The sequence below is a fragment of the Anolis carolinensis genome, unplaced genomic scaffold (genome assembly GCF_035594765.1).
Source record: "Anolis carolinensis isolate JA03-04 unplaced genomic scaffold, rAnoCar3.1.pri scaffold_7, whole genome shotgun sequence".
Classification (NCBI taxonomy): Eukaryota; Metazoa; Chordata; class Lepidosauria; order Squamata; family Dactyloidae; genus Anolis; species Anolis carolinensis.
The window spans coordinates 27,360,905-27,485,181 of NW_026943818.1; the positions used below are offsets into that span (position 1 = coordinate 27,360,905).

General features: G+C 45.2%; 6 protein-coding genes across 12 annotated transcripts in view; 2 read left to right on the forward strand and 4 right to left on the reverse strand.

Moving 5' to 3' along the window:
* trpv3 (transient receptor potential cation channel subfamily V member 3) overlaps positions 1–26,229 on the reverse strand; it is a 28,268-nt gene extending 2,039 nt beyond the window's left edge. The window contains exons 1-16 of the mRNA XM_062960462.1: positions 25,302–26,229; positions 23,834–23,944; positions 21,541–21,642; positions 21,310–21,396; positions 15,408–15,565; positions 13,852–14,028; positions 13,604–13,744; positions 11,679–11,959; positions 10,287–10,463; positions 9,751–9,909; positions 7,949–8,050; positions 7,778–7,851; positions 7,488–7,653; positions 3,433–3,499; positions 3,052–3,323; positions 636–748 (exon numbers count right to left, since the gene is read on the reverse strand). Coding sequence (XP_062816532.1) covers positions 636–748; positions 3,052–3,323; positions 3,433–3,499; positions 7,488–7,653; positions 7,778–7,851; positions 7,949–8,050; positions 9,751–9,909; positions 10,287–10,463; positions 11,679–11,959; positions 13,604–13,744; positions 13,852–14,028; positions 15,408–15,565; positions 21,310–21,396; positions 21,541–21,642; positions 23,834–23,944; positions 25,302–25,468 — 2,354 coding nt within the window. The 5' untranslated portion in view covers positions 25,469–26,229. The remainder of the gene's footprint in view (positions 1–635; positions 749–3,051; positions 3,324–3,432; positions 3,500–7,487; positions 7,654–7,777; positions 7,852–7,948; positions 8,051–9,750; positions 9,910–10,286; positions 10,464–11,678; positions 11,960–13,603; positions 13,745–13,851; positions 14,029–15,407; positions 15,566–21,309; positions 21,397–21,540; positions 21,643–23,833; positions 23,945–25,301) is intronic.
* Positions 26,230–38,299: 12,070 nt separating this feature from the next.
* On the forward strand, positions 38,300–51,352 carry pimreg (PICALM interacting mitotic regulator). 2 transcript variants are annotated; one of them, XM_062959758.1, is made up of 6 exons: positions 38,300–38,434; positions 41,525–41,777; positions 49,022–49,278; positions 50,504–50,599; positions 50,791–50,841; positions 51,093–51,190. In XM_062959758.1, exons 2-5 carry the CDS (start codon positions 41,538–41,540, stop codon positions 50,819–50,821), a joined length of 624 nt encoding a protein of 207 aa, XP_062815828.1. In that variant the 5' UTR covers positions 38,300–38,434; positions 41,525–41,537; the 3' UTR covers positions 50,822–50,841; positions 51,093–51,190. The 2 variants fall into 2 exon arrangements, with proteins under 2 accessions (XP_062815828.1, XP_062815827.1); XM_062959757.1 differs by lacking the exon at positions 50,791–50,841 and having other exon boundaries at positions 51,093–51,352.
* A 12,026-nt stretch (positions 51,353–63,378) lies between these two features.
* LOC100567371 (myeloperoxidase) lies at positions 63,379–86,271 on the forward strand. Its single transcript, XM_062959575.1, has 12 exons — positions 63,379–66,379; positions 68,406–68,505; positions 76,374–76,549; positions 76,674–76,797; positions 77,062–77,191; positions 78,749–78,952; positions 80,508–80,823; positions 82,149–82,309; positions 82,539–82,791; positions 82,886–83,056; positions 84,384–84,621; positions 86,058–86,271. The coding sequence occupies exons 1-12, from the start codon at positions 66,304–66,306 to the stop codon at positions 86,254–86,256; spliced, it is 2,148 nt and encodes a 715-aa protein (XP_062815645.1). The 5' UTR covers positions 63,379–66,303; the 3' UTR covers positions 86,257–86,271.
* On the reverse strand, positions 73,874–112,949 carry LOC100559569 (eosinophil peroxidase). 2 transcript variants are annotated; one of them, XM_062959573.1, is made up of 12 exons: positions 112,679–112,949; positions 110,735–110,910; positions 108,003–108,129; positions 107,691–107,820; positions 103,682–103,885; positions 101,038–101,356; positions 96,705–96,865; positions 96,334–96,577; positions 94,399–94,569; positions 93,241–93,478; positions 91,451–91,707; positions 73,874–75,772 (listed from the first exon to the last, which is right to left on the reverse strand). In XM_062959573.1, exons 1-11 carry the CDS (start codon positions 112,837–112,839, stop codon positions 91,455–91,457), a joined length of 2,184 nt encoding a protein of 727 aa, XP_062815643.1. In that variant the 5' UTR covers positions 112,840–112,949; the 3' UTR covers positions 73,874–75,772; positions 91,451–91,454. The 2 variants fall into 2 exon arrangements, with proteins under 2 accessions (XP_062815643.1, XP_062815644.1); XM_062959574.1 differs by lacking the exon at positions 73,874–75,772 and adding an exon at positions 89,636–91,299 and having other exon boundaries at positions 112,679–112,948.
* LOC134293083 (uncharacterized) lies at positions 83,049–84,404 on the reverse strand. Its single transcript, XM_062959576.1, has 2 exons — positions 83,913–84,404; positions 83,049–83,816 (listed from the first exon to the last, which is right to left on the reverse strand). The coding sequence occupies exons 1-2, from the start codon at positions 84,258–84,260 to the stop codon at positions 83,238–83,240; spliced, it is 927 nt and encodes a 308-aa protein (XP_062815646.1). The 5' UTR covers positions 84,261–84,404; the 3' UTR covers positions 83,049–83,237.
* Positions 112,950–120,805: 7,856 nt separating the features above from the next.
* The window catches only part of tspoap1 (TSPO associated protein 1), an 82,333-nt gene continuing 78,861 nt past the window's right edge, over positions 120,806–124,277 (reverse strand). For all 5 annotated transcript variants that reach the window (XM_062959332.1, XM_062959330.1, XM_062959331.1 and 2 more), the window contains one exon: positions 120,806–122,113. In XM_062959332.1, coding sequence (XP_062815402.1) covers positions 122,102–122,113 — 12 coding nt within the window. In that variant the 3' untranslated portion in view covers positions 120,806–122,101. The remainder of the gene's footprint in view (positions 122,114–124,277) is intronic.

Genomic DNA, 124,277 nt, shown 5'->3' on the forward strand with positions numbered 1-124,277 from the left:
TCCTAAAATGTCACTTCTCTCTCCACTGCTTTAACCTGCAGTCACCCTGTGAACTTCAATCACAGACTATCTGTTCCTTATCTGGAAACAGACTACCTTAAAATAAGTCACCAAACTTATTTTAAAATTGACTCAAAAATCAAACATATGAGCCACCCTGATTCCTCAACCAGAATCAGACTCCCGGTACCTCATAAGGGCACCGACTCTAAAAACAATATAATAATAATAATAAAACTTTATTTATACCCCGCCACCATCTCCCCAACGGGGACTCGGGGCGGCTTACATGGGGCCATGCCCAAAACCATACAATATGACAAAATATAAAACAACATATCATAACACAATTTAACAATACAATAAATAATAACATGCATTACAATTCAAACCTTCCCTATGGTTCTCTGACCACAGACAGACTGACTGAGTTTCCCTCCAAATTCTGCTCTCTCTTCAGCTAACCCAGTTGGCTCCGCCCCCTTCTCCATGGCAACCAGCCTCTGAGTGCTGAGGTGGTTATTCCCTTCATGCAATAACAATAATACTTACCCTTTTAAAACATAACCACACAATTAAACATGGCATCTGTAAACTAAAATTCATACTTCTTTACACAGATGTTCATTCATTACCGTAAACATAGTCGCGTGTCGTTGTCAGCCACTTTGCACCATTCTCCGAGTTGGAATTTCTTCCTCAAGAATTTGGGTAAAAGCTTTTCCGTTTCCACAATCGTCCTTGCTCTCTAGGGGCGACACAGATTTTAAAAAATAACAATGTACTTTATAATCCGCTCGATAACAATATACTTCGTTTATATTCCGTTCTATCTCCTTGAGGTTAATCGGGGTGGATTACAGAACACACATACGGTGAGCATTCAATGCCATTATACAATGGACAAGGACAGACAATACACGAACAGAGGTAAAGGCTTTTCCCATCTTATTTCCAGCATCTTGGAGGTTTCCATGCATCTCGAAGGCGGCCATCTTCCATGCCGAGGAGATTTGTTGTCCTTAGACATCCTCCCAATCAATGATCTTAAAGGCGCCTGCAAAGAACTAGGAACGACTAAGGTTCCTTCTTCAGGCAGGGGGCAAATCTTTTTATCCCACCGCTGCCACCAATTTGTGAAGGTTTATGAACAACTGAAGTTCTTCTAGGCAGGGGGAATTTTTTTAAATCCCACCTCTGACACCAAATTGCAAAGATGTCAGGAAGGGGGAGAAATCTTTTTAATAAAAATCCCACCTCTGACACCAATTGCGGAGATGTGGAGGAGTTTCTATTAATTAATTATATTTATATTATTATATATTTTATATCCGCTGCCACCAATTATTCAAGCTGTCACCAGAGGTAAAGATGTTTATAAGGCGGCCACCAGATGTTAAGAGGATTATCAACTCTTGCCACCACTACTGGAAGATATAGCCACTGGCTACTTAGAGAGGAGACTTTTAAATCTTTATTTTTCTTCTTTCTTGTTTGCTTTTGATGGTAATATAGATTTCAGAGACTGAGATGTTAAAAAGAACAATAACACAATAATTCAGGCACAAGCTTAATGGTTCCAGTAACTTCTTTTTAGAGGCACTTGGACTAACAGTTGCAAAGCTATATTGAGATGTTTCAAATTCCTTAAAACGTTACTTCTTTCTCTACTGCTTTAAACTGCAGTCACTCTGTGAATTACAATCACAGACTATCTGTTCCTTATCTGGAAACAGACTATCTTAAAATAAGCCACCAAACTTATTTTAAACTGACTCAAATAAGCACCTGAGTCTCCCTGATTCTCCAACTGAGAACCAGTCCCAACTGCACCTCAGCAGGGCACAGACTATCTTAAAATAAGCCACCAAACTTATTTTAAACTGACTCAAATAAGCACCTGAGTCTCCCCAATTCTCCAACTGAGAACCAGTCCCAACTGCACCTTATCTGGAAACAGACTATCATAAAATAAGCCACCAAACTTATCTTAAACTGACTCAAATAAGCATCTGAGTCTCCCCGATTCTCCAACTGAGAACCAGTCCCAACTGCACCTCAGCAGGGCACAGACTATCTTAAAATAAGCCACCAAACTTATTTTAAATTGACTCAAATAAGCACCTGAGTCTCCCCGATTCTCCAACTGAGAACCAGTCCCAACTGCACCTCAGCAGGGCACAGACTATCTTAAAATAAGCCACCAAACTTATTTTGAACTGACTCAAATAAGCACCTGAGTCTCCTCGATTCTCCAACTGAGAACCAGTCCCAACTGCACCTCAGCAGGGCACAGACTATCTTAAAATAAGCCACCAAACTTATTTTAAACTGACTCAAATAAGCACCTGAGTCTCTCTGATTCTCCAACTGAGAACCAGCCCCAACTGCACCTCAGCAGGGCACAGACTATCTTAAAATAAGCCACCAAACTTATTTTAAACTGACTCAAATAAGCACCTGAGTCTCCCCGATTCTCCAACTGAGAACCAGTCCCAATTGCACCTCAGCAGGGCACAAACTATCTTAAAATAAGTCACCAAACTTATTTAAACTGACTCAAATAAGCACCTGAGTCTCCCCGATTCTCCAACTGAGAACCAGTCCCAACTGCACCTCAGCAGGGCACAGACTAACTTAAAATAAGTCACCAAACTTATTTTAAACTGACTCAAATAAGCACCTGAGTCTCCCCGATTCTCCAACTGAGAACCAGTCCCAACTGCACCTCAGCAGGGCACAGACTAACTTAAAATAAGTCACCAAACTTATTTTAAATTGACTCAAAATGACCAATTGAGTCTCCCTGACCCCCTAACTTAGGATCAGTCTTCCCTGAGCTTCAACAGAGCACAGACTAAAACTCTTCAAAGCTTTCAATTGACAAGGACAGACAATACACGAACAGAGGTAAAGGCTTTCCCCATCTTATTTCCAGCATCTTGGAGGCCATCTTCCATGCCGAGGAGCTTTGTCGTCCTTAGACGTCCTCCTTAAACGTCAAGTGACAGCGGGTGCTCACCCCAATCCGGGCTCGAACTGTCAACATACCTGTAGCCTCCAGATGTGCTCACTCTCCTTGGAGATGTCCTCCACCGTCTCCCCCATCAAGGCGATGAGCATGTTCAGGAGCAGCACAAAGGTTAAGACGACGTAAGAGATGAGCAGCAGCAGGAAGAGGATGGGATACTTGGCGTTTTCGTTGATGTCCAGGTCGCCCAGGCCGAGGGTCAGCCGGAAGAGCTCCACCTCCACGCTGCCCAGGGTGCTGTAGTTGCTGCACTTGCTGTCTTCCGGACACGTCTCGATCAGCGCGGCCAGGGCTGAGGGTTCAAAGGCAGGCAGAGCCAAAAGTCAGAGGGGTCGACAGTTAATATAGCTGCGTCCTTCCCATTGCACGCTTCTCCAGGAAATGCCAGAAAGTGTGTTTACCTACGCCGAATCCAAGCAGGAAGACGATATACACTGCCATGAACTTGATCACATCATTCAAAATGACCTTTAAAAGGAGGGGGAGAATGGGAAATCGGTTAAGGTTAGATAGAAACGGCAATGTTAGATAGAACCTACTGATCAGTAGGTGGTAGACATGTCCAAAAAAACGTTTTGAATCGTATATCGGAATTATTTCGGATTGTTCTCGCTTTTTGATACACATTCCGAGACATTGTCTCACAGCGCAACCAGCAATGTAATTCGAACCATTGTTGGCCCATTCTCTAATTGTCTCTTGATGTTTCGTTAATTTCCCCCCCCCAAAAAAATTTTTTAAAATATATTTTTAAAAATATTTTTTAAAATTTTTTGTTTCTGAAACCTACCTTGAATGGGAGCTTAGCGCAGCCTAACATGGCTGCCGCTCCCCAGCCAATCAGAAGCTTCCACGATGGACGCAAAGGTGGGGGCTAGTGTTGATGAGGATAGTTCAAGAAATGAGGGCGGGAGAGCCCGGAAAAGTCCCCCCCCTCGGTTCCCTTTTTTTTTTTTTTGGCGGTTGCGCATGCGTGTCCGCCAATTTAGAAACATTTAGAATCATTACAAATTTTCGAAAATATCCGAAATTTTTGGGTGAAAAAATCGGAAATACTTTCTATATCGAACTGCCAGCGCCCCCTACTTTAGAAACGAGAATTGAAACATTTTTTCATCGATCGGACATGCCTAGTGAGTATCTGTGACTAGGATCTACATATCCTGATTGTATATTTGTATATATTGCAGCGGTGAAGGTGGATAGGTGGATATATAAGGAGGACGAAATAATCCCTCTTTCTCTCTCCTGTGTGACTCAGTGTGAGTATCTGACTAGGATCTACACATCCTGATTGTATATTTGTATATATTGCAGCGGTGAAGGTGGATAGGTGATAAGGAGGACAAAATAATCCCTCTTTCTCTCTCCTGTGTGACTCGGTGTGAGTATCTGTGACTAGGATTTACATATCCTGATTGTATATTTGTATATTTTGCAGCGGTGAAGGTGGATAGGTGGATATATAAGGAGGACGAAATAATCCCTCTTTCTCTCTCCTGTGTTACTCGGTGTGAGTATCTGTGACTAGGATCTACACATCCTGATTTTATATTTGTATATATTGCAGCGGTGAAGGTGGATATATGAGGGTGAAAGAATCCCTCTTTCTTTCTCCTGTGTGACTCGGTGTGAGTATCTGTGACTAGGATCTACATATCCTGATTGTATATTTGTATATATTGCAGCAGTGAATCATAGAATCATAGAATCATAGAATAGTAGAGTTGGAAGAGACCACATGGGCCATCTAGTCCAACCCCCTGCTAAGAAGCAGGAAATCGCATTCAAAGCACCCCCGACAGATGGCCATCCAGCCTCTGCTTAAAAGCCTCCAAGGAAGGAGCCTCCACCACGGCCCCGGGGAGAGAGTTCCACTGTCGAACAGCCCTTCTCACAGTGAGGAAGTTCTTCCTGATGTTCAGGTGGAATCTCCTTTCCTGTAGTTTGAAGCCCTTGTTCCATTGTGTCCTAGTCTGCAGGGCAGCAGAAAACAAGCTCCCTCCCTCCTCCCTATGACTTCCCTTCACGTATTTGTACATGGCTATCATGTCTCCTCTCAGCCTTCTCTTCTGCAGGCTAAACATGAAGGTGGATAGGTGGATATATAAGGAGGGTGAAAGAATCCCTCTTTCTCTCTCCTGTGTGACTCGGTGTGAATATGTGTAACTAGGATCTACATATCCTGATTGTATATTTGTATATATTGCAACCGTGAAGGTGGATAGGTGGATATATAAGGAGGATGAAATAATCCCTCTTTCTCTCTCCTGTGTGACTCGGTGTGAGTATCTGTGACTAGGATCTACACATCCTGATTGTATATTTGTATATATTGCAGCGGTGAAGGTGGATAGGTGGATATATAAGGAGGGTGAAAGAATCCCTCTTTCTCTCTCCTGTGTGACTCGGTGTGAGTATCTGTGACTAGGATCTACATATCCTGATTGTATATTTGTATATATTGCAACCGTGAAGGTGGATAGGTGGATATATAAGGAGGATGAAATAATCCCTCTTTCTCTCTCCTGTGTTACTCGGTGTGAGTATCTGTGACTAGGATCTACATATCCTGATTGTATATTTGTATATATTGCAACCGTGAAGGTGGATAGGTGGATATATAAGGAGGATGAAATAATCCCTCTTTCTCTCTCCTGTGTGACTCGGTGTGAGTATCTGTGACTAGGATCTACACATCCTGATTGTATATTTGTATATATTGCAACCGTGAAGGTGGATAGGTGGATATGTAAGGAGGATGAAATAATCCCTCTTTCTCTCTCCTGTGTGACTCGGTGTGAGTATCTGTGACTAGAATCTACACATCCTGATTGTATATTTGTATATATTGCAGCGGTGAAGGTGGATAGGTGGATATATAAGGAGGACGAAATAATCCCTCTTTCTCTCTCCTGTGTGACTCGGTGTGAGTATCTGTGACTAGGATCTACACATCCTGATTGTATATTTGTATATATTGCAGCGGTGAAGGTGGATATATGAGGGTGAAAGAATCCCTCTTTCTCTCTCCTGTGTGACTCGGTGTGAGTATCTGTGACTAGGATCTACATATCCTGATTGTATATTTGTATATATTGCAGCGGTGAAGGTGGATAGGTGGATATATAAGGAGGACAAAATAATCCCTCTTTCTCTCTCCTGTGTGACTCGGTGTGAGTATCTGTGACTAGGATCTACATATCCTGATTGTATATTTGTATATATTGCAGCGGTGAAGGTGGATAGGTGGATATATAAGGAGGGTGAAAGAATCCCTCTTTCTCTCTCCTGTGTGACTCGGTGTGAGTATCTGTGACTAGGATCTACATATCCTGATTGTATATTTGTATATATTGCAGCGGTGAAGGTGGATAGGTGGATATATAAGGAGGACAAAATAATCCCTCTTTCTCTCTCCTGTGTGACTCGGTGTGAGTATCTGTGACTAGGATCTACATATCCTGATTGTATATTTGTATATATTGCAGCGGTGAAGGTGGATAGGTGGATATATAAGGAGGATGAAATAATCCCTCTTTCTCTCTCCTGTGTGACTCGGTATGAATATGTGTAACTAGGATCTACATATCCTGATTGTATATTTGTATATATTGCAACCGTGAAGGTGGATAGGTGGATATATAAGGAGGACGAAATAATCCCTCTTTCTCTCTCCTGTGTGACTCGGTGTGAGTATCTGTGACTAGGATCTACACATCCTGATTGTATATTTGTATATATTGCAACCGTGAAGGTGGATAGGTGGATATATAAGGAGGATGAAATAATCCCTCTTTCTCTCTCCTGTGTGACTCGGTGTGAGTATCTGTGACTAGGATCTACATATCCTGATTGTATATTTGTATATATTGCAACCGTGAAGGTGGATAGGTGGATATATAAGGAGGATGAAATAATCCCTCTTTCTCTCTCCTGTGTTACTCGGTGTGAGTATCTGTGACTAGGATCTACACATCCTGATTGTATATTTGTATATATTGCAGCGGTGAAGGTGGATAGGTGGATATATAAGGAGGACGAAATAATCCCTCTTTCTCTCTCCTGTGTGACTCGGTGTGAGTATCTGTGACTAGGATCTACACATCCTGATTGTATATTTGTATATATTGCAGCGGTGAAGGTGGATAGGTGGATATATAAGGAGGATGAAAGAATCCCTCTTTCTCTCTCCTGTGTGACTCAGTGTGAGTATTAGAGATGTCCAAAAAATCGTTTTGAATCGTATATCGGAATTATTTCGGATTGTTCTCGCTTTTTGATACGCATTCCGAGACATTGTCTCACAGCGCAACCAGCAATGGAATTCGAACCATTGTTGGCCCGTTCTCTAATTGTCTCTTAATGTTTCATATATTGCAACGGGGAAGATTAAAGCCTCCGAATATTTTGGATTAAACCTGAATCCAAGGAATACCGAGGAAGGATGACTTGCCTGCTGAATCATGACGCTGTAGATCCCCATGGACTGCAGACCCCGGGTGAAATAAAGCATGTTGGCCCATCCTGAGGACATGGCCAGGACCAGGCACACCAGGTGCTCCTTGTAGGAAAGCAGGTACAAGCAGACGGAGAAGATCACCAGCACCGCCTGGATGAAGCTGGCAAGGGCAACAGAATAGGGAAGTCACCATGAATAAATGTCTTGGTTCAATGCTATGGAGTTATGGGGGGTGGAGTGTCCCAAGAGGCTCGATATCTCGAAACTGTGCAAACCCAACTTACAATGCGAAGTGGAACCAGGCGTCCGAGAGAATCGACTGGAGGTCCGAAGGCCTGAGCAAGAAGATGGCGACACTCTGCAGGAGGAAACAGACGGGCACCACATGAAGGCACACATCACAAGTTGCCACAAACTTTGCAACATCGTGGTAATAACGGCAGCCGGTATATCACCTCTTTGATCGCGATAAATATGGCGCCCAGCATCACAACCACTTGGCCTGTCAACTGCAGCCATCCCAGATTGTCGGTCATGGCGAGAGGGTAAGGCGGAGGCTGCGGACGCGAGAAGAAAGTTGGGAAAGTTATTCAAAATTATCTGAAATGAATCTCTCCTCTACACTAGCCAATAGGCCCTGCGAACCATGACATACGCCTGCAAAGTTTCAGAATGTTTCAGTCTGAAGGGACCCTTCCTATTTCGTATTTCAGTGGTCCATATCTCCAAATTGCCAAATTACTGAATTTTTCCGACATCCAGAATTTTGCACATCTCTATAGCGTATATTAGTGATTCCCAAAGTGGGCGCTACCGCCCCCTGGTGGGCGCAGTAGCGATCCAGGGGGGGCGGTGACGGCCACAGGTGCATTTGGGGGCGGGGCCATGGGAGGGGCGGGGCCTCTTCCCAAGAGCTGGAGACAGGGCTGAGCCCCTGAGGCGCCTGTTAGGACACAGGGGGCGGAGCTAGAAGAGTGGGCGTGGCTTCTTCCCAAGAGCCTGAGACAGGGCTGAGAATCTATACTCTCCTGAGGCACCTGTTGGGGCACAGAGGGCGTAGCTAGGGAAGGGGGCGGGGCCTCCTTCCAAGAGCCCGAGACAGGGCTGAGCTTCTATATCTCTCCTGAGAGGCCTTTCAGGACTAAAGGGTGGGGCTAGGGCTGGGGGCGTGGCCTACTTCCAAGAGCCTGAGACAGGCCTGAGCCTCTATACCTTTCCTGAGAGGCCTTTTAGGACTAAAGCGTGGGGCTAGGGCTGGGGGCGTGGCCTACTTCCAAGAGCCTGAGACAGGGCTGAGCTTCTATATCTCTCCTGAGAGGCCTTTTAGGACTAAAGGGTGGGGCTAGGGCTGGGGGCGTGGCCTACTTCCAAGAGCCTGAGACAGGCCTGAGCCTCTATCTCTCTCCTGAGAGTCCTTTTAGAACTAAAGGGCGGGGCTAGGGAAGGGGCGGGGCCTCTTCCCAAGAGCCCGAGACAGGGCTGAGCTTCTATATCTCTCCTGAGAGGCCTTTTAGGACTAAAGGGCGGGGCTAGGGAAGGGGCGGGGCCTCCTTCCAAGAGCCCGAAACAGAGCTGAGCCTCTATACCTCTCCTGAGAGGCCTTTTAGGACTAAAGGGTGGGGCTAGGGGTGGGGGCGTGGCCTACTTCCAAGAGCCTGAGACAGGCCTGAGCCTCTATATCTCTCCTGAGAGGCCTTTTAGAACTAAAGGGCGGGGCTAGGGAAGGGGGCGGGGCCTCTTCCCAAGAGCCCGAGACAGGGCTGAGCCTCTGTATACCTCCCCTGAGGCTCTTGTTAGAACATGGGGGTGGGGTATAGCGGTCCAGCCCCATCAGGCACTTGGGAAGAGACCCCGCCCCCTCCTCTAGCCCCACCCCCTGTGTCCTGGCAGGCGCCGCAAGACAGAGATAGAAGCTCAGCCCTGACTCAGAGCTCATAACTCCGCCCATCCCAGCCCTGGCCACCCATTTGTGGCCCCGCCCACCTCCCCCTCCCAGCTCTGCATCTTGGATTGAGGAGAGGCTCAGGAGCCACGCCCACCCCTCTAAGCCACGCTCCCCTTTCCAGAGGGCGCTGAGTCATATTTTTTCTGGAAAGGGGGCGGCAGGCCAAATAAGTTTGGGAACCACTGGCGTATATCAAGAGAGAGCCTTTTGACACTGTCTTTCCTCCCGGTGCCAGATACCTCTGCTCCAATATTTTTCGAAGACAATAATGCTTAAAAAAACCTGTTAGGGTTTCCAGAGGACACTCCGTACCATATCCGCGTGAGGCCGGTAGTAGGAGATCAACGTCAACAGGACGTTGTAGACGAAGTAGAAGCAGCACGACATGAAGAACATGTGCCTGGCGAACCATTTCCACTTCATCCGCAGCAAAGACTGCAGAGGCTCCAGAGCTAACATTTCGTGGCGATTCTGCAGGAATGAGAAGGAAGGAGTAACAAACACATTAAGAATACTTAGAAATGGAGAATTCAAGCTCAACAGATGCAACTGTTTTTCGAGCTGCTTAGGTGGGCAGCGAGCTAGGGTATTAACGGGCTATTAACTGCCACACACTGCAGGCAGTTTTTATGGTGTCATAAATTAGTGGTACCTAAATTTTCTACTCAACAGATGCAACTGTTTTTCGAGCTGCTTAGGTGGGCAGCGAGCTAGGGTAATAATGGTTGGGAGCTCAATCCGACCTGGGTTTCGATCCCATGACCTCTCAGTCATTAGTGATAGTTACTAACTAGTTGCGCCATAGCCCAGCCCCTTTAAACTACTTATATTGATGTGGCCGCACTTACCCCAATATTTGTATTGTAGACAATGATATCCAGGACTGAATTTTCCGAGGTGGTGTCCAGTTCTGTCAAGTCATAGAGGTTCGACTGCACGGGGCCGTATGCCCAGTCGGTGAACTTCCGGGAAAGACTCCGGATGGGCTTTTCTTTGATTTCTCTGCTGAGAATGTACTTCAGAATCTAAAGAAAGCAGAGAGTCGACTCAAAACCCTGAGCTGCCAGAATCCCAAAGCCATGGGGGAGAAGAGGAGCATCAACATTCGATGTGTGCTACCAAAGCCATGCGGGAGAAGAGGAGTGCAAAGAGCTATGAACGACTGAGGCTCTTTCAGGCAAGGGGGGAATCTTTTAATCCCACCGCTGCCACCAAATTGCAAAGATGTCAGGAAGGGGGAGAAATCTTTTTAAAAATCCCACCACTGACACCAATTGCGGAGATGTGGAGGAGTTTCTATTAATTAATTATATTTGTATTATTGTTATATATTTTATATCCGCTGCCACCAGTTATTAAAGATGTTTTATTTAAAAGCTGCCACCAGAGGTAAAGATGTTTATAAGGCGGCCACCAGATGTTAAGGGGATTATCAACTCTTGCCACCACTATGGGATGATATAGCCACTGGCTACTTAGAGAGGAGACTTTTAAATTTTTATTTTTCTTCTTTCTTGTTTGCTTTTGATGGTAATATAGATTTCAGAGACTGAGATGTTAAAAAGAACAATAACACGTTTATTCAGGCACAAGCTTAATGGTTACAGTAACTTCTTTAGAGGCACTTAGATTAACAGTAGCAAAGCTATATTGAGATGTTTCAAACTTTAAAATACTACTTCCTCCTTTACTGCTTTAACCTGCAGTCACTCTGTGAACTTCAATCACAGACTATCTGTTCCTTATCTGGAAACAGACTACCTTAAAATAAGCCACCAAACTTATTTTAAACTGACTCAAAATCAAACATATGAGCCACCCTGATCCCTTCACTGAGGATCAGTCTTAACTGCACCTCCTTAGGGCACAGACAAACTTAAAATAAGTCACCAAACTTATTTTAAATTGACTCAAAATCAAACATTTGAGTCACCCTGATCCCTTCACTGAAGATCAGTCTTCCCTGTAATTCCTCCGATTACAGACTGACTCTTTTTCCCCTCCTTTTTCTCCAAACGGCGGTTGGCTCCGCCCTCGTTACTATGGCAACCTGCCTCAGAATGCTGAGCTGGCTACCATCCCTCCACGCACTGGTAACTCTAATACTTACTCTTTTAAAACACAGTTAAACATTACTTTTAAAACGCAATTAAACATGACATCTGTAAACTAAAATAAATTCACACTTCATTACAAGGAGCATTAACATTAGATGTGTGCAACAACCTCCGAAGGCCTACCTCGAGCTTCCCTGTTTTGGCGGCCAGCTGGAGCGGCGTCAACCCGTCCTTGTTCTTCATGATCTCCAAGTCCCGGTTCTTGCTTTTCAAGAGGATGTCGTCGTACATCCGCCGCACAAAGTCGTTCTGCGTCTTGAAGTCTTCCGCCACGGTCACCAAGGCGTGCAGGATGTTATTCCCTCTGGAGTCCTGGCACATGAGGTCCGTCTTGCCGTTCTCCATCAGCAGCTGGACGATGTCGGGTTGGTTGGTGCAAGCGGCCAAGGCCAAGGGGGTCTCCCCTGAAGAAGGGGGCAAAGGGGTCTGTCTCAGGAGAGAGAGGACTTCTGGGGAAGCCAAAGTGTGTGCCTCAAAACCAGGACAGGGTTCCCTCACTTATCGCGGGGGTTACGTTACAGGACCCGCAATAAGTGAAAATCCCAGAAGTAGGGACGCTATATAGCAGTGGTTCCCAAACTTATTTGGCCTACCGCCCCCTTTCTAGGAAAAATATTACTCAGTGCCCCCTAGAAAGGGGATGTGGCTTAGCGGGGTGGGCGTGGCTCCTGCTCAAGAGGGCAGGGCTGAGCCTCTCCCCTAGTCCAAGATGCAGGACTGGGAGTGGGAGATGGGCGGTGCCACAAATGGGCAGCCAGGACTAGGATGGGCGGAGTTACGAGCTCTGAGACAGGGCTGAGCTTCTATCCCTGTCCTGGACACAGGGGTGGGGCTAGATGAGGGGGCGAGGCCTCTTCCCAAGTGCCTGACGGGGCTGGACCTCTATACCCCGCCCCTGTGTCCTCAGGGGAGGTGTACAGAGGCTCAGCCCTGTCTCACGCTCTTGGGAAGTGGCCCCACCCCTAGCCACGCCCTTTAGTCCTAAAAGGTCTCTCAGGAAAGTTATAGAGGCTCAGCCCTGTCTCACGCTCTTGGGAAGTGCCCCCCCCCACCCCTAGCCCCACCCTTTAGTCCTAAAAGGCCACTCAGGAGAGTTATAGAGCCTCAGCCCTGTCTCATGCTCTTGGGAAGAGGCCCCGCCCCCACCCCTAGCCCCGCCCTTTAGTCCTAAAAGGCCACTCAGGAGAGTTATAGAGCCTCAGCCCTGTCTCATGCTCTTGGGAAGAGGCCCCGCCCCCACCCCTAGCCCGCCCTTTAGTCCTAAAAGGTCTCTCAGGAGAGTTAAAGAGGCTCAGCCCTGTCTCATGCTCTTGGGAAGAGGCCCCGCCCCCACCCCTAGCCCCGCCCTTTAGTCCTAAAAGGCCACTCAGGAGAGTTATAGAGCCTCAGCCCTGTCTCATGCTCTTGGGAAGAGGCCCCGCCCCCACCCCTAGCCCGCCCTTTAGTCCTAAAAGGTCTCTCAGGAGAGTTAAAGAGGCTCAGCCCTGTCTCATGCTCTTGGGAAGAGGCCCCGCCCCCACCCCTAGCCCCGCCCTTTAGTCCTAAAAGGCCTCTCAGGAGAGATATAGAGCCTCAGCCCTGTCTCATGCTCTTGGGAAGAGGCCCCGCCCCCACCCCTAGCCCCACCCTTTAATCCTAAAAGTCCTCTCAGGAGAGTTAAAGAGGCTCAGCCCTGTCTCATGCTCTTGGGAAGAGGCCCCGCCCCCACCCCTAGCCCCACCCTTTAGTCCTAAAAGTCCTCTCAGGAGAGTTAAAGAGGCTCAGCCCTGTCTCATGCTCTTGGGAAGAGGCCCCGCCCCTCCCCTGGCCCCACCCCGTGTCCTAATACGTGCCATCACCGCCCCCCTGGATCGCTGCAGCACCCACCGGGGGGGGGGGGTAGCGCCCATTTTGGGAATCACAGCTATATAGTGTTCCCTCACGTATCACGGGGGTCACGGTCCAGGACCGCCCGCAATAAGTGAAAATCCACCAAGTAGGGACGCTCTACAGTAATTCCTCTGTGAGCCCATTCTTTTCACACCGCACCGATCTCCATGCCGTCTTACCAAAATAAAAACCTTCGTATTTGTGCTTCGGGTTGAAGAACACGCCTTCCGCGCGGGCATTGACGTCGGCACCTTTCTCGATCAGGGTCTGGGTGATGTCGTACTGCCGCCTCTCGATGGCGATGTTCAGAGCCGTTTGCCCTGCGGGCAAAAAACACAATATCCACCAATAAAAAAATCACAGAAGGAAAAAGTTGCTATCAACTGAGTAACCTTAATGCCAGTGCTCTTGAAGCCTGGACAGATACCTTTGTAGGCCTCCTCGGTGTAGGCTGCGTTAATGAGCCGCTCCAAGATGAAATTTTCTTCTGCAAAGGAGAGGAGCATATTCACAATCCCCTTGGTGTTCTGGTTGATGTTGAGCAAGGCTTTCATCAAGCAGGTCTTGCCCGTGTCTGAAGAAGTCATCTTTTTCATCAGATACTCTGTCAAACAGAAACACAAAAGGTTGGGTGAAGGTCTTCTGCTGTCCTGGCGGGCCCATGGCTTCAAATCCCGGGAAATTCGGGTTGCTTAGGTCAACCAAGAGCTAGGCTATTTAATGGTTGGGCGTTCGAACCAACCCAGGTCAGATTGAGTGCCCAACCATTAAACTCGGCGGGCCCATTACATCAAATCCTGGGAAATTCGGGTTGCTTAGGTCAACCAAGAGGTAGGCTATTTAATGGTTGGGCGTTCGAACCAACCCACGTTGGATTGAGTGCCCAACCATTAAACTCCGCAGGCCCATTACTTCAAATCCCGGGAAATTTGGGTTGCTTAGGTCAACCAAGAGGTAGGCTATTTAATCGTTGGGCGTTCAAACCAACCCAGGTCGGATTGAGTGCCCAACCATTAAACTCCGCAGGCCCATTACTTCAAATCCCGGGAAATTTGGGTTGCTTAGGTCAACCAAGAGGTAGGCTATTTAATGGTTGGGCGTTCGAACCAACCCAGGTCGGATTGAGTGCCCAACCATTAAACTCCGCAGGCCCATTACTTCAAATCCCGGGAAATTCGGATTGCTTAGGTCAACCAAGAGCTAGGCTATTTAATGGTTGGGGGTTTGAACCAACCCAGGTTGGATTGAGTGCCCAACCATTAAACTTGGCGGGCCCATTACTTCAAATCCTGGGAAATTCGGATTGCTTAGGTCAACCAAGAGCTAGGCTATTTAATGGTTGGGGGTTTGAACCAACCCAGGTCGGATTGAGTGCCCAACCATTAAACTCGGCGGGCCCATTACTTCAAATCCTGGGAAATTCGGATTGCTTAGGTCAACCAAGAGCTAGGCTATTTAATGGTTGGGGGTTTGAACCAACCCAGGTCGGATTGAGTGCCCAACCATTAAACTCGGCGGGCCCATTACTTCAAATCCTGGGAAATTCGGGTTGTTTAGGTCAACCAAGAGCTAGGCTATTTAATGGTTGGGGGTTTGAACCAACCCAGTTCGGATTGAGTGCCCAACCATTAAACTCGGCGGGCCCATTACTCCAAATCCCGGGAAATTCGGGTTGCTTAGGTCAACCAAGAGCTAGGCTATGTAATGGTTGGGCACTCAATCCGACCTGGGTTGGTTCGAACTCATGACCTCGTCGCTCAGTAGTGATTTATTGCAGCTGCGCCACAGGATTGTAGAACATCCAAGAGCTGCTCAGCAGTGGAACTCTCTGCCTCAGTATCCAGTGGATTTTCCTCCTTTGGAGGCTTTGAAATGCTTTGATTGTGCTTGTCCTGAATGGACCAGATGGGCCTTGGGGGTCTCTTCCAACTCAAGGATTCTAAGCTCACAGGTTGGGAATGTTAGCTCTGAACTTTGCCCTACCTTGGATGGTCATATTCCTGCACGCATGTGACCGCTCCCTCAGTTCTTCAAGGAGGCCCTGCAGTTCTTCTATGTTGCCTTCTGATACCGCCCTGAACAGATATTTCTTGATTTTTTTCCGTCGGTTGCTTTGCCGCGTACGCTGCGAGGAGTTCGTGCTAGAGACAAGAAACAGCATGGTGGTTGTCAATAAAATCTATTGGTGTCACCTGAAATTGTGCTTGGAGTTGAAAGCTGTGTGTGTAATCTAGAAGCAAAGAGGTTAAATGCATAGAGTGAGAATGAATTGCTGGAGCGTAACTTTCTGTTTTGAGATAAGCACGGAATGTTCACGTCCTGACTCGAAGGCATCAGACGGAGTCCGGTAATTGTCCCGTCTGTCTTGTACATAGTTGTAAATCTATATCTATATCTATATCTATATCTATATCTATATATATAAAAGAGTGATGGCATCACGGCAGCGGACAAAACAACAAAAGTAACTACCCCACAACCTCGAAAATTGACAACACAATCCATCATCCACGCCTCTAGGTTGATACAACAAAAAGAAAGAAAAATGAAGTCCTAATTAGAAGGAGAGGAATAATTGTTTTTATCCAATTGCTGCCAGTTAGAAGGCTAAGCTCCGCTCACTTGGTCTCCTAGCAACCCACTCAGCCCAGGGGACCCTTTACCTTAACTACCACCAATTCCTCAATACCTTACTTCCCATACCACCATACTTCGCCACAGCAACGCGTGGTCGGGCACAGCTAGTATATATATAAAAGAGTGATGGCATCACGGCGACCCACAAAACAACAAAACTACAGGCCCCCCAACCTCGAAATTTGACGACACAACCCATCATCCACGCCTCTAGGTTGATACAACAAAAAGAAAAGAAAAATAAAGTCCTAATTAGAGAGAGAGGAATAATTGCTTTTATCCAATTGCTGCCAGTTAGAAGGCTAAGCTCCTCCAACTTGGTCTCCTAGCAACCCAATAAAAAATAATAAAAAACACTAAAAAATAATTTAAAACACTAAAAAGTTAATACAATAAAATACTATAATAGCATAAAATAACTAAAAATAATACAAGAAAATAATAAAATATAATAAATAAAAAGAGAACTTACAATAAAATTAATTTTAAAAAATACAAATAACGTCAAATAAAAATTACACAACAATTTTTAACCAATACCACCACCACTTTGCCACAGCAACGCGTGGCTGGGCACAGCTAGTATATAATAAAAGTGAATGTTTGTATGTATGTGGGTATGTGGGTATGTATGCGGGTATGTGGCAGCTTTCTGATTGGCTCCCACTTTCACAGACAACTGTGACCGCCAGGAATGATGGACCTGGCCCAAACATGGCACACATAACCCCCATGAGCCATTTTATGTCCTGGTGCCATTTGGGGGATGATGGGCACAGATGATGGGATTTGCAGTACTTTCAATCGCTTTGCCTTCCACAGACCACTACGAAGGCCACCAGTGACAGAACTGGACCAAACTTGGCAGACAGAGCTCCCATGACCCCTTTACATCCTGGTGCAGTTTGGTGAAGGACAAACGATGGATGATGGGACTTGCAATACCTTCACTCACTTACTGAGAGCACTGCGACTCTCACCGAAAACAAATCACTACCAAACTTCGCACATAGAGCCCCTCTCTCCCAAACCCTCTCTCCCAAACCCTCGCTCCCAAACCCTCTCTCCCAAACCCTCTCTCCCAAACCCTCTCTCCCAAACCCTCTCTCCCAAACCCTCTCTCCCAAACCCTCTCTCCCAAACCCTCTCTCCCAAACCCTCTCTCCCAAACCCTCGCTCCCAAAACCTCGTTCCCAAACCCTCTCTCAAACCCTCTCTCCCAAACCCTCGCTCCCAAACCCTCGCTCCCAAACCCTCGCTCCCAAAACCTCGCTCCCAAAACCTCGTTCTCAAACCCTCTCTCAAACCCTCTCTCCCAAACCCTCGCTCCCAAACCCTCTCTCCCAAACCCTCTCTCCAAACCCTCTCTCCCAAACCCTCTCTCCCAAACCCTCTCTCCCAAACCCTCTCTCCCAAACCCTCTCTCCCAAACCCTCGCTCCCAAAACCTCGTTCCCAAACCCTCTCTCAAACCCTCTCTCCCAAACCCTCGCTCCCAAACCCTCGCTCCAAACCCTCGCTCCCAAAACCTCGCTCCCAAAACCTCGTTCTCAAACCCTCTCTCAAACCCTCTCTCCCAAACCCTCGCTCCCAAACCCTCTCTCCCAAACCCTCTCTCAAACCCTCGCTCCCAAAACCCTCGCTCCCAAACCCCTCGTTCCCAAACCCTCGTTCCCAAACCCTCTCTCCCAAACCCTCGCTCCCAAACCCTCTCTCCCAAACCCTCTCTCCCAACCCCTCTCCCAAACCCTCTCTCCCAAACCCTCGCTCCCAAAACCTCGTTCCCAAACCCTCTCTCAAACCCTCTCTCCCAAACCCTCGCTCCCAAACCCTCGCTCCCAAACCCTCGCTCCCAAAACCTCGCTCCCAAAACCTCGTTCTCAAACCCTCTCTCAAACCCTCTCTCCCAAACCCTCTCTCCCAAACCCTCTCTCCCAAACCCTCTCTCCCAAACCCTCTCTCCCAAACCCTCTCTCCCAAACCCTCTCTCCAAACCCTCTCTCCCAAACCCTCGCTCCCAAAACCTCGTTCCCAAACCCTCTCTCAAACCCTCTCTCCCAAACCCTCGCTCCCAAACCCTCGCTCCCAAACCCTCGCTCCCAAAACCTCGCTCCCAAAACCTCGTTCTCAAACCCTCTCTCAAACCCTCTCTCCCAAACCCTCGCTCCCAAACCCTCTCTCCCAAACCCTCTCTCAAACCCTCGCTCCCAAACCCTCGCTCCCAAACCCTCGTTCCCAAACCCTCGTTCCCAAACCCTCTCTCCCAAACCCTCGCTCCCAAACCCTCTCTCCCAAACCCTCGCTCCCAAACCCTCTCTCCCAAACCCTCTCTCAAACCCTCTCTCCCAAACCCTCGCTCCCAAACCCTCGCTCCCAAACCCTCGCTCCCAAAACCTCGTTCCCAAACCCTCTCCCAAACCCTCTCTCCCAAACCCTCGCTCCCAAACCCTCTCTCCCAAACCCTCGCTCCCAAAACCTCGTTCCCAAACCCTCTCTCAAACCCTCTCTCCCAAACCCTCGCTCCCAAACCCTCTCTCCCAAACCCTCGCTCCCAAAACCTCGTTCTCAAACCCTCTCCCAAACCCTCTCTCCCAAACCCTCGCTCCCAAACCCTCGCTCCCAAAACCTCGTTCCCAAACCCTCTCTCAAACCCTCTCTCCCAAACCCTCGCTCCCAAACCCTCGCTCCCAAAACCTCGTTCCCAAACCCTCTCTCAAACCCTCTCTCCCAAACCCTCTCTCCCAAACCCTCTCTCCCAAACCCTCTCTCCCAAACCCTCTCTCCCAAACCCCTCGCTCCCAAACCCTCTCTCCCAAAACCCTCGCTCCCAAAAACCTCGTTCCCAAACCCTCTCTCAAACCCTCTCTCCCAAACCCTCGCTCCCAAACCCTCTCTCCCAAACCCTCGCTCCCAAACCTCGTTCCCAAACCCTCTCTCAAACCCTCTCTCCCAAACCCTCTCTCCCAAACCCTCGCTCCCAAACCTCGTTCTCAAACCCTCTCTCAAACCCTCTCTCCCAAACCCTCGTTCCCAAACCCTCTCTCAAACCCTCTCTCTCAAACCCTCTCTCCAAACCCTTGCTCCCAAACCCTCTCTCCCAAACCCTCGCTCCCAAACCCTCGTTCCCAAACCCTCTCTCAAACCCTCTCTCCCAAACCCTCTCTCCCAAACCCTCTCTCCCAAACCCTCACTCCCAAACCCTCTCTCCCAAACCCTCGCTCCCAAACCCTCTCTCCCAAACCCTCGCTCCCAAAACCTCGTTCCCAAACCCTCTCTCAAACCCTCTCTCCCAAACCCTCTCTCAAACCCTCTCTCAAACCCTCTCTCCCAAACCCTCGCTCCCCAAACCCTTGTTCCCAAACCCTTGTCCCCAAATCCTCTCTCCCAAACCCTCACTCCCAAACCCTCTCTCCCAAACCCTCGTCCCCAAACCCTCTCTCCCAAACCCTCATTCCCAAACCCTCTCTCCCAAACCCTCGCTCCCAAACCCTCTCTCCCAAACCCTCATTTCCAAACCCTCGTTCCCAAAACCCTCTCTCAAACCCTCTCTCCCAAACCCTCGTTCCCAAATCCTCTCTCAAACCCTCTCTCCCAAACCCTTGCTCCCAAACCCTCTCTCAAACCCTCTCTCCCAAACCCTCGCTCCCAAACCCTCTCTCTCAAACCCTCGCTCCCAAACCCTTGCTCCCAAACCCTTGCTCCCAAACCCTCTCTCAAACCCTCTCTCCCAAACCCTCTCTCCCAAACCCTCGTCCCCAAACCCTCACTCCCAAACCCTCTCTCCCAAACCCTCGTCCCCAAACCCTCACTCCCAAACCCTCTCTCCCAAACCCTCGTCCCCAAACCCTCACTCCCAAACCCTCTCTCCCAAACCCTCGCTCCCAAACCCTCGCTCCCAAACCCTTGCTCCCAAACCCTCTCTCAAACCCTCTCTCCAAACCCTCTCTCCCAAACCCTCGTCCCCAAACCCTCACTCCCAAACCCTCTCTCCCAAACCCTCGCTCCCAAACCCTCGCTCCCAAACCCTTGCTCCCAAACCCTCCCTCAAACCCTCTCTCCCAAACCCTTGTTCCCAAATCCTCTCTCCCAAACCCTCTCTCCCAAACCCTCGTCCCCAAACCCCTCGCTCCCAAACCCTCTCTCCCAAACCATCGTCCCCAAACCCTCTCTCCCAAACCCTCGTCCCCAAACCCTTGCTCCCAAACCCTCATCCCCAAACCCTCTCTCCCAAACCCTCGCTCCCAAACCCTCTCTCCCAAACCCTCATTCCCAAACCCTCTCTCCAAACCCTCGCTCCCAAACCCTCATTTCCAAACCCTCGTTCCCAAACCCTCTCTCAAACCCTCTCTCCCAAACCCTCACTCCCAAACCCTCTCTCCCAAACCCTCGCTCCCAAACCCTCGCTCCCAAACCCTTGCTCCCAAACCCTCTCTCAAACCCTCTCTCCCAAACCCTTGTTCCCAAACCCTCGTCCCAAATCCTCTCTCCCAAACCCTCGCTCCCAAACCCTCTCTCCCAAACCCTCGCTCCCAAACCCTCATCCCCAAACCCTCTCTCCCAAACCCTCTCTCCCAAACCCTTTCTCTCAAACCCTCACTCCCAAACCCTCATTCCCAAACCTTCATCCACAAACCCTCTATCCCAAACCCTCGCTCCCAAACCCTCTCTCCCAAACCATCGTCCCCAAACCCCTCTCTCCCAAACCTCGTCCCCAAACCCTTGCTCCCAAACCCTCTCTCCCAAACCCTCTCTCCCAAACCCTCATTCCCAAACCCTCTCTCCCAAACCCTCGCTCCCCAAACCCTCATTTCCAAACCCTCGTTCCCAAACCCTCTCTCAAACCCTCTCTCCCAAACCCTCACTCCCAAACCCTCTCTCCCAAACCCTCGCTCCCAAACCCTCGCTCCCAAAACCCTTGCTCCCAAACCCTCTCTCAAACCCTCTCTCCCAAACCCTTGTTCCCAAACCCTCGTCCCCAAATCCTCTCTCCCAAACCCTCGCTCCCAAACCCTCTCTCCCAAACCCTCGCTCCCAAACCCTCTCTCCCAAACCCTTGTTCCCAAACCCTCATCCCCAAACCCTCTCTCCCAAACCCTCTCTCCCAAACCCTTTCTCTCAAACCCTCACTCCCAAACCCTCATTCCCAAACCTTCATCCACAAACCCTCTATCCCAAACCCTCGCTCCCAAACCCTCTCTCCCAAACTCTTCCTTCTACCTTCCTGAGAAGGATATTTCGCATCTTCTCACCAATAGCTTTCTGCATTTGGGGTGTATTCGGTCATGTCATCCTGGAGAGACTGTGGGGAATCCATATCTTCGCAATTGGCAGAGGCACTGAAGGAAAAATTAAGAATGTCAAAGGCAAGAGAAGCTCAGGCAATGGTACATAATAATCACCAGGTTTTCCAAATGTTCTGGTTTCTCCTTGCACGTTAGCTTTCTTTTTTCACGCTTAGAAGGGCCACGAATTGTACCTACCATTGGCGGATGTTGGAGTCCATGGGCTTGGAGAAAACGGGCGGCGATGTTCGCTCAACACCGCTGTTGTCGAAGGCTTCAATCTCGAGAAAAAAGTGGGAACTGTTGAACACATTGGGTTGAAGCCGTGATTAGTGGGTTCAAAATTACGGAGCAGCCATTGAAGCATGAATTGCCTCCCTGTGCATTTTAATCCTGGATTAAAAGAAAGTGGGAAATGCTCACTTTTGGAACTAAAATTCCAGAAGTTCCCATCCTCTGAGGATGCCTGCCATAGATGTGGGCGAAACATCAGGAAAGAATACTTCTAGAACATGGCCTTACAGCCCGGAAAACAACCCTGTGATCCCGGCCATGAAAGCCTTCGACAACACATTCCCAGAATAGTTAAGTCGGCATGGATTCTGATGGACAGATAGAGGATTCTGGAATACGATATATATATATATATACCATGTTCAAGCTTTGATCTGAACTTGCTTTCAGCATGAAACAGTTCTTGATTTATTGATGTTATCATATAATACTGATAAATTCTTAAATTCCTCAATTTTTTTTTAGCATATCTTTGGTTGACTTGCAATAATAAGTGCATCGTCCACAAAAAGATTCAGTTTTATTTCTTCCTTCTCGATTCCTAAACAGTTTTTGTTTTTGTATCCTTTTCATAGCTAGCTATTATTAGAGCTTCGTATCGTCACCATAACTATAAAATGTCTGGTTGATTAATCATCTGCCATTCAAAACTCACTGGTCAGGTGCACCAAGTTGGTAGGTCACTTTTCTACCCTACAAACCCTTTCAGAGGAGCCTCACAAACTATCTCTGGCAGTCCAAATCTCATTCAGAAATCTCGCAGAGGTTGGAAAGCTTCAAGAGTGGCAGCAGAGGAGTGTAATTAAATTGCAGCTTTGGCAATTAAACTTGCTCTCGGTGTAGTTGACACCTGAGGAATGTTGGGTGCCACACCTTCCTGTTTCCTCAGATGAGGAAGGTTACCTTGGATTACCTAGATACTCATGATACAGATAGAGACTTCGGTCTGACAAAAGAAGAGAACGAAGGAGACGGACAAGAGGACAAAATATGCACGAGAAAAATGATTTAATCCCAGATTTAATGTTGCACCAGCAACCTGGTTAAGTAGGGAAAGATGAGGAGGAGAAACATGGCAGAGAGAGGAGAAGAAGAGAGAAAGAACTCTGCATCTTTACCTCCTAAATTCTTTACGGCCGCATGGCCCTTCATGCTCTGCTTGCTGTGATCTGAATGCTCAACCATCGGTATCTTGTTTTGGCATATTTTGGATAATCTGGATCAGGGGTCCTCAAACTTTTTAAGTGGAGGGCCGGTTCACAGTCCCTCAGACTCCTGGTTGGGCGGACTAGGAAATAGTCCAAAATTAGGATTGTTGTTGTTGTGTGCCTTCAAGCCATTTCAGACTTAGGTCAATCCTAAGTCTAAAGTTTAGGACAGAATCCAGGTCAATGGGCGCATCCAGCCATGGGCCTTAGTTTGGGGACCCCTGATCTAGATGATCTCAAGACTATAGGTAAGCAAAGAGACCTCCAAAGACCATCTAGATGGTCTCATAAGACCATGGGTAAGGAAAGGGACCATCAAAGGCCATCTAGATGATCTCATCAGGCCATCAGAAGACCATAGGTTAGGAAAGGAACCCTCAAAGACCATCTAGATGGTTTCATAAGACCATAGGTAAGGAAAGGGGCCCCCAAAGGCCATCTAGACAATTTCATAAGACCATCAGTAAGGAAAGGGACCATCAAAGGCTATCTAGATGATCTCATAAGGCCATCAGAAGACCATAGATAAGGAAAGGGACCTTCAAAGGCCATCTAGACAGTCTCATAGGGCCATAGGTAAGGTAAGTGACCTCCAAAAGCCATCTAGATGGTCTCATAAGGCCATAGCTAAGCAAAGAGACCTTCAAAGACCATCTAGACGATCTCATAAGACCATAGGTAAGCAAAGAGAACTCCAAAAACCAGCTAGACTTAGGTCAACCCTAAGTCTAAAGTTTAAAACAGGAGCCAGTTAAATGACCTTGGAGGGCTGCATCCGGCCCCCGGGCCTTAGTTTGGGGACCCCTGTCCTAAGCTCTAAATTCTTTACAGTCACATGGCCCTTCACGCTCTGCTTGCTGTGATCTGAATGCTCAACTATTGGTATCTTGTTTTGGCATATTTTGGATAATCTGCTGTTTTGGGGTAAACCCAGAAAACCCTAACAGAAAGTCTAGGATAGTTTGCAAACATGATGGATCAATAGTTACCATGAGACTACTTGATTCGCCAGCTTTCCCTGGTGGGTTTGCCCCTGCGTCGGCGTGGCGGGGTTCCTCGACGTGCCCCGCGTTCCTTCTGAATACGTGGAACCAACTCCGCTGGGGGGGAAAGAACAAATATGTTGCTTTTGGGGGGTCAACGGAAACAGAAAGCTTACACATCCTGATGGATTTACATTGATGCCATGCAGTGAAGTGCAGCATTGTGCGACCAACGCTGAAGGGAAGGATGTGTGATGTGACGTGGAGTCCTTATTGGAGGATCTCATCCCAAGCGGGGGAAAGCCGAGAACATTGACTTATTTCATTACCTACCATCAAGGTCTGTTTTCTGGAATGGCCAACCATTCCATGCCCCTTTCCCCGTCTTTGGAAGCTAAAGAGAGCACAACTATACTCCTGGCATTCCCATATTCTCCACAGCGTCCTACTTGGAGCACATGGGAACAGAGCCAGGACTACGTGGGATGAGGTCTCCTAAGTGAAGCTACACAACACAAAAGCAGGAGATCCAATTCCCTACTTATACCTTGGAGGCTAAAGAGAGCACAACTATACTCCTGGCATCCCCATATTCCCCACAGCGTCCTACTTGGAGCGCATGGGAACGGAGCCAGAACCACGTGGGATGAGGTCTCCTAAGTGAAGCTACACAACACAAAAGCAGGAGATCCAATTCCCTACTTAGATCTTGGAGGCTGAAGAGAGCACAACTATACTCCTGGCATGCCCATATTTCCCACAGCGTCCTACTTGGAGCACATGGGAACGGAGCCAGGACCACGTGGGATGAGGTCTCCTAAGTAAGGAGATTCAATTCCTTACTTAGACCTTGGAGGCTAAAGAGAGCACAGCTATACTCCTGGCATCCCCATATTCCCCATAGCGTCCTACTTGGAACACATGGGAACGGAGCCAGGACCACGTGGGATGAGGTCTCCTAAGTGAAGCTACACAACACAAAAGCAGGAGATCCAATTCCCTACTTAGACCTTGGAGGCTAAAGAGAGCACAACTATACTCCTGGCATCCCCATATTCCCCACATCGTCCTACTTGGAGCACATGGGAACGGAGCCAGGACCACGTGGGATGAGGTCTCCTAAGTAAGGAGATTCAATTCCTTACTTAGACCTTGGAGGCTAAAGAGAGCACAACTATACTCCTGGCATCCCCATATGCCCCACAGCGTCCTACTTGGAGCGCATGGGAACGGAGCCAGGACCACGTGGGATGAGGTCTCCTAAGTAAGGAGATTCAATTCCTTACTTAGACCTTGGAAGCTAAAGAAAACACAACTATACTCCTGGCATGCCTATATTCCCCATCAAATTGCAGAATGGCACCTGCCTGGTCCTCAAGGACCAAGTTGCACACCTACCTACCTCTGTGGGGAGAACACGGAAGCGTCATCTGACCATCAGAAGGGACAATTGAATGAGGAATGTATGGCCTACCTTCTCTTTGTGGATGTGCCTTCGGCCGGTCTTTTGTCGGGCGGAGGGACCGGCGGGTTGGCCTTCTTGCCGCCCATGAGGGGCACCAACTCTCTGATGTCTTTGATCATCGTCCTAAGAGAGAGAATAATGTCCAGTGATTCCAGTGAAAGTCTTCGACAACACATATGTAACTGATCACTTTTCAAAAAGTTCCTTTCCAAGCTTCCCTCGTACTGGTATCCACATCATGCACAAAACCTACCATGGTTGCCTTTTCCCTTGAAGTCTTCTTTGGCTGATTACGATCTCCCCGAATTCAGGAGAGATGGGACGTTGCGCCCAGTTGCAGAAAACTCTTAAGCAAAAGGTAAAGTGCCAGCCCTTTTCCTCCCAAGACGTGGAGCAACAGCATGGGATGTGCAATCTCTTGATCTTGCCTCAAGAGCTTGGCACGGTTTTCTGTTTGCTGAGTTGTGTCAACATATCCTCCTCTGACACCAACACAATCTCGGCTCGTTTTGGGGGGAGGGGAAAAAACAAGAGATTGCATGCTGTCTTATGTAACGCCCTTCCCGATTATTCCAAATGTAAAGCAGGGGACCTCAAAATACAACCTGCAGGCCGGATACGGCCCTCCAAAATCATCTACCCACCTTAAAGTTTAGACTGAAAGTCACAATGAGTCTGAAATGACTTGAAATCGCACAACAACAATCCTAAGAAACTTGACTATCTTATCCGCCCAAAGCAGGCCAAGTGATGGCCCACGGGCCGATTACGGCCCTTTGAGATCATTTACACACCTTCAACTTTAGACTGAGGGTCATGATAAGTCTGAAACGACTTGAAGGCACACAACAACAACCCTAATAAACTTGAGTATCTTCTCCTCCAAAAGCAGGTCCATGCTACCCAAGCGATGGCCCTCCAAGATCATTTACACACCTTAAAGTTTAGACTGAGGATCGTGAAAAGTCTGAAACGACTCGAAGGCACACAACAACAACTTTAATAAACTCAAGTATCTTATCCTTCAAAACAGGCCGATGCTACCCAAGATATGGCCCACGGGCTGGATACGGCCCTCCAAGATAATTTACACACCTTCAACTTTAGACTGAGGGTTGTGAAAAGTCTGAAACGACTTGAAGGCACACAACAACAACCCTAAGAAACTTGAGTATCGTATCCTTCAAAAGCAGGCTGATGCTACCCAAGATATGGCCTACGGGCTGGATACGGCCCTCCAAGATCATTTACACACCTTCAACTTCATGATAAGTCTGAAACGACTTGAAGGCACACAACAACAATCCTAAGAAACTTGACTATCTCATCTGCTAAAATTGCATCATCAGCAAAAAGATTAAGTCTTATTTCTTCCTTCTCTATTCCTAAACAGTTGTTCTTGTATCCTTTTTACAATGGGCCCACATGTCCCATTGAAATAAGTTTTTGTTAACTAAAAGCCTTCTTCATTTGAAATACTGCATTGTTCTTTCATATATATACATACATATATATATATATATATATATATATATATATATATATATATTAAAAGTGAATGTTTGTATCGGAGTATGTATCAGCGTTTTGATTGGCCTGGCGGAATATGTGCTCGCGTTTTGATTGGCCTGGCAGAATATGGATCAGCTTTCTAATTGGCTGGCCGGAATATGGGCCAGCTCTGATTGGCCGCCACTTTCACAGGCCACAGGGATTGCTGAGGGAAAAACTACTACCAACTGGCTTCGTTCGGCCTACTTCTCTCCTCAGAACGAAGCTAGCTTTGGGACAGTTAACAGCCTCGGCCTACACTTTGGTAATCCAAAACACCACTGTCACCACCAGAAAGGCCGGACCTGGACCAAACTTGACACACATAACCCCATGAACCCACTGACAACGGATGGCCCCCTTTGGCCCCTCTGCTGACATGTTTAAGGCCTTCCAGGCTGGCCCCTCGCTGCTAGGCCGAAAAGGAGGACGCCATCTTGCCTCAGCTTTCAACTTCTTTGTAAGGCCCTACTTTCCTCAAAAGGCAGCAGAGAACATGGTTATTATCTTTTTAACGATATGCTTATGAACACTTCTAGCCCCCAAAGCCCCAATCCAAGCCTCCTTTGATCATTTTGCTAACACATTTCAGGCCTTGCAGCCTGGCTCCATTGTGCTAGGCCGCAAAAGAGGCAGCCATCTTCCCTGTTCCACATGTGATCGAGGTGACCACCCTCCCCCCCAGGACTTTGTAAAAGATAGTTCAAAAATCAAGACTTTATGTTCTATATTCCATATATTTATAGTAGAAGGTGATTGAGACTTTTACTGGAGTTTACTGTGGATTATCCCTGCACTCTGAGGCAAGAGATAACAACTTCATGAATTGTAAAATCATGCTGCTAAAACTCCACTTTTATGAATTTCCATGCTGGGTTCTCCAGATGTTATGAACTTCGTTCTTATCAAATATTTTCAATTGTTTATATCATTCATGATTCCCCTTTAGGCAATGCAACTCACTTTTATGGATTCTCCCTTATTTCCATGAAATCTATCTGTCTGCCTATATGTATTTGTACTCTTTGGGATCCCCGGAAAATATGTATTTTTCCCAGCATGGTTTATATTCCAACTTTATTTTATCTTTTTCATTTTATTTCATATAATTGTCAAGTCATGAAATCAAATAGGAAATATTTTGAACTCAACCTGAACCCCAGAACCTATCCCATTTCCTATGACCCAGGCTTCCCTTCCCAAAAACAAAAGGATAATCTGCCACCGCTTAACCCAATCAAATTCAGATTGCATGGACAATATAGGGCTTGAGTCGCCGAATTCGGAGTGTTGACCTAAAGGTGATTCGCCCTCAAGGCAAACATTGTCATATCTCATCCAAAGGAAAAACCAGGACACCTCAGGAAGGCGCCCTGCAGAGCCTGTCAATTATGGCCCATCACCACCCATCTCTACTTCCACCCCTGACACCCCAAGGCATATCTGAAATCTGTATACGTGACAGAAACCCGGACACCCTTGATTGCTGCCATTAATCCCTTTAGAAATCGGTCTAGCAGGTCTTAATCCGACAGTTCCTGCCCTGTCATCCCATTGTTTCAATAACTCCCACCTTCTCTTTCCTGATTGGCCCGAGTAGAGACAAAAGGTAGCTTCCTATTGGGCCAACGGAGCAAGGCGGGAAACGAAAGCCCGCCTCGTTCAACCTTCTAGCCTATCAACGATCAGATGGGCGGGGGAGCGGGGCGGGAAATTCAAAGGGCTGTCAGACTGAAATTTTGTATAAATATGGCTTTATTTTGATTATGTGGTACCCTAGTAGACTGAATGATCGCTACTAGAGTCCTCTTCAGCTGAATTGCTCAATAAAGACTCCTTGGCGGATTTTCCTTCAACTTTGGCGGACCTTCTTCATTTCGGCTTCAGGTTGTATTGCGGCTCATATTTTCCTATTGGCTCCGCCAAGGTCCGTTCTCTCAGGACCGGATCGGGACTCTCCTTAAGGGCCCGATCCCCTAAAACGCGGTCGACAACACACATGGTTCCAAACAGAGCAGCTTTTGCCTGTGTCTTTTGGATACAGCACTCTCCTTCAACAAGGTCAGGCGGCAGTACGTAAATACTATTCACAGCCGACTAAAGAGAAAATAATGACTATCTTTTTATTCTTTCCTTTTAAGGATCGTTTACTCCCCCCCCCCCCCCCCAGTTTTTACTGAGGCAAAAAACTACCACAGAGCAGGCTTTGGCCTACTCACTCTAACAGGCCCGACACATACAGTCCCCATGGCCTACTATACACCCGGGCACTGTTTGGGGTGGGATGGAGCATGGATGATGGACTTGCATATGGTAGTTGTAGTTCACCTGCCCCCACTGAACACAGCTATGTCTTATTTATACTACTATTGCTTGATGTTACTTTTATGTTTTATTTATATGGTGGATGTTAGCACGTGGCTTAATGACCTTGCAAGCCACTTTGGGTCCATTGCAGAAAGGCGGGGGAGAAATATCAGAATTAAATAAATACATAAATAAATGTCTCAATTGTATGTATGGTTGGAATGACCTTCTGTCGGGAGGGCTTGAATGGACTCTTCCTTTGTGGCAGATGGGGCTGGACTGGATGACCTTCAAAGACCCCTTTCAAATCTAGGACTCTATCTATCTCCCAATCGTATTTGTGACTGGATGGCCATCTGTCAGGAGGGCTTGGATGGTGTCTATGGCATAAGGGGGTTCAACTAGATGGCCTTTGGGCACCCCTTCTAACTCTAGGATTGTGTGGAAGCCTTTAAACCAGGCACGGGCCAACTTGGGCCCTCCAGCTGTTTTGGACTCCAACTCCCACAATTCCAGAGTGCCTACCCCATGATGCGCTTTATGTCCTGGTGCCGTTTGCGGGATGATGGACCATGGGAGATGGGATATGTAGTATGTAGATGGGATATTCCCACAGGCCACTGCGATGCCCACCAGTGACGGAACTGGACCAAACTTGGCACACAGATGGGACATGTAGTACCTTCACTCGCTTCTTGAGACCACAGCAACTGCTACAAATGACAGAACTGAACCAAATCTGGTATATATATCCCAAATGACACACTTTATATGTTGCAGCAGTTTGGGGGAGGATGGACCAAGGACGATGGGAGTTGCAGTACCTTCATCCAATTCACCTCCCACAGGCCACTGTGATTCCCATGAATGACGAAACTGTACCAAACTTGATACAAAGGTGCAATGTGGCCCCCTTTACGTCCTGATCTGGTTTGGTGCAGGATGGACCCTGGATGATGGGATTTGCAGTACCCTTATCCGATTCACCTCCCACGGACCACTGTGATACCCACGAAAGACGAAACTGTACCTTACTTGGCAACAGGTGCAATATCACACAATTTATGTCCTGGTGTTGTTTGCAGAAGAATGCACCAAGGATGATGGGATTTCCAGTGCTTTCATCCAATTCACCTCCCACAGACCACTGTGATGCCCATGAATGATGAAACTGTACCAAACTTGACATATAGGTGCAATGTGGCCCACTTTACATCCTCCTATCATTTGAGGGAACAACAGACCATGGATGATGGGATTGACAGTATCTTCACTCACTTCCCCAGACCACTGCAATCCTCACCAATGTCTGATCAAGACCAAACTTGACACATCGAGTCCCCATGACCTGCTTGACATCCTGAAGCTGTTTGGAGGGGGATCGACCATGGACTTGCATATGGGAGTTGTAGTTCACCCACACCAACTAAAGCCAACTGACACTAAATCGAGACTAAACTTGGAACAAAGGCAAAGAATTCCGTTCTCAAATAACCCGGGCACCGCCGGGTCCCCAAGCTAGTCTATATATATAATGAAAGTGAAATCGGAGTATGTATCAGCATTTTGATTGGCCTGGCGGAATATGTGCTCGCGATTTGATTGGCCGCCACTATCCCAGGCCACTGAGACCAACAGGAATGAGGGATCTGCACCAAACTTGGCCCACTTCATCCTCACGATGCACTTTATGACCTGCTGCCATTTGGGGGAGGATGGACCACAGATGATGGGATTTGCAGTACTTTCAAACACTTGAACTCCCACAGACGACTGCAATGCCCACCAATGATAGAAATGGACCAAACTTGGCACACAGAACTCCTGTGGCCCCCTTTACGTCCTGATGTATATTGGGGCAGGATGGACCAAGGATGATGGGATTTGCAGTACCTTCCCTCACTTCTTGAGACCACAGCAACTGCCACAAATCACACAACTGAACCAAACCGGGCACACAGATCCCAAATGACACACTTCACATGCTGCAGCAGTTTGACGGAGGAGGGACCAAGGATGATGGGATTTGCAGTACCTTCATCCAATTCACCTCCCACAAACCACTGTGATGCCCATGAATGACAAAACTGGATCAAACTTGACACGCAGGTGCAGGGTAGCCCACTTTACATCCTGGTGCAGTTTGGGGAGGAGGGACCGTGGATGATGGGACTTGCACTATCTTCACTCACTTCCTGGGACTACTGTGACCCCCACCAATGACTGATCAAGAGCAAACTTGGCACATAGAGCCACCATGGCCCACTCTACATCTTGGTGAGATTTGAAAGAGCTTGGATCTTGGATGATGGGACTTGCAGTATATTCATTCACTTTTGCCAACTGCAAAAGGCCACCCTGCTGGGATCTGCAGCATCATCCGAAAATACATCACACAGTCCTAGACACTTGGGAAGTGTTCGACTTGTGATTTTGTGATACGAAATCCAGCACATCTATCTTGTTTGCTGTGTCATACAACGTCGTTGTGTCAATAATAATAATAATAATAATAATAATAATAATAAAAATCACACAGTCCTAGACACTTGGGAAGTGTTCGACTTGTGATTTTGTGAGACGAAATCCAGCATATCTATCTTGTTTGCTGTGTCATAATAATAATAATAATAATAATAATAATAATAATAATAATAATAATACATCACACAGACCTAGACACTTGGGAAGTGTTCGACTTGTGATTTTGTGATACGAAATCCAGCATATCTATCTTGTTTGCTGTGTCATAATAATAATAATAATAATAATAATAATAATAATAATAATAATAGAAGAAAAAAGAAGAGGAGAGGAAAAGAAGAGGAGAAAAGGGACGAAGAAGAGAGAAAAATCAGCATAAGTACGATATCGACCCCATCAAGGCTCACCTGAGTCAAAGGATCCGTATCGACTGTCAAAACGATCCCCACGTTTTCGCCGCTCCAGAGGCTGTCATCGCATCCCGAAAAGTGCAAAACCACTCAATAAACTCCGTAATAATCTCGAAATAATCCCGGAAAAGCCAGGTGCTGCTGCTGTTGCTTCTCGTCCCGATCTGGGCGCAGCTTCCTCGGCTAAGTATAGCTTTGGAGATGCTTCGGAGAGGGTTGACGCCTGATCCACGGGGAGGCCAAACTGGATCGGCCACAAATTTCGGGACGACTCACAGCCGGGGAAGATGCTGCGGTCGGCAATTACCCATGCAAAGGAGGTTGAGTCACCCCGACGAGGAGCCGAGGAGAGCGTCCCGGTGTCGTCACCCGGCCTTTCCTTCTACGGCGACGGTAGTAAGCACTTGACTCGTTTCCAAACTCTGAGGATGCCTGCCATAGACATGGGCGAAACGTCAGGAGAGAATACTTCTCGGACATGGCCGGACAGCCCAGAAAATTCACAGAAACCCAGTCATTCCAGCCATGAAAGACTCCGACAACACGTCAGGAAAGAATGCTTCTCGAACATGGCCGGACAGCCCGGAAAACTCACAGAAACCCAGTCATTCCGGCCATGAAAGACTCTGACAACACGTCGGGAAAGAATGCTTCTCGAACATGGCCGGACAGCCCGGAAAACTCACAGAAACCCAGTCATTCCGGCCATGAAAAACTCTGACAACACGTCGGGAAAGAATGCTTCTTGAACATGGCCGGACAGCCCGGAAAACTCACATAAACCCTGTCATTCCGGCCATGAAAGACTCCGACAACACGTCGGGAAAGAATGCTTCTCGAACATGGCCGGACAGCCCGGAAAACTCACAGCAACCCAGTCATTCCGGCCATGAAAGACTCCGACAACACGTCAGGAAAGAATGCTTCTCGAACATGGCCGGACAGCCCGGAAAACTCACAGAAACCCAGTCATTCCGGCCATGAAAGACTCCGACAACACGTCGGGAAAGAATGCTTCTCGAACATGGCCGGACAGCCCAGAAAACTCACAGAAACCCAGTCATTCCGGCCATGAAAGACTCCGACAACACGTCGGGAAAGAATGCTTCTCGAACATGGCCGGACAGCCCGGAAAACTCACAGAAACCCAGTCATTCCGGCCATGAAAAACTCTGACAACACGTCGGGAAAGAATGCTTCTCGAACATGGCCGGACAGCCCGGAAAACTCACAGAAACCCAGTCATTCCGGCCATGAAAAACTCTGACAACACGTCGGGAAAGAATGCTTCTTGAACATGGCCGGACAGCCCGGAAAACTCACATAAACCCTGTCATTCCGGCCATGAAAGACTCCGACAACACGTCGGGAAAGAATGCTTCTCGAACATGGCCGGACAGCCCGGAAAACTCACAGCAACCCAGTCATTCCGGCCATGAAAGACTCCGACAACACGTCAGGAAAGAATGCTTCTCGAACATGGCCGGACAGCCCGGAAAACTCACAGAAACCCAGTCATTCCGGCCATGAAAGACTCCGACAACACGTCGGGAAAGAATGCTTCTCGAACATGGCCGGACAGCCCAGAAAACTCACAGAAACCCAGTCATTCCGGCCATGAAAGACTCCGACAACACGTCGGGAAAGAATGCTTCTCGAACATGGCCAGACAGCCCGGAAAACTCACAGAAACCCAGTCATTCCGGCCATGAAAGACTCCGACAACACGTCGGGAAAGAATGCTTCTTGAACATGGCCAGACAGCCCGGAAAACTCACAGAAACCCAGTCATTCCGGCCATGAAAGACTCTGACAACACGTCGGGAAAGAATGCTTCTCGAACATGGCCAGACAGCCCGGAAAACTCACAGAAACCCAGTCATTCCGGCCATGAAAGACTCCGACAACACGTCGGGAAAGAATGCTTCTCGAACATGGCCAGACAGCCCGGAAAACTCACAGAAACCCAGTCATTCCGGCCATGAAAGACTCCGACAACACGTCGGGAAAGAATGCTTCTCGAACATGGCCGGACAGCCCGGAAAACTCACAGAAACCCAGTCATTCCGGCCATGAAAGACTCTGACAACACGTCGGGAAAGAATGCTTCTCGAACATGGCCGGACAGCCCGGAAAACTCACAGAAACCCAGTCATTCCGGCCATGAAAAACTCTGACAACACGTCGGGAAAGAATGCTTCTTGAACATGGCCGGACAGCCCGGAAAACTCACAGCAACCCAGTCATTCCGGCCATGAAAGACTCCGACAACACGTCAGGAAAGAATGCTTCTCGAACATGGCCGGACAGCCCGGAAAACTCACAGCAACCCAGTCATTCCGGCCATGAAAGACTCCGACAACACGTCGGGAAAGAATGCTTCTCGAACATGGCCGGACAGCCCAGAAAACTCACAGAAACCCAGTCATTCCGGCCATGAAAGACTCCGACAACACGTCGGGAAAGAATGCTTCTCGAACATGGCCGGACAGCCCGGAAAACTCACAGAAACCCAGTCATTCCGGCCATGAAAGACTCCGACAACACGTCGGGAAAGAATGCTTCTCGAACATGGCCGGACAGCCCAGAAAACTCACAGAAACCCAGTCATTCCGGCCATGAAAGACTCCGACAACACGTCGGGAAAGAATGCTTCTCGAACATGGCCGGACAGCCCGGAAAACTCACAGAAACCCAGTCATTCCGGCCATGAAAGACTCCGACAACACGTCAGGAAAGAATGCTTCTTGAACATGGCCGGACAGCCCGGAAAACTCACAGCAACCCAGTCATTCCGGCCATGAAAGACTCCGACAACACGTCAGGAAAGAATGCTTCTCGAACATGGCCGGACAGCCCGGAAAACTCACAGCAACCCAGTCATTCCGGCCATGAAAGACTCCGACAACACGTCGGGAAAGAATGCTTCTCGAACATGGCCGGACAGCCCGGAAAACTCACAGAAACCCAGTCATTCCGGCCATGAAAGACTCCGACAACACGTCGGGAAAGAATGCTTCTCGAACATGGCCGGACAGCCCAGAAAACTCACAGAAACCCAGTCATTCCGGCCATGAAAGACTCCGACAACACGTCGGGAAAGAATGCTTCTCGAACATGGCCAGACAGCCCGGAAAACTCACAGAAACCCAGTCATTCCGGCCATGAAAGACTCCGACAACACGTCAGGAAAGAATGCTTCTTGAACATGGCCGGACAGCCCGGAAAACTCACAGCAACCCAGTCATTCCGGCCATGAAAGACTCCGACAACACGTCAGGAAAGAATGCTTCTCGAACATGGCCGGACAGCCCGGAAAACTCACAGCAACCCAGTCATTCCGGCCATGAAAGACTCCGACAACACGTCGGGAAAGAATGCTTCTCGAACATGGCCGGACAGCCCAGAAAACTCACAGAAACCCAGTCATTCCGGCCATGAAAGACTCCGACAACACGTCGGGAAAGAATGCTTCTCGAACATGGCCGGACAGCCCGGAAAACTCACAGAAACCCAGTCATTCCGGCCATGAAAGACTCCGACAACACGTCGGGAAAGAATGCTTCTCGAACATGGCCGGACAGCCCAGAAAACTCACAGAAACCCAGTCATTCCGGCCATGAAAGACTCCGACAACACGTCGGGAAAGAATGCTTCTCGAACATGGCCAGACAGCCCGGAAAACTCACAGAAACCCAGTCATTCCGGCCATGAAAGACTCCGACAACACGTCGGGAAAGAATGCTTCTTGAACATGGCCGGACAGCCCGGAAAACTCACAGAAACCCAGTCATTCCGGCCATGAAAGACTCCGACAACACGTCAGGAAAGAATGCTTCTTGAACATGGCCGGACAGCCCGGAAAACTCACAGAAACCCTGTCATTCCAACCATGAAAGACTCCGACAACACGTCGGGAAAGAATGCTTCTCGAACATGGCCGGACAGCCCGGAAAACTCACAGAAACCCAGTCATTCAGGCCATGAAAGACTCCGACAACACGTCAGGAAAGAATGCTTCTCGAACATGGCCGGACAGCCCAGAAAACTCACAGCAACCCAGTCATTCCGGCCATGAAAGACTCCGACAACACGTCAGGAAAGAATGCTTCTCGAACATGGCCGGACAGCCCGGAAAACTCACAGAAACCCAGTTATTATTATTTTTATCTATTATTGTTGCTACTATTACATTTATTTTACTCTATTTTTATTATTATTATTATTAATACAGTTATTATTTCACTCTGATCTTATTATTATTACATTTACTATTTTACTCTGTTTATTCTTACATGTATTATTTTCCTGTATTAAGGAACTTTCCATGCAATGCTTTGTGGTGCCAGTTGTCAGCTCTAGTTTGTAGTGCGGTTTTCTTGTACTGATTCTGCTCTAGTTTGTAGTGCGGTTTTCTTGTACTGAATCTGCTCTAGTTTGTAGTGCGGTTTTCTTGTACTGATTCTGCTCTAGTTTGTAGTGCGGTTTTCTTGTACTGATTCTGCACTAGTTTGTAGTGCGGTTTTCTTGTACTGGTTTTTTGTCTGCTGTGCTTTGAGGAGTTTCTGATTTTTGACTTCAATCAAAGCAGGTTCTTCACTTTGCTTTACATAATATTATTATTATTATGCCAGAGTTTTGGATTGTATAGGAAAGTGTTCGCATCCCTGTGGTGTCTGTTTTTCCACTCAGGAGATTTCACCGCTCTTTCTGTCCTGGTGAGAATTGGACTTTGAAAAACTCAGTTTGTTGTGGAAACAAGGACTGGAGATAAGGGTAGATTTCTCTCACTTCCTGTTAAGGATCAGGATTTATGCTGCGACCGAGTGGCCGATGAGTCAAAGAGGAAACGTGTGCTCCGGCGGCGTTCTTCTTCGAGCTATTCTTGGCAGCGTCCTTTGTGATGCACGCGAGGACGAGGTGTGGACAGATGGATGGATGATTCGAAATCTGGTCCTTCGGGTCCCAGTTGGGAGGAAAGCTTTGGCGTCCATTCCTTTTGCATTCGTCAAGGGATGGTCGAAGATCTCAGGACTTGTACTGGCTGGATGTCAATTTGGGATGGGATATACCTCTACCACAGACATCCCAGTGTTCCTTATGACATTGCAAGTTATAGTGAGCACCGTGAACATGTCCAAGAGCCCTGCCAATGTCCTCCACAAATACCATCCTGCCCACCACCCACGTGGTGGGACAATTTCATCCTAGATTTTCTGTTTTTCCTCCACCACAGACACCCCAGTGTTCCTTATGATATTGCAAGTTATCGTGAGCACCGTGAACATGTCCAAGAGCTCTGCCAATGTCCTCCACAAATACCATCCTGCCAATGTCCTCCACAAATACCATTATAGAGAGTGTCGTGAACATGTCCAAGAACTCTGCCAATGTCTTCCACAAAGACCATCCTGCCCACCACCCAAGTGGTGGGACAATTTCATCCTAGATTTTCTGTTTTTCCTCCACCACAGACACCTCAGTGTTCCTTATGACATTGCAAGTTGTAGTGAGAGCTGTGAACATGTCCAAGAGCTCTGCCAATGTCCACAAACACCATCCTGCCCACCACACAAGTGGTGGGACAATTTCGTCCTAGATTTTCTGTTTTTCCTCCACCACAGACACCCCAGTTATAGAGAGCGCCGTGAACATGTCCAAGAGCTCTGCCAATGTCCTCCATAAACACCATCCTTCCCACCACCCACGTGGTGGGACAATTTCATCCTAGATTTTCTGCTTTTCCTCCACCACAGACACCCCAGTGTTCCTTATGACATTGCAAGTTATAGTGAGCGCCGTGAACATGTCCAATGTCTTCCACAAACACCATCCTGCTCACCACGCAAGTGAAGGCTTTCATTCGGGGACCATTGCATCCTGTTTCTTCTCCACCACAGACACCTCAGTGTTTCTGACTCTCCACTGCCTCTCCCTTAACCCTTTCCTATTCTTTTCTATGGCACACAACAAGGAATTAATTAGCAACTGAACATACGAGAGAGGTGTGGGGAGAATTCACCAACATCATAAACCTTAAGGACTGATGGAGTTTATCAGGGTTAACCTTGCATCATGGGAGTTGTAGTTCGCCCAAGCTATAAACAGGAAAGGCATTGGAGCGCCTGCAATGCTCAGATGTGGCCACTGGAGGGAGACAGAGCCCATAGGTAAACAAAGCACACAAGAGGACGAGCAGCCTTCTGGCCAATCAGAGCCAGCTCAGAGGGGCGGGGACTCCAAGGAGCAGCCAATCAGAGGAGCGGAAGGGAGGGGGCGGGGCTTGATTTGAACTTCTGCAAAGGAAGAGAGTGGGCGCGCCAGTTTTGCAAGCACTATATATATATCTATCTATCTATATATATATCTCCAAAGTAATCCAAAAGAAAGGTGAGTTTCTTTTGTTTTTCTCCTGATTAGGAAGCCTTCGTTGCATGCAAAATTAGAGTTTGGAAAAGTTCCTTTTTCTTTTGCACTGGGGGATTTTTCCCTGGAAAAAAAAGGGACTCGACATTCCTGATCTTTTGTCTCCATTATGACTGGGTGACTGTGAGTTTTCCGGGTTCCGGAAGCATTCTCTCCTGACGTTTCGCCCACACCTGTGGCAGGCATCCCCAGCGGTGGTGAGGTCTGTGGGAAACTAGGCCAGTGGGGTTTATATGCCTGTGCAATTGGCAACCTTGATTAGCATTGAGTAGAGTCGCAGTCTCAAAGCCTGGGGGGAATCCTTTGCTGGGAAGTGTTAGCTGGCCCCGATTGTTTCCTGTCTGGAATTCCACCGTTGGGGAATGCTCTCCCGGGTGGGAGAAAGAACTCTTGAGACTGCAAGGCTATTCGATGCCAATCAAGGTTGCCAATTGCAACATTCACACTTGCGTCCAACAGGACGCAAGTGTGAATGTTGCAATTGGCAACCTTGATTGGCATCGAATAGCCTTGCAGTCTCAAAGCCTGGCTGCTTTCTGCCTGGGGGAATTATTATTATTATTTACTGCATTTATATAGCGCTTTTCTCACCCCTGGGGGGACTCAAAGCGGTTTACAACATAATGGCAAAATGCCAACCATACATTAGAAAACATTAGAAAATTAGAATCCGTTGTTCTGAAGTGTTAGCTGGCCCTGATTGTTTCCTGCCTGGAATTCCCCTGTTTTCCGAGTGTCGTTGTTTATTTACTGTCCTGGTTTTAGAGTTTGTAACCTTCATTAGCATTGAATAGCCTTGCAGTCTCAAAGCCTGACTACTTCCTGCCTGAGGGAATCCTTTGCTAGGAGGTATTAGCTGGCCCTGATTGTTTCCTGCCTGGAATTCCCCTGTTTTCTGAGTGTCGTTGTTTACTCACTATCCTGATTTTAGAGTTTTTAACCTTCATTAGCATTGAATAGCCTCGCAGTCTCAAAGCCTGGATGCTTTCTGCCTGAGGGAATCCTTTGCTAGGAGGTATTAGCTGGCCTTGATTGTACCCTGCCTGGAATTCCCCTGTTTTCTGAGTGTCGTTGTATATTTACTGTTTTTAACCTTCATTAGCATTGAATAGCCTCGCAGTCTCAAAGCCTGGCTGCTTCCTGCCTGAGGGAATCCTTTGCTAGGAGGTATTAGCTGGCCCTGATTGTTTCCTGCCTGGAATTCCCCTGTTTTCCGAGTGTCGTTCTTTATTTACTGTCCTGATTTTAGAGTTTTTTAAATACTGGTAATGAGATTGTGTTCATGTTCATGGTTTCCTCCATTCTTTTGACATTGTCCACTTGTAGACTTGTCCACACTTGCGTGGTATACGGTAGACTCCTGCAAGGAAAAGGCCTCAGAAATAGCCAGGCCTCTCTGAGTACAGAGCCATCCTTTTTTTCAGCCAATACTCTGAAGACTCGCGCACATAGAGAGAAAATTGTTCAAACCGGTTCTCCAGCAGCAGGATAGCAACAGTTGCAAACCAATTCCCAGATCCTTGCAAACTCAGCCCATCAGCTTTGTGCATTTGATTTTCCAGTTAAGGCACATATAGTATCTTTGGAAACCCTGACTCACACACACACACACACAGAAACCTGTTCAAACCGGTTCTCCAGCAGCAGGATAGCAACAGTTGCAAACCAGTTCCCAGGTCCTTGCAAACTCAGCCAATTGGCTTCATGAATTTGATTTTCCAGTTAACACACATATAGTATCTTTGCAAACCCTGACTTACACACACACACACATAGAAACCTGTTCAAACCGGTTCTCCAGCAGCAGGATAGCAACAGTTGCAAACCAATTCCCAGATCCTTGCAAACCCAGCCCATCAGCTTTGTGCGTTTGATTTTCCAGTTAACGCACATATTGTATCTTTGCAAACCCTGACTCACACACACACACAGAGAAACCTGTTCAAACCGGTTCTCCAGTAGCAGGATAGCAACAGTTGGAAATCAATTCCCAGGTCCTTGCGAACTCAACCCATCAGCTTCGTGCATTTGATTTTCCAGTTAACACACATATAGTATCTTTGCAAACCCTGACTCACATACACACACACACAGAAACCTGTTCAAACCGGTTCTCCAGCAGCAGGATAGCAACAGTTGCAAACCAATTCCCAGATCCTTGCAAACTCAGCCAATTGGCTTCATGAATTTGATTTTCCAGTTAACACACATATAGTATCTTTGCAAACCCTGACTCTCACACACACACACACACACACACACACAGAAACCTGTTCAAACCGGTTCTCCAGCAGCAGGATAGCAACAGTTGCAAACCAATTCCCAGATCCTTGCAAACCCAGCCCATCAGCTTCGTGCATTTGATTTCCCAGTTAACACACATATGGTATCTTTGCAAACCATGACTCACACACACACACAGAGAAACCTGTTCAAACCGGTTCTCCAGCAGCAGGATAGCAACAGTTGCAAACCAATTCCCAGGTCCTTGCAAACTCCTCCCATCAGCTTCATGCATTTGATTTTCCAGTTAACGCACATATAGTATCTTTCAAACCCTGACTCTCTCTCTCTCTCTCTCACACACACACACAGAGAAACATGCTCAAACCGGTTCTCGAGCAGCAGGATAGCAACAGTTGCAAACCAATTCCTAGATCCTTGTAAATTCAGCCCATCAGCTTCATGCATTTGATTTTCCAGTTGACACACATATAGTATCTTTCAAACCCTGACTCTCTATCTCTCTCTCACACACACACACAGAGAAACATGTTCAAACCGGTTCTCCAGCAGCAGGATAGCAACAGTTGCAAACCAATCCCCAGATCCTTGCAAATTCAGCCCATCAGCTTCATGCATTTGATTTTCCATTTGACACACATATAGTATCTTTGCAAACCAGTGACTGCAGAGGGAAGCTGAGGAAGAAACACAACCTACAAACTATCTACTGACCCACCAAGAAAATACCTACCAACGGTATATTACTCATGGTAGATATGGGCTAGTAACTTGACCCAACTTAACTGGATTTCCCGTTTTCCCCTCAAGAAAGGGCAAGAGCATGGCCTCCTTGGCTTGGCGGCAGCACCAGATCCTCCCCGATTTGGAGGAGAGTCCAGAGCCGGACCGGTTCCGGAAGAAGCCCTCCTTGGACCTTCGCCGCTCCCTCCGCAAGAGGATGCCCCTCCGGGAAACCGGGGTCAATTTCGCCGAAAACCCGACCTGGGAAAGCCTGGAGGCCAAGGAGAAGCCGGGCCGCCTCCGGAGCAGCCTCAAGAAAGCCTTCGGGGCCGCCTCACAGGTGTGGAGCCTTTCACACTCGTGTGTTCCTGTTATGTGCCTACCGCCCCCTTTCCGGAAAAAATATTACTCCGCCCCCTGGAAAGGGGGCGTGGCTTAGAGGGGTGGGCGTGGCTCCTGCTCAAGAGGGCGGGGCCACAAATGGGTTGCCAGGACTGGGATGGGCGGATTTACGAGCTCTGAGGCAGGGCTGAGCTTCTATCCCTGTCCTGGACACAGGGGGCGGAGCTAGATAAGGGGGCGGGGCCTCTTCCCAAGTGCCTGACGGGGCTGGATCTCTATACCCCGCCCCTGTGTTCTAACAAGCACCTCAGGAGAGCATGAAAACAAAGCCGTAATGAAGACTCTGAAGATCGGGCTGCAAAGATTTCAGCACAAGCCAGGGAAGGTGGTCACACTAAGACCTGCTCGTACTCACTCCGTGGGGTGGTGCATGGTCCCCTTTGCCGTCCTCCTCCTCCTCCTCCTCTTGGGAAGAGGCCCCGCCCCTAGCCCCGCCCTTTAGTCCCAAAAGGCCTCTCAGGAGAGGTATAGAGGCTCAGCCCTGTCTTGGGCTCTTGGAAGTAGGCCCCGCCCCCTTCCCTAGCTCCGCCCTCTGTGTCCCAACAAGAGCCTCAGGAGAGGTATAGGTGCTCAGCCCTGTCTCAGGCTCTTGGGAAGAGGCCCCGCCCCCACCCCTAGCCCCGCCTTTTAGTCCTAAAAGGCCTCTCAGGAGAAGTATAGAGGCTCAGCCCTGTCTCAGGCTCTTGGAAGTAGGCCCCTCCCCCTTCCCTAGCTCCGCCCTCTGTGTCCCAACAAGCGCCTCAGGAGAGGTATAGATGCTCAGCCCTGTCTCAGGCTCTTGGGAAGAGGCCCCGCCCCCACCCCTAGCCCCACCCTTTAGTCCCAAAAGGCCTCTCAGGAGAAGTATAGAGGCTCAGCCCTGTCTCGGGCTCTTGGAAGTAGGCCCCTCCCCCTTCCCTAGCTCCGCCCTCTGTGTCCCAACAAGCGCCTCAGGAGAGGTATAGATGCTCAGCCCTGTCTCAGGCTCTTGGGAAGAAGCCACACCCTTTCCTCTAGCTCCGCCCCCTGTGTGTCCTAACAGGCGCCTTAGGTGCTCAGCCCTGTCTCTGGCACTTGGGAAGAGGCCCCGCCCCTCCCCTGGCCCCGCCCCCATGTCCTAATGAAATGGCAGACAAAGGTTTGAGGAAATGAGACAAAGAGAGTTCCGGTGGCTGTAGAAAAAATGACGTTTATTCTCAGTGGCCAGTGAGAATATAGCAATAAGAAAAGGAGACCTTCTCCTGCAATCAGGAAAGCGAAGGTACCAGAACAAAGAATCACAGGTTCTTATATACCCTTTTCCCTCCATCTACTACATCATCTAGGCCAGGGGTCCCCAACCTAAGGCCCGGGGGCCGGATGCAGCCCTTCGGGGTCATTTACCTGGCCCCCGCCCTCAGTTTTATAATATAATATATTGTATATACATATAATATTGATAATAATATTATAATGTAATACAATATAACACTAATAATACCATATAATATTATTAATTATAGATTCTGTATTACATATAATATTGCTAATAATATTACAGTATAGTGGTATAGTTCAGTATAGTAATATATAATGCTAATATTGTGCTATGCTAATAATATAATATATTGTATGTACATATAATTTGTAAGCCACTCTGAGTCCCCTGAGAAGGGTGAGAAGGGTGTGATACAAATGTAATAAATAAATGCAGTAAATAAATAAATAATAAATACAGTAGAGTCTCACTTATCCCAGCTAAACGGGCCGGCCGAAGCTTGGATGAGCGAATAACTTGGATAATAAGGAGGGATTAAGGAAAAGCCTATTAAACATCAAATTAGGTTATGATTTTACAAATTAAGCACCAAAACTACATGTTATACAACAAATTTGACAGAAAAAGTAGTTCAATACGCAGTAATGTTATGTTGTAATTACTGTATTTACGAATTTAGCACCAAAATATCATGATGTATTGAAAACATTGACTACAAAAATGGCCTGGATTATCCAGAGGCTTGGATAAGCGAGGCTTGGATTAGTGAGACTCTACTGTAAATACATTTTAGACTTAGGCTGGCCCAAAGTCTGAAATGTCTTGAAGGCACACAACAACAACAACAACAACAACAATCCCAATTAACTTGACTATCTCATTGGCCAGAAGCAGAACCACACTTCCCATTGAAATCCTGATAAATGTATGTTGGTTAAAATTGTTTTCATTTTTAAATATTGTATTTTTCTTTCATTGTTGTTGTTGTTGTTGTTTTTGCACTACAAATAAGACATGTGCAGTCTGCATCGGAATTTGTTCGTATTTTTTTTTCAAATGATAATCCGGCCCCTCAACAGTCTGAAGGATTGTGGACTGGCCCTCGGCTTAAAAAGTTTGAGGACCCCTGATCTAGGCATTATCCATCACCAGTTAGTGTCAAAAAAGTCTTACTTTGCACTTACTAAAAAGCTATTTTTGCATTTTCCTGAAATATAGACTACTTTCAAGACCTCTGACCCTCCATTAGCCTTATCTCTGGAATTCTCATCTCAGCTTTTAGGGCTCCCCCTCATCCTCCATTAATTAAGGAATTTCCTCTCTACCTTAGCTTGTCAGAAAAAGTAATTAGTAGACATGTCCGATCGATGAAAAAAAATGTTTCAATTCTCGTTTCTAAAGTAGGGGGCACTGGCACTTCGATATAGAAGTATTTCCGATTTTTTCACCCAAAAATTTCGGATATTTCCGAAAATTCGCAATGATTCTCAATGTCTCTAAATTGGCCGACGCGCATGCGCAATCGCCAAAAAAAAAAAAGGAACCGAGGGGAGGGGGACTTTTACAGGGCTCTCCCGCTCTCATTTCTTGAACTATCCTCATCAACACTAGCCCCCACCTTTGCGTCCATCGTGGAAGCTTCTGATTGGCTGGGGAGCGGCAGCCATGTTAGGCTGCACTAAGCTCCCATTCAAGGTAGGTTTCAGAAACAAAAAAAAAATTAAAAATATTTTTAAAAATATATTTTTAAAAAAAATTTGGGGAAAAAAATTAACGAAACATTAAGAGACAATTAGAGAATGGGCCAACAATGGTTCGAATTACATTGCTGGTTGCGCTGTGAGACAATGTCTCGGAATGTGTATCAAAAAGCGAGAACAATCCGAAATAATTCCGATATACGATTCAGAACGATTTTTTGGACATGTCTAGTAATTAGTATTCCTCCATGGCGCCAGGTCTTATCTTGACATCCCAAAAAGCCTTAATTTGTCTCTTGTCCATTAGCTTATCTAGTCTTGTTGACACTTAACATATGTCTCTGGCACTTAGGGTGAACTTTGGTCTTTGCTATGGGGAGAGATCTATTTGCTAGGGCAGAATGTATTTTTGGGCTATAGGCATACAATTCTGCTTGCGATTACATTTTTCCTATTTCTAGTTCTTAACATGATTATATTCAATATATAGTTTCCAATACAAGTATTATATTTTCCCAATGCACCTTCATCACTAATAGGTGCCATCACCACCCCCCTGGATCGCTCCAGCACCCACCGGGGGGCGGTAGCACCCACTTTGGGAATCACTGCTTTGGGGTCTCGGTTGAGAGAGAAAAGCAAGGAAATAATAATACTACAATAAACATATTTCTATATCAACTTTGGAATTAATTAATTAACCATTTTAGATGCATTTTAGATAGCACAAAACCAAAACGGACAGAAAATACGTCCTAAATAAGGGATTTTTATCCCGCCTTTCCCCAATGTAGGAACTCAAGACAGCTAGCGATAACTACAAAGCATTATTATTATTATTATTATTATTATTATTATTATTATTATTATTATTTTATTATGACACAGCAAACAAGATAGAGATGCTGGATTTCGTATCACAAAATCACAAGTCAAACACTTCCCAAGTGTCTAGGACTGTGTGATGTATTTTCGGATGATGCAGATCCCAGTCGGGTGGCCTTTTGCAGTTGGCAGATCGTGATTTTGTCAATGTCTATTGTTTCCAAATGCTGGCTGAGATCTTTTGGGAGGGCACCCAGTGTGCCCATCACCACCGGGACCACCGGCACTGGTTTCTGCCAGAGTCTCTGAAGTTCAATCTTTTTTTTTTAAAATAGTTTTATTGAGTTTCCAGATAATATTTACAGTGAGACTGTGAGAACAAACAAAGTCGTTAAAAGTATAAGTGCAGTGAGTAATAGAAGGGGGAAAGGGAGAAGGGAAGGAAGAGAGAAAGAAGAAGAAGAATTTTTTTTAATAAAATGAAATAAAAGAAATAAAAAATAAAATTTGTCACTTCCATCTTTTACACAGATACTTAAAGTAGTTACAGTCTTTGGTCCATTTGTTTAATCATCTATTCATATTATCTAAGTCAATATCAGCCTCTTCTTTATCTTTCCTCATTGTCAATTCACTTTCTTTAAGGGTTAGATTATCACCCTCATTTGTCTCTCCATCAAATATTTTTTTATCACGTCCCAGTTTGTTTGTCTTTTCGGAATGCCGTAATTATTTTTTAGTAAATATGTCAATTTGTCCATATTCATTATTTCCAAAACCTTATTCCGCCAACAGCTCAACTTCGGGATTTCTTTCTTTTTCCAATAACTGGCATATACTATTCTTGCCGCCGTAGTGAGATAACTGAAAAGTATTTCTTTATTTTTATCACTTTTGATGTCAAGCATCCCCAAGAGAAAATGTTTGGGATCCAGTTCTATATTAATTTGCAACATCTTTTGTATTTCTTGCTGAATTTTCTTCCAATAGTTTTTCGCCTCCTTGCAAGTCCACCAACAGTGGAAAAAGGTTCCCACTTGGTCCTTGCATTTCCAGCATTTATTTGAATTTTTATTATTAAAATTTGCTAATCTTTGGGGAGTCAGATACCAGCGATAAAATATTTTAATCCAGTTTTCTTTCAATTCTATTGCATAAGGTGAGTTTTAATCTGGAGTTCCAGGCCTTTTCCCATTCCTCTAAGTATATTGTTTCCCCTAGGTTTTGGGCCCACTTAATCATGTTTTCTTTTATTGGGACCGTTTCCGTTTCCCATTCAAGTAATTTTGTGTAAATTATGGATATTTGTTTTTTTCCAATTTCATTATCTTGTCCCAAAAGCTCTCTTTTTCTTCGAATCCTAGTATTTTGTCTTTATTGTAATATTCTTTTAGTTGCATGTATTGGAACCATCCCACCTTACCGAATTTGTTATTAATCTCTTCTTGACTTTTTAAGATGTATCTCCCATTTTCCTTAGTTAAGATGTCGTTATATCTGGGCCAAATTTCTCCACCTGTTTCTCTCCTTTGGCATGCCTCCAAAGGGGAGATCCATCTTGGAGTTTTCTGGTATAGTTTATTTTTGTATTTTTCCCAAATTTTTAGAAGCGAGGATCGAATGAAATGATTGCCAAAAATTTTTTCCGTCAATTTTTTCCCGTACCACAAATATGCGTGCCATCCTGCCCTTAGGTCTATTCCTTCTAATGTTATAATTCTATTATTTCCCAGTGTCGACCAATCTTTCACCCATACAAGGCCACATGCGTCATGGTACAGTTGCAGGTCTGGGAGGCCTAATCCTCCTCTTTTCTTGTCATCTATCATATAAATTCTTTTAATTCTGGGTTTCCCCCCCCCCCAAATAAATTTGGCAAGTTCCTTCTTCCAATTTCTAAATTTCTGTGTACTTCTAATAATGGGGATATTTTGAAAAAGGAATAGTAGTTTGGGCAAGATAGTCATTTTTATTACCGATATTCTGCCTAATAGTGATAAGTTCGCATACTTCCATATTTCCATGTCCTTTTTTATCTCTTTCCATTTATAATCGTAGTTGTTCTCTAGTAGTTGGGAGTTCCTTGCCGTTATGATTATACCTAAGTATTTTATTTTTTTCCTAATCTGTATCCCTGAAACTTTTACCAGTTCTTCTTGTCTTGATTTTGTCAAGTTTTTTGGTAATAACATAGTCTTCTCCGAATTTATCCTTAGTCCTGAGACTTCCCCGAACTCTTTTATTTTAGTTAGCCAAAATTGTATTGTGTTTATAGGATCGTCTATTATGCAAATGAGGTCGTCAGCGAAGGCCCTGAATTTATAATTGTACTTTCTTATTTTTGCTCCTTTCAACCTGGGATCATCTCTGATATTTCTTAAGAGGATTTCCAATGAGAAGATGAACAGCAGAGGGGATAAGGGGCATCCCTGTCTAGTTCCTTTACATATTTTAAAATTCTGTGATTCCAGTGAATTTATTTTTATTTTTGCTTCTTGTTTGTCATAAATTTGGTTAATCGCATTCATAAATTTGTAGCCCATATCCAATTCACTAATTAACAATTTGAAAAAGTCCCAATTCAAATTATCGAAGGCTTTTTCCATATCAATAGTGAGTAGAGCCAATTCATCTTTTTATGTAAATTCGTAGTATTCAGTTATGTTTATTATTTCTCTTACATTGTCTTTCATTTGTCTTTTTGCCAGGAAACCCGTTTGCTCCTCTCCTATCCAATCATTGAGAAATTCTTTCATTCGCTCCGCTAATATAGCTGTAAAGATTTTATAGTCCGAATTCAGTAAAGATATTGGCCTATAATTTTTAACATTTTTGGGATCTTGTCCTTCCTTCGGAATCATCGTTATTATTGCTTTGCGCCACGAGTCTGGGACTTCTTGATCTTCTGAAGTTCAATCTTGAGGTCCTGTTGTTTTTCGTCAATGCGACTGTCACCTGAGATGGCGACATCAATGATCCAAACCTTTTTCTTTTCCACAACTGTGATGTCTGGTGTGCTGTGTTCCAGAACTTTGTCAGTCTGGATTCGGAAGTCTCACAGTATCTTTGCGTGCTCATTTTCCAATACTTTTGCAGGTTTGTGATCCCACCGGTTCTTTGCTGCTGGGCGGTGGTACTTGAGGCATAGGCTCCAATTGATCATTCGGGCCACATGGTTGTGCCTCTGTTTGTAGTCTGTCTGTGCGATTTTCTTACAGCAGCTGAGGATGTGATCAATGGTTTCGTCAGTTTCCTTGCACAGTCTGCAATAATAATAATAATAATAATAATAATAATAATTGTTTGCTGTTCGCCTGTGTAAATCCAATTCTGTTCCTGTTGAGATTAGAGCACCTGCAAGAATTAGCTCGGGGGACAGAACACACACCCTCTAAAGGTGTTTCTGGTTTCTCGTTTCAGAAAATCCAGGGCCACTGCCGAGGTCCGGCTCGGATGCTGGCGGCCTCCTTGGCCAAGATCCCGAATAACGACCCGCAAACCCGTTCCGCCCTCGCGCCCTCCACCCCGACCTCCAGGGCCAGGATAATGGGCTCTCCCTCGTCCGGGGAAGCGTCTCCCCTTCGGCTCCGGAGGGACCGCCTTCCGCTCCGGAGGTCCTTGAGGGCCGCTGCCTTGAGGAGCCCCTACGCCTCCCCTGCCTCCATCAGCCAAAGGAAGTGAGTGAGGTCCTTGCGCCCCTGGCCAGAACACCCCTCACTTTGGGACTTGTTCCCAAGATAAGACCTCTCTAGACATATCTGTGGTCCTCCAACACTACCCGATGGTCAACGTCCACCGCAAGTTGGCCATAGGATTCCTATAGTGGTCCTCCAGATGTTGGCTGTGGAATTGTATTGGAGGACCTAAGGATTCCTTGAGAGGTCCTCAAAACATTGGTTATAGAATTGTATTGGAGGACCTTACAATTCCTAGAGAGGACCTCCAAATATTGGCTATAGAATGATATTGCAGGAATTGAAGATTCCTAGAGAGATCCTCCAAACGTTGGTTAAAGAATTGTATTGCAGGACCTAAAGATTCTTAGAGAGATCCTCTAAATGTTGGTTAAAGAATTGTATTGCAGGACCTAAAGATTCCTAGAGAGATCCTCCAAAAATTGGTTATAGAATTGTATTGGAGGACCTAAAGATTCCTAGAGAGATCCTCTAAACGTTGGTTAAAGAATTATATTGCAGGACCTAAAAATTCCTAGAGAGGTCCTCCAAACATTGGTTATAGAATTGTGTTGGAGGACCTTAAGATTCCTAGAGAGATCCTCCAAAAATTGGTTATAGAATTGTATTGGAGGACCTAAAGATTCCTAGAGAGATCCTCTAAACCTTGGTTAAAGAATTGTGTTGGAGGACTTTAAGATTCCTAGAGAGATCCTCCAAACATTGGTTAAAGAATGGTATTGGAGGACCTTACGATTCCTAGAGAGATCCTCCAAACATTGGTTAAAGAATGGTATTGGAGGACCTAAAGGTTCCTAGAGAGATCCTCGAAACGTTGACTGTAGAATTGTATTGGAGGACCTGAAGATTCCTAGAGAGATCCTCGAAACGTTGGTTAAAGAATGGTATGGGAGGACCTGAAGATTCCTAGAGAGGTCCTCCAAACATTGGTTATAAAATTGTATTGGAGGGCCTAAAGATTCCTAGAGAGATCCTCCAAAAATTGGTTATAGAATTGTATTGGATGACCTAAAGATTCCTAGAGAGGTCCTCCAAACGTTGGCTATAGAATGGTATTGCAGGACTTGCTATAGAGTTGTATTGCAGGTGTCTGGTGTCCTCCAGCACAACTCTTACGTTCCACTTCCTCCAGAAGTGGACCATGGAGTTCACCCCGGAGGACTCTAGAAATCCCTAGAGAGGACTTACCGCTCTATTCCCGTTGCAGGCGATCCGACGGCGGCTTGGAGAGCGTCTCCCGCGGCATCCGGCGCCTCAAGCGCCTCTCGCAAGCCTTCAACGACATCATCGTCCAAGAAGAGAGGTGAGCGTCCATTTCTGGGGGGTGGAAATGGAGGGGTCTCTTCCGATTTGGGGGGTCTCGTCCCGCTTTGATTGTGTTCAAAGATGCCCTAAAGTTTTTGCATTGGACTAGGACTCCATCGAGGATTAATCCGAATCCCGTATTGCTTTCTCTTTTCTCCCCCATTGATCTTTCCCATCTTTGTTTCATAGCGACATGACAGTGTCACTCATTTGTCATTGAAGATTTAAAATGCCATCCAGGTAAATGCAAAAATACGTTGGGTTTGCTCTTCTTATTTTTAACTGCTTGGAAAACAAAACAAAAACTCCTAACGAACACGTTCCTTTTTGCATGGAAAACCCGCCACCCCCACAGCCCTCGTCTTAACCAGGATGACGTGCATGCCGATCCCCAACCCTTTTCGATACCGTTCGCAGTGATAATATTAATATAGACCGGGAATAAATCCGCGTCCTCCGCTACGAATATCATTTCCTTGCTTCCCTTGCAGAGAGCAGGCCGTGCTCAACTACTACCAAGCCGTGGCCCGGAACATGCGGGAGGCGCAACGGCGGACGCGGGTCCCGTCCCGGTGGAACCTCCGGAAACAGGCAGAAGAAAGGTGGCGGAGGATCCGCACCGTGGCCGGCCCCGCCCTGCACCACTGACCCCCTCTCGGTCCTGAGTTCTCTCTGTGTCTCGGAATTATGGAATAAACAAAACACTACGTCAAGGCCTCCCTTACGTGAAAATAAAATGGCCCAAATCAGAGTTCCCTCACATGGAAACTTCCCTCAAATCGTTCCCCTTCCTTCCTTCCTTCCTTCCTTCCTTCCTTCCTTCCTTCCTTCCTTCCTTCCTTCCTTCCTTCCTTCCTTCCTTCCTTCCTTCCTTCCTTCGGCATCCTTCCGTCCTCCCTCCTTTCTGTCTTCCTTCCCCCTTCCCTCCCTTTCCTCCCTTTCCTTCCTTGCTTCCTCCCTCCTTCCTTTCCTTTCTGTCTTCCTTCCTCCCTCTCTTCCTCTCTTCCTCTTCCCTTCCCTTCCTTCCTTCCTTCCTCTCTCCCTTCTTTCCTTCCTTTCTTCCTTCCTTGCTTCCTCCTTCCTTCCTTTCCTTTCTGCCATCCTCTCCCCTTCCTCTCTTCCTCTCTCCCTTCCTTCCTTCCTTCCTTCCTTCCTTCCTTGTTTCCTTGTTTCCTTCCTTCCTTCCTTGTTTCCTTGTTTCCTCCCTTCTTCCTTTCCTTTCTGTCTTCCTCCCTTCCTTCCTTCCTCCTTCTTCCTCTCTTCCTCTCCTCCTCCCCTTCCTTCCTTCCTTCCTTCCTTCCTTCCTTCCTTCCTTCCTTCCTTCCTTCCTTCCTTCCTTCCTTCCTTCGGCATCCTTCCGTCCTCCCTCCTTTCTGTCTTCCTTCCCCCTTCCCTCCCTTTCCTCCCTTTCCTTCCTTGCTTCCTCCCTCCTTCCTTTCCTTTCTGTCTTCCTTCCTCCCTCTCCCCTTCCTTCCTTCCTTCCTTCCTTCCTTCCTTCCTTCCTTCCTTCCTTCCTTCCTTTCTCCCTTCTTTCCTTCCTTTCTTCCTTCCTTGCTTCCTCCTTCCTTTCCTTTCTGCCATCCTCTCCCCTCCCTTTCTTCCTCTCTCCCTTCCTTCCTTCCTTCCTTGTTTCCTTCCTTCCTTCCTTCCTTGTTTCCTCCCTTCTTCCTTTCCTTTCTGTCTTCCTCCCTTCCTTCCTTCCTCCTTCTTCCTCTCTTCCTCTCCTCCTCCCCTTCCTTCCTTCCTTCCTTCCTTCCTTCCTTCGGCATCCTTCCGTCCTCCCTCCTTTCTGTCTTCCTTCCCCCTTCCCTCCCTTTCCTCCCTTTCCTTCCTTGCTTCCTCCCTCCTTCCTTTCCTTTCTGTCTTCCTTCCTCCCTCTCTTCCTCTCTTCCTCTCCCCTTCCTTCCTTCCTTCCTTCCTTCCTTCCTTCCTTCCTTCCTTCCTTCCTTCCTTCCTTCCTTCCTTCCTTTCTCCCTTCTTTCCTTCCTTTCTTCCTTCCTTGCTTCCTCCTTCCTTTCCTTTCTGCCATCCTCTCCCCTCCCTTTCTTCCTCTCTCCCTTCCTTCCTTCCTTCCTTGTTTCCTTCCTTCCTTCCTTCCTTGTTTCCTCCCTTCTTCCTTTCCTTTCTGTCTTCCTCCCTTTCTTCCTTCCTCTTTCTTCCTCTCTTCCTCTCCTCCTTCCCTCCTTTCTTTCCTTCCTTCCTTGCTTCCTCCCTCCTTCCTTTCTTCTGTCTTCCCCCCTCCCTTTCTTCCTTCCTCCCTTCCTTCCTCTCCCCCTTCTTTCCTTCTTTCTTTCCTTCCTTCCTTGCTTCCTCCTTCCTTCCTTTCCTTTCTGTCTTCCTCCCGCCCTTTCTCCTGTCTTCTCTTCCTCTCTCCCTCCCTTCCTTCCTTCCTTTCTTCCGCATCCCAGAAAGCAATCAAAGGTAACCAACCTCCCTCTATCCCTCCCTCCCTCTCTTCCTTCCTCTCTCTCCCTTTCTCTACTTCTTCTTTCCTCACTCCCTTCCTTCCTTCCCTTCCTCCCCTTCCCCTTCCTTCCTCATTTTCTTCCTTCTCCAACTCCCTCCTTCCCTTCCCTTCCTTCCTCTCTTCCTTCTTTCCTCCCTACCCTACTCTCTTTCCCCTTCCTTCCTCTTCTTTCCTTCCTCTTTCCCTTCCTTTCTTCCTCATCCCAGAAGGCCACCTAAGACAACCAACCTCCTTTCCTCTGTCCCTCCCTCACTTCATTCTCCTCTTCTGGTGTGCTTCCTCCCTCCCTTCCTCTCTTTTCTCTCCTTCCTTCCTTCCTTCCTTCCTTCCTTCCTTCTCCTCTTTTCCCTCATACCTTCCCTTCTTTCCTTTGAGGCAACCCCATATTGTACAAGATGTGTTTTTAAAAATTCTATACACAATGGTCAAAGTATGTGTTTCATGGCTGGGATCACAGGGCTGTTGTGTGTTTCCCGGGCTGTATGGCCATGTTCCAGAAGCATTCTCTCCTGATGTTTCTCCCACATCTATGGCAGGTGTCCTCAGAGGTTGTGAGGAATAGATCTCCATGTTCCAGAAGCATTCTCTCCTGATGTTTCTCCCACATCTATGGCAGGTGTCCTCAGAGGTTGTGAGGAATATATCTCCATGTTCCAGAAGCATTCTCTCCTGACGTTTCTCCCACATCTATGGCAGGCGTCCTCAGAGGTTGTGAGGAATAGATCTCCATGTTCCAGAAGCATTCTCTCCTGAAGTTTCGCCCAGATCTATGGCAGGCATCCTCAGAGGTTGTGAGGAATAGATCTCCGTGTTCCAGAAGCATTCTCTCCTGATGTTTCTCCCACATCTATGCCAGGCGTCCTCAGAGGTTGTGAGGAATATATCTCCATGTTCCAGAAGCATTCTCTCCTGACCTTTCGCCCACATCTATGGCAGGCATCCTCAGAGGTTGTGAGGAATAGATCTCCATGTTCCAGAAGCATTCTCTCCTGACGTTTCGCCCACATCTATGGCAGGCATCCTCAGAGGTTGTGAGGAATAGATCTCCATGTTCCGGAAGCATTCTCTCCTGACGTTTCGCCCACATCTATGGCAGGCATCCTCAGAGGTTGTGAGGAATAGATCTCCATGTTCCAGAAGCATTCTCTCCTGATGTTTCTCCCACATCTATGGCAGGCATCCTCAGAGGTTGTGAGGTCTGGAGAAACTCAGCAAGGAAGGTTTATATATATCTGTGGAAAGTCCAGGGTGAGAGAAGAACTCTTTGTCAGTTGGAGGCCAGTGTGAATGTTGTAGTTAATCAGGGTTGTTGTATGTATGTCTGGCCATGTTTCAGAAGCATTCTCTCCTGACGTTTCTCCCACATCTATGGCAGGCATCCTCAGAGGTTGTCAGGTATGAAGAAACTCAGCAAGGAAGGTTTATATATATATATCTGTGGAAAGTCCAGGGTGAGAGAAGAACTCTTTGTCAGTTGGAGGCCAGTGTGAATGTTGTAGTTAATCAGGGTTGTTGTATGTTTTCCGGGCTGTCTAGCCATGTTCCAGAAGCATTTCCTCCTGACGTTTCTCCCACATCTATGTCAGGCATCCTCAGAGGTTGTGAGGTATGGAGAAACTAACAAAGAATGCCCCCAGGCAGAAAGTAGACAGTAGATGAAGCCATTCAATGCTAATCAAGGTGATTGACTACAACATTCACACTGGCCTCCAACTGACAAAGAGTTCTTCTCTCACCCTGGACTTTCCACAGATATATATAAACCTTCCTTGCTTAGTTTTTTCATACCTCACAACTCCTTTTGTTTACCCTTTTTATGGATCTTATGAACAAAGCTCGGGTTGAGAATTGTTTTATTTACACGACAATCGGAGGAAGAAGAAAGAGAATAAGGGATAGAAAAGAGTACGAAATAGGATGGGTTTTATGAGTTTCTTGAAAAACAATAATTTTAGCTGGAAAATACATGACGGAAAGCGGGAAAAGGATGAGCAAGGTACCATATATACTCGAGTATAAGCCGACCCGAATATAAGCCGAGGCACCTGATTTTACCACCAAAAAACTGGGAAAACATTGACTCCAGTATAAGCTAAGATATCAATGAAATTACCATATATACTCGAGTATAAGCCGACCCGAATATAAGCCGAGGCACCTGATTTTACTACAAAAAAACTGGGAAAACATTGACTCCAGTATAAGCTAAGATATCAATGAAATTACCATATATACTCGAGTATAAGCCGACCCGAATATAAGCCGAGGCACCTGATTTTACCACCAAAAAACTGGGAAAACATTGACTCCAGTATAAGCTAAGATATCAATGAAATTACCATATATACTCGAGTATAAGCCGACCCGAATATAAGCCGAGGCACCTGATTTTACCACCAAAAAACTGGGAAAACATTGACTCCAGTATAAGCTAAGATATCAATGAAATTACCATATATACTCGAGTATAAGCCGACCCGAATATAAGCCGAGGCACCTGATTTTACCACCAAAAAACTGGGAAAACATTGACTCCAGTATAAGCCGAGGGTGATAAATTTCAGAAATAAAATTACCAATAAAATGACATTAATTGAGGCATCAGTAGGTTAAACGTTTTTGAATATTTACATCAAGCTCAAATTTAAGATAAGACTGTCCAACTCTGATCAAATCATTCTCATCTGCTTCAATGTAAATGTGCTTATGTATCCTTTTAATAATAATAGAGTCAAATAATACATATAATAATAAATAATACAGGAAAATAATACATATAATAACAAATAGAGTAAAATAATAAATGCAATAATAATAATAAGATCAGAGTGAAATAATAAATGTAATAATAAGATCAGAGTGAAATAATAAATGCAATAATGATAAGATCAGAGTGAAATAATAAATGCAATAATAATAATAAGATCAGAGTGAAATAATAAATGCAACAATAATAATAAGATCAGAGTGAAATAATAAATGCAATAATAATAATAAGATCAGAGTGAAATAATAAATGCAATAATAATAATATCAGAGTGAAATAATAAATGCAATAATAATAATAAGATCAGAGTGAAATAATAATTGCTATAATAATAATAAGATCAGAAACTCCTCAAAGCACAGCAGACAAAAAATCAGTACAAGAAAACCGCACTACAAACTAGAGCTGACAGCTGGCACAACAAAACATGCAATAATAATAAGATCAGAGTGAAATAATAAAAGCAATAATAATAATATCAGAGTGAAATAATAAATGTAATAATAATAATAGAGTAAAATAAATGTAATAGCAACAATAATAGAGAAAAATAATAAATGTACCATATATTCTCGAGTATAAGCTGACCCAAGTATAAGCCAACCAGGACCCTCACCCGAGTATAAGCCGAGGGGGACTTTTTAGTCTTAAAAAAAGGGCTGAGAAACTAGGCTTATACTCGAGTATATACAGTATTTGTCTCGATTTGTACCAAATCAAGGCCCTTTGACAAAGCCCCCATTCCTGGAGGGCGCTGAATCCATTCCAGGGTTTATCACAAGCTTTCAGAGCTCTCTAACACCCCGAAATGATCCAGAAAGACTTTGATCAAACCCTGGAGTGGATTCGTTGATCCACTGACATGGATCCAGTACTCACCATTGGCTAAAAGGGACTGGGACAGTATTCTAACTCAGAGGGTAGTTTAGGTAAAACCTGGAATGGATCCGCCAACATTGGAATACTCTTAAACAGTAAAAGATGGGCGATTCTGGATTTTTATCTTCTACTAGCTTGGGGACCAGGCGGTGCCCGGGTTTTTTGAGAAACCTGTGTGGCAAGTTTGGTCCAGATCCGAAGTCGGCTGGGTTCAGTGCTGTCTGTTTCAGGGTGAACTACAACTCCCAGAGTAAGAAGTGAGTGAAGCAACTTGGTCTATCCTCCTCCAATCAGTCTTAGGACGGAAATGGGTTCATGGGGGTTCTGTGTGACAAGTTTGGTCCAGTTCCATCACTGGTGGGCATCGCAGTGGCCTGTGGGAGTTGTAGCGATTGAAAGTACTACATATCCCATTACCCATGGTCCATCGTCCCGTAAATGGCACCAGGACATAAAGTGTGTCATGGGGGTGAAGCGTGTCAAGTTTGGGCCAGGTCCGTCGTTCCTGCCACATACAAACATTGACTTTTATTATATACTAGCTTGGAGACCCGGCGATGCCCGGGTCATTTAAGAAAGGCCTTGTTTGCCTGTGTTCCAAGTGTAGCCTATATCCAATGTCAGCTGGGTTCAGTGGGTGCGGGTGAGCTCCAACTCCCATATGCAAGTCCCATCGTCCAGTGTCCATCCCTCTCCAAACAGAGCCAGTATGTAGAGTAGGTCATGGGGGCTCCATGTACCATGTTTGGTCTTGATCAGTCATTTGTGTGGGTCGCGGTGCTCTCAGGAAGTGAGTGAAGGTATTGGAAGTCCCATCGTCCTCCAAACTGCACCTGGGTGTAGAGTGAGTCCTGGCTGTTGTCTGTGTCAAGTTTGGTCTTGATGAGACATTGATGGGGGTGACAGTGGTCTCAGGAAGTGAATGAATATACTGCAAGTCCCATCATCCAAGGTCCAAGCTCTTTCAAATCTCACCAAGATGTAGAGTGGGCCATGGTGGCTCTATGTGCCAAGTTTGGTCTTGATCAGTCATTGGTGGGGGTCACAGTAGTCCCAGGAAGTGAGTGAAGATAGTGCAAGTCCCATCATCCACGGTCCCTCCTCCCCCAAACTGCACCAGGATGTAAAGTGGGCTATCCTGTACGTGCGTGTCAAGTTTGATACAGTTTTGTCATTCATGGGCATCACAGTGGTTTGTGGGAGGTGAATTGGATGAAGGTACTGCAAATCCCATAATCCTTGGTCCACCCTCCGTCAAACTGCTGCAGCATGTGAAGTGTGTCATTTGGGATCTGTGTGCCTGGTTTGGTTCAGTTGTGTGATTTGTGGCAGTTGCTCTGGTCTCGAGAAGTGAGGGAAGGTACTGCAAATCCCATCATCCTTGGTCCATCCTGCCCCAATAGACATCAGGATGTCAAGGGGTCGACAGGAGTTCTGTGTGCCAAGTTTGGTCCATTTCTATCATTGGTGGGCATTGCAGTAGTCTGTGGGAGTGAAAGTGTTTGAAAGTACTGCAAATCCCATCATCTGTGGTCCATCCTCCCCCAAACGGCACCAGGCCATAAAGTGCCTCATGGGGGTTAAATGTGTCAAGTTTGGGCCAGATCCGTCATTTCTGGTGGTCTCAGTGGCCTGTGGAAGTGGTGGCCAATCAGAAAGCTGCCACATACCCGCATACATACATACCCGCATACAAACATTGACTTTTATTATATATATAGATAGTAGGCTTGATCGATCCATGAAAAATTTGATTCTAAACTCGTTTCAAAACTAGAGGGGGCAGTTTTTCGTTTTTGTTGCTAATAACGAATTTGGCCCCCAAAATTTTTCGAAATTAACGAAAATTCGTTATTTTCTAAATTAATTCGTTAATGGCGGACGCGCATGCGCGGTGGCCCAAAAACAGCCCGAAGGGGGACTTAGGGGGCTCTCCCGCCCTCATTTTTTGAGTGATCTTCTTCAAACTTGGTACAGTGGTAGAACACATTTAACACTGATAGCTCACCAAAATGTGGAACGTTTCCCTTATCCTCTGATTTTTGGCAAATTTTCATAGCTTTTATAATAAACCATTTTTTAATAATTGCAGAAATCTGTTCCTGGTTTGAAAGTCTTATTTCCTGTTAAATTGGGTTGTCTTTACTGTGAAAGTCATTGTTCTACTTCAGAAACTTTGTTTTTGTGGCTGAAACTTTGTTAAATTGGTGTGTGTGTGATATATATTGTGTATATATATATATATATAGTCCCTGCTTGTGTGTGTGTGTGTGTGTGTGTGTGTGTGTAGGTAAAGGTAAAGGTATCCCTTGACGTTAAGTTCAGTCATGTCTGACTCTGGGGGTTGGTGCTCATCTCCATTTCTAAGCCCAAGAGCCAGTGTTGTCCATAGACACCTCCAAGGTCATGTGGCCGGCATGACTACATGGAGTGCCATTACCTTCCCAGAAACACCCAGAAAATGGGAATTCCAGACAGGAAACAATCAGGGCCAGCTAATACCTCCCAACAAAGGATTCCCCCAGGTAGGAAGCAGCCAGGCTTTGAAGCTGCAAGGCTATTCAATGCTAATCAAGGTGACCAATTGCAACATTCACACTTGCCTCCCACAGACAAGAGTTCTTTCTCCCACCCTGGACCTTCCACAGATATATAAACCCCACTTGCCTAGCTTCGCACAGACGTCAAAACCTCTGAGTATGTCTGCCACAGATGTGGGTGAAACGTCAGGAGAGAATGCTTCTGGCACATGGCCATAGAGCCCGGAATACATACCACAACAGTGTGATCCCGGATATGAAAGCTTTCGACAACACAACCACAGTATCCATTCAAGTTCATGTAGCGTGGTATGGACTGGAGACCTGTATTGGGGGGAGGGAGGGTGCGAATCTGGGCCCCTGGGAGCAGCCGAGGACGGGCCTGGCCCACACCCCCTCGCATCCCGGGCCTCTTCCTCCTCACCGCCGGGCCCCTCTCGGTCTCTCCAGGCCTGAGCTGAGGCGAGGCGGCGGCGGCGGCGGCCATTTCCCCCCTCCGTCTTCCTCCTCCTCCTCGGCCTCCTTCCCCCTCGCCCCCTCCCATTGGCTGAGCCTCCCATTGGCTGAGGGGCAAAAGGAAAGGAGTTTGGGTGATTTGCAAAAGCTTTTTTTTCCTAACGAAAAAAACGAAGAAATAAGAAAAAACGGCCTCTCGCGATTCGAAACCGCGATATCCAGACGTGTGGACAACCAAGGTTCTATATTGCTTCAAAACAAACGAAAATAACGAATTAATAACGGGTAACGGGAAAATCGAATTATTTGAGCAAGCCTAATAGATAGAGATATAGATAGCAGTGATGGCCAACCTATGACACGTGTGTCAGCACGGACACGCCTAGCCATTTTTGCCGACACGCTGCCGCATGCAGATTGATTGGATGACAATGTCTTTTGTGGCCAAATTTGGTTTGATTTGGTCCAGTGGTTTTGTTGTTTACTCCATGGGAATTATGCACATTACACACACACATATATATATTTCTATTATTATTCTATTATTATTGTAGTATACTATCATATTATTACTATTATATTAATTATTCATGACTACACTGAAACTAGAATAGAGAGAAATCATGTCTTTTGTGGCCAAATTTGGTGTGATTTGGTCCAGTGGTTTTGTTGTTTACGCCATGCACATTACATATATATATATATATATATATATATATATATATATATATATATATTCTATTATTATTGTAGTATACTATCATATTATTACTATTATATTATTCATTATGCATGACTACACTGAAACTACAATAGAGAGAAATCAGCGTGGAAACTGCAAGAGGGACCATAGATTGTTGTACATGGAAATAATGGTAGTAAATAGTTTTTGATTTATTAAATACAGTTATATATTACCATTATACATTTTTGTTATTTAAACTATACATATTGCGAAATTATGGGGTTTTTTTCTCGAAGTGACACACCACCCAAATCATGCTAGGTTTTTTTTTTGGTGAATTTTGACACACCAAGCGCAAAAGCTTGCCCATCATTGTTCTATAGGATTGAGAGATAATGATTGAGGGGCTGAAATGTGTATGTATTTTTATCCTTTACAATTTTATCTTGTAAATCGCCTAGAGCATCTTGGATGGAGGGCGATTAATAAGTAATTAAATGATGATGATGATGATGATGATGAAATCCTGCCAATCAAAAGATTGGCAGTTCTAGCCCAGGTCGGGGTGAGCACCCGCCGTCATCCCCAGCTCAAATGCCCACCTAGCAGATCGAAAGCAGAAATTCGAGTAGATAAATAGGTACTGGGTTTAGCGGATTTTTTTTTGCCTCCAAAGCTCTACATTCTTTACAGCCACAATGCACTTTGCGCTCTGCTTGCTGTGAGCTGAATGCTCAACTATAAGTACCTTGCTTTTGCTGTTTGGGGGTAGTTTGAAAAAATCCTAACAATAATAAGCCACCGTTTCTGGTCCAACGAGTTCCATAAATCGGGGACATGTTAACCCAGTTCAAGGTCTACAGAGGTTTCCCATATATAGACGATTGGTTGCTGCGTTTCCTGGTTTGTTTCCGTGATTCACACCTTTGAGAATTCCCCGTTGTCTCAAAGGCGGCCTTTGACTCCTTCGCTTCTGGAAAATGGATTATATATTATGGAGAAGGGGAAAGAGGAAGAAAAAGATACAGGGATAGGTTCCCGTTCCTCCTGAGTCACCCGTCAGCGTTTTTGTAAGAGAACGAGATGAGAAAGTCGGACTGCAAATTCGAATCCTCAGCAAAATATTTGAAAAGCTGCTGGAAAAATACCACGGCAAAGGGTGAAATAGGATTGTTTTTGCCCAAAAAAAGGAGGACAATTGTAGTTTTTTATATCTTTATAGCCAACGTATACCTGCTGTGCATTTAAGACTGTGTTAATGAGCAACGGACGGCTTTACACTCCTCGTAAAGTTGGGTTTTATGTGAGTTTGTTCAGCAACGGAAATGTTGGATTTGAACAAATGGCTTTAAGATGTTTCTCTTTATAACCTCAAGATAACTTATTGTTTTCAAAAGTAACTCATGGCCCAGTACTTGGTTTGGAGACTTCGAGACTCATTGCTCGGTTTTAAAGTTCGGATTCAAACCCGGAGCGGATTCGCTGCTAGAATCCCAAAATCGGAAGAGAAATATCAAAACGACAAAAATCAATCTTACCTCTCGATATAAAAGTCAAAGTATGCATGTACATTTGTATGATGATAATGATGATGATGATGATTAATATTACTAGGACATTATTATTTTATTACTGACTAGTAATATTACTAGTAATATTACTGACATTTTTAATTGTACAAAATACATAAGGTTTGACCCTTGAAAATGACATTATTACCAAGCAAGGAAGAAGCACTAGAGGTCATAATGCAAGCACACCATAATACAGTCATTAATGGAGACTTCAGTCAAGAAAATGAGAAGAAAAGCCATGAAGGAACGAGTCAAGATCTTGAAAGATATAACTCTTGATGCCAAAAGTTAGCCCGGGGCTGTGGCGCAGACGGGAGAGCAATGAGTCACTGACCAGGAGGTCATAAGTTCGAGGCCCGCTCGGAGCTATGTTTGTTTGTCTTTGTCCTGTGTTAAAAAGGCATTGAATGTTTGCCTAATATGTGTAACGTGATCCGCCCTGAGTCCCCTTCGGAGTGAGAAGGGCGGAATATAAATGATGTAAATAAAATAAAATAAATAAAAGTTAGGATGCTCCATTTGACATGTTTCATTCCCAGGAAAGGAAGAGTCTTTAGGGATCATGAATGACGAATGGCTCAGTCATTCATGGAGTCTACAGCCAAGAAACCAGAGGAAGAAGAGGACTTGGAAGAGCAACTATGGAAGAAGATCCTAAGGATATATAATGCTGAAGTTTTTTTAAAAAATAGTTTTTATTGAATTTAAAAAAAATCATACAATAATTACTTTTATCATATAACAGATATATAATGTATCATACAATGCTTGCATAATTATTTTATATCTATTGTTGATTATATCTACTACAATGTTAACATTTGTCCATCTATATTTCTTCACCACTGTGTATCCCCCTCCCACTTGCTATAAGCAGTCTTGCTATTGTCAATAAATTTGTTATTGCTTCTTTTTCTTTTTTTATCCATCTTATTGTTATTATAAATTGATAATAATGCAATACCAGGGCTTCTTTCCAGTTTGATGTTCATTATATCCTCTATCTCTTTAAATGTTTTATACCAAAATTTCCTTACATATTTACAATGCCACCACATATGTATATGTTCCCAGTTCCTGACAGCCTCTCCAGCAATTTTTGGATGGTTTTTATTAATATTTGACATTTTTACTGGTGTTAAATACCATTTCCAAATTATCTTATAATCATTTTCTTTAACTCTTACCCTGTTTCCCCTAAAATAAGACATCACCAGAAAATAAGACCTAGTAGAGGTTTTGATGAATTGCTAAATATAAGGCCTCCCCCGAAAATAAGACCTAGCAAAGTTTTTGTTTGGAAGCATGCCCGCCGAACAGATTAGTAAATGTACGTACCATAGAGTGTTGTACATGGAGATATTGGTAGTAACAAGAAATTCTTGACCGTTTGTCTGGTTATACTGGTTTGTGATGACAACTACTGTACAGTATATAATAAATGTTCATTTTTTTGTTCAACAATAAATGTGAATTTTTCTTCATGGAAAAATAAGACATCCCCTGAAAATAAGACCTAGCACATCTTTGGGAGCAAAAATTAATATAAGACACTGTCTTATTTTCGGGGAAACACGGTATTGATAAATTTTTCAAGCGCCTTTGTTTCCACAATTGTGACCATTCCATTTCATTTATTTTCATAATACTGAAGTTTTGATGGTCCATTCTACCTATTTTGGTGGATTTATTTCCACGTAAGGAAGGGGCATTAGGGATCATAATGCAAACATACCTTGCAACTCAATTGTTAAGGGAAACCATGGCAAAGAAATTAAGACAAGGATGGAGATTGCAATCAAGAAATGAGAAGATGCAGATAGAATCATAGAATAGTAAAGTTGGAAGATAAGGAAAGACAGGTCCAGAGGAAGAAGGCAAGACCCTGAAATCTAAAGGTGCATCATTGAATGCTGACGTTAGGATGGTCCGTGTCGAGGTCAATGACAGTGAATGGAGTCTTTGGGAGACTTGACGTTGCTGTGTGTGGCAAATACGAGAAATAAATATGCACGTGTTGCCATCTGGAAGGCACAATCAAAGCCTTCCAGACAGATGTCCATCAGACTCCGGAAGATAAAGAGTTTAATTGTGTCCCAAGAACAGCCAGCCAGGTGTATCTGACCGGGTCCTTTTTTGTGAGCGACAGCTTGGGTGCGGATCCTCCAGTCTTTCTCGAAATGACAGATGAGCGATAGACGGATTTCCTTGTGCAAACACTGACATTGATTGCCCGTCTTCGGCGGGTGTTTGCTTTGGTGTAACCAAATATCAACCTGCTATAGATTTTTGTTTTAACCCACTTCTCCTCCCCCCCCCCTCAGGTTGTGTGTGCTTTTGCCTTAGTCACGACAATTCTGGGGAAAAGAAAATATGAGAATTTCTCTTTTATTGGCCTGGTTTCCTTCTTTGGAAGAGAGGAGCTGATTCTCGGAAAGTGTTACGCAACAGAAGCAAAACAGAGGCACCTTTCAACTTGATTTATGGCTTCTGGTGGTTCAGGAGTGACCCACATCCATGGTGCGAAATCCCACAAAGCTCGTAGTTGATGGAGACGAGGGTTCGAATCTCGCTTGGCTATAGAAACCCATTGGTTGACCTTGGTGGATGGAGACTAGGGTTCGAATCGCCACTTGACTATAGAGTCCCAATGGTTGACCTTAGTTCACAGAGACAATCTCCACTTGGCCACAGAAACCCAATGGTTGACCTTGTTTGACGGAGACAATCTCTGCTTGACCATAGAGACCCAATGGTTGACCTTGGTTGATGGAGACAATCTCCACTTGACCATAGAGACCCAGTGGTTGACTTTGGTTGATGGAAACAATCTCTGCTTGGTCACAGAAACCCAATGGTTGACCTTGTTTGATGGAGACAATCTCTACTTGACCATAAAGACCCAATGGTTGACCTTGGTTGATGGAGACAATCTCCACTTGACCATAGAGACCCAATGGTTGACTTTGGTTGATTGAGACAATATCTGCTTGGTCACAGAAACCCAATGGTTGACCTTGGTTGATGGAGACAATCTCCACTTGACCATAGGGACCCAATGGTTGACCTTGGTTGACTGAGACAATCTCCACTTGACCATAGAGACCCAGTGGTTGACTTTGGTTGATGGAAACAATCTCTGCTTGGTCACAGAAACCCAATGGTTGACCTTGTTTGATGGAGACAATCTCTACTTGACCATAAAGACCCAATGGTTGACCTTGGTTGATGGAGACAATCTCCACTTGACCATAGAAACCCAATGGTTGACCTTGGTTGATGGAGACAATCTCCACTTGACCATAGAAACCCAATGGTTGACTTTGGTTGATTGAGACAATCTCTGCTTGGTCACAGAAACCCAATGGTTGACCTTGGTTGATGGAGACAATCTCCACTTGACCATAGAGACCCAATGGTTGACTTTGGTTGACTGAGACAATCTCTGCTTGGTCACAGAAACCCAATGGTTGACCTTAGTTGACGGAGACTTGGGTTCGAACATCTGGTAGACCATAGAAACCCAACGGTTGACTTTGGTTGGTGGAGACCTGGGTTTGAATCCCCACTCCACCAGGGAAGCCCAATAGTGACTTTGATGGAGACGATGCTTTGGCGTATAGGAGGTCCAGAGGTGATCTTTACTCCTGGAAAATTATGGGGTGTGGCCATGGTCAAAACAAGTGGGGTTCATGAAGACTTTATTCCAAACAGCACGTAGAGTATTTAAAAAATATGATACGACTCGGTCAATGTTGGACAGATCCAGAGACTGTATAGAAGTATAGAAACTTATTGGTTGACCTTGGTTGGTGGAGACCAGGTTCAAATCCTGGATGAGAAACCCATGGTCTTGGGGTCTCCATGAGAATGGAATCTGGCCCCAAGAAAAGGAAGCTTTTCTAAGCCCAGGAAGGAGAGCACCTAACAAAAGTGACCTTTCAGCCCCAAAGAAACAAGGAAATCAACCTCTATGAATCCAGCCAGCAAATATTTCCCCTTTGGATTATGCCACCTCGATTACTGTTTCCTGATTTTTGAAGTCGTCGGTCCCATCAAAGCCCGTGTTTGCCTTTTGCCGGGGCTATAAAAGCCCTCTGCCAGCGGGACGAACGTCACAAAAGCCCCGGAGTAGATCGGCGGAGGTGAGTGTCATCAACGTTGACTCAGGGATGGGTGTTGATACCTAGATACGATTGACAAACATATTGATTCCGAATTGCAATGCGAGTTTAAACTCAAGGCGATGTTCTCCTGGGAGTGGCTCCCCAAACTACAACTCCCAGGACTACATCGCTTTGGCTCCAAATTCCGCAATTTTGTTCTTTGCAGCCATGAAGGGAAGCCTTGCGGTGCTGTGTCTCTTGGTCGCTTTCGCGGACAAGACAGAGTCCGAATCTTCCTCCGAAGGTAATGGATCCACTTTGTCTATATTGCCATTCATTTATTACAATCTTACGGACTAGAGGTTGGATGGCCATCTGTCAGGAGGGCTTGGATCGTGTCTTTGGCAGAATGGGGTTGGACTAGATGGCCCTTGAGGATCCCTTCCAAGGGTAATTTTTTGATAAATGCTCCAAAATATAAGTCACTCGCTGTGCCCGGCCACGCGTTGCTGTGGCTTATGGGAATCCTTTGTTGGCCAGGTGGCTACTTCCTTTGTAGGGAAATCCTTGTTTGGCCAGCCTGAATTGCACTGAATAGTCTTGCAGCTTAAAAGCCTGGCCGCTTTCTACATACGGGCATGGTGTTTTCATTCTTTTCTTTCTTTTTGATGGTCACTCCTTGGAAAGTGATTAGTTCTGTGGCCAAATTTGGTGTGATTTGGCCCAGTGGTTTTGTTGTTAACTCGATCCTACTTATTACATGCATTTTAAATTTTATAATCCATGGTTTTATTTATTTATTATAATCCATTTATTTATTATTTATAATTCAGAGTCTAATTAGAATTTTAATTGATGTGGTACTGTTTTATTGTTTATTAATATGTCATTGTTTTATTGGATGCATTTTGGGCAATGTAATTTGCCGACTGTTGTTTGCAGGTCTTTGCAAACCCTTTATACATATAGATCCATGTACCTGTGTATCTGTAGCCATACATACACATTATTTTTACATATGAATTTACCCTCATATGTTTGCAAGTCTCTGCAAATATTTATATAAAGAGAGATGTCTGGATAGATATGAATATATTCTTACCTACCTATATATAGGGCTTGCAAATATTACAGGGGGAAATGAAAACACAAATATCTATAGACTTGTCTAGATAGATATGAATATATATATATATATATATATATATATATATATATATATATATATATATGGCTTGCAAATATTGTAGGGGAAATGCACACACACAGACAGAGGGGATTTGCAAATGTTTCAGGGGAAATGCATATGTGAAATTAGTATCTATAATTATTATAGATCTATATCTAGCTTTGCATTGTTTATATAAGCATTGAATGTTTGCCTGTTACTATGTTGGAAGCCGGCCTGAGTCCCCATGGGAGATAGGGTACAAATGAAGTTGTTGTTATTATTATTATTATTATTATTATTATTATTATTATTATTATTATTATTATTATTAGGTTATTGTTGATACCATATTGTTTTTGTTGCCCCTACTTTTTCCACTTATAGAGCTAGTTTGCTTTTCTTTGAAATACGGTAAATATTCAAAAACATTTAACCTACTGATGCCTCGATTAATGAAATGAAATTTTATTGGTATCTACAGTAGAGTCTAACTTATCCAACACTCGCTTATCCAATGTTCTGGATTATCCAATGCATTTTTGTAGTCAATGTTTTCAATATATCGTGATATTTTGGTGCTAAATTTGTAAATACAGTAATTACTACATAGCATTAATGTGTAATGAACTACTTTTTCTGTCAAATTTGTTGTATAACATGATGTTTTGGTGCTTAATTTGTAAAATCATAACCTAATTTAATGTTTAATAGGATTTTTCTTAATCTCTCCTTATTATCCAACATATTCGCTTATCCAACGTTCTGCTGGCCTGTTTATGTTGGATAAGTGAGACTCTACTGTATCTATTTTTATTTTGAAATTGACCCGTAGCTGCTGCATTTCCCACCCTCGGCTTATACTCGAGTCAATAAGTTATCCCAGTTTTTTGTGGTAAAATTAGGTGCCTCGGCTTACATATGGGTCGGCTTATACTCGGGTATATATGGTAAGCATTTTCCTTCCAATTCATGGGGAGGATCTGAACTTGAGAAAGTTACTTTTTGGGGTAACTATTTTGATATTTTTCCTTCCAAACTTTGCAGAGGTCCAAGCGATATTACCGTTTGCGATATGTCCCAGTCCACGGCCGTTCCAAGCTCTAGTCCAAACGTTATCCTTGTGAATTTTGGGAATATCTTTCCATTTTTCTCTCTCCAGAAGATGATACTTCCAACGAACTCACGGGCCAAGAGCTTTTGAGCAGCATCAACGAAGCCAAAAAGATGGTGGACGAGGCATATAAAGTCTCGAGAGAGAGGTGAGCTTCTTCTGCATGAAGGGACATTGGTTGGGTTGGACTAGATGACCTTTAGAAGCCCCTTCCGACTTAGGGTGGAACCGAGGATGCAGTCGGAGAAATGCAGCGTTGTATAGCTGTGCCTGGCCACACGTTGCTGCGGCGAAGTATGGTGGTATGGGAAATAAAGTATTGAGGAATTGGTGGTAGTTAAGGTAAAGGGTCCCCTGGGCTGAGTGGGTTGCTAGGAGACCAAGTGGGCGGAGCTTAGCCTTCTAACTGGCAGCAATTGGATAAAAACAATTACTCCTCTCCCTCTAATTAGGACTTTATTTTTCTTTTCTTTTTGTTGTATCAACCTAGAGGCATGGATGAGGGGTTGTGATGTCAATTTTCGAGGTTGTGGGGTGTTTACTTTTGTTGTTTTGTCCGCTGCCGTGATGCCATCACTCTTTTATATATATAGAAGAGGCAGTCCAGGAGTATCCGGCTACTCCAAATAGATTCAATTCAATGCCCTTTATTTTCAGCTGACTGACATAGTGTAATGTTTGGGCCAATGATGGGCGGCAACCTTTTGCACTTGGTGTGTCAAAATTCACCAAAAAAACCCTAGCATGACTTGGGTGGTGTGTCACTTCGAGAAAAAAACCATAATTTCACAATATATATAGTTTAAATAACAAAAATATATAACTGTATTTAATAAATCAAAAACTATTTACTTCCATTATTTCCATGTACAACAATCTATGGTACCTCTTGCAGTTTCCACGCCAATTTCTCTCTATTCTAGTTTCAATGTAGCCATGAATAATGAATAATATAATAATAATATAATAGTAATCATATAATAATATACTCCAATAATAATAGAATAATAATAGAATGATATATATATATATATATATATATATATAGAGAGAGAGAGAGAGAGAGAGAGAGAGAGAGAGAGAGAGAGAATGGCATCGCTCCACCGGGCAAAACAACAAAACTAAAGGCCCCCCAACCTAGAAAATTGACAACACAACCCCTCATCCACGTCTCTATGTTCTTACAAACAAACTACACATCCCTAACCTCCATGGGGCCAAAAAAAACCCCAAAACCGGAATGCACCCCTTTGTGACCCACCTTGATTGACACTAAATAGCCTTGCAGCGTCAAAGACAGGCTGCCTCCTAGGCCACAGCAAAAAACAACAACAACAACAACAACAACAACAACAAATAAACACCACTTCAGTGTGAATTTTAAACCATTGTGTAGAAGGGGCCTCATATAATCCTGTTCCAGGCAAATCATAGAACATTATCAATATAATGTATAATAATTACTGTGCTCTAATAACAATACACAACAATATCATCTCTAAAATCAGGACACTAATTAAACAACAACGCTCGGAACACAGGGGAATTCCACACAGGAAACAACCAGGCCCAGCTAACACCTCCCAACAAAGGATTCCCTCACGCAGGAAGTAGCCAGGCTTGGAAGCTACAAGACCATTCAATGCTAAACAACGTAAATAATCACACCCAACTAACACGTCCCAGTAAAGGATTCTTCCAAGTACTAACCAGTCAGACCTTGAAGCTGCAGGCCTATTCAATGCTAATCAGAGAGATCCATGGCAACACCTGCCTCAACCGGACAACAGTTCTTTCTACCACATTGCACGTTATTCCACACATATATCAACCCCTTTGTGGCCCACCTTCATTAACACTGAACAGCCTTGTGTTGTCGACCGCGTTTTAGGGGATCGGGCCCTTAAGGAGGGACCCGATCCGGTCCTGAGAGAACGGACCTTGGCGGAGCCAATAGGAAAATATGAGCCGCAATACAACCTGAAGCCGAAATGAAGAAGGTCCGCCAAAGTTGAAGGAAAATCCACCAAGGAGTCTTTATTGAGCAATTCAGCTGAAGAGGACTCTAGTAGCGATCATTCAGTCTACTAGGGTACCATATAATCAAAATAAAGCCATATTTATACAAAGTTTCAGTCTGACAGCCCTTTGAATTTCCCGCCCCGCTCCCCCGCCCATCTGATCGCTGATAGGCTAGAAGTTTGAACGAGGCGGGCTTTCGTTTCCCGCCTTGCTCCGTTGGCCCAATAGGAAGCTACCTTTTGTCTCTACTCGGGCCAATCAGGAAAGAGAAGGCGGGAGTTATTGAAACAATGGGGTGACAGGGCAGGAACTGTCGGATTAAGACCTGCTAGACCGATTTCTAAAGGGATTAATGGCAGCAATCAAGGGTGTCCGGGTTTCTGTCACGTATACAGATTTCAGATATGCCTTGGGGTGTCAGAGGTGGAAGCAAAGATGGGTGGTGATGAGCCATATTGACAGGCTCTGCAGGGCGCCTTCCTGAGGTGTCCTGGATTTTCCTTTGGGTGAGATATGACAATGTTTGCCTTGGGGCGAATCACCTTTAGGTCAACACTCCGAATTCGGCGACTCAAGCCCTATATTGTCCATGCAATCTGAATTTGATTGGGTTTAGCGGTGGCAGATTATCCTTTTGTTTTTCGGAAGGGAAGCCTGGGTCATAGGAAATGGGATAGGTTCTGGGGTTCAGGTTGAGTTCAAAATATTTCCTATTTGATTTCATGACTTGACAATTATATGAAATAAAATGAAAAATAAAATAAAGTTGGAATATAAACCCTGCTGGGAAAAATTTTCCGGGGATCCCAAAGAGTACAAATACATACAGGCAGACAGATAGATTTCATGGAAATAAGGGAGAATCCATAAAAGTGAGTTACATTGCCTAAAGGGGAATCATGAATGATATAAACAATTGAAAATATTTGATAAGAACGAAGTTCATAACATCTGGAGAACCCAGCATGGAAATTCATAAAAGTGGAGTTTTAGCAGCATGATTTTACAATTCATGAAGTTGTTATCTCTTGCCTCAGAGTGCAGGGATAATCCACAGTAAACTCCAGTAAAAAGTCTCAATCACCTTCTACTATAAATATATGGAATATAGAACATAAAGTCTTGATTTTTGAACTATCTTTTACAAAGTCCTGGGGGGGAGGGTGGTCACCTCGATCACACTTGCAGCTTCAAAGCCAGGCTTTGGAAACCACGAGGCTACTCCATCTCATTCAACCTGGCCTAGCAAGCATACCCTATGTAGAAAACGGCCAGGCTTTGAAGCAGTGAGGCTATTCACTGCAATTCCAATTAGCCACAGCAACACGTGGCAGGGCACAGCTAGTATATAGATATAAATGTAATGTGCATAATTCCCATGGAGTAAACAACAAAACCACTGGACCAAATCAAACCATATATGTTTGAAGATGTTTTTATATGTATTTTATTTTGTTTATTTTGTTCTTTGGGCTTGGCCCCGTGTTAGCCGCCCCGAGTCCCTGTGGGGAGATGGAGGCGGGATAGAAATGTAAAGATTACTATTAGTATTTTATTATGACACAGCAAACAAGGTTTACCCCGAACGCACAACCCTAGAGTCTAGTGTCCGCCATAAACCTTAGACTGGGTTGCCCCAAGTCTGAAGCAATTTGAAGGCAGACAGCAACAACAATCCTAATTCACTTGATTATCTCATCACATAAAACCCCCAAACCCCATATTATTCAGATATACAAGCGGTCCCCAAATTGCAAGCAAGAGAGGTTCTGTAGGTTTGCTCTTAAGTTGAATTTATTTGTATGTTTTTAAGTATAACTCTAGCCAAATATATCCGTAGTACGCGTATTACACATCAATTGAAACCGATCCAGTGTAATCCCACTCACAGAGTTGCTGGACACCTCATTGCTGGCCTCTGCGCCAATGACTATATCTAAGTCGGCTATTATTATTATTATTATTATAAAGTTCCTTGACAAAATTGAAGGAAAATCTGATAAGGAGAAGACCTGGCTCTGGCTCACGAATGGGACCCTGAAGAAGGAGACAGAAGGCCTGATCCTTGCAGCCCAGGAACAAGACATCAGAACAAAGGCAATTCAGGCCAAGATCGAAAAACCAGCTGATGACCCAAAATGCAGACTGTGCAAGGAAACCGACGAAACCATAGATCATATCCACAGCTGCTGTAAGAAAATTGCACAGACAGACTACAAACAGAGGCACAACTATGTGGCCCAAAGGATTCATTGGAACTTATGCCTCAAGGACCACCTCCCAGCAGGAAAGAACTGGTGGGATCACAAACCTGCAAAAGTATTGGAAAATGAGCACGCAAAGATACTGTGGGACTTCCAAATCCAGACTGACAAAGTTCTGGAACACAACACACCAGACATCACAGTTGTGGAAAAGAAAAAGGTTTGGATCATTGATGTTGCCATCCCAGGTGAAAAACAACAGGAAAAACTCAGCCGCTCTCAGGACCTCAAGATTGAACTTCAAAGACTCTGGCAGAAACCAGTGCAGGTGGTCCTGGTGGTGATCGGCACACTGGGTGCCGTGCCAAAAGATCTCAGCTGGCATTTGGAAACAATAGGCATTGATAAAATTACGATCTGCCAACTGCAAAAGGCCACCTTACTGGAATCTGCAGCATCATCCAAAAATATATCACACAGTCCTAGACACTTGGGAAGTGTTCGACTTGTGATTTTGTGATATGAAATCCAGCATATCTATCTTGTTTGCTGTGTCATACAATAAAACAATAATAATAATAATAATAATAATAATAATAATAATAATAATAATAATATAATATACTACAATAATAATATAATAATAGAATGATTGATATATGTGTGTGTGTGTGTGTGTGTAATGTGCATAATTCCCATGGAGTGAACTACAAAACCACTGGACCAAATCACATCAAATTTGGCCACAAAAGACATTCGTCAACCATTCAATCTGCATGCGGCTGCGTGTCAACAAAAATGGCTAGGCGTGTCAGTGCTGACACGCCTGTCGTAGGTTGGCCATCACTGTTTTAGGCTGAAGAACGAGTGCCATCAGGGCCGGGTCCTTTGCCCTTGTGTAGCTCTTTAATGATGACGGGAAAAAAGTAATAATCGGATTCTACTTTGGCCAGGTCTCACCTGGGTTAATCCTGTGTCCATTTTCTGGGCAAAACAATTCAGGAAGGATATTAATAAATCCGACAAAATGGTCCAAGGTCTGTGTGTGGTTCTCTTCTTCCAGTTGTGCAGTGGGTTAAGTCTTCCCAGAAGAAAGCACCAAGACACACGCTGGGTAGATTCAAACAGGTTTTATTGTACATAATACCAGATTCTTCTCTGTAGCCCATTTATATAGGGGCTCTCACATACCAGAGGGTAATTGAGGTTTTATGGATTGTTAGGTTCTCTTCTTCCAGTTGTGCTGTGGGTTAAGTCTTTCCAGAAGAAAGCACCAAGACACACGCTGAGTAGATTCAAACAGGTTTTTATTGTACATAATACCAGATTCTTCTCTGTAGCCCATTTATATAGGGGCTCTCACATACCAGAGGGTAATTGAGGTTTTATGGATTGTTAGGGTCTCTTCTTCCAGTTGTGCTGTGGGTTAAGTATTTCCAGAAGAAAGCACCAAGACACACGCTGGGTAGATTCAAACAGGTTTTATTGTACATAATACCAGATTCTTCTCTGTAGCCCATTTATATAGGGGCTCTCACATACCAGAGGGTAATTGAGGTTTTATGGATTGTTAGGGTCTCTTCTTCCAGTTGTGCTGTGGGTTAAGTATTTCCAGAAGAAAGCACCAAGACACACGCTGGGTAGATTCAAACAGATTTTATTGTACATAATACCAGATTCTTCTCTGTAGCCCATTTATATAGGGGCTCTCACATACCAGAGGGTAATTGAGGTTTTATGGATTGTTAGGTTCTCTTCTTCCAGTTGTGCTGTGGGTTAAGTCTTCCCAGAAGAAAGCACCAAGACACACGCTGGGTAGATTCAAACAGGTTTTATTGTACATAATACCAGATTCTTCTCTGTAGCCCATTTATATAGGGGCTCTCACATACCAGAGGGTAATTGAGGTTTTATGGATTGTTAGGTTCTCTTCTTCCAGTTGTGCTGTGGGTTAAGTATTTCCAGAAGAAAGCACCAAGACACACGCTGGGTAGATTCAAACAGGTTTTATTGTACATAATACCAGATTCTTCTCTGTAGCCCATTTATATAGGGGCTCTCACATACCAGAGGGTAATTGAGGTTTTATGGATTGTTAGGTTCTCTTCTTCCAGTTGTGCTGTGGGTTAAGTCTTCCCAGAAGAAAGCACCAAGACACACGCTGGTTAGATTCAAACAGGTTTATTGTACGGAATACCAGAATCTTCTCTGTAGCCCATTTATATAGGGGCTCTCACATACCAGAGGGTAATTGAGGTTTTATGGATTGTTAGGTTCTCTTCTTCCAGTTGTGCTGTGGGTTAAGTATTTCCAGAAGAAAGCACCAAGACACACGCTGGGTAGATTCAAACAGGTTTTATTGTACATAATACCAGATTCTTCTCTGTAGCCCATTTATATAGGGGCTCTCACATACCAGAGGGTAATTGAGGTTTTATGGATTGTTAGGTTCTCTTCTTCCAGTTGTGCTGTGGGTTAAGTCTTCCCAGAAGAAAGCACCAAGACACACGATGGGTAGATTCAAGCAGGTTTATTGTACGGAATACCAGATTCTTCTCTGTAGCCCATTTATATAGGGGCTCTCACATAACAGAGGGTAATTGAGGTTTTATGGATTGTTAGGTTCTCTTCTTCCAGTTGTGCTGTGGGTTAAGTCTTCCCAGAAGAAAGCACCAAGACACACGCTGGTTAGATTCAAACAGGTTTATTGTACGGAATACCAGAATCTTCTCTGTAGCCCATTTATATAGGGGCTCTCACATACCAGAGGGTAATTGAGGTTTTATGGATTGTTAGGTTCTCTTCTTCCAGCTGTGCTGTGGGTTAAGTCTTTCCAGAAGAAAGAACAAAAAAAAACGCTGGGTAGATTCCAACAGGTTTTTATTGTACAGAATACCAGAATCTTCTTTTTGGCCCATTTATATAGGGGCTCTCACATACCAAAGGGTAATTGAGGTTTTTTGGCTGGCCGGTTTTATGGCTGGCATCTGTTCTTTGTCAGCGCTTGCTCTATGTTCGGAGATGCCATGAGATGGGGGATCATGATGAAATGGCAGACAAAGGTTTGAGGAAATGAGACAAAGAGAGTTCCGGTGGCTGTAGAAAAAATGACGTTTATTCTCAGTGGCCAGTGAGAATATAGCAATAAGAAAATGAGACTTTCTCCTGCAATCAGGAAAGCGAAGGTACCTAGACAAAGAAACACAGATCCTTATATACTATTTTGGCCTGCCTCTATCTACGTCACATAGGTATTATCCATCACCAATTAGTGTCAAAAAAAGTCTTACTTGGCACTTAACTAAAAGCTATCTTTGCATTTTCCTAAAATATAGACTACTTCAAGACCTCTGACCCTCCATTAGGCGTTATCTCCGGAATTTCCATCTAAGCTCTCAGGATCCATTAATTAAGGATTTTCTCCCTATCTCAGCTGTCAGAGATTATTATTATTATCTTGACATCCCAAAAAGCCTGAATTTGTCTTTTGTCCATTAGCTTATCTACTCTTGTTGACACTTAACATATGTCCCTGGCACTCAGGGTGAACTTTGGTCTTGCTTATGCTGAGCAGAGTGTATTTTTGGGCTATAGGCATACAATTCTGCTTGTGATTACATTTTTCCTATTTCTATTTCTTAACATGATTACATTCAATATATAGTTTCCGATACAAGTATTATATTTTCCCAATACACCTTCAACAATGACACTGGAAACTATGAATCCCTCTTAAGACACGACAGCCAAGTCAAGCAGTTGATAAGATTACAAGCATTTTTTCCCCCAGATCCAAGGCGGATGCGGACAAAACCCACGTCACTCCTGCGGATTTCCTGAAACACCTAAAAGAGCCGGTGGCCGCGACCCGGACAGCCCTTCGAGCCGCCAGTTATTTGGACACCTCTTTGGACCTCCTGAAGAAGAAGCTCCAGAAGAAATGGATGAGGCCCTTCAACCTCACCGGTAGTCTTACGTCTCCGGATCGGGTCCGAACCTGAGTCACCGAGGGTGGTGGGTGGTGGTCCTATGTCCGTTCCAAGCTCTAGTCCAAACTTTCCCAAATTTCGGCTTGATTTTTCTCATTTAGATGTCCTAACCAGCAAGCAAAAGGAGACCATTTCTAAAGCGACCGGCTGTGACTACGTGACGCGTCCCATCTCCTGTCCGCTGAACAGCCCCTACCGGACCATCACCGGAGAATGCAACAATCGGTACGATCATTATATAAGTCAAGATATATATGTTTGACCTGTCTGTCTGCGTCATTTATACCACAAAGGCTGTTCTACCACAAGGAGGGAGAACGAGAATATCTGGCTATGCAATCTCTGCTAACTGTGACCAAGACTCTGCAGTGTTTTTCGGATCGCCTTTGATTCACGTGACTTCCTAGCAGGAGTGTTGTGTGTGTGTTTAGTCTCCACCCCGTGACATATCTGGCTACCCAAATCTTTCCTCTTTTCTCCCCGTTCTAGGAAGCACCCCCATTACGGCGCCTCGAATCGAGGCTACGCCCGCTGGCTCCCGGCCGAGTATGAAGACGGCATCTCCCTCCCAAGGGGCCTCATCCAAGGGCAGCTTTATAATGGGCACACTCTCCCATTGGTAAGATCTGGAGGACCTCATGGTTCATTTTGATCCCCAACTCAAGGTCTAGACTTGAACTCTCAGCAGCCTCCGTCGCCTTGGCTAATGATCAGGGATCCTGGAAGACCAGGGTTTGGGAAACACTGGGAAAGGGGGTCCAAGAGGACCTCAAAAGCCTATGGGTCCAATGGGTCTACAGCTTGGATTCAGATATACCATCTCAACCATTGAGAACCTAGAGATTCCTAGGTAGGATTGTCTCTAGAAATGTCTCCTCCAGGAAGTTGAGATATACTGGAAGACCTAGAGGTTCCCAGAGAGTCCTTTCTAGGTCTTTCACCACAACTGGAGGAAGCTAACCATAGAGTCAAAATGGAGGACTTGGAAATCCCTAGAGTTCTCTCTAGACATCTCCAAGACCACAACTGGAGGAAGCCGACCATAGAGTCAACATGAAGGACTTGGAAATCCCTAGAGACATCTCCAAGGCCACAACTGGAGGAAGCCGACCATAGACTCAACATGGAGGACTTGGAAATTCCTAGAGTTCTCTCTAGACATCTCCAAGACCACAACTGGAGGAAGCCGACCATAGAGTCAACATGGAGGACTTGGAAATCCCTAGAGTTCTCTCTAGACATCTCCAAGACCACAACTGGAGGAAGCCAGCCATAGACTCAAAATGGAAGACTTGGAAATCCCTAGAGTTCTCTCTAGACATCTCTAGGTCCTCCAACTGGAGGAGGTTGACCATTGAGCCGCAATGGAAGACCTAGAGATTCCTAGAGGAGTTCAATCTAGAAATATTGAGGTCATCCAGCATGGTTGGAGGAATTTGACCATAGAGCTGCTGGAGAACCTAGAGATGTCTAGAGAGAACTTTAGGAATTTCCAAGTCCTCCGTGGTGGCTCTATGGTCAATATCCTCTGGTCATGCTAGAGATGACTCCTCTCAGAATCTCTCGGTCTCCAGACATGTCAAGGTTGCCCAGCATGACCAGAGGATGTTGACCATAGAGCCACCCTGGAGGACGAAGACATCCCTAGAGTTCTTTCTAGACATCTCTAGGTTCTCCAGCAGCTCTATGGTCAAATTCCTCCAACCATGCTGGATGACCTCAATATTTCTAGATTGAACTCCTCTAGGAATCTCTAGGTCTTCCATTGTGGCTCAATGCTCAACCTTCTCCAGTTGGAGAACCTAGAGAGGGAACTCTAGGGATTTCCAAGTCCTCCATGTTGACTCTATGGTCAGCTTCCTCCAGTTATGGTGGAAGACCTAGAAAGGACTCTCTGGGAATCTTCCAGTATGTCTCAACTTCCTGGAGGAGGCGTTTCTAGAGACATGTCGAGGTTGTCCAGCATGACCAGAGGATGTTGACCATAGAGCTATTCTGGAGGATGAAGAAATCCCTAGAGTTCTCTTTAAACATCTCTAGGTTCTGCAGCAGCTAGCAGTTGGATTCAAATAGACCTTGAGTAGGCCCTCAAGCTGTCTGCTCAATTTTGGGTGTCAACAGGAGACCTCTCTTCTCATTTTTGGGATTTCTAGCAATGATGTTCCTTCCTGCGCAGGTGCGGAGCGTCTCCAACGAGATCGTCGCCACCTCCAACGAGGACATCACCGAGGACCAGGAGCGCTCGCTGGCCTTCATGCACTGGGGCCAATGGGTGGACCATGACATGGACCTGGCCCCCATGACCCAGACCAGCATTGACAACAAGCAGGTCGAGTGCGACACCAGCTGCAATTACGCCCCGCCGTGCTTCCCCATCAAGGTAAAGGAGAACCTAGAGGAAACTGTCTATAGATTCACACTGGAGGACCTAGAGATGGCTAGAGTTCTTTCTCGAATGCTCCAGATCCCCCAGGACGACCATGCGCTGGAGGACCTAGAGAGTCACATAGGTGTTCACTATATTCACTATAGAGTCACATAAGTGTTCTCTCTAGAAATTTCTAGAAGAAATTGACCACAGTCGCACTGGAGGACGTAGAGATTGCTAGACTTCTGTCTAGATCTTCCAGCATGACCAAAGAGTCACACTGGAGAACCTCCTCTCTAACAATGTTTAGGTCCTCCAGCAGGACTGATATTGAGCACAGAGTGACACCGGAGGACCAAGAAAGTCCTAAACTTGTTTCTAGAAACTCCTAGATCCTCCAGAAAATTGACCACAGACTCACACTGGAGGACCTCCTCTCTATCAATGTCTAGGTCCTCCAGCAGAGCTACACCGGAGGACCAAGAGAGTCCTAGACTTCTTCCTAAAAACCCTTAAATCCTCCAGCATGACTACAGGAAATTGACCACAGAGTCACACTGGAGGACCTCCTCTATCAATGCCTAGGTCCTCCAGCAGGACTGATATTGAGAATAGCGTGACACTGGAGGACCAAGAAAGTCCTAGCCTTGTTTCTAGAAACCCTTAGATCCTCCAGCATGACTACAGGAAATTGACCACAGTCACACTGGAGAACCTCCTCTCTATCAATGTCTAGGTCCTCCAGCAGAGCTACACTGGAAGACCAAGAAAGTCCTAGACTTGTTTCTAGTAACCCTTAGATCCTTTAGCATGACTACGGGAAATTGATCACGGAGCCACACCGGAGGACCTCCTCTCTATCAATGTTTAGGTCCTCCAGCAGGACTGATATTGAGTACAGGGTAACACCGGAGGACCAAGAAAGTCCTAGACTTGTTTCTAGAAACCCTTAGATCCTCCAGCATGATTATAGGAAATTGACCACAGAGTTACACTGGAGGACCTCCTCTCTGTCAATGTTTAGGTCCTCCAGCAGGACTGATATTGAGCACAGAGTGACACCGGAGGACCAAGAAAGTCCTAGACTTGTTTCTAGAAACCCTTAGATCCTCCAGGAAATTGACCACAGCGCCACACTGGAGGACCTCCTCTATCAATGCCTAGGTCCTCCAGCAGGACTGATATTGAGAATAGCGTGACACTGGAGGACCAAGAAAGTCCTAGACTTGTTTCTAGAAACCCTTAGATCCTCCAGCATGATTATAGGAAATTGACCACAGAGTTACACTGGAGGACCTCCTCTCTATCAATGCCTAGGTCCTCCAGCAGGACTGATATTGAGAATAACGTGACACTAGAGGACCAAGAAAGTCCTAGACTTCTTCCTAGAAACCCTTAGATCCTCCACCATGACCACCTCCACCATCTCCAACTCCACCAATATATTTTCTGCCAGAAGACCTCTCTCTAAACTCTATGAATGTCTAGGTCTTCTGGCACCAAATATATTGTCCGATGGTTACAGATCCAACCAAGGAGTCATAAGCCCAGACTAGATGTCTTCTAGGTCCCCCCGGGAGACCCCCGGATCAAGAAGCCCGGCGTCTGCATGCCCTTCATCCGGACGGCCCCGGCCTGCAACCCCACCACCTACGTCCGGGAGCAGCTCAACGCCATCACCTCCTACCTGGACGCCAGCATGGTCTACGGCAGCGAGGAGGCCCTGGCACGCAGCCTACGCAACCACAGCAACGACCTGGGCCTGATGGCCCTCAACCAGGACTTCACCGACCACGGGCTGGGCCTCCTCCCCTTCGAGAACAAGACCAAGAGCCTCTGCCTCTACACAAACAAGACCGCCAACATCCCGTGTTTTCAGGGAGGTACGTCTCCCTGGAGCTGGAGAAGGGAGAAAGTAGGTCTTCACAGAGCTGGGGAAGAGAGAAAGTAGACCTCAGAGCTGGGGAATGGAGAAAGTAGGCATTCTCAGAGGTGGGGAGGGAAAAAGGTAGACCTTCTCAGAGCTGGGGAGAGGAGAAAGTAGACCTCAGAGCTGGGAGAGAAAAGTAGATCTCAGAACTGGGGAAGAGAGAATGTAGACCTTAGGGCTGGGGAAAGGAGAAAGTAGACCCTTTCAGAGCTGGAGAAGGGAGAAAGTAGAGCTCAGAGCTGGGGAAAAGAGAATGTTGACCCTTTCAGAGCTGGAGAAGGTGGAAAGTAGAGCTCAGACCTGGGGAAGGGAGAAAGTGGACCTCAGAACTGGAGAAGGGAGAATGTAGACCTTAGAGCTGGGGGAAAGAGAAAGTAGACCAGAGCTGGAGAAGGGAGAAAGTAGAGCTCAGAGCTGGAGAAGAGAGGAAGTAGACCTTTTCAGAGCTGGAGAAGGGTGAAAGTAGACTTTCACGGAGCTGGGGAAGGGACAAAGTAGACTTTCTCAGAGCTGGGGAAGGGAGGAAGTAGACATCAGAGCTGGGGAATTGAGAAAGTAGGCCTTCTCAGAGCTGAGGAAGGGAGAAAGTAGATCTCAGAACTGGAGAAGGGAGAATAGAGACCTTAGAGCTGGGGAAAAGAGAAAGTAGACCAGAGCTGGAGAAGGGAGAAAGTAGAGCTCAGAGCTGGAGAAGAGAGGAAGTAGACCTTTTCAGAGCTGGAGAAGGGAGAAAGTAGGCTTTCACGGAGCTGGGGAAGGGACAAAGCAGACTTTCTCAGAACTGGGGAAGGGATAAAGTTGACCTTCCTAGAACTGGAGGAGAAAGTCGACCTCAGATCTGGAGAAGGGAGAAAGTAAACCTCAGAGCTGAGGAAAAGAGAAAGTAGACTTTTTCAGGTCTAGGGAAGGAGGAAAGTAGGTCATTGCACAGCTGGGGAAGGGAGAAAGCAGACTTTCTCAGAGCTGGGGAAGGGATAAAGTCGACCTTCCCAGAGCTGGAGAAGGGAGAAAGTCGTCTTCAGATCTGGAGACGGGAGAAAATAGACCTCAGATCTAGAGAAGGGAGAAAGTAGACCTTCTCAGAGCTGGGGAAGGAGGAAAGTAGACTTTCTCAGAGCTGGAGAAGGGAGAAAGTAGACCTTCTCAGAGCTGGGGAGGGGAGAAAGTTGGCAGGCAGTGGTCCCAGCAACATTTGGGCAACACCAGGTATATATGCTAGTCCTCTAATGCATGTATGGCGTACACTTTCTATTTTGTGCTCCCATTTCTATTTCCTAGGGGACAAACGGGCCACCGAAAACCTGGGACTGACCGCCATGCACACCATGTTTGTCCGGGAGCATAACCGGTTGGCCACCGAACTGAAGAGGATGAATCCGCATTGGGGTGGAGAGAAACTGTACCAGGAAGCCCGGAAGATTGTGGACGCAGAGAACCAGGTTGGGAATATCATCAAAGGCGACAATGTTGCTAAAGGCCTGAAGCAAACCCCTTAATGTAAGCCCCACCAGGCACCCATGACATCGTGCCTCCCACACCTGGACCTCAAGGTCTTTTGTGGCAGAATGGTGGGAACTGGGAGCATGGGGGATGGTGGACATCATTTCACAACGTTGTCCAATCAAGAATTTGGATTGTGGGGCTGACCTTCTCGTGGTTCCGTTGCAGGTCATCACCTTCCGAGATTATTTACCCCTCGTCTTGGGCAACGAGTTCTACAAGCAGTTGCCGCTCTACACAGGCTACAACGAGTCTGTGGACCCCACCGTGGCCAACGTCTTCTCCTTGGCCTTCCGGTTCGGGCACGGCTCCATCCCTCCCTTGGTGCCCCGCCTGGACGAGAACTTCAAACCCTTGGCTCCGTTCTTCTCTGCTCCGCTTCACCTCACCTTCTGCGCTTCGTGGAGGATACCTATGGAAGGTAAACGGGCAGGACTTTGGGTGCAGATACGTTCACATCTGGACTCTCGAAATGTGAGAAGAGGCCGTTCCCTGAGGATCTTTCGGTTCCGTAGGTGGCATCGACCCACTTGTCCGCGGCATCCTGGCCGACCATTCGAAGCTGATGAAGCAGAACCAGATGATGGTGGAGGAGCTTCAGGAGCGGCTCTTTGAGCAGACAGAACACATCGGCCTCGACTTGGCTTCCTTGAACCTGCAGCGGGGAAGGGACCACGGCTTGCCAGGTAGGCATTCTCCTCCTTCTCCTTCTCCATCTATCCCCATCTCCTCCATCACCATCACAATTCTCACCTTCATCACCATCTCTGTCATCGCCACCTCCATCGTCATCTCCACCTCCATCTCCACCACCTCCATGTCCACTATCATCACCATCACTACATCCACCTCCATCTCCATGTCCAACTACACCATCGCCATCTCCACCTCCATCTCCACCTCCATCTCCATTTCAACCATCACCACCATCACCACCTCCATCATCACCTCCATCTCCATTTCCATCACCACCTCCACCACCTCCAACTCCACCATCACAATCTCCACCTCCATCTCCATTTCTGCCATCTCCATTTCCACCATTACCACCTCCACCATCACCATGTCCAACTCCACCATCTCCATTTCCACCATTACCACCTCCACCATCACCACCTCCACCATCTCCAACAGCATCACCTCCACCATCACGATCTCCACCTCCATCTCCATTTCCACCATTACCACCTCCACCATCACCATCTCCAACTCCACCATCTCCATTTCCACCATTACCACCTCCACCATCTCCATCTCTAACTCCACCAGCATCACCTCCACCATCACCATCCCTACCTCCATCTCCAACTCCACCTTCACCATCACGATCTCTGCCTCCTTCTCTGTTTCCACCATCACTATAACCACCTCCACCATTAGCACCTCCACCATCACCATCTCCATCCCCAACTCCACCAGCGCCACTTGCACCATCACAATCTCCACCTCCATCTCCATTTCCACCATCACCACTTACACCTCCACCATCACCATCTCAATCCCCAACTCCACCAGCGCCACTTGCACCATCACAATCTCCACCTCCATCTCCGTTTCCGCCATCACCATGACCACCTCCACCTCCACCACCTCCATTGTCACTTCCATTTCTACCACCTCCATATCTACCATCTCCATTTCCACCAGCGTCACCTCCACAATCACTATCACCACCTCCATCTTCAACTCCGCCATCACCACCTTCACCATCATGATCTCCGCCTCCATCTCCAACTCCACCATCACCACCTCCATCATCATTATCTCCATCTCCAACTCCACCAGCACCACCTGCACCATCACAATCTCCATCTCCGTTTCCACCATCACTGTGACCACCTCCACCACCTCCATCGTCACCTCCATCACCATCTCCATCACCATCTCCATCCCCTCTGAGTATCCTTTGCTTTAGGAAATCTTTTGAAATCCATGGAGTCGCCATAGAGTGACATGAAGGTCCACAAACACACGTGGTCCTCGTTGCATCTTCTCCCCTACTTTTATTTTCAGGGTACAATGCCTGGCGGCGCTTCTGCGGCCTCTCTGCTCCGAGCAATGAGGCCGAGCTTGCGGTCGTGATGCGCAACCCCAGGCTGGCCAAGAAGTTCATGGACCTCTACGGGACGCCAGAGAACATCGACATATGGGTGGGGGGCATGGCGGAGCCCTTCGTCCCCTACGGCAGGGTTGGCCCCCTCTTGGCCTGCCTCATCGGGAACCAGTTCCGAAACGTCCGGGATGGAGACAGGTGAGATGGAAGTCTGGAGAGATCTCCAAGACCTTCTTTAGGTACCCAAAACTAGTGTGTGTGTGTGTGTGTGCCTACTTTCTCCCTCCTCCAGCTCTGAGGAGACCTACCTCGCAATGTCTTTATGAGACAGCTACCTGCCTACTTTCTCCTTTCTCCAGGTCTGAGGAGGCCTACCTCTCAATGTCTTTATGAGACAGCTACCTGCCTACTTTCTCCCTTCTCCAGCTCTGAGGAAGCCTACCTCGCAATGTCTTTATGGAACTGCTACCTGCCTACTTTCTCCCTTCTCCAGCTTTGAGGAAGCCTACCTCTCAATGTCTTTATGAGACAGTTACCTGCCTACTTTCTCCCTTCTCCAGCTCTGAGAAGACTTACCTCACAATTTCTCTTTGGGAGTTCTGCCTGCTAACTTTCTCCAGGTCTGAGGAGGCCTACCTCTCAATGTCTTTATGAGACAGCTACCTGCCTACTTTCTCCCTTCTCCAGCTCTGAGGAAGCCTACCTCTCAATGTCTTTATGAGACAGCTACCTGCCTACTTTCTCCCTTCTCCAGCTCTGAGAAGACTTACCTCACAATTTCTCTTTGGGAGTTCTGCCTGCCTACTTTCTCCAGGTCTGAGGAGGCCTACCTCTCAATGTCTTTATGAGACAGCTACCTGCCTACTTTCTCCCTTCTCCAGCTCTGAGGAAGCCTACCTCTCAATGTCTTTATGAGACAGCTACCTGCCTACTTTCTCCCTTCTCCAGCTCTGAGAAGACTTACCTCACAATTTCTCTTTGGGAGTTCTGCCTGCCTACTTTCTCCAGGTCTGAGGAGGCCTACCTCTCAATGTCTTTATGAGACAGCTACCTGCCTACTTTCTCCCTTCTCCAGCTCTGAGGAAGCCTACCTCTCAATGTCTTTATGAGACAGCTACCTGCCTACTTTCTCCCTTCTCCAGCTCTGAGGAAGCCTACCTCTCAAAGTCTTTATGAGACAGCTACCTGCCTACTTTCTCCCTTCTCCAGCTCTGAGAAGACTTACCTCACAATTTCTCTTTGGGAGTACTGCCTGCCTACTTTCTCCTTTCTCCAGCTCTGAGAAGGCCTACCTCGCAATGTCTATTGAGACTACTACCTGCCTACTTTCTCCCTTCTCCAGCTCTGAGGAAGCCTACCTCGCAATGTCTCTATGGGACTACTACCTGCCTACTTTCTCCCTTCTCCAGCTCTGAGGCCTACCTCGCAATGTCTATGAGCCTACTACCTGCCTACTTTCTCCTTTCTCCAGCTCTGAGGAGGCCTCTCTCACCAACGAGCATTACCCTGGCCTCATAGATAAGTCTTAGCAGGGCTCCCGAGGTGGGTGGTGTCCTTCCGCCTTGCCCGTGGACGGGGCCCCGCCTTCACCCCGTGGACCGACCTCTCTCCTCTGCTCTGCTCCCCTCGTGCAGGTTCTGGTGGGAGAGGGACGGGGTCTTCACCCCACAGCAGCGCCGGGCCCTCAGCCGCCACTCCTTCTCCCGCATCATCTGCGACAACACCCACATCACCGAGGTGCCCCGCGACGCCTTCAAGAGGAACCACTACCCCAGCGATTTCGTCAACTGCCGGGAAGTCCAAGGGCTCGACCTCTCGGCGTGGAGAGAGTAGCGGGAGGAGCGGAGAGCGGGTGGGTGCGGGTGGGACGCCTTCCGTTGGCCATGGTCAACCTTCGGCACGGAAAGAGTAGTTCAGAGAAATGGAAAATGGGTGGTTGCGGGTGTTCTTGATCCGGTTTCCAATGGGTGTCTGAAGCGGAAAATGGGTGGTTGCGGGTGTTCTCGATCCAGTTTCCAATGGGTGTCTGAAGCGGAAAATGGGTGGTTGCGGGTGTTCTCGATCCAGTTTCCAATGGGTGTCTGAAACGGAAAATGGGTGGTTGCGGGTGTTCTTGATCCAGTTTCCAATGGGTGTTCTCGATCCAGTTTCCAATGGGTGTCTGAAACGGAAAATGGGTGGTTACGGGTGTTCTCGATCCAGTTTCCAATGGGTGTCTGAAGCGGAAAATGGGTGGTTGCGGGTGTTCTCGATCCTGTTTCCAATGGGTGTTCTCGATCCAGTTTCCAATGGGTGTCTGAAACGGAAAATGGGTGGTTACGGGTGTTCTCGATCCAGTTTCCAATGGGTGTCTGAAGCGGAAAATGGGTGGTTGCGGGTGTTCTCGATCCAGTTTCCAATGGGTGTTCTCGATCCAGTTTCCAATGGGTATCTGAAACGGAAAATGGGTGGTTGCGGGTGTTCTTGATCCAGTTTCCAATGGGTGTTCTCGATCCAGTTTCCAATGGGTGTCTGAAGCAGAAAATGGGTGGTTGCGGGTGTTCTCGATCCTGTTTCCAATGGGTGTTCTCGATCCAGTTTCCAATGGGTGTCTGAAACGGAAAATGGGTGGTTGCGGGTGTTCTCGATCCAGTTTCCAATGGGTATCTGAAGCGGAAAATGGGTGGTTGCGGGTGTTCTCGATCCTGTTTCCAATGGGTATCTGAAGCGGAAAATGGGTGGTTGCGGGTGTTCTCGATCCTGTTTCCAATGGGTATCTGAAGCGGAAAATGGGTGGTTGCGGGTGTTCTCGATCCTGTTTCCAATGGGTGTTCTCGATCCAGTTTCCAATGGGTATCTGAAGCAGAAAATGGGTAGTTGCGGGTGTTCTCGATCCTGTTTCCAATGGGTATCTGAAGCGGAAAATGGGTGGTTGCGGGTGTTCTCGATCCTGTTTCCAATGGGTGTTCTCGATCCAGTTTCCAATGGGTGTCTGAAGCAGAAAATGGGTGGTTGCGGGTGTTCTCGATCCTGTTTCCAATGGGTGTTCTCGATCCTGTTTCCAATGGGTGTTCTCGATCCAGTTTCCAATGGGTGTCTGAAGCAGAAAATGGGTGGTTACGGGTGTTCTCGATCCAGTTTCCAATGGGTATCTGAAGCGGAAAATGGGTGGTTGCGGGTGTTCTCGATCCTGTTTCCAATGGGTATCTGAAGCGGAAAATGGGTGGTTGCGGGTGTTCTCGATCCTGTTTCCAATGGGTGTTCTCGATCCAGTTTCCAATGGGTGTCTGAAGCAGAAAATGGGTGGTTGCGGGTGTTCTCGATCCTGTTTCCAATGGGTATCTGAAGCGGAAAATGGGTGGTTGCGGGTGTTCTCGATCCTGTTTCCAATGGGTGTTCTCGATCCAGTTTCCAATGGGTGTCTGAAGCAGAAAATGGGTGGTTGCGGGTGTTCTCGATCCTGTTTCCAATGGGTGTTCTCGATCCTGTTTCCAATGGGTGTTCTCGATCCAGTTTCCAATGGGTGTCTGAAGCGGAAAATGGGTGGTTGCGGGTGTTCTCGATCCAGTTTCCAATGGGTATCTGAAGCGGAAAATGGGTGGTTGCGGGTGTTCTCGATCCTGTTTCCAATGGGTATCTGAAGCGGAAAATGGGTGGTTGCGGGTGTTCTCGATCCTGTTTCCAATGGGTGTTCTCGATCCAGTTTCCAATGGGTGTCTGAAGCAGAAAATGGGTGGTTGCGGGTGTTCTCGATCCTGTTTCCAATGGGTGTTCTCGATCCTGTTTCCAATGGGTGTTCTCGATCCAGTTTCCAATGGGTGTCTGAAGCAGAAAATGGGTGGTTACGGGTGTTCTCGATCCAGTTTCCAATGGGTATCTGAAGCGGAAAATGGGTGGTTGCGGGTGTTCTCGATCCTGTTTCCAATGGGTATCTGAAGCGGAAAATGGGTGGTTGCGGGTGTTCTCGATCCTGTTTCCAATGGGTGTTCTCGATCCAGTTTCCAATGGGTGTCTGAAGCAGAAAATGGGTGGTTGCGGGTGTTCTCGATCCTGTTTCCAATGGGTATCTGAAGCGGAAAATGGGTGGTTGCGGGTGTTCTCGATCCTGTTTCCAATGGGTGTTCTCGATCCAGTTTCCAATGGGTGTCTGAAGCAGAAAATGGGTGGTTGCGGGTGTTCTCGATCCTGTTTCCAATGGGTGTTCTCGATCCTGTTTCCAATGGGTGTTCTCGATCCAGTTTCCAATGGGTGTCTGAAGCGGAAAATGGGTGGTTGCGGGTGTTCTCGATCCAGTTTCCAATGGGTATCTGAAGCGGAAAATGGGTGGTTGCGGGTGTTCTCGATCCTGTTTCCAATGGGTATCTGAAGCGGAAAATGGGTGGTTGCGGGTGTTCTCGATCCTGTTTCCAATGGGTATCTGAAGCGGAAAATGGGTGGTTGCGGGTGTTCTCGATCCTGTTTCCAATGGGTGTTCTCGATCCAGTTTCCAATGGGTGTCTGAAGCAGAAAATGGGTGGTTGCGGGTGTTCTCGATCCTGTTTCCAATGGGTATCTGAAGCGGAAAATGGGTGGTTGCGGGTGTTCTCGATCCTGTTTCCAATGGGTATCTGAAGCGGAAAATGGGTGGTTGCGGGTGTTCTCGATCCTGTTTCCAATGGGTGTCTGAAGCGGAAAATGGGTGGTTGCGGGTGTTCTCGATCCTGTTTCCAATGGGTGTTCTCGATCCAGTTTCCAATGGGTGTCTGAAGCAGAAAATGGGTGGTTGCGGGTGTTCTCGATCCTGTTTCCAATGGGTATCTGAAGCGGAAAATGGGTGGTTGCGGGTGTTCTCGATCCTGTTTCCAATGGGTATCTGAAGCGGAAAATGGGTGGTTGCGGGTGTTCTCGATCCTGTTTCCAATGGGTGTCTGAAGCGGAAAATGGGTGGTTGCGGGTGTTCTCGATCCTGTTTCCAATGGGTATCTGAAGCGGAAAATGGGTGGTTGCGGGTGTTCTCGATCCTGTTTCCAATGGGTGTTCTCGATCCAGTTTCCAATGGGTGTCTGAAGCAGAAAATGGGTGGTTGCGGGTGTTCTCGATCCTGTTTCCAATGGGTGTTCTCGATCCTGTTTCCAATGGGTGTCTGAAGCGGAAAATGGGTGGTTGCGGGTGTTCTCGGTCCAGTTTCCAATGGGTGTCTGAAGCAGAAAATGGGTGGTTGCGGGTGTTCTCGGTCCAGTTTCCAATGGGTGTTCTCGATCCTGTTTCCAATGGGTGTTCTCGATCCAGTTTCCAATGGGTGTCTGAAGCGGAAAATGGGTGGTTGCGGGTGTTCTCGGTCCAGTTTCCAATGGGTGTCTGAAGCAGAAAATGGGTGGTTGCGGGTGTTCTCGATCCTGTTTCCAATGGGTGTTCTCGATCCTGTTTCCAATGGGTGTTCTCGATCCAGTTTCCAATGGGTGTCTGAAGCGGAAAATGGGTGGTTGCGGGTGTTCTCGGTCCAGTTTCCAATGGGTGTCTGAAGCAGAAAATGGGTGGTTGCGGGTGTTCTCGGTCCAGTTTCCAATGGGTATCTGAAGCAGAAAATGGGTGGTTGCGGGTGTTCTTGATTCCAATGGGTGTCTCAGCACGTACAATGCACCACACAGTCGTACCTGGCCTTGTGAATGCCAACACACGGCTTTTCTACACTTTTGAGTGACAACGCCACACGTCAAAAGCAGAATGGGAAGTTTCCGGGACTTTTTGAAAACAAATCCAGCCCCATAATTCTGAGTGAATCATGTATATACCGTGTCTATGATTTGAGCGCTTTTTTTGTATTGCACACTTTGAGGAATGTTTCGAACCACGCCAAAATAAACCGAGAAGATCAGTTTGGTGCTGTGTTTACAAAAAGCGGAAAAGAAGCGGATTTCGGCCATAACTTGTGGAATATGTAGCAATGTATGAGGAGAAGGGGGGAAGGAAAGAAAGCCTGCCCAAGGAGAGCTGCCAGAGACATTATGAGGTAGACCTTCTCAGAGCTGGAGAAGGGAGAAAGTAGGTCTTCTCAGCTGGAGAAGGGAGAAAGTAGGTCTTCTTTTCAGAGCAGGAGAAGGGAGAAAAACTCAGAACTGGAGAAGGGAGAAAGGAAACATTCTCAGAGCTGGAGAAGGGAGAAAGCATATTTCTCAGAGCTGGAAAAGGGAGAAAGCAAAGGTTCTCAAGCTGGAGAAAAGAGAAAACAGACTTTGTCAGAGCTGGGAAGGAAGAAAGCAAACATTCTCAGAGCTGGAGAAGGGAGAAAGTAGATGTTCTCAGAGCTGGAGAAGGGAGAAAGCATATTTCTCAGAGCTGGAAAAGGGAGAAAGCAAAGGTTCTCAAGCTGGAGAAGGGAGAAAGCAAACATTCTCAGAGCTGGAGAAGGGAGAAAGCAGATGTTCTCAGAGCTGGAGAAGGGAGAAAGCAAAGGTTCTCAAGCTGGAGAAGGGAGAAAGCAAAGGTTCTCAGATCTGGAAAAGGGAGAAAACAAATATTCTCAGAGCTGGAGAAGGCAGAAAGAAGGCTTTCCCCCCCCCTCAAAGATGGGGAAGGGAGAAAGCAAAGGTTGTTCGAGCTGGAAACGAAAGCAGGCCTTCGTTTCAGAGATGGAGAAAGGAGAAAGCAGTCTTTTTGAGAGAATTAAGCCCCTCTTAATTCAAAGGAAACCCCAGGCGTTTTTTGAAGCATTCATAAATCCAGCTTTAATACAACACACATTTGCAGCCTTCCATTGTATGACTTTTGGGGAAATTGCAAGCAGTCGTGACTCTGGCGGTAGGAATATGCAGCAGAAAGGGGAGGGGGGTCATGTAGATTTTTAAATCAACAGCTGAGCAGTGGCAAGAAATCAAGTTGTCGGGAGAACGAAATCCATCACCTAGAGTAATGCTTTTCCTGCAGAAAGGAAGCGACAAAATAGGAGAATATTTGCAATTGAATAAGAATACGACTTCCCCAGCATCACATGTTTGAAGGTAATTTCCAAGCGTAAGCAAACAGTATTTTGGCGCCCCTAGTGGATTTAGCACCACCCGCGGTTGCTTACCCGCTTATAGCTTCAGCCGCCCCTGACCGCTTGGCGTTCCGTGTCCCTGGGACTCGCACGTGGCCTTCCAGGGGAAGAGGCTCAGCCGCGGGATGGCCTTGCAGCTGACGAAGCTCCGCGGGAATCGGTTCCCCCGGAAAACGAAGCGAGGGACCTGCCGGATGCCGGTGTTGTCGCAGATGATGCGGGAGAGGGTCACCTGGCTGAGGGCCCTGCGCTGGGCAGGCGTGAACGTGGCGGGACTCTGCCACCAGAACCTGGGGAGGAAAGAAAGGGTGCACCCAGGATCATGAAGGGACCCCAAGGGGCATCTAGTCCAACCCTGTGTCGGTCTGTCTGTGTATCCATCTATCTATGGGTCATAGAATTCCAGAGTTGGAAGCACCTCCAGAGGCCACCCAGTCCAACCCTAATAATAATAATAATAATAATAATAATAATAATAATAATAATAATAGAATCCTAAAGCTATAAGGGACCCCCAAAGGCCATCAAGACCAATAATAATAATAATAATAATAATAATAATAATAATAATAATAATAATAATAGAGTCCTAAAGCTATAAGGGACCCCCAAAGGTTATCAAGACCAATCCTAATAATAATAATAATAATAATAATAATAATAATAGAATCCTAAAGCTATAAGGTACCCGCAAAGGCCACCAAGTCCAACCCTAATAATAATAAAATCCTAAAGCTATAAGGGACCCTCAAAAGCCATCAAGACCAACCCTAATAATAATAATAATAATAATAATAATAATAATAATAATAATAATAGAATCCTAAAGCTATAAGGGACCCCAAAGGACATCAAGTCCAACCCTAATAATAATAATAATAATAATAATAATAATAATAGTAACAATAATAATAGAATCCTAAAGCTATAAGAGACCCCCAAAGGCCATCAAGACCAATAATAATAATAATAATAATAATAATAATAATAATAGAATCCTAAAGCTAAAAGGGACCCCCAAAAGCCGTCAAGACCAATAATAATAATAGTAATTATAATAATAATAGAATCCTAAAGCTATAAGGGACCCCAAAAGCCGTCAAGAACAACAACAACAATAATAATAATAGAATAATAACGCAATAAGGCACCCCCAAAAGCCGTCAAGACCAATCCTAATAATAATAATAATAATAATAATAATAATAATAATAATAATAATAGAATCCTAAAGCTATAAGGGACCCCAAAGGCCATCAAGACCAATAGTAATAATAATAATAATAATAATAATAATAATAATAATAATAATAGAATCCTAAAGCTATAAGGGAACCCCAAAAGCCGTCAAGAACAACAACAACAACAATAATAATAGAATCATAATGCTATAAGGCACCCCCAAAAGCCGTCAAGACCAATCCTAATAATAATAATAATAATAATAATAATAATAATAATAGAATCCTTAAGCTATAAGGGACCCCCAAAGGCCACCCAGTCCAACCCTAATAATAAAATCCTAAAGCTATAAGGGACCCCCAAAGGCCATCAAGACCAACCCTAATAATAATAATAATAATAATAATAATAATAATAATAATAATAATAATAATAGAATCCTAAAGCTATAAGGGACCCCCAAAGGCCATCAAGACCAATAATAATAATAATAATAATAATAATAATAATAATAATAATAATAACAACAATAATAGAATCCTAAAGCTATAAAGGACCCCCCTCATGAAGGCCATCCAGTCCAATCTTGTGACCTACTAGGACTCCTCGATCCCTTTTCCATCTGCGGTTCCCGCTCTCACCTGTCCCCGTCCCGGACCTTTTGGAACTGGGTGCGAAGGATGCAGGCGAAGAGTGGTCCGACCCTGGCATTGGGGACGAGGGGCTCAGCCACCCCTCCCACCCAGAGGTCGATGTTGTTGGGCGTCCCATAGAGCTGGATGAACTTCTTGGCCAGGCCGGGGTTCCTAAGGACTTGGCCCAGTTCGGCTTCATTGCGAGGCTGGGAAAGGCCGCAAAAACGCCTCCAGGCATTGTAACCTAGGGGTATAGAAACCAAGAGTTGGGAGGGACCCCCTCTATCATCATCATGATCATCATCATCATCATCATCATACACTTGGGAGAAACCTAAGGGCATGTAAACACTGAGCAGGGCTTGACGGTCGGGTGCTCACCCCAACCAGGCTTGGTAAACACTGAGCAGGGTTTGACGGTCGGGTACTCACCCCAACCAGGCTTTGTAAACACTGAGCAGGGCTTTACAGTCGGGTGCTCATCCCGACCGGGCTTGATAAAGACTGAGCAGGGCTTGACGGTCGGGTGCTCACCCCTACCAGGCTTTGTAAACACTGAGCAGGGCTTGACGGTAGGGTGCTCACCCCAACCAGGCTTGGTAAACACTGAGCAGGGTTTGACGGTCGGGTACTCACCCCAACCGGGCTTGGTAAACACTTAGCAGGGCTTGACGGTTGAGTACTCACCCCAACCAGGCTTTGTAAACACTGAGCAAGGCTTGACAGTTGGGTACTCACCCCAACCAGGCTTTGTAAACACTGAGCAGGGCTTTACAGTCGGGTGCTCATCCCGACCGGGCTTGATAAAGACTGAGCAGGGCTTGACGGTCGGGTGCTCACCCCTACCAGGCTCGGTAAACACTGAGCAGGGCTTGACGGTCGGGTGCTCACCCCGACCAGGCTTTGTAAACACTGAGCAGGGCTTGACGATCGGGTGCTCACTCCGACCAGGCTTGGTAAACACTGAGCAGGGCTTGACGGTCGGGTGCTCACCCCGACCAGGCTTAGTAAACATTGAGCAGGGCTTGATGGTCGGGTACTCACCCCGACCAGGCTTTGTAAACACTGAGCAGGGCTTGACGATCGGGTGCTCACCCCGACCAGGCTTGGTAAACACTGAGCAGGGCTTGACGGTCGGATGCTCACCCCGGCCGGGCTTCTCACCTGGCAGGCCATGCTCCCGGCCCCGCTGCATGTTGAGTGAAGGCAGGTCCAGGCCGATCCGGGAGACTTGCTCAAAGAGACGGTCTCGGAGGGACTCCACCACCATCTGGTCCTGTCGGGGCAGCTTCGCTGGTTTGGCCAGGAGACCTCGCAGAATGGGATCGATGCCTCCTGGAAGGCAATTGTGAGCTCTGTGTATCAAAACTCTGCTTGCTCTACCAGACTCGCTTTGGGCTGGATGGCCATCTGTCAGGAGGGCTTCAATGGGGTTGGATTGGATGACCTTTGGAGTCCCTTCCAACTCTCAGATTCTATATCGATCACCATCACCCACCCCTCTCAATTCAGCAATCAATCACGCGTAACGTATCTATCTTTGACTGGACGGACATCTGTCAGAAGGGCTTCAGTGGTGCCTTCCTTAGAGGGGCTGGACCGGATGGACCCTGGGCTCCTTTCTAGCTCTATGTAAATAATAATAATAATAATAATAATAATAATAATAATAATAATAATAATAATAAATATTATAGTAATTCTGCCTTCCTTATGGAAGAAGGAGGCTGGACTGGATGGTCTTTGGAGTACCTTCCAACTCTATGTGTCTAATAATAATAATAATAATAATAATAATAATAACAACATAGTAATTCTGCCTTCCTTATGGAAGAAGGAGGCTGGACTGGATGGCCTTTGGAGTCCCTTTCAACTCTAGGATTTTATATTTATCATCTCTCAATCATATGTAACATATCTACCTTTGGCCGGAGGGACATCTATCAGGAAGGCTTAGATTGTGTCTTCCTTATTGGTAGGTGGGGCTGGAATGGATGGCCTTTGGGGTCCCTTCCAACTCTAGGAGTCTATATGTATCACCTGTCTCTCTCTATCAATCAATAATCATATGTAAGATATCTATCTTTGTCCGGAGGGACATCTGTCAGGAAGGCTTGGATTGTGTCTTTACGGCAGAAGGGGACTGAACTGGATGACCCTTGGGGTCCCTTCCAACTAGGCCTCCATGTCTGTCATCTCACCTGATCTCTCAATCATATCTATAATAATAATAATAATAATAATAATAATAATAATAATAATAATAATTTGGACAGAAAAACAAGAGAATTCATGACCATTCATCACTTACTGCACCCTCGCAGTGATGTTGACCAGCTATATCTGCCTAGAAGATCAGGGGGCAGAGGACTCTTGCAAGTAAAACAAGCAGTCAAAGAAGAACATGCCCTGGCAGAAGATGTAAAGCCAAGTGAAGAACCTGCTTTGATTGAAGTCAAAAATCAGAAACTCCTCAAAGCACAGCAGACAAAAAATTAGTACAAGAAAACCGCACTACAAACTAGAGCTGACAGCTGGCACAACAAAACATTGCATGGAAAGTTCCTTGACAAAATTGAAGGAAAAGCTGATAAGGAGAAGACCTGGCTCTGGCTCACAAATGGGACCCTGAAGAAGGAGACAGAAGGCCTGATCCTTGCAGCCCAGGAGCAAGACATCAGAACAAAGGCAATTCAGGCCAAGATCGAAAAATCAGCTGATGACCCAAAATGCAGACTGTGCAAGGAAGGTGATGAAACCATTGATCATATCCTCAGCTGCTGTAAGAAAATTGCACAGACTGACTACAAACAGAGGCACAACGATGTGGCCGAAATGATTCATTGGAACTTATGCCTCAAGTACCACCTCCCAGCAGTAAAGAACTGGTGGGATCACAAACCTGCAAAAGTATTGGAAAATGAGCACGCAAAGATACTGTGGGACTTCCGAATCCAGACTGACAAAGTTCTGGAACGCAACACGCCAGACATCACAGTTGTGGAAAAGAAAAAGGTTTGGATCATTGAAAAATGGGCCTTGGGGGTCATCCGGAGGCCCCCTCCATCTCAACCTTGGGACCCTCGGGGAGGTACGGACCGTTCTTGATGATCCTCCATGTGGCGAAGAACTCGTGGTGGAGCGGGGTCTGGCTCTGGAGCCGGAAGCGGCTGTCCAGGCGGAAGACCACGTTGCGCACGATGGTGTGGCCGAAGCGGAAGGCGTTGGTGAAGACACTGGCCACGCGGGGGTCCACCGACTCGTTGTAGCCCCGGTACTGGTGCCAGGAGCGAGGGGCCGCGTTGCCCAGGAGCAGCGGGATGAACTCGGAGTAGGTGATTTTCTGGAAAGGAAGGAAGAAGAAGACAACTCAAGGATCGAACTACTGAATTCGGGTCTTGGACTCCAACACCCATCACCCCCCACCCAGCATGGCCTGCTTTTTTGAGCTCTGTCCTCTCCCGTCGTACCTGGATCATGGCGCCGACGATTTTCCGCGCCTCTTCGTAGATGTCGTCCCCGCCCTTCTGCGGATTCAGCCTCTTCAGCTCGGTGGCCAGGCGGTTGTGCTCGCGGAGGAAGAGCGTGTGCAAGACGGCCAGCGCCGGCATCTCATTGACCCGATTGTCCCCTACGTTAAAAACAAAACCCAAGATGGAAGGAGATCGCAGACGTGAAATACCGCCATTGCTCTGGACGTAGCACACTTGACCACAGAGTTGAACTGGAGGAGCTAGAGATGCCTCTGGAGGACATCTAGGAATCTTTACGTTCCCCAGCACAACTCCACCAGAGGTTGACCATAAACTCATACTGTAGGAAGGTATCTGTAATGAAGTATGAATTTTGGTTTACAGATATTATGTTTAATTGTGTGTTTATGTTTTAAAAGGGTAAGTATTACAGTTATTGCATCTCAGCACTCAGAGGCTGGTTGCCATGGAGAAGTAGGCGGAGCCAACTGCTGATTAGTAGAAGAAGTGCAGAGTTTAAAAAAGAGAGTCAGTCTGTGCTCTGAAGAGGCACAGGGAAGATTGATTCCAGGTTGATGGGATCAAGGAGGCTCAATTGTTCATTTTGAGTCAGTTTTTAAATAAGTTTGGTGACTTATTTAATGTAGTCTGTGACCTGGTAAGGCACAGAGAATCTGTGATAGTATATCACAGGGGTGACTGTGGTTTGAAGTCACTGGATAGTCCAAGTTTTGAAGTAACATTTAGAAAGGAGTAGAGGAATAGGTTTTAACTACTTTAAGTAAAAGAAGTGACACTTTAGAGAGTTTGATTCATCTCATTCTAGTACTGTAACTGTTAATAAGAATACCTCTACGTGAGAAACAACATTGTAACCACTAAGCTTTGTGCCTGAATAAACTTGTTATTGTTCTTCCAACATCTAAGCCTCTGTCGCATATATTTCAAACCAAGATATGCTACCCTTTAAAGTAAAAGGTCTCCTCCCCGAGTCTTTGGTGGTTTGCATCTTTCCAAATTGGTGTTAGTCATTCATAGTCTTTCACAAATTTGGGCAACGGGTGGGATAAAAAGATTCCCCCTGCCTAAAAGAACCTCGGTCATTCATTACCCCTTCAACTTATAGTAATAGAGGTGGAAACCAAGACCTATGAGGAACGATTTGGAGAACTTGGAGAATGATCTCCAGCTCCCTCAAGGAAGACCTTTGATCCATCTTCTCAAATGGGACTACAAGACTTATGAGGAAGAACTTGGAGAACTTGGAGAATGTTCTCCATCACTCTCAAGGAGGACCTTTGATCCATCTTCTTAAATGAGACCACGAGACTTATGAGGATCACCTTGGAGAATGTTCTCCAGCTCCCTTAAAGAAGACCTTTGATCCATCTTCTCAAATGGGACTACAAGACTTATGAGGAACAACTTGGAGAACATTCTCCATCTCTCTCATGTCTCATCTTCTCAAATAGGACCACGAGACTTATGAGGATCACCTTGGAGAATGTTCTCCATCTCTATCAAGGAGGACCTTTGATCCATCTTCTCAAATAGGACCATGAGACTTATGAGGATCACCTTGGAGAACGTTCTCCATCTCTATCAAGGAGGACCTTTGATCCATCTTCTCAAATGAGACCACAAGATTCATGAGGATCACCTTGGAGAATGTTCTCCAGCTCTCTAAAGGAGGACCTTTGATTATCTTCTCAAATGGGACTCCAAGACTTATGAGGAACACCTTGGAGAACTTGGAGAATGTTCTCCATCTCTCTCAAGAAGGACCTTTGATCCATCTTCTCAAATGGGACTACAAGACTTATGAGGAATGACTGGGAGAACTTGGAGAATGTTCTCCATCTCTCTCAAGGAGGGCCTTTGATCCATCTTCTCAAATGGGACTACAAGACTTATGAGGAAGGACTTGGAGAATGTTCTCCATCTCTCTCGAGGAGGACCTTTGATCCATCTTCTCAAATGGGACTCCAAGACTTATGAGGAATGACTGGGAGAACTTGGAGAATGTTCTCCATCTCTCTCAAGGAGGGCCTTTGATCCATCTTCTCAAATGGGACTACAAGACTTATGAGGAAGGACTTGGAGAATGTTCTCCATCTCTCTTGAGGAGGACCTTTGATCCATCTTCTCAAATGGGCCTCCAAGACTTAAGAGGAACACCTTGGAGAACTTATAGAATGTTCTCCATCTCTCTCAAGGAGGACCTTTGATCCATCTTCTCAAATGGGACTCCAAGACTTATGAGGACCACCTTGGAGAACTTATAGAACGTTCTCCATCTCTCTTGAGGAGGACCTTTGATCCATCTTCTCAAATGGGAGTCCAAGACTTAAGAGGAACACCTTGGAGAACTTATAGAACGTTCTCCATCTCTCTCAAGGAGGACCTTTGATCCATCTTCTCAAATGGGACTCCAAGACTTATGAGGACCACCTTGGATAACGTTCTCCATCTCTATCAAGGAGGACCTTTGATCCATCTTCTCAAATGAGATCATGAGACTTATGAGGATCACCTTGGAGAACGTTCTCCATCTCTATCAAGTAGGACCTTTGATCCATCTTCTCAAATGAGACCATGAGACTTATGAGGATCACCTTGGAGAATGTTCTCCAGCTCCCTTAAGGAAGACCTTTGATCCATCTTCTTAAATGAGACCACAAGACTCATGAGGATCACCTTGGAGAATGTTCTCCAGCTCTCTAAAGGAGGACCTTTGATTATCTTCTCAAATGGGACTTATGAGGAACACCTTGGAGAACTTGGAGAATGTTCTCCATCTCTCTCAAGGAATAACTTAGAATCATAGACTTTGATCCATCTTTTTAAATGGGTCTCCAAGACTTATGAGGAACACCTTGGAGAACTCAGAGAAGGATCTCCATCTCTCTCAAGGAGGACCTTTGATCCATCTTCTCAAATGGGACTACAAGACTTATGAGGAAGAACTTGGAGAATGTTCTCCATCTCTCTCGAGGAGGACCTTTGATCCATCTTCTCAAATGGGACTCCAAGACCTATGAGGAATGACTGGGAGAACTTGGAGAATGTTCTCCATCTCTCTCAAGGAGGGCCTTTGATCCATCTTCTCAAATGGGACTACAAGACTTATGAGGAAGGACTTGGAGAATGTTCTCCATCTCTCTCGAGGAGGACCTTTGATCCATCTTCTCAAATGGGCCTCCAAGACTTAAGAGGAACACCTTGGAGAACTTATAGAACGTTCTCCATCTCTCTCAAGGAGGACCTTTGATCCATCTTCTCAAATGAGATCATGAGACTTATGAGGATCACCTTGGATAACGTTCTCCATCTCTATCAAGGAGGACCTTTGATCCATCTTCTCAAATGAGACCATGAGACTTATGAGGATCACCTTGGAGAATGTTCTCCAGCTCCCTTAAGGAAGACCTTTGATCCATCTTCTTAAATGAGACCACAAGACTCATGAGGATCACCTTGGAGAATGTTCTCCAGCTCTCTAAAGGAGGACCTTTGATTATCTTCTCAAATGGGACTTATGAGGAACACCTTGGAGAACTTGGAGAATGTTCTCCATCTCTCTCAAGGAATAACCTAGAATCATAGACTTTGATCCATCTTTTTAAATGGGTCTCCAAGACTTATGAGGAACACCTTGAAGAACTCAGAGAAGGATCTCCATCTCTCTCAAGGAGGACCTTTGATCCATCTTCTCAATTGGGACTCCAAGACTTAAGAGGAACACCTTGGAGAACGTATAGAATATTCTCCATCTCTCTCAAGGAGGAACTTTGATCCATCTTCTCAAATGGGACTCCAAGACTTATGAGGATCACCTTGGATAACGTTCTCCATCTCTATCAAGAAGGACCTTTGATCCATCTTCTCAAATGGGCCTCCAAGACTTAAGAGGAACACCTTGGAGAACTTATAGAACGTTCTCCATCTCTCTCAAGGAGGACCTTTGATCCATCTTCTCAAATGGGACTCCAAGACTTATGAGGATCACCTTGGATAACGTTCTCCATCTCTATCAAGGAGGACCTTTGATCCATCTTCTCAAATGAGACCATGAGACTTATGAGGATCACCTTGGAGAACGTTCTCCATCTCTCTCAAGGAGGACCTTTGATCCATCTTCTCAAATGGGACTCCAAGACCTATGAGGAATGACTGGGAGAACTTGGAGAATGTTCTCCATCTCTCTCAAGGAGGACCTTTGATCTCAAATGGGACCACAAGACTTCTGAGGAACACCTTGGAGAACTCGCCGTTCTCCTGCTCAAGTGGGACTAGGAGCTCCTCCTCAAATCTCATAACCACCAGGTACCTGCAAAGAAACAGGAGATGTTGAAGGTCTTATTGGTCATCCGGCACGTATCTACGAAGCCTTCAGGGGTGCCAAAAGGGAGGTAGGCTCGTCCTTTGTCCGTGAAGTTCTGGTTGATGGCCATCAGCCCCAGATCGTTGGTGAGGTTCCTCAGGTCCCGGGCCCATTTCACCTCGCTGGCGTACACCATACTGGCGTCGATGAATGGCGTGAGGGCGTTGATCTGGTTTCGGATGGCGTAGCCGCCGTTGCAAGCCGGAGCCCCCCTGGTGAAGGGGATGCAGTCGCCCCGTTTTTTGGTGGGGTCATTGGGTGGGATCTGCCAGGGAAGAAAGGGTTGAAATTTGGAAAACAGACACTAGATGTTGACCACAGCTCCCCCAGCAGAACCTCGAAATGTGGCCATCATGGCCAACTCATCTCACAAGCATTCCAGGAGACGTCATCTCTATATCCATAAGTATTAGTTGTGGATTAATATGGGACAATCTAGGTCCTAGGGTCAACTTCCATTGGAGGATCCAGAGATTCCCACATTAATCCACGAGTAATACTTAATTATAGATTGATATAGATATAAGTGTTACTCATGGATTAATATAAGCGTTACTCGTGGATTAATATGGGGTTCTCTAGGTCTTCCAATGGAAGCTGACCATAGGACCTCCAGTGGAAGTTGACCATAGGACCTAGAGATTCCCATATTAATGCACGAGTAATAATTATAGATATTGATGTAGATATAAGTGTTACTCATGGATTAATAGAAACATTACTCATGGATCAATATGAGATTCTCTAGGTCTTCCAATGGAAGTTGACCATAGGACCTCCAGTGGAAGTTGACCACAGGACCTAGAGACTCCCATATTAAACCACGAGTAATAATTATAGATATAAGTGTTACTCATGGATTAATATAAGCGTTACTCGTGGATTAATATGGGGTTCTCTAGGTCTTCCAATGGAAGCTGACCATAGGACCTCCAGTGGAAGTTGACCATAGGACCTAGAGATTCCCATATCAATGCACGAGTAATACTTAATTATAGATATTGATGTAGATATAAGTGTTACTCATGGATTAATAGAAACATTACTCATGGATCAATATGAGATTCTCTAGGTCTTCCAATGGAAGTTGACCATAGGACCTCCAGTGGAAGTTGACCACAGGACCTAGAGACTCCCATATTAAACCACGAGTAATAATTATAGATATAAGTGTTACTCATGGATTAATATAAACTTTACTCGTGGATTAATATGGGATTCTCTAGGTCTTCCTATGGAAGCTGACCATAGGACCTCCAGTGGAAGTTGACCATAGGACCTAGAGATTCACATATTAATGCACGAGTAATACTTAATTATAGATATTGATGTAGATATGTGTTACTCATGGATTAATATAAGCGTTACTCTTGGATTAATATGGGATTCTCTAAGTCTTCCAATGGAAGTTGACCATGGACCTAGAGATTCCCATATTAATGCATGAGTAATAATTATAGATATAAGTGTTACTCATGGATTAATAGAAACATTACTAGTGGATTAATATGGGGTTCTCTAGGTCTTCCAATGGAAGCTGACCATAGGACCTAGAGATTCCCATATTAATCCACGAGTAATACTTAATTATAGATATAAGTGTTACTCATGGATTAATATAAGCATTACTCGTGGATTAATATGGGGTTCTCTAGGTCTTCCAATGGAGGTTGACCATAGGCCCTCCAGTGGAAGTTGACCATAGGGCCTAGAGATTCCCATATTAAACCACGAGTAATAATTATAGATATGTGTTACTCATGGATTAATATAAGCGTTACTCGTGGATTAATATGGGGTTCTCTAGGTCTTCCAATGGAGGTTGACCATAGGACCTCCAGTGGAAGTTGACCATAGGACCTAGAGACTCCCATATTAAACCATGAGTAATAATTATAGATATAAGTGTTACTCATGGATTAATATAAGTGTTACTTGTGGATTAATATGGGGTACTCTAGGTCTTCCAATGGAAGCTGACCATAGGACCTAGAGATTCCCATATTAATCCACGAGTAATACTTAATTATAGATATAAGTGTTACTCATGGATTAATATAAGCATTACTCGTGGATTAATATGGGGTTCTCTAGGTCTTCCAATGGAAGTTTACCATAGGACCCCCAGTAGAAGTTGACCATAGGACCTAGAGATTCCCATATTAAACCACGAGTAATAATTATAGATATAAGTGTTACTCATGGATTAATATAAGCGTTACTCGTGGATTAATATGGGGTTCTCTAGGTCTTCCAATGGAGGTTGACCATAGGACCTCCAGTGGAAGTTGACCATAGGACCTAGATACTCCCATATTAAACCATGAGTAATAATTATAGATATAAGTGTTACTCATGGATTAATATAAGTGTTACTTGTGGATTAATATGGGGTACTCTAGGTCTTCCAATGGAAGTTGACCATAGAGCTTCCTAGATATGACTATTTCCCTAGGGCTTCCTCGGTCTCCCAGAGCCATTCTCTGGTCAACGTCTGATGGAAGTTGGTCAAAATCTCCCGCTAGTCGTGGTTCTACTCGGTCTTGACCACCCTGTAGGTTCTTCTACGTTCGTGGGGAGCCTCACTGACCTCGATGGGGAAGCATGGGGCCGCTTTGACGCAGCTCTCGCAGTCGGCTCCTGCCCTGAAGGTGAGGGTGGCGGTGGTGCCGGGCCCGAAGTCCATGTCGTGGTCGAGGAACTGGCCCCACTGCATGAACATGACGGAGCGGTAACGGTCGTCGGTGAGCTTCTCGTTGGGGAAGCGGACGATGCGGTTGGAGACAGCCCGGACCTGGAGGAAAGGCAGGCGATACAGGAGCTGCTCTTGTGTAAATCGCTAGTTGTTATGTGGACTTTGTTATCCTATCTCTCCACCTAGTATCTATCCATTCTACCTACCCAATTATCTCTATCTTGTATCTACTTATAGTATCTATCTATCTCTATCTACTAGGGTTGGGCCCGAATCCTGTTTTATCTGGTTTTGTACCACTTCGACCATACAACCCCACAAAAACAAAAGCAACAGTGAAATGAAAGGCAGAGGAGAACAGTAGCCGTTTCGTCGGCTGATTTTCGTCGCTTGGCTGCAGGCCCTGGCTTGCCTAGGTGCTTGATGCTCCTAGGCCCTGCTTGCCGGGCCTAAGAGCATCGAGCACTCAATATAGGCTCAGTCCATGGGGCCTACAGTCAAGCGCCAAACGCTCGTAGGCCTGGTAGGTAGCCATTTGGTGGGCTGATTTTCGTCGCTTGGCTGCAGGCCCTGGCTTGCCTAGGTGCTCGATGCTCCTAGGTCCTGCTTGCCGGGCCTAAGAGCATCGAGCACTCAATATAGGCTCGGTCCATGGGGCCTACAGTCAAGCGCCAAATACTCGTAGGCCTGGTAGGTAGCCATTTGGTGGGCTGATTTTCGTCACTTGGCTGCAGGCCCTGGCTTGCCTAGGTGCTTGATGCTCCTAGGCCCTGCTTGCCGGGCCTAAGAGCATCGAGCACTCAATATAGGCTCAGTCCATGGGGCCTACAGTCAAGCGCCAAACGCTCGTAGGCCTGGTAGGTAGCCATTTGGTGGGCTGATTTTCGTCGCTTGGCTGCAGGCCCTGGCTTGCCTAGGTGCTCGATGCTCCTAGGTCCTGCTTGCCGGGCCTAAGAGCATCGAGCACTCAATATAGGCTCGGTCCATGGGGCCTACAGTCAAGCGCCAAATACTCGTAGGCCTGGTAGGTAGCCATTTGGTGGGCTGATTTTCGTCACTTGGCTGCAGGCCCTGGCTTGCCTAGGTGCTCGATGCTCCTAGGTCCTGCTTGCCGGGCCTAAGAGCATCGAGCACTCAATATAGGCTCGGTCCATGGGGCCTACAGTCAAGCGCCAAACGCTCGTAGGCCTGGTAGGTAGCCATTTGGTGGGCTGATTTTCATCGCTTGGCTGCAGGCCCTGGCTTGCCTAGGTGATCGATGCTCCTAGGTCCTGCTTGCCGGGCCTAAGAGCATCAAGCACTCAATATAGGCTCGGTTCATGGGGCCTACAGTCAAGCGCCAAACGCTCGTAGGCCTGGTAGGTAGCCATTTGGTGGGCTGATTTTCGTCGCTTGGCTGCAGGCCCTGGCTTGCCTAGGTGCTCGATGCTCCTAGGCCCTGCTTGCCGGGCCTAAGAGCATCGAGCACTCAATATAGGCTCGGTTCGTGGGGCCTACAGTCAAGCGCCAAACGCTCGTAGGCCTGGTAGGTAGCCATTTGGTGGGCTGATTTTCGTTGCTTGGCTGCAGGCCCTGGCTTGCCTAGGTGTTCGATGCTCCTAGGCCCTGCTTGCCAGGCCTAGGAGCATTGACCGCTCAATATCTCATAGCTCGGTTCGCGGGGCCTACAGTCAAGCGCCAAACGCTCGTAGGCCTGGTAGGTAGCCATTTGGTGGGCTGATTTTTGTCGTTTGGCTGTAGGCCCTGGCTCGCAGGACCTTTAGCCCAGCGCCGAGCGCTCAATGCTCGTAAGCCCTGCCTGCCGGGCCTAAGAGCATCGAGCACTCAATATCTCATAGGCTCGGCACGCAGGGCCTACAGTCAAGTGCCGAACGCTCGTAGGCCCGGTACGTAGCCATTTGGTGGGCTGATTTTCGTCGTTTGGCTGTAAGCCTTGGCTCGCAGGACCTTTAGCCAAGCGCCGGGCGCTCGATGCTCGTAGGCCCTACCTGCCGGGCCTAAGAGCATTGAGCACTGAATATCTCACAGGCTCGGTTCGCGGGGACTACAGTCAAGTGCCGAACGCTCGTAGGCCTGGTAGGTAGCCATTTGGTGGGCTGATTTTTGTCGTTTGGCTGTAGGCCCTGGCTCACATGACCTTTAGCTAAGCGCCGGGCGCTCAATGCTCGTAGGCCCTGCCTGCTGGGCCTAAGAGCATCGAGCACTCAATATCTCATAGGCTCGGCTCGCGGGGCCTACAGTCAAGCGCCGAACGCTCAATTGTAGGCCCTGCAAGCCAGGCCTATGAGCCATCAAGCTCTCGACGGTTTGTAGGCCTGGTAGGTAGCTGTTTGGTGGGCTGATTTGCAGGGCCTTCAGCCAAGCGCCGGGCACTCGATGCTCGTCCTGCCGGGGCTCAGACTCAGCTCACAGGGCCTACAGTCATGCGCCGAATATTCAGTTGTAGGCCCTGCAAGCCAGGCCTAGAAACCATAGAGCTCTTGACAGCTCGTAGGTCTGTCTCATAGGGCCTACAGTCGAGCACCAAATGCTCGTTGCTCATAGACCCCACTCACAGGGACTACAGTCGAGCACCGAATGCTCGATTCCCATAGGCTCGGCTTGCAGGGCCTAGAGTCGAGCACCAAACCCTCAATTCTCATAGGCTTGGCTCACAGGGCCTACAGTTGAGCACCAAACGTTTGAGTCTCATAGGCTTGGCTCACAGGACCTACAGTCGAGCACTGAATGCTCGATTCCCATAGGCTTGGCTTGCAGGGCCTAGAGTCGAGCACCAAACCCTCAATTCTCATAGGCTTGGCTCACAGGGCCTACAGTTGAGCACCAAACGTTTGAGTCTCATAGGCTTGGCTCACAGGACCTACAGTTGAGCACCGAATGCTCGATTCTCATAGGCCTGGTTTGCAGGGACTACAGTCGAGCACCAGATGCTCGAGTCTCATAGGCCCGGCTCGCAGGGACTACAGTCAGGCACTGAACGCCCAATTCTCATAGCCCGGCTCGCAGCGACTACATTCAAGCACTGAACACGCGATTCTCATAGGCCCAGCTCGCAAGGACTACAGTCGAGCACCGAATGCTCGGGTCTCATAGGCCCGGCTTGTAGGGACTACAGTCGGGCACTGAATGCCCAATTCTCATAGGCCCGGTTCGCAGGGACTACAGTTGCGCACCGAACACTCGATTCTCATAGGCCCGGCTCGCAGGGACTACAGTCGAGCACCGTACGCTCAATTCTCATAGGCCCGGCTCGCAGGGACTAGAGTTGAGCACCGAACATTCAATTCTCATAGGCCTGGCTCACAGGGCCTACAGTCGAGCACCGAAGGGCCTACAGTCAAGCGCCGAACATTCAGTTGTAGGCCCTGCAAGCCAGGCCTAGAAACCATAGAGCTCTCGACAGCTCGTAGGCCTGGCTCGTAGGGCCTACAGTCGAGCACCAAACGCTCGATGCTCATAGGCCTCGCTCGCAGGACCTATAATCGAGCACCATATGCTCGATTCTCATAGGCCTGGCTTGCAGGGCCTAGAGGCAAGCACCAAACGCTTGATTCTCTTAGGCTTGGCTCAGGGCCTACAGTTGAGCACCAAACATTTGAGTCTCATAGTCTCAGCTCACAGGACCTACAGTCAAGCACCACATGCTCGATTCTCATAGGCCCGGTTCGCAGGGCCAACAGTCGAGCATCGAGCACTCGGCGCTCACCTGTAGGCCCTGTGAGCTGGGGCTAGGAGACATCGAGTGCTCAATACTCATAGGCCCTGGTTGCCGTGCCTACGGTTGAGCGCTCCACACTAGGCCCGGCAGCCAGGACCTACAAGCCATCAAACTCTCAATGTTTGTTGGCCCGGCTCGCAAAGCTTGATGCTTATACAGATAGATGGATGGATGTGGATCTGTTACGTTGGGCAGAGGAAAGCCGAAGTAGCGCTTCTGCGGGGTCCACCCGCGGGGGAGGGAGACGCCGTCTTCGTATTCCTGCGGGAGCCATCGGGCATACGGCCGGTTCTGGGCCCCCAGGGTCGGGATCCTCCTGTCAATCAAAAAGAAATCAGTCTCTATTGCCACCTCGAGGCCGTTTTGGGCATTGATGAGAAGCCTTTGGACAATTTAATCCCTGAAACAACCATTAGGTGGCAGCATAGTGTTCCGCCACCGGGATGTATTACAGCGGCCTTAGTACAAATATTGTTGTGGTTGTTATTATGATCAGACCTGTTGTTGCATTCGCCTGTGATGGTCCGGTAGGGGCTGGTGAAGTTGCACTGGGTTGTACTGGTCTCTTGGTGGCAGCACCCAGTTGCCTTGTAGATGGTTTGCATCTGGGCCGGGGTGAGCACATCTGCAGGGAAATCAAACAGGAGCCCAAGATGAGGAAATGGTAGCCCAAAGTGGGAAATGGTAGCCCAAATTGAGAAATGGTAGTCCAAATTGAGACACTGTAGTCCGAATTGGGAAATGGTAGCCCAAAGTGGGAAATGGTAGCCCAAATTGAGAAATGGTAGCCCAAAGTGGGAAATGGTAGCCCAAATTGAGAAATGGTAGCCCAAAGTGGGAAATGGTAGCACAAATTGAGAAATTATAGTCCAAATTGAGACACTGTAGTCCGAATTGGGAAATGGTAGCCCAAAGTGGGAAATGGTAGCCCAAATTGAGAAATGGTAGCCCAAAGTGGGAAATGGTAGTCCAAATTGAGAAATGGTAGTCCAAATTGAGAAATGGTAGTCCAAATTGAGAAATGGTAGTCCAAATTGAGAAATTGTAGCCCAAAGTGGGAAATGGTAGCCCAAATTGAGAAATGATAGCCCAAATTGAGACACTGTAGTCCGAATTGGGAAATGGTAGCCCAAAGTGGGAAATGGTAGCCCAAATTGAGAAACGGTAGCCCAAAGTGGGAAATGGTAGTCCAAATTGAGACACTGTAGTCCGAATTGGGAAATGGTAGCCCAAAGTGGGAAATGGTAGCCCAAATTGAGAAATGATAGTCCAAATTGAGACACTGTAGTCCGAATTGGGAAATGGTAGCCCAAAGTGGGAAATGGTAGCCCAAATTGAGAAATGGTAGCCCAAAGTGGGAAATGGTAGCCCAAAGTGGGAAATGGTGGCCCAAATTGAGAAATGGTAGCCCAAAGTGGGAAATGGTAGCCCAAATTGAGAAATGGTAGTCCAAAGTGGGAAATGGTAGCCCAAATTGAGAAATGGTAGCCCAAAGTGGGAAATGGTAGCCCAAATTGAGAAATGGTAGTCCAAATTGAGACACTGTAGTCCAAATTGGGAAAATGGTAGCCCAAATTGAGAAACGGTAGTCCGAATTGGGAAATGGTAGCCCAAATTGAGAAACGGTAGTCCGAATTGGGAAATGATAGCCCAAATTGAGGAATGGTAGTCCAAATTGGGAAATGATAGCCCAAATTGAGAAATGGTAGTCTGAACTGGGAAAATGGTAGCCCAAATTGGGAAATGGTAGCCCAGATTGAGAAATGGTAAAATCTGAATTGGGAAATGGTAGTCCAAATTGAGAAATGGTAGTCCGAATTGGGAAATTGTAGTCTGAATTGGAAAATGGTAGTCCAATTTGGGAAGTGGTAGCCCAGTTTGAGAAATGGTAGCCCCGAGTGAGAAATGGTAGCCCAAATTGAGAAATGGTAGTCCGAATTGGGAAATGATAGCCCAAATTGAGAAATGGTAGTCCAAAGTGGGAAATGGTAGCCCAAAGTGGGAAATGGTAGCCCGAAGTGGGAAACAGTAGTCCAAATTGGGAAGTGGTAGCCCAGATTGAGAAATGGTAGCCCAAAGTGAGAAATGGTAGCCCAAATTGAGAAATGGTAGTCCGAATTGGGAAATGGTAGCCCAAATTGAGAAATGGTAGCCCAAAGTGGGAAATGGTAGCCCGAAGTGGGAAATGGTAGCCCAAATTGAGAAATGGTAGCCCAAAGTGGGAAATGGTAGCCCGAAGTGGGAAACAGTAGTCCAAATTGGGAAGTGGTAGCCCAGATTGAGAAATGGTAGCCCAAAGTGAGAAATGGTAGCCCAAATTGAGAAATGGTAGTCCGAATTGGGAAATGATAGCCCAAATTGAGAAATGGTAGCCCAAAGTGGGAAATGGTAGCCCAAAGTGGGAAATGGTAGCCCAAAGTGGGAAATGGTAGCCCAAAGTGGGAAATGGTAGCCCAAAGTGGGAAACAGTAGTCCGAATTGGGAAATGGTAGTCAGAATTGGGAAATGGTAGTCCGAATTGGGAAATGGTAGCCCAGATTGAGAAATGGTAGTCCAAAGTGGGAAATGGTAGCCCAAAGTGGGAAATGGTAGCCCAAAGTGGGAAATGGTAGCCCAAAGTGGGAAATGGTAGCCCAAAGTGGGAAACAGTAGTCCGAATTGGGAAATGGTAGTCAGAATTGGGAAATGGTAGTCCGAATTGGGAAATGGTAGCCCAGATTGAGAAATGGTAGTCCAAAGTGGGAAATGGTAGCCCAAAGTGGGAAATGGTAGCCCAAAGTGGGAAATGGTAGCCCAAAGTGGGAAATGGTAGCCCAAAGTGGGAAACAGTAGTCCGAATTGGGAAATGGTAGTCAGAATTGGGAAATGGTAGTCCGAATTGGGAAATGATAGCCCAAATTGAGAAATGGTAGTCCAAAGTGGGAAATGGTAGCCCAAAGTGGGAAATGGTAGCCCAAAGTGGGAAATGGTAGCCCAAAGTGGGAAATGGTAGTCCAAATTGAGAAACAGTAGCCCAGAGCGGGAAATGGTAGCCCAAAGTGCGAAATGGTAGCCCAAAGTGGGAAACGGTAGTCCGAATTGGGAAATGGTAGTCTGAATTGGAAAATGGTAGTCCGAATTGGGAGGTGGTAGCCCAGATTGAGAAATGGTAGTCAGAACTGAGAAACAGTAGCCCAGAGAGGGAAATGGTAGCCCAAATTGGGACATGGTAGCCCAAAATTCACCCGGACCTGTGATGTTGAAATCCCTGTCCCCGTCCGCCCGCAGCCGCTCTTTCAGGAGGCCGAACGTGGTGTGGAGGTAGTCGGCGGCTCGGACGGCGGCCCGGGTGTTTCCGGCCGGCTGCTTAAAGGCCACCAAGATGTGGGCCGGCTTGGCCGTCTCGCTCTGGAGCTTCTCCTTCAACCTGGAGGGAAGGAAGGAAGGAAGGAAGGAAGGAAGGAAGGAAGGAAGGAAGGAAGGAACGTGGTTCCGTCCGTGTCGGGTTTTTGTCCGAACAACCATGCCCAAGAGCGCGTACAAAGGCCATTTGACCCCACTTGAATTGCCCCAGCTCCATGCAAACTACAACTCCCAAGACTTTGTAGCATGGAGCCAACGACAATCCCTTTTGTACTTAAGACTTCTCTTGCTGTGCTAGAACTCATGGAAACAGGACCATTGGGTGAAAGGCAACTCCATAGCATTGACCCAACTACAACAACAACAACAACAACAATAATAATAATAATAATAATAATTATTATTATTATAACTACAACCCCAGCGTTTCCAAAATAGGTAAAAAAACTACAACTCCCAGGACTCCATAGCATTGACCCAACTACAATAATAATGATAATAATAATAATAATAATAATAATAATAATAATAATAATAACTACAACCCCAGAGTTTCCAAAATAGGTCAAAAACTACAACTCCCAGGACTCCATAGCATTGACCCAATGCTATTATTATTATTATTATTATTATTATTATTATTATTATTATTATTATTACTACTACTACAACCCCAGCGTTTCCAAAATAGGTCAAAAACTACAACTCCCAGGACTCCATAGCATTGACCCAACTACAATAATAATGATAATCCTAATAATAATAATAATAATAATAATAATAATAATAATAATAATAATAATTACTATTATTACTACAACCCCAGAGTTTCCAAAATAGGTCAAAAACTACAACTCCCAGGACTCCATAGCATTGACCCAACTACAATAATAGATAATACTAATACTACTACTAATAATAATAATAACCATAACTACTACTACTACTATTATTATTATTATTATTATTACTACTACTACAACCCCAGAGTTTCCAAAATAGGTCAAAAACTACAACTCCCAGGACTCCATAGCATTGACCCAACTACAATAATAGATAATACTACTACTACTAATAATAATAATAACCATAACTACTACTACTATTATTATTATTACTACTACTACAACCCCAGAGTTTCCAAAATAGGTCAAAAACTACAACTCCCAGGACTTCATAGCATTGACCCAACTACAATAATAGATAATACTAATACTACTACTAATAATAATAATAACCATTATGACTACTACTACTATTATTATTATTATTATTACTACTACTACTACTACAACCCCAGAGTTTCCAAAATAGGTCAAAAACTACAACTCCCAGGACTCCATAGCATTGACCCAACTACAATAATAGATAATACTACTACTAATAATAATAATAACCATAACTACTACTACTATTATTATTATTATTATTACTACTACAACCCCAGAGTTTCCAAAATAGGTCAAAAACTACAACTCCCAGGACTCCATAGCATTGACCCAACTACAATAATAGATAATACTAATACTACTACTAATAATAATAATAACCATAACTACTACTACTACTATTATTATTATTATTATTATTATTACTACTACTACAACCCCAGAGTTTCCAAAATAGGTCAAAAACTACAACTCCCAGGACTCCATAGCATTGTTCCAACTACAACAACAACAACAACAACAACAATAATACTGTAATAATAATAACTATTACTACAACCCCAGAGTTTCCATACTTTGGACCTCTCTTGCTGCACTAGATCTCATCGACATAGCACCATTGGGGGGAAAGGGAAACTACAAATCCCAGGACATCAGACATACCGCTCTTGGGTGCGTTGGTAGGCCCGGTTGACCAGCTGCATGGCTTCTTCCACGCTCTTCAGGAGCTCCTTGGAGAAGGCTGGAAAGACAGGGATCGGAGTTCGAATCCTGGCCCACTTGACATCCTTGCATCCGGACCCTTTGCAAGTCAAGGGAGCCATACCATGGGAAAGGGGGCTTCGGGGCTGCCGGGACTCGGCCCCCAGGAGCCCCAGGAGGGCAAGCAGGGCCAGCTTCAGGCCTAGGAAGAGAACACATATAATATTCTAATATATAAAATAATAATAATAATAATAATAATAATAATAATATAATTTAATAGTAATAATAATAATAATAATAATAATAATAATAATAATAATAATAATATAATGAGAGGCCAACAAAGGATTCCCATATGCCACAGCAACGCATGGCCGGGCACAGCTAATATAATATATAATAATAATAATAATAATAGTATAATATATATAATATAATAATAATAATAATAATAATAATAATAATAATATAATGAGAGGCCAACAAAGGATTCCCATATGCCACAGCAACGCATGGCCGGGCACAGCTAATATAATATATAATAATAATAATAATAATAATAGTATAATATATATATAATATAATAATAATAATAATAATAATAATAATAATAATAATATAATGAGAGGCCAACAAAGGATTCCCATATGCCACAGCAACGCATGGCCGGGCACAGCTAATATAATATATAATAATAATAATAATAATAATAATAATAATAATAATAATAATAATAATAGTATAATATATATAATATAATAATAATAATAATAATAATAATAATAATAATAATAATAATAATATAATGAGAGGCCAACAAAGGATTCCCATATGCCACAGCAACGCATGGCCGGGCACAGCTAGTATAATAATAATAATAATAATAATAATAATAATAATAATAATAATAATATAATGAGAGGCCAACAAAGGATTCCCATATGCCACAGCAACACGTGGTCGGGCACAGTTAATATAATATATAATAATAATAATAATAATAATAATAATATAATGAGAGGCCAACAAAGGATTCCCATATGCCACAGCAACGCATGGCCGGGCACAGTTAATATAATATATAATAATAATAATAATAATAATAATAATAATAATAATAATAATAATATAATGAGAGGCCAACAAAGGATTCCCATATGCCACAGCAACACGTGGCCGGGCACAGCTATAATAATAATAATAATAATAATAATAATAATAATAATAATAATAATATAATGAGAGGCCAACAAAGGATTCCCATAAGCCACAGCAACGCATGGCCGGGCACAGCTAGTATAATATATAATATATAATAATAATAATAATAATAATAATAATATAATGAGAGGCCAACAAAGGATTCCCATAAGCCACAGCAACGCATGGCCGGGCACAGCTAGTATAATATATAATAATAATAATAATAATAATAATAATAATAATAATAATAATATAATGAGAGGCCAACAAAGGATTCCCATAAGACACAGCAACACGTGGCCGGGCACAGCTAGTATAATAATAATAATAATAATAATAATAATAATAATAATAATAATATAATGAGAGGCCAACAAAGGATTCCCATAAGACACAGCAACACATGGCCGGACACAGCTAGTATAATATATAATAATAATAATAATAATAATAATAATAATAAGAAGAAGAAGAAGAAGAAGAAGAAGAAGAATATAATGAGAGGCCAACAAAGGATTCCCATAAGCCACAGCAACGCATGGCCGGGCACAGCTAGTATAATATATAATATATAATAATAATAATAATAATAATAATAATTCAATAAGAGGACAACAAAGGATTCCCATATGCCACAGCAACACGTGGCTGGGCACAGCTAGTATAATATAGAATATATAATATATTATATATAATAAAATAATAATAATAATAATAATAATAATACAATAATCAGAGGCCAACAAAGGATTTCCATACGCCACAGCAACACGTTATAGATAGATAGATTATAATATAATGTAATATAATATAATATAATATATAATAAAATAATAATAATAATAATAATTCAATAAGAGGCCAACAAAGGATTCCCATATGCCACAGCAACACGTGGCCGGGCACAGCTAGTATAATATATAATATATTTTATATATATATACACACACACACACACACACACACACATATATATATATATATATATATATATTATATATATAGATAGATTATAATATAATATAGATATATAATATATAATAAAATAATAATAATAATAATACCATAATAATAGGCCAACAAAGGATTCCCATACGCCACAGCAACACGTGGCCGGGCACAGCTAGTATAATATGTAATATATAGTAGTAATAATAATAATAATAATAATAATAATAATAATAATATAATGAGAGGCCAACAAAGGATTCCCATCCGCCACAGCAACGCATGGCCAGGCACAGCCAGTATAATATATATAATATAATAATAATAATAATAATAATAATAATAATAATAATAATATAATGAGAGGCCAACAAAGGATTCCCATCCGCCACAGCAACGCATGGCCGGGCACAGCTAGTATAATATATATAATATAATAATAATAATAATAATAATAATAATAATAATAATAATAATAATATGAGAGACCAACAAAGGATTCCCATCCGCCACAGCAACGCATGGCCGGGCACAGCTAGTATAATATATATAATATAATAATAATAATAATAATAATAATAATAATAATATGAGAGACCAACAAAGGATTCCCATCCGCCACAGCAACGCATGGCCGGGCACAGCTAGTATAATATATATAATAATAATAATAATAATAATAATAATAATAATAATAATATAATGAGAGGCCAACAAAGGATTCCCATAAGCCACAGCAACGCATGGCCGGGCACAGCTAGTATAATATATATAATATAATAATAATAACAATAATAATAATAATAATATAATGAGAGGCCAACAAAGGATTCCCATACGCCACAGCAACACGTGGTCGGGCACAGCTAGTATAATATATAATAATAATAATAATAATAATAATAATAATAATAATAATAATAATAATAATATAATGAGAGGCCAACAAAGGATTCCCATACACCAACAGACCTCACAACCTCGGAGGATGCCCGAGGCTGTGGCGCAGACGGGAGAGCAAGCCAGTGCAATTAACTGCAAGGAATCACTGACCAGGAGGTCATAAGTTCGAGGCCCGCTCGGAGCTATGTTGTGTTGTCTTTGTCCTGTGTTAAAAAGGCATTGAATGTTTGCCTATATGTGTAATGTGATCTGCCCTGAGTCCCCTTCGGGGTGAGAAGGGCGGAATATAAATGCTGTAAATAAATAAATACCATAGAGGTGGGCGACACATCAGGAGAGAATGCTTCTGGAACATATTGCCCAGACAGCCCGAAAGACTAATAGTGACCCAATGATCGTGACCGCGAAAGCCTTCGGCAATACAACGCTCTTCTTATCACTTAGAGTGATTTGTGGCGGATGGGTCCGCTCCGGCTTTTAGTCTGAACTAAATATTAGTTCCAAATATCTCAGAGGAAGAAAGGAAGGAAAGAAGGAAGGAAGGTGAAAATGGTAGCAAAGAAAAGGAAACCCTGCTCGACTCACCTGTCATTTTCCGACTGCCAGTCTTAGGAAAGACCTAGTGAGCCCCCCTTTTCTACCCGGCAACAACCCCCAAAGGGGCGGAGTCATCTCTTTTTTTTAGCAGGGAGATCATTGGTGGGGGGAAAGGCCACGCCCACCTCACCTCTCCCCAGAGGTCCCTGAACACTTACCTTCATGTGGTCCCAATGGTTGGGTGGAGGCTGCAACCAGAAGCCTTGCGAGATGTCACAACCGTCCGTTGCAGAAGAATCCGTTAGCATTTTCGCAAGGCCCGTTTGGGATGTGGTTTCACTGGTGGAGTTTGGGGGAAACAGTCCTTGACATTTGGGAGTTGTAGACGCTGGGATTTATAGTTTCAACTACAATCAAAGAGCATTCTGAGCTCCACGTGGAGACAGGCGCCAACCCCAAGGGTTGGACACAACTAGGCTTAACATCGAAGGGAAACATTTACCTTCTAATATAATAGTAATAGTAATAATTATAATCTATATATATATATATATAAAAGGGTAATGAAATTTCGGCCTTGGACAAAACAACAAAACTACACATCCCAGAAACACTAAACTTGGCAGCACAACCCCTCATCCATGCCTCTACGTTCATACAACAAAAAGAAAAGAAAAATTAAGTCCTAATATATATGTCATTATAATTATCTGTTATTATCTATATATATATAAAAGGGTAGTGACGTTTCGGCCTGGGACAAAACAACAAAACTACACATCCCAGAAACACAAAACTTGGCAGCACAACCCCTCATCCATGCCTCTAGGTTCATACAACAAAAAGGAAAGAAAAATAAAGTCCTAATATATATGTCATTATAATTATCTGTTATTATCTATATATATATATAAAAGGGTAGTGACGTTTCGGCCTAGGACAAAACAACAAAACTACACATCCCAGAAACACAAAACTTGGCAGCACAACCCCTCATCCATGCCTCTAGGTTCATACAACAAAAAGAAAAGAAAAATAAAGTCCTAATTGGAGGGAGAGTAATAATTGTTTTTATCCAATTGCTGCCAGTTAGAAGGCTAAGTCTCCTTGCAACCCACTCAGCCCAGGGGACAGGCAGAGTTAAGCCTCATTTAGGCCTCTTCCACATATTATCTTATTTTAACTGAATTTTATTGCAGTGTAGACTCAAGGCCCTTGCATACAGCTATATAACCCATTTATAATCTTATATTATCTGCTTTGAACTGGATTATCTTGACTCCACACTGCCATATAATCCACTTCAGTGTGCAGTCGGACACAACTGGACTTAACGTCAGAGGAAAACCTTTACCCTTTACCTTAACTACCACCAGTTCCTCAATACTTTATTTCCCATACCACCATACTTCGCCACAGCAACGCGTGGCCGGGCACAGCTAGTCTATATATATAAAAGGGTAATGAAATTTCGGCCCACTTGGTCTCCTAGCAACCCACTCAGCCCAGGGGACAGGCAGAGTTAGGCCTCACTTTGGCCTCTTCCACACTGCCTATAAAATACAGATTATCTGATTTTAACTGGATTAAATGGCAGTGCAGACTCAAGACCCTTCCACACAGCTATATAACTTATTTATAATGGACTTAATGTAAACCTTTACCCTTTGCCTTAACTACCACCAGTTCCTCAATCCTTTGTTTCCCATACCACCAGACTTTGCCACAGCAACGCGTGGCCGGGCACAGCTAGTATAATTATAATATATTATATAATATATAATATAATTATAATATATAACATAATATAATCTATATATATAAAAAATGTAATGTGCATAATTAGGACAAAACCACAGGGCCAAATCACACCAAATTTGGCCACAAAGCTAATCATTTTCCAAGGAGTGACCATCAAAAAAGAAAGAAAGAAAGAAAGAAAGAAAGAAAGAAAGAAAGAAAGAAAGAAAGAAAGAAAGAAAACACTGACAAACAAGGACAGAAAAATCCTCAAAATAAAAAAAAACTCCTATGTGCATGCTCAAGAAGAAAACAGCCAGGCTTTGAGGTTGCAAGGCTATTCACTGCTATTCCACCTGGCCAACAAAGGATTCTCATATGCCACTGCAACGCGTGGCCGGGCACAGCTAATAATAATAATAATAATAATAATAATAATATAATAATAATAATAATAATAATAATAATAATAATATAATTATAACATATGATATAGTATAATATAATATATTACAATATATTATAATAATAATAATAATAATAATAATAATAATAATAATAATAATAATAATAATAATATAATGAGAGGCCAACAAAGGATTCCCATGCGCCTAGTATAATATATAATAATAATAATAATAATAATAATAATAATAATAATAATAATAATAATAATATTAATATAATAATGGGAGGCCAACAAAGGATTCCGATACACCAGAGCAACGCATGGCCGGGCACAGCTAGTATAATATAATAATAATAATAATAATAATAATAATAATAATAATAATAATAATAATAATAATAATGAGAGGCCAACAAAGGATTCCCATACGCCACAGCAACACGTGGCCAGGCACAGCTAGTATAATATAATAATAATAATAATAATATAATAATAATAATAATAATAATAATAATAATATAATGAGAGGCCAACAAAGGATTCCCATACACCACAGTAACACGTGGCCGGGCACAGCTAGTATAATAATAATAATAATAATAATAATAATAATAATAATAATAATAATAATAATATATATAAAATAATACTATCTATATATATAAAAGAGTGATGGAATCCTGGCGGCCGACAAAACAACAAAACTAAAGGCCCCCCAACCTCGAAAATTGACAGCACAACCCCTCATCCACGCCTCTAGGTTGATACAACAAAAAGAAAAGAAAAATAAAGTTCTAATTAGAGGGAGAGGAATAATTGTTTTTATCCAATTGCTGCCAGTTAGAAGGCTAAGCTCTGCCCACTTGGTCTCCTACCAACCTGCTCAGCCCAGGGGACAGGCAGAGTTAGGCCTCACTTTGGCCTCTTCCACACTGCCTATAAAATACAGATTATCAGATTTTAACTGGATTATATGGCAGTGTAGACTCAAGGCCCTTCCACACAGCTATATAACCCATTTATAATCTTATATTATCTGCTTTGAACTGGATTAGCTTGACTCCACACTGCCATATAATCCACTTCAGTGTGCATTTTATCCAGCTGTGAAGAAGGGGCCTCATATAATTCTAAGCAGATAATATGAGATTATCAATATACAGTAGACTCTCACTTATCCAACATAAACAGGCCGGCAGGATAAGTGAATATGTTGGATAATAAGAAGGGATTCAGGAAAAGCCGATTAAACATCAAATTAGGTAATCGTTATAAAATTAAGCACCAAAACATCATATTATACAACAAATTTGATAGAAAAATTAGTTCCATGCGCAATAATGCTATGTAGTAATTATTGTTCTGTATTTACAAATTTACCACTAAAATTTCACAATGAATTAAAAACACTGACTACAAAAACATTGGTTATGAAAAGGCAGACCGCGTTGGATAACCCAGAACATTGTATGAGCGAATGTTGGGTAAGTGAGATTCTACTTTAATATGAAATAATTACTGAGATAGAATAATGCAGAACAATATAATCTCTAAAACCAGGACAGTAAATAAAGAGCAACACTCTGAAAGCAGAGAAACTGGAAATTCCACAAAGGAAACAATCAGGGCCAGCTGACACCTCCCAAGAAAGGATTCTTCCAGAAAGGAAGCTGAGAAGGGAGTGAAGCACTTTGTATTAGCAAAGTCATTATTATTATTATTATTATTATTATTATTATTGTGTTGCGGTCAACCGTGAAAATGAATACAATCTGGCTCCAAGTATTCAAAAACACTAAAATCAGAATATATAAAAATTAATGTGGTATAATAAAACAGAACAATACAAACAGTGCAAATTAGATAATCTGTGGAAGAGGCCTAAGTGAGGCCTAAGTCTGCCTGTCCCCTAACTGAACCCCTAACTGCTCTCCCTCTAATTAGGACTTTATTTTTCTTTTCTTTTTATTGTATCAACCTAGAGGCGTGGATGATGGGTTGTGTTGTCAAATTTCGAGGTGGGGGGGCCTGTAGTTTTGTTGTTTTGTGGGTCGCCGTGATGCCATTACTCTTTTATATATATAGTTAATATAATATAATACAATAATACGAATGGGCCTAAAAGGGAACCGAGAAGTGGTTTCAAATGCCTGTCATCAGAAACCATGGCAAGATCTTGCCAAACAAGGCGAGATCGGACCCAACAAATGACAAAGTGGCCGCGGATTGGGACACCCTTTCCCTCGAAAAACCACGACCTGAAGAAACGGTGGTATCAGTTTAAGAAAGGCCACCCCGTTCCCGAATGCAATGGGACGGGAGCGGGAAAGAAAGCCACCTTCGGATCCGGTTGCGAAAATAGACTTTAATGTAATAAATAAATCAGGGAATGATCCCGTCCCGTACAAACATGCAAGGGAATCGGCTCTGGTAGAAAAAGGAAAACACGGGACGTATCTTTTGGCCGTGACAGTCGCCCTCGGTCGCCCACCCGCTTTCCATCCCCGTAGAAGTGCTTGGCAGCTTAGAATCTCACATAAGGCAGGCTGGAGACCCGGATCCGCTCCGGGTTTTAGTCCGAACTGGAGCGACATTAAGATTTGCCCAGCGTGGCTTCCATTGAATCCGTTCCGGGTTTTAGTCCGAACTCTAATATCCTTGCAATGTGTTCAGAGGGCGGATGAATCCGCTCCGGGTTTCGGTCCGAACAGGAGTGACACTAAGATTCCCCAGCATGGTTTCTATTGTATCCGTTCCGGGTTTTAGTCCGAACTTTAACGACTCTACGATCCTTGCAATGCGGTTCAGTGTTCCGAGGATGACTGAATCCGCTCCGGGTTTTAGTCCGAACTTTAATGACTCTACGATCCTTGCAATGCGGTTCAGTGTTCCGAGGATGACTGAATCCGCTCCGGGTTTTAGTCCGAACTTTAATGACTCTACGATCCTTGCAATGCGGTTCAGTGTTCCGAGGATGACTGAATCTGCTCCGGGTTTTAGTCCGAACTTTAATGACTCTATGATCCTTGCAATGCGGTTCAGTGTTCCGAGGATGACTGAATCCGCTCCGGGTTTTAGTCCGAACTTTAATGACTCTACGATCCTTGCAATGCGGTTCAGTGTTCTGAGGATGACTGAATCCGCTCCGGGTTTAAGTCCGAACTTTAACAACTCTGAGATCCTTGCAATCTGGCCCAGCATAACTTTCTGTGTTCAGAGGATCACTCAATCCGCTCCGGGTTTCAGTCCGAGCTTTCAAGGTGCGAAGACCACCAGTTTAGTGAATCCATTCCGTGTTTTTAGTCCAAACTTTATATGACCCATGTTTGGGTTGCTGAACCCATTTCGGATTTTAGTTGATTCCTTGGTTTCAATGGAATCCGTTCTGGGTTTTTAGTCCGAAATTTAAAGAAGCCCAGATTCCTTTCGTGTGGTCCAGCATGGCTTGCATGAAAAACCGTGCTGGGTTTTAGTCCGAATCCTTAAATAATTTAATGTCCGATCCCGGAATGGGTGCCGTTCTTCCGAAGTTCGGGCTAAAACCCAAAACACATACGGGATCGGCGCAGAACCCATTCGTTTGGCACAGTTTTGAGAAGGAGGGAAACGGGGTTGTCCACGTGTGGCTTGGAGTGGATCCCTCAGGATGGACGCTGAGGAAGAAAGAAAAGAAGGAAGGAAGGAAGGAAGGAAGGAAGGAAGGAAGGAAGGAAGGAAGGAGAGATAGAAAGAGGGAGGGAGGAAAGAAGGAAAGAGAGAAGAAAGAAAGAAAGAAAGAGGGAAGGAAGGAAAGAGAGATAGAATGAGGGAGGAAAGAAAGAAAGAGGGAGGAAAGAAAAAAGGGAGGAAAGAAAAAAGAAAGAAAGGAAGAAAGAAAGAAAGAAAGAAAGAAAGAGGGAAGGAAGGAAAAAGAGATAGAAAAAGGGAGGAAAGAAAGAAAGAGGGAGGAAAGAAAAAAGGGAGGAAAGAAAGAAAGAAAGAAAGAAAGAAAGAGGGAAGGAAGGAAAGAGAGATAGAAAGAGAGAGGAAAGAAAGAAAGAGGGAGGAAATAAAAAAGGGAGGAAAGAAAGAAAGAAAGAAAGAAAGGAAAGATAGAAAGAAAGAAAGAAAGAAAGAAAGAGGGAAGGAAGGAAAGAGAGATAGAAAGAGGGAGGAAAGAAAGAAAGAGGGAGGAAAGAAAAAAAGGGAGGAAAGAAAGAAAGAAAGAAAGAAAGAAAGAAAGAGGGAAGGAAAGAGAGATAGAAAAAGGGAGGAAAGAAACAAAGAGGGAGGAAAGAAAAAAAGGGAGGAAAGAAAGAAAGAATGAAAGAAAGAAGGAAAGAAAGAAAGAAAGAAAGAAAGAAAGAGGGAAGGAAGGAAAGAGAGATAGAAAAAGGGAGGAAAGAAAGAAAGAGGGAGGAAAGAAAAAAAGGGAGGAAAGAAAGAAAGAAAGAAAGAAAGAGGGAAGGAAGGAAAGAGAGATAGAAAGAGGGAGGAAAGAAAGAAAGAGGGAGGAAAGAAAAAAAGGGAGGAAAGAAAGAAAGAGGGAGGAAAGAAAAAAAGGGAGGAAAGAAAGAAAGAGGGAGGAAAGAAAAAAAGGGAGGAAAGAAAGAAAGAAAGAAAGAAAGAGGGAAGGAAGGAAAGAGAGATAGAAAGAGGGAGGAAAGAAAGAAAGAGGGAAGAAAGAAAAAAGGGAGGAAAGAAAGAAAGAAAGAAAGAAAAGAAAAGAAAAGAAAGAGGGAAGGAGGGCAGAAGGAAGGAAGGAAGAGAGTGAGGGAAAAAGAAGGGAGGGAAGGAAGGAAAGAGAGATAGAAAGAGAGAAGGAGGAAAGAAGGAGGGAAGAAAAAAGAAAGAAAGAAAGAAAGAAAGAAAGAAAGAAAGAGGGAAGGAAGGAAAGAGAGATAGAATGAGGGAGGAAAGAAAGAAAGAGGGAGGAAAGAAAAAAGGGAGGAAAGAAAGAAAGAAAGAAAGAAAGAAAGAAAGAAAGAAAGGAAGGAAAGAAAGAAAGAAAGAAAGAAAGAAAGAGGGAAGGAAGGAAAAAGAGATAGAAAAAGGGAGGAAAGAAAGAAAGAGGGAGGAAAGAAAAAAGGGAGGAAAGAAAGAAAGAAAGAAAGAAAGAAAGAAAGAGGGAAGGAAGGAAAGAGAGATAGAAAGAGGGAGGAAAGAAAGAAAGAGGGAGGAAAGAAAAAAGGGAGGAAAGAAAGAAGAAAGAAGAAAGGAAAGAAGAAAGAAAGAAGAAAGAAAGAGGGAAGGAAGGAAAGAGAGATAGAAAGAGGGAGGAAAGAAAGAAAGAGGGAGGAAAGAAAAAAAGGGAGGAAAGAAAGAAAGAAAGAAAGAAAGAGGGAAGGAAAGAGAGATAGAAAAAGGGAGGAAAGAAACAAAGAGGGAGGAAAGAAAAAAAGGGAGGAAAGAAAGAAAGAATGAGAAGAAAGAAAAGGAAAGAAAGAAAGAAAGAAAGAAAGAGGGAAGGAAGGAAAGAGAGATAGAAAAAGGGAGGAAGAAAGAAAGAGGGAGGAAAGAAAAAAGGGGAGGAAAGAAAGAAAGAAAGAAAGAGGGGAAGGAAGGAAAGAGAGATAGAGAGGAGGAAGAAAGAAGGGAGGAAGAAAGGAAAGAAAGAAAGGGAAAGGGAGGAAAGAAAGAAAGAGGGAGGAAAGAAATAAAGGGAGGAAAGAAAGAAGAAAGAGGGAAGAAGGAAAGAGAGATAGAAAGAGGGAGGAAAGAAAGAAAGAGGGAAGAAAGAAAAAAGGGAGGAAAGAAAGAAAGAAAGAAAGAAAAGAAAAGAAAAGAAAGAGGGAAGGAGGGCAGAAGGAAGGAAGGAAGAGAGTGAGGGAAAAGAAG

What these genes read in the sequence shown, in the direction of transcription:
- LOC134293083 (XM_062959576.1), bottom strand. Translation starts at nt 84,260, where the DNA reads ATGGAGATGGTGATGGAGATGGTGATGGAGGTGACGATGGAGGTGGTG. An exon ending in TGGCGGAAACGGAGATGGAG is followed by an intron (nt 83,817 to 83,912) that starts GTGGAGATTGTG and finishes ATGGAGATGGAG; the next exon opens with GTGGAGATTGTGATGGTGCA.
- LOC100559569 (XM_062959573.1), bottom strand. Translation starts at nt 112,839, where the DNA reads ATGGCTCCCTTGACTTGCAAAGGGTCCGGATGCAAGGATGTCAAGTGG. An exon ending in TACCAACGCACCCAAGAGCG is followed by an intron (nt 110,911 to 112,678) that starts GTATGTCTGATG and finishes CCTTCCCTCCAG; the next exon opens with GTTGAAGGAGAAGCTCCAGA. An exon ending in CATCTCCTGTTTCTTTGCAG is followed by an intron (nt 96,866 to 101,037) that starts GTACCTGGTGGT and finishes TTTTTAACGTAG; the next exon opens with GGGACAATCGGGTCAATGAG.
- pimreg (XM_062959757.1), top strand. Translation starts at nt 41,538, where the DNA reads ATGGCCTCCTTGGCTTGGCGGCAGCACCAGATCCTCCCCGATTTGGAG. An exon ending in GCCTCCATCAGCCAAAGGAA is followed by an intron (nt 49,279 to 50,503) that starts GTGAGTGAGGTC and finishes TTCCCGTTGCAG; the next exon opens with GCGATCCGACGGCGGCTTGG. An exon ending in ATCATCGTCCAAGAAGAGAG is followed by an intron (nt 50,600 to 51,092) that starts GTGAGCGTCCAT and finishes CTTCCCTTGCAG; the next exon opens with AGAGCAGGCCGTGCTCAACT.
- LOC100567371 (XM_062959575.1), top strand. Translation starts at nt 66,304, where the DNA reads ATGAAGGGAAGCCTTGCGGTGCTGTGTCTCTTGGTCGCTTTCGCGGAC. An exon ending in ATGGGCACACTCTCCCATTG is followed by an intron (nt 77,192 to 78,748) that starts GTAAGATCTGGA and finishes CTTCCTGCGCAG; the next exon opens with GTGCGGAGCGTCTCCAACGA. An exon ending in CATCCCGTGTTTTCAGGGAG is followed by an intron (nt 80,824 to 82,148) that starts GTACGTCTCCCT and finishes TCTATTTCCTAG; the next exon opens with GGGACAAACGGGCCACCGAA.